We start from the raw sequence: 143447 nt of genomic DNA on the forward strand, positions 1-143447 counted from the left end.
GAATGAGACACATGTAGTTCTCTCAACAGGTTACAAAAGGTTTACTTAGCCATTAGCAGAGGAAGGATATTCTACAAGGGTATTCAGAAAGGATACACCAATTCAACTGAATGTAGCTTCCTGGTGTTGATCATGCTATTGGTTCAAAGTCAGAAACCTCTGAAAGGGAGGCGAAGTTCCTCATGGCCTTTGTATTGGAATGAGCAGGAAGCTATGCCAGTGACCTGAACCAGTATCCTTAAGCACTCAAGACTAGGGGAGTGTTTCAATAACTCTTAAGGAAAAAACTGATAAAACATGCATAGGTTAAGGGCTTTAAGAAAAGTCAGTCTAGACTTCATGGTAGGTCCCTAGAAAATAGCGTTCTTATCACAGATAGGAACTCTGGCTGAAATGTGTCTTGCTTTTTTTAAGTTTATGAGACTTCTCCATATGAATTACTTGATGTTGAATAAATTTTGTGTTATGGCTTTCCATCCTCACTATATGAATACATTTTTTAACCATTACGTCAAAATGGTGCTGAGTGTTTTCTCTGGAATAGAGCCTTTCCTAAAACGATTAAATCCACAAAGTTTCTTACCAGAATGTATTGGAGTCTGGAGTCAGAAAATCTGGGTCCAAATACTGCAGTAATGTTAGTGTGACCTTGAGCAAGGGGTTTAATTCTCTGACCTTCAGCTTCTTTATCTATAAAATCAAGGAGCTGGGCTAGATTAACCTGTGAGGTCCCATGTAGCTCTAGCTCTGTGTTATGTTTAGTAAGCTCTCTTCACACGTGAAATGGCACCACACATTCATCATATTGTTAAGGTCTGTCCAGTATGAATTGTCTTGCTCCATAAGCCCTTCACCCCAACTGACAGTCATTCAATGTCCCTCTTCAGTATGAATTTTCTTTTGTAATTTAAGATCTGACCTGCTCCCGACAGAATTCCCATAAGCTGTTTCTCACCAGAATGAATTCTTTGAAATATAGTTACGATGTGACCTCAAGAAGTACTTTCCACATTTATTAAATCTACAAGATTTCTAAAAAGTATGACTTTATAAAAAATTCAGTAAGGAGTTTGATTAAGAAGCAGTCTCTTCCACATTTTACTTCTTTCCAGCATGGATTCTCCTATGCTTACTGAATTGTGTGGTCAGGTGTTAGATTCATTTCCCCATCCTCTACATTTAACAAGCATATGTTTTCTTTCCAGTATCAATCCCATGATATTTTTAAAGTTCTCAACCATTACTAAAAGCCTTCCCACATTCATTATACTCAAAGCTTCTCTCCCAGTATGAATTCTCTGGTGTTCCATAAGAGAGGTACTCAGGTAGTAGACCTCTCATTCATCATGTTTGTTATTTAGCCACTATGAACTCTCTGATATTGAATAAGTTTTGTCTTCTCACTGAAGGCCTTCCCACATTCATTACATTTATAAAGTTTCTTAGAAGTATGAATCGTTTGATGTTGACTAAGCTTTCCTTTTATTCAGAAGGCCTTCCCACATTCATTACATTCATAAATTTTCTCACCCGTATGAATTATCTGATGCTGATTAAGCTGTCCTTTTAGTCAGAAAGCCTTTCTACACTCATCACATTCATATGGTTTCTCACCAGTATGAATTCTCTGATATTGAATAAGTCTTATCTTCCTGCTGAAGGCCTTTCCACATTCACTACATTCATAAAGTTTTTCACCAGTATGAATTATCTGATGCTGACTAAGTTGTCCTTTTAGTTGGAAGGTTTTCCCACATTTATTACATTCATAAGGTTTTTCTCCAGAATGACTTCTCTAGTGTTTAGTAAGAGCTATGCTCCAGTAGAAAGCATTCCCACATTCACTGCATTCATAAGGTTTCTCACCAGTATGAACTCTCTGGTATTTATTAAGAGCTGCACTCCAGTGGAAGGCCTTCCCACATTCACTACCTTCATAAGACTTCTCACCAGTATGAATTCTCTGATGAAGAGTAAGAGCAACACTCCAGAAAAAGGCCTTCCCACATTCATTACATTCATAAGGTTTCTCACCAGTATGAATTCTCTCATGTTCACTAAGGTTAGAATGCCTGCAGAAAGTCTTCTCACATTCATTACATTTATAGGGCTTCTCTCCAGTATGAATTCTCTGATGTTCAGTAAGCTGGTCTTTTAATCAGAAGGTCTTTCCACATTCATTACATTCATATAGTTTCTCACCAGTATGAACTGTGTGATGTTTAGTAAGTCCTGTTTGCTGGGAGAACACTTTACCACATTCATTACATTCATAAGGTTTCTTTCTAATATAACTTCTCTGATGTTGAATAAGTCCTCTCTTCTGATGGAATACCTTCCCACATTCATTACAGTCATAAGATTTTTCATTAGTATGACTTGGCTGATGTTGAGTAAGAGCTAACTTCCATTGGAAGGCCTGCTTACATTTGTTAGATTCATAAAGTTTCCCTGCAGTATGAACTAACTGGTGCTCAGTAAGTTCTGACCTCTGACTGAACTGTTCCCTATATATACTACATTCATAAGGTTTCTTTCCTAGATCAGTTCTTTGATGCTGAGTAAATTGAGTTGTCAGTCTATCAGCCCTCCCAGATATATTAAATGGTTTTTCACCAGAGTGAATTGTTGAATGTTCAGTCAGCCCTGTGTTCTGATAGAAGGTAACCTCACATTCATTAAATTCAAAAAGCTTTTGTCCAGTATATATTTTACAATTTTCAGTAAGGCCTGAATATACCTCAAAATTTTTCTATTTTCATTATAGTGAGAAAAAGTCTTCTCTGAGCACATTCCATTCCATTTTCTCATATCTGCATACTGTCTCACACTCATTTTGTATGTATCACATATATCAAGACTCTTTCCTATTCTTGGTTGGGCAAAAAGACTAGCCCAGGATTAAAGACTCTACTGTGCCTATTACATTCACCGTTTCTTGATATGCTAGAAAGTTTCTTTTGTGTGGTTTTGACTGTCCAGGAATGTTTCTCCCCAAAGTCCTTTGGCCTCTCTAAGCTGCCATCACATTCCCAAGCTTTTCTCAATTTGGAGAAAAAAGAGTCATTCACTACAAGTCTTTCTTGTGATGTTTGTTCCACTGAAATGTTCAGATTTGGAGATGATTCCATGGATTCTTGTGGAGTCTTCCAATCTGAAAGAAATGGAAAATGTAAAGAATACTTATAATCCCAGATAAACACAATCTTATCTCTGAGAATCCATTAAAAAATTAATTAATCAGGTTTTTTTCAGCAAATTTTCCTCCAGCAGCTTATACCACATAAAGACCCCTGCCCCCTTAGTTTTGCTCTTGGGTTGCTACAATATGAGGCTGCATTGTATGCATATGCTTTTAGGTCTTCCTTAAGTGGTACATGCTACCGACTAACTTTTCTGTCTTCTAAAACTAGCAAGTAGTTTTTATGTCTGCTTTACAGGATAATCTTGAGTTGTTGTAATGCTAGACTCTATCATACCTAACTTTACAGATCATTTCCTTTAATGCTCTCAACCTTTCATTTCACTGTATTAATTTGATATATTTTGCCCAGCATTCCTTTTGTAATTACATTGGCATAGCTTTAAATTCACAAGTTACTTAAGTAGTACTGTCATTTTTATCAGGTTGGTATAATCTATCCATGAACACAGAATGTCCAAATGACACATCTGTAGTGTTTGAACATAATGAGTAAGCTAGTCTTCTGAGACTAAAATTGGGAGGCAAGAAGAAAACTTACTAAGTGTCTACTACGTGCCAGGTGCTATGCTGAGCATTTTACAAATATTATCTAATTTGATCTTCACAACAATCCTGGAAGGCAGATATTATTATTACCTCCATTTTATAGATGAAGAAACTGAGGCACAGAGACGTTAAGTTACTTGCTCGGGATCAGACAGCTAGTAAGGATCTGAGCCCAGATGTGAACTCAGATCTTCCTTACTGCAGGTCCAGAGCTCCATGCACTGTACCACCTAGCTGCCTTACCCAAGCAAAAGACTTTCTGATAACTGAATTGGACTAAACAGAAATTGGTGATTCTGAGAAAATAAGAAATATTAAAACAAAATAACAAAAGACTAAAAAAATAAGAAAATATAAGATGATTTATATAAAAAAATGACTTGCATCAAAGAAGGAAAAAAATCTGAGTTATTATGCTTCCAGAAAACCATGATCAAAAAAAAGAGCACAGATATTATATTTCAAGAAATCATGAAAGAAAACTGCCCAGAAATATTAGAACTATTGAATAGAAAGAATCTACTAGTCACCTCCTAAAAAAAATGAAAATGACAGAGCATCCAGGTCAAAGAAAAATTATTGCAAGCATTCAGAAAGAAAGAAAAAATTCAAAGATGAAGGAACCATAGGAATAATCACACAAGATTTAGCTGAGGCCATTATATAGGAGAGTAGAGCTTGGAATATTCTAAAATGCAAAAGATTCAATACAACAACTATAAATAACCAGCCTAGGAAAACTGAGTATAATACTACAGGGGAAAATATACCTTTAATGAAATAGAAAACTTCTAAGCAATTCTAGTATAAAAGCTAAAACTGAGTATAAACTATTTTGTCCACTTATGCACTGATAAAAATGACAAATTAAATGGATGAATATTTACAAATTAAATGCCTGGTTTAACAGATCAAAAAATAGAGAATTTAAATAATCAAAACTCAGAAAAAGAAATTGGACAAGCCACAAAAGAACTCCTAAAAAAAACCCTGTTTTTTCATTTTTCAATTATTATTCAAGTAATTATTCAAGTATAATTCAAGTAATAATTAACATCAGTATTGAATAAACTGTTTATAAAAACAGGGAGAGATGAGATCCTACCAAATTTCTTCTTTGACACAAATATGGTCTTGATATACAAAACAGAAAAATCAATACAGAGAAAGAAAGCTGTAAGTCAATATCCCCCCAATCTTAAATATAATGTTAACAAAGAATATACAGCAACATATAAAAAGATTATAAAAGATGACTAGTTTGGATTTATAATACAAATGTAAGGTTGATTCAAACTGGGAAAACAATAAATATAACAGACAATTACAAGAATAACCAAAAACCCATGATTATGTCAACAGATGCAGAAGAAGCTATTGATAAAATGCAACACTAATTTCTCTTAAAGTCTAAAAAATAATTTGAATAAATGAGCCTTTCCTTAATATGAAAGCAGTATCTACTTAAAACACAAGCTAGCATAATATGTAATGGGGACATACTATAGGCATTTCCAGTAAGTTTCGGGGTAAACCAAAGATGTCCATTATTACTATTATTATCTGATGCAGTGCTAGCTATAGCAGACAAAAAAAGAAAAAGAAATTGAGGAAGTAAGCATAGACAACAAGGAAACGGAATCATTGCTTTTGGCATTTACTGTGATGATTTACTTACAGAACCCTGGAGTCGACTAAGAAATTAACTGAAATAAGAGCTTCAACAAATTCGAAGGGAATAATACAAAATCCCCATAAGTAATCAACATCCCTGTATGTTACCAACAAAACCCAGCATCTTCCTACTAAGACATACACAGGAACTATATACACATACAAACACTAGCTGGTATTCATAAATAAGCATTATTTGTGGAAATAAAGAGCTGAGTAACTGGAAAAATACTAGTTGCTCCTGTGTAGTACAAACCAATATCATAAAAATGATAATATTACCCAAACTAATTTACCTCTTCAGTGCTACGCCAATAAAACCACTGGAAGACTACAGAGATGGATTAAAAATGAACGCAACTCATCTGTAGGCACAAAAGGTCAGAATGCTACGGGAAATAATGAACATAAAAGTGGGAAGGACATTGATCTAGCAGTACCTGATCTCAAACTATACTACAGATTAGGAAACATCACAGTCACTTGATGCTAGTTAAAAAGTAGAGACCTATGCGTGGAACAGATTAGGTACACAGCATATAGAAGCAAATAAATCTTGCAGTCTACTCTAGTGTTCAATAAACCCAAAGGCACTAACTATTGGGATAAGGACTATTTGACAAATACTGAGGAAACTGGACAGCAGTCTGGAGGGAATTAGGTTTAGACCAACATTCAGTACCTTATACCAAGATAAACCTGAAATGGATATATTATTTAAGTTTAAAAGATCACAAAATACACAAATCAAAGGAGGAAAGAAATTATCTTTCAGATCTATGAACTGGAGGAATTCTAATAAAGAGTATTACAGAAGGCAAAATGGACAATTTTGATTATATAACATTAAAAAGGTTTTGTAACAAACAAAACAGATGCAATCAAAACTAGAAGGGAAACAATTCACTGAAGGGAAAATCTATGTAGCAAGTCTCATTTTGAAGATATACAGGGAACAAATTCAAATTTATGAGAATAAGAGTCATTCTCCACTTGATAAGGAGTAAAAGCACAGAAAGAGGCAATTTTCAAAGGAAAAAATCCAAACTATCAACAGCCCCATGAATATTAAAGAAATGCAATTTCAAGTAACTCTGAGCCCTATCTCACACCTGGCAGAGTGGCAAAAATGACCAAAAAAGGAAATGGAAAAGAAGTTCCTGTTACTGGAGCTGTGATCCGCCCAGCCCTTCTGAAAAGCAGTTTGGAACGATGTCCCCCAAAGGTATTAAAGTGTGCACGTCCTTGGACTCAGTAATGCTGAAAAAGAAGGAAAGGACCCAAATGTGGAATGATGATGATGATAAATAATGATTATATTAAACCTTACGTAGTGCTTTAAGGTTTAAAAAGCACTTTTATCTCATCTGATCCTCACCACAAAAAGCTGGGAGGGAAGTGCCATTATTTATCCTCATTTTCCATTTGAGGAATTTGAGACAGGGGTAAAATGGGGTAAAATGACTTGCTCAGAGTTAGAGAGATAGTAGATGTCTGAGGCCAGATCAGAACTCAGGGGATAGAATGCCTGGCCTGAAGGCGGGAAGATTTAGTTTCCTGAGTTCCAATCTGGCCTCAGACACTTACTAGCTGGGTGACACCCTGTTTGCCTCAGTCCCTCATGTGTAAAATGAGCTGGAAAAGGAAACCATTCTAGTATCTTTGCCAAGAAAACCCCAGACAAGGTCACAGTCAGACATGACTGAAACGGCTCAACAGTAATAGATGCTTGTGGAAATGCAAATTGAAATGAGGTGGAGGAGGAAAGCAAAAACGGAAGGACCCAAGACCTAAGTCTGAGGGCCCTTGAGACTCCATGAAGGAGCTCCTGACCGAGGCCTGGAGAGCTCGTGTTGAACATTTCACAATGGCCAACAGACTCCTGTTTACACTGACTCACCTGCCAGGTTTACCACTTACCTGCACAGATAAATCTTAGGCCTTCTCCTTCAGGAATCCAAGCTTTCCCCCATGCTCCAACTGGCAGATCACTTCTGGTTTGGAAACTGCAAGTCCTGCTCGTTGGAAATGGGAAAGGGCTCAGGAAGGCCCCTCTGGGGTTAAATGGTTGGTGGTAGGAAGGGCCCTGGGTGTCCTCTTTGATAGTGCTGCTAAGCAGCTGGGGGACAATGGGTACAAAATGGACTCTGAAGGAAAAGAATTCATTTACTTGACCTGTTCCTTGCTAAGAGGAAACATCCATGTATTTCAGATATATGTACTGGGACATAAGGGAAGGATTAAATTACAAGGAAGGGGGAATGCAGTAACTTAAACCTTATGGGCCACAATCAAGGAACCAGTTTGCAGGTGTGTAAAGCAAAATCTTTTACCTATGAGTTAAGAGCACATGCATCCTTGTCTTTCTTGGTTGTAAAAGGATCAGGAACCTCTGTGCATATCAACTAACAACTGCTCATTACTCCACTACCCCCAAACAACTTCCCCTCCTCAGCCCAGATCCTCACTCAGGCACACCAAGTTCCTGTAATTCTCAAGCATCACCTCCCTGTACAGCTCCTTCTGGGAAAGGCCCAACTGCCCCCACTCCTCAGGGGTAAAGTCCACAGTCACATCCCCAAAGGTCATTGACTCCTAAAACAAACATTTTTACCTCATATAGACCTGGAAGGGAAGTGCATTTTCACAGGAACTATACAGATTAGTTCTGCCTCTTCAGGCTTTAGCAAATAGAGTATTTATTAAACAGAAGCCATATTCCAGGCACTGTGCTAAGCATTAGGGATACAAATAAAAAAAGGAAGGAAGCTAGTTCCTGCCCTCAAGAAGCATATATTCTAATGGGGGAAGACAACACAGAAAGGGGGGGCATGGTCTGGAAAGAAAAGAGGATCCACTTGGGGTAGACTTCATGAAGATAAAATTAATATGGACAAAGTAGAAAAGACAACAGGAAATCTCAACTGAGTGCTATGCTGGAAAAATGATGACAAACTATGGCTCCTGATTTCTGGTAGTTTGACAACACACTTGCTGTTCAGCTATTTTCAGTCCTGTCTGACTCTTCACAACCCCATTTGGGGTTTTCCTGGCAAAGACACTGGAGTAGTTTGCCATTTTCTTCTCCAGCTCATTTTACAGATAAAGAACTGAGGGAAACAAGGTTAAATGACTTGCCCAGGGTCATACGGATAGTAAGTGCCTGAGGCCAGATTTGGACTCAGGAAGACTCCAGGCCCATTCTTCTAGGCACTACAGCACCAGCCAGCTTGTTTTGCTCAACCATACGTTTAGCCATGCTGAGCCATTGCCAGTCACGATGTCTTATTTTTTGGATTCTAGTGATTGTGGAGGAGAGAGTGAGATTGATGAGAACGTGCAGCTCTGCTTCACTTCAGTTCAGTTAATGTGCAAGTCAAGATAACACTCTTGTGATGTCACTGAGCACAAAGAATGAACAACAACGATCCACTGGGATCCACTAGGATCAGTTTGGGGCACATGACGGAAACATGAGAGCGTGCGCACATACACATGTACACACACGCACACAGGAACTGTGCAAGGGGATGGAGGTACAAAGATGAAACAATCATTTTCTCATTCTCTGTACAGACAAGGTTGGCTTTGGTTGTTCATAATAAAAAATAATATTAAAACACAAGGACCAATCTCACCAACACGACACAACGGCCTCCCTGCAGAGGACGACAGCTCAGTTGATGGAGAGCAGACAGAAGCTGACAAGGACAAGACAAAGCCTCAGACCCAGAGGGAGAGGCAGTCACACAACGCGACATCCCTGCTCTCTCAGGGAAAGAAGAACAAACCAACAGGGAGCACCGCGTTCTAACATCCAACTCCAGAAAGCTGTGCAGAAACAGTGAAAAGAGCAGCACGGGCACATCGTGGCAGCATTGCCTGCAGGATGACATTCCGCTTTGTTCATGTGTCTTGTTCTCCTAGGAGAGCCTTCTCCACGTGCTCCTCCCCATCTCATTTTCCAGATCCATGTGCTTGGCTCACGTGGCTCACTTTGCTGTCATTCAGACTGTCTTTTGCTTCTGAATATTCCTCTTTTTTCTCATAATGTGAACAATAACATTTAGCATTTATACAGCGCTTGCTACATGCCTGCCATTGCGCAGAGCATGTGGTGAACATTACTACATTTGACCCCCACAATGACCCAGGAAGGTAGCTGTTATTATGATGCCCATTTTATAGATGAGGAAACTGAGGCAAGCAGATGAAGTGACCAGTGAGGCTGGATTTTAACTCAGGTCTTGTTGAGTGCATTTAGGGTTAACCCTAACCCTAAATGCGCCCGGAACGCTATTCATGATGCCAACTGGCTGCCTTTCTTTGGAGAGACTTACCACAGTGGATTCAAGTTTCTCTATTCTGTCAATTATTTAGACCATGGAAGCCATCAATTCTGCTTTTATAATTCTTTTTATTCCTTCTCTTTTGAACCATTTAGAAACATCCCACTACAGTTCCAGGATTTCTTGGGAATCCACAGGGTCCTCTCACGAGGTGCTGGTTCATCTTGTTTTATCTTGAAACACTTATTCATAGAGGTCTGGACCGTCTTCCTTCACCTAGAGGCCAGGCTCTCTTGTTACTACCTTCTCAAAGGCTTCTGCTCATACTCAAGGTCTTTAAATGAGTTTTCTTCATCCTGAGGTTGCTGGGGACTTCAGTCTTTTTGATAACTACTCCCACATTGTTTCCTTTCTGGTATCCTCCTCTCTGATGGCAGTTTCCCTGGGGAAGAGTTGATCAATGGAACAGGCTAGGTACACAACATCGAGAAACAGGGCAGGGTCCCAAAGCCAGTCTATGTCACTGGCAGGTGTGAAACCTGGTCTTCCAGGTCAGCTTTTTATCCACCAGGCTAAGCTATCTCCATTGGGAAGGCTGGGCACTTGTAGAAGAGTGATCTTCTCAGTCAAGGATGTGGGCAGGCTTGTGTGTAACTGAGCTGGCAGGTTAATAAAGTGGCAGGATGTTTGAGGGGGACATCAGCAGGTTTATGAAAGCCATTATATACAAAGGACTCTTGGAGTCCTCAAGGAGTAGGGGCTGGAAAGGAAGCACTGTGGGGGGGTTCTTGGAAATCCTGGGGAGAAGACAGAAAGGGCCACCAGGGTCTGGAGAGAAGGGTGACTATGGCGTGCAAAGAATGAACCTCAGGAAAAGGGGTTACTGAGTGATGACCTCAGGAAGGAGCAGGGGGCTGGGAGGAGGGACACCTGGGGTCTGAGCTGTGTGGCAGAAGGTTCCTGAGGGGGGTCTCTGATTAGGGAGACCCTGAACTCCTCACTCATTTACCCCAGATGGCTGAGATGATATTTCCAGAATATTCTGTAACTTCAAACGCCATGCACGTGCCAGCCTGGATGATGGCCAGCAGGGTGGTTGCTTCTCTTCCTCATTTGCCTCCTCAGGGGTGAGGGTGCCACAGAGGATGCCCTCTGGCTCTCAGACCACGAGTCCTCCCTGACTCCCACGGATAAGCTTCCTGCAGACGGAGCCATGGCCATGGCCCCTGGGCCCCGGCCCCCAACAGGACCCTTCCCTTCCCTGCTGCCAACCACCCCAGGGAGCAGCTGCACCCCAGGTTCCCCCTCTTCTTCACCCCACGATCCCCCTTTTCTTCACCCCACGTTCCCCCTCTTCTTCACCTCACGATCCCCCTCTTCTTCACCCCACGTTCCCTCTCTTCTTCACCCCACGTTCCCCCTCTTCTTCCTTCGGCCAAGCCTGGCCCGGGCAGGGACCCCAGCTCCCTGCCCCCCAGACCCCCGTGCCCTTCGGGTCTGTCCCTGGCCACACCAGTGGCAGGTGGGAGACAGACTGCGGCCTTTGCCTACGCAGACGTGGGCCCCGGAGAGTGCCCTGGGGGGGGCTGGGCACGTCCCCAGCAAAGCCCCTGGAAGGCCTAGACCTGTGTCCCAGCAGGACAGGAGGGAAGGGCGGGGGGAGGGGAGGGGCGCGCGTCTGGGCGGCGGGGGAGGGGCGCGCGTCTGGGCGGGGCCACCTGCTCAGGTGAGACACGCCGCTGGGGCGGGGGAGGAAGCCGGAACCCGGGGCAGCTCCCGCGCACGGACTCCAGCCCAGGTTCGCCGGCCGCACGGGGCTCAGAACCATCCGCGGGACACAGGGAAGACGTCCCGGAAGGCGGCTGTCTGCACGTGGGCTCCCCGGGGCTGCCCTGGGGACAGAGCCGGGATCCCCAGCCTCCCAGCCCGGGCCGCACACGCGCAGACGCGGGGCAAGACAGGCCAGGGCCGCAGCCGGCGGCATTCTGCTCTGTTACGCATGCGCAGTCGGCGAACGGACTACATTTCCCAGGAATCTTTGCTAGCCCAGGTGAGGGGAAAGGGGCGAGCCCGACAGTCCAGGTGTGACCCTCCCCAGAGGAAAAAAAAACAAAAACGACAGGCTCTGCCGGGATTGGATCCGGAGCGACTCGGGGGCGGGCGCTTCTGACGTCACATCCGCCCTTCCTCCTCCCCCACCTTTTCCTTCCACACCCAGGATCCGGGGCAGGCTGGCAGGTGCCTGGGCCTCGTTCCGCCTTCAGCCGCTCCCGGAGCCCGAGCCCCGCGTCCCACGCCGGGCTAGGTGGCGACGCGAAGACGGGCCCGGACGGGCGGGACCGCCCTGCACCCGGCGCCCGGTTCCGAAGCCTTCTGGGTGGGAGGAGCGGCGCGGGCCCCTTCTGTGGCGTCAGCCCCGCCCCCTCGGGCAGCGGAGGCGCCCATTGGCCGTCGGGCGGTGGCGGTTCCAGCCAATCCCTGGTGCCCGTCCTGGCCCCGCCTCCCCCATCCCTCCCTCCCCCCACTTGTCAGTGTTTCCTGGCCCTGGGAGGTGAGTGTGTGAGCACGCTGTGGAATGGAGGCGCCCGGGGGGCAGGCGGGGTGCCCTCCTGGCCTCAGGGGTGTGGGGAGGGGGCTGCAGGGCGGGGCCAGGGCCCCCCTCATGGACCCTCTTTCCTTCGCAGCCCTGGCCCAGGAGCAGCTGGAATTGGGGAGGAGAAGATGGCCCCCGTGCTGCTGTCCCCTGGGAGCCCGCAGGTGAGTGAAGCCCCCCGGGCCTTCCTGCCCTGCCAGGGGGTTTCCTGCAGGCCGGGCCAGGTGCGGCCTGGGCCCGATTCATCGTGTCCGCTGGCGTCTGCTCTTCATTCCTCCTTCATGCACTTATGTCCGTGCACCTGGTTCCCATCTCTGCCTTTTGTGCCCTGGCCCTGATACGTGCCCCCCTGGACGGTCCTGGAGGCAGCTGGGGAGATGCCTGCCCAGGAGGCGTGATAGGGATTTGGGGGTGATCATTTCTCCTTTCCTTTAACCTCGTACAAGTCATATGTAGTTGTCAGCGTATGTTTGTGTGTCAGCAAAAGTCCACACTTCCTCCTTCCCAGGTGGAGCAGTGGAACCCCAAACTAAGAAAGCAGTGACAAAACCCTCACTTGAGACGCTTCTAGTCAAGGATAACAAATTCCTGTCAGCCGTGTCTATAATACATGCTTCTTTCTGTCTGCCCTCTGGAGACACCAGTTGTCCTTCTGGAGGTGGGCTGCATGTGTCATTGGGAGTCCTGGAAATGTGATTGTGTTGTGTTGGCCAAAGTTCCTACAGTTTTCGGAGATGTTGCCTTTACCACATTCATTGGCTTCTGTTTTACTGATAAAAATGTTTAAGTCCTATATTTATCGGTATCTCTTGTCTTTCTGTTTTCTCCTTTCTTGGACATGTCCCTCCTACAATCCCAATCTGTCAAACCATTTATGGCAAAAAGATTTTTTTAAAAAAAGAGGGTTAAAAACCACTTTAATAAAACCAGTCATCATATAAATGTCTGATAACATGTGTAACATCTTACACTCATATTTTGTGAGCATTATAACAGGAGGAGGAAGGAAATATATTTATTTCAACAGTGATCTACCTCTTGACCTAGATGCCCTATAGAAATTTCAAACTTGACCTGTTCAGAATAGAATTGATTATCATTGTCCTCCAATACGCCCCTCTTTTAAAGTTCTCTGTTACTATTTAGGGCACCATCAGTTACTCAGCCTTGCAACCTTAGTGTCAACCCCAACCATAAAGGTTTTGTGTGTGTGTGTACTTTCATGTGTAGAATTTATCTTCTGTGAGCTCCTTGAGTGCAAAGACCATGGTTTTCTTTTCTTTGTATCCTAGCACTTAGGGCAATGCTGGGAGCATAGAAGGGTTTGGTAAATGCTTGTTGACTCAATTGGCTGTCCTTCTGTGTAGATGGCTTTTCCTAGGAGTTTAGCTGAGAAGCAGATGACAAATACAAGACAATAACAGGGATGTTGCTATGAAGTGGATTTGGCTGGCTGGGTACTTCCTCAACTGAAGGTTGGGGAACATGCTTATCAGTCAGAGTTGAAGTCTTGGCCAACTTGAGAAGGCTGTTGGGAAGGAGATCAGGAAATAGTTTGGGGAGTGCTGGCTGAGCCTGGCCTGTAGTGTGATGCAGTGGAGAGGGAATTCTTACTCAAGCTCTGAACTCACTGAGGAATTAGCCCTGGGGCTTCATAGATCATGAGCAGGATTGGGTGGATCAATGTGGATAGAGAAGATTTATGTCTGATTAGGATTGAGGTGTATGGGAATGAGGGTTGGGAAATGAGGTTTGTTCTTTGACGTTTGAGAATTCACTCTCACTGAGATGGGTCTAGTAAGTGGAGGTGGGAATATACCAACTCTTGGGAAAGTGTCCACTGGGATAGGTTGGCTGATGAAGGCAGGTGGAAGTCTTCCATGGGCCTTGGTGCTCAAGGTCTTGGTGTTATTCTCAGCTGCCCAGTCACATGTCAGGTAATGGTGCTTTGTTCCAGGGCAGCTGGAAGCCTGGCCTTGTGACAAATGAGAGAAGAAGCTGTCTCTGTTATGTTCTGAGCTTTCCAGGAGCTTTTTGAAAAGGCCAACATGATGCTCTGTCTCTGTTTCTGCTTGCCCAGTCTTGCAACAAAACACAACCTTAAAAATTACAAGAGTTCAGTGTTAATATTTCATTATTCTTGACTCCTCATTTTCCCGAAAGTTAAATTAGTTCAATTTTTTACTTATTTTAATTAGTTTCAATACTAGTTTTGGGTTAATTTTCAATTAACATGTATAACTTAAAATGTTTCCCCCCTGAGACTAAGGCCCAAGTAGAACATTTAGAAAAGCAGTTTGTGCCAACAGGATTTTTATTTTAACTGAAGAGTGAAATGCTGTCCCTGAAGGACATTGTTGAAAGAAATAAATACCAGTCTAGGACAGATTCCTGTGGTACACCAAGAGTTAGGGTTATTTAATGACCCACCAGAGGAGACTAAGAGCAGGGCGAGACCACAAGGAGAACTGAAAGAAATCAGTATCCCACAAACCGAAAAAAGAGCATATCCAGGAGAGTGAAGTCAACAGTGTTAAAGGCTCCAAGAGGCGTAGGAAAGGAGAAAGCAGGCCATGATGACCAAGGGCTTTGCAGGGAAGACAAAGGGAAAAGAAGCAGCTCTGAGTGGTGGCCTCATCTCTCTCAGGACACAGTCGAGAAGGTTTGGAGAGGCTGTTGAAAAAGACCCTTTTCCCCATGCAGTGAAAAATGGAGAGGAGGTGAAGGAGAGAGGGAGGGAGAAAGAGAGAGAGAGTGAGTGAGTATGAGGGAGGGTCTTATCTCCTTTGCTTCAGAAATGGTTTTAACTTTATTGAAGACATTGCTGTGGGTGAGTGGTTATGGATAGTCAGGTGGTCCAGAGAGCATGTGACGTGACTGTATTCTTTTACACAGTTAAAATATTATAAATAATTGTTTATGTCTTCATATTTCTCATCTGTGATATTTGTTGAATTATACGTATCTCTGAATTGTAGTGTTTTATTTAAGCATAGAGAAATAAGAAAAATTACTATAGGAAAAGGAAGTTTCTCTCTTTCATTAAGTAATATTGCAGGGAATGGACAGAGTTATGCAAGTAATTAATGAGAAAGAAGTTTCCATTTAATGAATAAGTATTAGAATCTATCTAGTGGTGTCTCTGGACCATTCTAGAATTCAAGGGAATAAAAGTACATAAGAGAATCCATCCAAGGCCTGTGGTGCCTGGGGAACCATGAATGTGAGGGGTGACCCCTTCCTCCTCCTGGACAGCTCCTGTTCTCCTTGCCGTTTGAGTAGAATCTCCCAGTAGCCTTCTTTCCACCATCCCTCCCTTTTTTCAAATGCACAATGATTGGCCCACTCACTTTCTCCACTAAGCCCTCTTCCTCACCCTCTTTTCTCCCTTAAACATTTTTTTACACTAACATGTAAATATCAGTTGAGCAATATTGTTCTTTACCATTTAATTCCCATAAAAACTGAACAAGATTCTTGTATGTTCTGGGAACCAGAAATGAGATGATGAAGGTCTGCATTGGGGGAGCGTTTGTGTGACTACAGAGAAGGCATGTCATGAAGATAGAATTGAGAAGCCTTGACAATCGTTGGGAGTGTCAGGGATGACGCTGAGGCTGTGAGCCTGAATAACTGAGAGAATGGTGGAGTCTTGGACAAGAATAGGGATGATAAGAAGAGGGGAAAATCATGAGTTCAGTTTTGGAAAGTTTGAGTTTCAGATGCCAGTTTTAGCCTATTGAGGTTGAGATGTCCAACAGAGATGCAGGAGATTAAGGCGAGATATACAACTATGGGGATAGACTGCCTGGGGATGATGCCTGAACTCATGGGAACTGAAGAGATCAGCAAGGGATGTAGTATAGAGGGAGAGGGGGAGAAAGGCTCCATGAGAGCCATGGGGATGCCTGTGGTTGGGGGGGATGGACATGATGTGATTGAAGATGTAGCAAAGGAGACTGAGGAGTGGTGAGAACAGGAGAGGGCAGGGACAAGGAGACCTTTGAAGAGTAATTATGGTGGAGAGGAGGGGGACTGCATTAAGGACTGCACAGAAGGAGATATATATACGTATATATGTTATTCAGATTTTGTCAATTCATCCTCAACACCTTCATCTGCCTCTGTTGCTTTGTATTGTACTATTTTATGTCATTAAAAACTTTTCTTTTTGCTTTGTCCCTCTATCACTTGTTTTAGTGTTTTTTGCAGGGTTTTGTTTTTCTTTTTTCTTTTGGCCAGACACATTAGTCAGTGAGCCCAGTACATTAATGAGACTGTTTTTGAATGAGCTTTTTTTCCTACGCAATAGTCACCAATAAGTGGTAAGGTATACCAACATCAAAAGGGAGCATTACAAACATACGAAACTGTGAATGTTGCCAACAGCAACATAATAAGTAAAAATGGAATGACTTCTGAGCAGTTTTATATTTTATGGTTCTTACTTAGTTCAGTTAAGGAGAAACAGAATTTTCTGGTGTGTTTACCATCTTACCTCTATTGTAAGGTCTACTTGTGGCTCTTTTGTAAACTCAAGTGTCTTTGGTCTTTCAGGAAGCAGTGACCTTCAAGGATGTCGTGGTGGACTTCACCCAGGAGGAATGGATGTACCTGGACTCCTCTCAGAAGGAGTTTTACAGGGATGTGATGCTGGAAAACTATAGTAACTTGGTCTCCCTAGGTAAGGACAGCATCTCCCTGGTACTCAGAATTTTCCCAGTGGAAGGCCTCTGTTCACAGCCTAGTAAATATTACAGGATATAAGAACTACACTAAATAGCTGTTATAAGGTATCTTCTAGCCCTTGAATGCTGTGGTTCTAGGGCGTGTATGTGTCAAGTGTTGAGCACTGACTGTTTGGAATGCAGAGATCAGAGATGCCTAATCTTTTTGGGTCTGAGAGACACTGGGTAGACATATGCTTCCTGTTCATCATTGAAAGGTTTTGCCTTTAGATCAAAGGAGGTTATCCTTGTACATGGCTTAGCAGAGTACCTGGCACATAGTAGGTATTAACTAAATGCTTATTCTCTTCCCCTTTAGTACAATTGTTTCACTAGGGTCTCCCACTGAGGCTGAGATCCTGTATATTCTAGTTCTACTCAATTCTAATGGAGTTTTCTGTGCTGATTCCTCCTTGTCCCATTTCCACTGAGCAGGACTTGCATTTTCCAAACCATATGTCATCTACCAGTTGGAGCGAAGGGAAGCACCATGGATTCCAGAGGGAGCCATACCAAGGATTAGCCATCCAGGTGAGTGAGTCCAACCAGGCAGGTGTGGCATTCCAAACAATGGCTGATGTAGTCCTTTGGTGAGATTCTCTAGTGAACTAGTGTTGAGTAGAGAGCCCCTCTTTCAGCTCCCTGGAGCATGTGCTTGTCATGATCTCCTCCATTAAAGCTTCCTGTCTTCTGAACAAGTCAGTGCCCTGACTTCAGTGCCCTGTGTGCCCCTCTTGGGGCAGAGAAGGAAGGGCCTCAGTAGGGGAGAGATCTTTTGTCCCTCCTCTCCTTTGGCAGTTCTCCTCAGAGTAGAGGCACTTTTTCCTATTTTACATCACTTGATTGGTCATTTCTTTGTACTTCTCAAAGGGCCTTATTTCACTCACAAAAAATAAAAGACATGACCTGTTTGCTTTTCCCTATTGCCTTCTGATTTTTAACAAAATTTATGGAATTACGTTATTCAGTTTTTTGTATGAGGATATAATGAAACAATTTTCAAAAATTAAGAGAACAACACTTTGGAAGTTTCACCTTACAACATGGAAACTGGCAAAGAGATAGGAACAGGCATTGAGGGGGAGCTGGCGTTGGAAGAGGGGCTGCTGATGTTCTATTAGTGGTGCTGGGAAGTGGCCCAACCATTATTGATTTCTTTATGGAGTTAAGCAAACAAAGTGACTAAACTGTCTCCAGACCCAGCTCTCCCACTGCTGAACATGTTTCTGAAGGAAATGGAGAAAGGAAGAAACCAGCATTGGTGCCAAAACACAGCAGGATTTTTGGATGTTTGTAAAGACTATTTTTAAGTGCTTACTGTATGCCAAGCATGGTGCTCAGTGATAGGAATGCAGACAGGAAAGTCAGTTGTTACCCTCTAGGAGCTCTCATTCTAATGGGAGAAGCCACTGACAGTTAAGGTTTCAGTTGCAGGTCTGGAAAAAGTCCCTTGGTACTTGGGTGTGGTGTCATGGCACAGTCAGGCCTCTTCTTTAATGTCATTCCCACTGATAAAAATCACCTCAATTTGTAATGTTGACCCATTTGACATCCATTTCCTGGCCTTTGGTGACAAGAACTTTGTTTCAAAAATGACTGGAAGCCCAGAGGCCAGCCTGCATCTCTCATGGGGTTGCTTCCCAGGATGATGTCTGTGGGCACTGGGCTGGAAGCATTGCAATTTTCCAAGCTCTTGGGCCCAACCTCCTGGCCTATCACTGTCAGGATCTAACAGGGAATGGTGATCAAGGTGGTGGTAGTAGTGGTTACACTGGTCTGCCACCGAGTGAGCATTTCAAAAATGTAATTAGCATTTTGGTTTATATAGGACTTTTCATGTATGTTTTTCACATCTTTGGGATTTGTACTTAGTTGTGTCATCCTTGGTTATGTACATTTTGAGAATTCCCCCACGGAATTCCAAACTGTTTTCTAGAGTGGTTGGACTAATCTGGATTTCTTCCTAAGTTCCAGTGGTATGTCTCTAGAGCTGTCCTGCATGGATGCTATCATCATAGTCTTTTCCAATTTACTTAATTTCAGAAGAAACCTCAGTTTTAATTTGAAAACCTTCTTGAAGAAAGTGTCTCCAACTTACATGTATCTCACTGTTAGATTCTGTGTCATTTAGAAGCCTTTTCACCTCTCTAGTTTCTTTCTGAATTATATTTTTCTACATATTTGTCACCTTGTTCCCCTTTGCCCATCTTGATATTCAAGTCATTGAAGTATTAAAATCTACCAGATTTTAATGTTCCAGATACTGTGGGACACACAGGGCTATTGAAACAAAATATGAAATATGACTTTGCCCTCATGAGCCTGCACTATTTTGGGGAAGATTTTACGTAAAGAAGAAATTTTTAAATTCAGAAAGAGTAAAGCTAAATGATTAGGTTCAGTGCTCATGTATTGGATATTTCAACCTAGCAAAAATCATACTACTACAAAATTAATCTCCAGATCCCATGTGGTGTCAATCTCATTACAAAGGCAATTCTGTAAGAAATGTCCAGAACAACATGATTCACTTGAAAGCCTTCAGGGTGAATGTCACTGTTATCAGTCCATTAAGAGAGGGATGAAAAATCTTCTAGTGTTAGATCTGAAAATTATCCTCCAAAGCAGTTGTTATCAAACCTGTCTGTTACTAGTTTAAAAAAAGAAGAAAGCTGAATAGTGTCATGCACTTCCTATGGAAGACTTAGAAGAAAATGCATATGGCAGCCCAGTGTTGGATCTATGTTAGAACAGGAACTTGGGGGAGGCTTCCATTTTTTAGTCCATATGGTTTCACCACACACACACGTGCCAAAGAATAGGATTGTAGAATAATTTTTCTTGATGAGTATAGTCATCCTGGAACTGATTTAAAACATGCAAGACTCAAAATAGATTGCATAGATTGGAAAGACTCAGAACTAATTGGATGTAGCTGCTAGTGGATCCAACCAGGAGCAGGAACTCTTGAAGGGAAGGACTCTTTATTAGACCAGAACTACTGACAGAACTTGATTGCATTTTGTTGGAAAACAAAGTTTGACAATGATTTTTCTTAATTTTTTCGTAAGATTCATGTACACTCTGTGTATAACAGCAGCAGGGTTTATTTACATGTTTCATTTCTTTCAGATTGGGAAGCTCAGCAAGAATCAAAGGAACCCACTCCACACTTGAGCATTTCAATGGCACAACCATCCCTGGAAATACTTAAGAGGGATAGTCTGGTCCTTTCCCCACAGGGAGACTGTAGGAAATATGGTGCCGTGCAACATCATCATCTGGCCAATGAGGAGAAGCATTTCTGGGAAGTCAGAATCACAGAAAAGAAATATCCCAATGAATCTAGAGTCCATCAACAGATGAGTTATGACAGGACCTTCAATCCAGAGGCAGTCTTTTTCCCACAACAGCTAATAGGAAAGCATCTGAGTCCATGTGATACATATGGACAGTACTTTGGGCTGCATACAGATAGACCAAAATGTAGCGGTAGATGCTCAGAGGAAACAGCTAAATGTAACGAATATGGAGAATGCTGTAACCATCATTCACCTTTTGTTGACAGTTCTGGAAGAGGTACTGTAGAGGAAATTTATGACTCTAATGGATGGGAGAAGACCTCCTTAAGGAAACAATGTATTCTTCCTCAGAAAATTCATATTGGACAGAAACCTTATGAAAGTAATGAGTGTGCAAGTGCCTTTTGCTTAAAGACTGATATTCCCAAATATCAGAACATTCAAAATAGTGAGAAAACTTATCAATGTAACATATGTGGGAAGACATTTCGATTAAAAGCCCAGCTAAATCAACATCGGATGATTCATAGGGGTGAGAACCCATACAAGTGTAATGAATGTGGGAAGGTCTTTAGTCACAACACAGAATTTATTAGGCATCATAGAATTCATACTGGAGAAAAACCTTATGAATGTAATGAATGTGGAAAGGCCTTTAGACTAAAAGGACAACTTACTGAACATCAAAAAATTCACACTGGTGAGAAACCTTTTAAATGTACTGAATGTGGGAAGGCATTCTGCAGGCGCTCAAACCTTAATGAACATCATAGAATTCATACTGGTGAGAAACCTTATCAATGTAATGAATGCGGGAAGTCCTTTCAACTAAAAGGACATCTTAATGAACATCATAAAATTCATACTGGTGAGAAACCTTATAAATGCAGTGAATGTGGGAAGGCCTTTAGTCAGAACACAGAACTTACCAGGCATCATAGAATTCATACTGGAGAAAAACCTTATAAATGTAATGAATGTGGAAAAGCCTTCTCTAGGCGCTCAAACCTTATTGTTCATCAGAAAATTCATAGTGGTGAGAAACCATATCAATGTAATGAATGTGGAAACACCTTTAGACTAAAAGGACAACTTATTAACCATCAAAGAATTCACACTGGTGAGAAACCTTATGTGTGTAACGAATGTGGGAAGGCCTTCCGACTAAAAGGAGAACTTACTAATCATCACAGAATTCATACTGGTGAAAAGCCTTACGAATGCAACGAATGTGGGAAGGCTTTCCGTCTGAGCAGAGGACTTGCCGAACACCAGAGAATTCATACTGGAGAGAAGCCTTATGAATGCGATGATTGTGGGAAGACCTTCAGATTGTTCACAGGACTTACTCAGCATCAGAGAATTCATACTGGAGAGAGACCTCACGAATGTGATGAATGTGGAAAATCCTTTGGACATAGGTCAGGACTTACTCAACATCAGAGAATTCATACTGGAGAGAAACTTTATAAATGTAATGAATGTGGGAAGGCCTTCTACTGGAATACTGCTCTAACTAAGCATCAGAAAATGCATTCTTCAAAGAAACTATATGGATATGCTCACTGAGACAAAGATTTACTCCAGAGCAAGATCTTCTTCCAAATCAGCCCTCTCTCCATAAGTACCCCTAGGCTTCCGTAATGAGCCCTTTTCTCTCTCTGTTCTGCTTCACTTGGTGATCTCATCAGGTTCCATGGATTTATTTACCATCTCTCCGCTAATGGTAATCAAATCTTTCTTACCCTGGTCTCTCAGCTGAATTCCCGGCTAACATCTCCTGTTGCCTTTCAGACATGTCAAACTATTAGGAATAGATGTTTACTACACACCTTAAATTGAATATTCCCAAAACAGAACTGATTATCTTTCTCACTAAACACTCCTGCCTCATTCCTCACCTCTTACTGTCAAGGATAGTATTCTCCCAGACCTTCAAGTTCTCAAACTAGGGGTCATCTTGGATTCCCCACTGTCTGTCACCCCCTGTTTCTAAGTGGTTGCCAAGGACTGCTGATATCACCTCTGCAACATCTCTCAAATACACTGCCTTCTCTCTTCTGACACTGTCTATCCCTTGGTGCAAGCCCTATCATGTCACACCTTGATTATTGCAATATCCTACTGGTAGGTTAGCTTGCATCCTTGATTCAGCACTAAAATGGTTTTCCTAAAACCTTCTGTTCCTCAAACTCCATTGGTTTATGGCCTCTGTAAGAAAATACCAAATCCATATGGCATTTTAAGTGCTTCATAACCTGTGCCATCTTACTTCTCCAGTCTTCTTACACCTTACTCTCTAGAATGTACTTGTTGATCCAGCGTTCGTAGCCTCCTGTCTGTTCCGTGAACTCTTAAGAGTTCAGTGAATATTCTAGCATTTATCCCCCTGAAATCCAAAATTCCAAATCTATTCCATAGGAAATAGGATTGAGGGGGAGAGGGAGATGGCACATTTGTTCTCTAAAGACAACGCATTGAAGTATATTGGGGGAAGGTCTACGTAGTCCTAGCAAGGTTGTCCAGGGATGTTCTGTTTAGTTAGTAAGAGTTTGTGTGACCCTAAAGAAGTCCCTTAAGCCATCCCAGCTTCAACTTACTCATTTATGGCACAGTGCTTAGAAAACTGTGTCTGAAGTCAGGAACATTTCTTCCTGAGGTCAAGTCTGGATTCAGACAATTGCTAGCTGGTGACCCTGGGCAAGTCACTTAAGTGTGGGCCTCAGTTTCCTGATGTGTAATAGGAAATGACAAACCAACAAAGAGTTGGACATGACTGAAAACAACTAAATAATAAAACCCCACAGAGTTGTTTTGAGGGTCAAATGAGAGCATATTTGTAAAATGTTTGTAAACCTTCAAGTGCTGGTTCTTGTTGTCATTGATGATGGTGATTTCTCATCCCCTACATCCAATATTGATTTCACCCTGGCAACATCTCTGGAGTCTGTTCCCTTCTCTCCTGTGACATTTTGGGCCAGGCCCTCTTCAACTCATACCTGAACGATTGCAGTTGCCTGTTTGTGGTGGGTCTGCCTGCCTCAGGTCTCTCCTTCCTCCTGTGCTGCTTTCATCTATCAGACTGATCTTCCTAAGGCATAGGACTGATCATGGCACCCCACCATGCAATCTCCTCCAGTGACTCCCTATCACCTAAAGGATTGAATATAAAATCCTGTGTAGCATTTAAAGCTTTTCATTACCTGACCCCTTGCTACCTTTGCAGCCTCTCTGACCCCCATTCTCCAAGATGCCATGATACTGGTCTTGCTGGTTCTCCATAAGACCCTTCCCCAGAGTTAGGCATTTTCCCTGGCTGCCCCTCAGGTCTGGATCTTGCTCTCACTCCATCTCCATTGCCTGGATTCCCCAGCTTCCTACTTCCCAGCTAAAATTCTGCCTCTGCCAAGAACCTTTCTCAGTCCTCTTTCTTGCTAGTGCCTTCCCTCTGTTGATGAACTCCCATTTGTTCAGAGTTGCTTATTGTCTCCCCCATAAGATGGTGAACCTTTTGAGAGATGGTTTTCTGCCTGTTTGTTCAACCCAGTGTTTAGCAAAGTGCCTGGCACAGAATAGGGCACTGAAGTAATCATCTTGGTTCTTTTCAGTGCTGGAGTTTTTGTTCCCAGTGTTAAGTGTACCACAACTGATTACTTATGGGGAATCTGAACAGACACAAAGGTTGGAGTTTCCCAGGGCACTCTGGCGCTGGGCACATAGGCAGCCCAGCCAAGAAGATGACTCTTGGAGTTGGTTAGCTTGGATTGGAGGCAGGGAAGGGTGGCTGAGCAGGGGGCCCACCTTGGTAGCCTCCATGGCTACCATATAGTGATATATGAAGAGTGTGCCAAACAAAGAAGCCCTGGGAGCTCCAAAACCCCACAATTCCTCTGTTGGAGAAGGGACTACAGCAACACCTGAAGTTCTCCCACACACTGTTGGCAGGGGCACATCAAGTAGCAGAAAGTGCCCCCCTCTACCCCAGCTTGGGGCAGCACCAGTGCTGAACTTTGACCTGGTATACCCCAGGACTGAGCTTTGTCTTCCTGTCCCCAATACTGGGGGTGTCTGTCTTAGTAGAGAACCCTGCAAGCACCATCCAGGACCCCAGCAGACTGGCCTGTGGAGGGCCATCCTCCCTGACCCCACCTGCACTTTGCTCAATAAAGCTCACTGGCCAGGTTCCCGAAGTGGGCACTAATGCCCCCCAGGGGCTCTGGAATGATCCAGGCTGGCTCTAGTAGCCTGGGGTGAAATTGTACACCTCATCTGAGACTTGTTCCCTAGCTTGTAAGATTTCCAGGGGGCTGCTGAGTATGTGTTTTTAAAAGGGGGCAGTAGGCTGGCCCCCTGCTGCCATCTTGGCCTGCATTTTGTCCAGGGCTGCACCTCCCAACCACCCCAGCTCTGTCCTGGGGACCCACGTTCCCACCCTTCTTCCTTGGGGGCCGGGCTGAATTGGGGACCAAGCGTGTCCCAGGCCGGGCCTCCTGCTCCCCGACTCCAGGCTGGCACTGGGGCCCTGCCCCCCCAAACGCCCATTCCCTTCGAGTCTGCCCCTGGCCACACCAACTACAGGTTAGGGAGATAGACCGCGGCCTTTGGGTGGAGGCCAAGACGCCCCCCTCTCGTGGCCTCGTCCTTGCCAAGGCGTGCCAGCAGGGCGGGAGGGAAGGGCCGGGGGAGAAGGGGTACAGTGTGGGCGGGGCCCCCTGCTCAGGTGAGACGGGAGCGGGGTAAGGTGGGGGCAGCTCCCGCGCACGGACTCCATCCCGGGACACAGGGAAGACGTCCCGGAGGGCGGCTGTCTGCACGTGGGCTCCCCGCGGCTGCTCCGGGTTCGCAGCTGGGATCCCCAGCCTCTCGGCAGGGCCGCACACTCGCAGACTCCCGGCAAGACCAGCCAGGGCCCCAGCCAGGGGCATTGTGCTCTGTTGGGCATGCGCAGCCCCCCAAGGACTACATTTCCCAGGAGTCCTTGCTAGCACAGGTGAGGGGAAAGGGACGAGCCCGACAGTCCAGGTGTGACCCTCCCCAGAGGAAAAAAAAACCAAAAACGACAGGCTCTGCCAGGATTGGATCCGGAGCGACTCGGGGGCGGGCGCTTCTGACGTCACATCCGCCCTTCCTCCTCCCCCACCCCCACCTTTTCCTTCCACACCCAGGATCCGGGGCAGGCTGGCAGGTGCCTGGGCCTCGTTCCGCCTTCAGCCGCTCCCGGAGCCCGAGCCCCGCGTCCCACGCCGGGCTAGGTGGCGACGCGAAGACGGGCCCGGACGGGCGGGACCGCCCTGCACCCGGCGCCCGGTTCCGAAGCCTTCTGGGTGGGAGGAGCGGCGCGGGCCCCTTCTGTGGCGTCAGCCCCGCCCCCTCGGGCAGCGGAGGCGCCCATTGGCCGTCGGGCGGTGGCGGTTCCAGCCAATCCCTGGTGCCCGTCCTGGCCCCGCCTCCCCCATCCCTCCCTCCCCCCACTTGTCAGTGTTTCCTGGCCCTGGGAGGTGAGTGTGTGAGCACGCTGTGGAATGGAGGCGCCCGGGGGGCAGGCGGGGTGCCCTCCTGGCCTCAGGGGTGTGGGGAGGGGGCTGCAGGGCGGGGCCAGGGCCCCCCTCATGGACCCTCTTTCCTTCGCAGCCCTGGCCCAGGAGCAGCTGGAATTGGGGAGGAGAAGATGGCCCCCGTGCTGCTGTCCCCTGGGAGCCCGCAGGTGAGTGAAGCCCCCCGGGCCTTCCTGCCCTGCCAGGGGGTTTCCTGCAGGCCGGGCCAGGTGCGGCCTGGGCCCGATTCATCGTGTCCGCTGGCGTCTGCTCTTCATTCCTCCTTCATGCACTTATGTCCGTGCACCTGGTTCCCATCTCTGCCTTTTGTGCCCTGGCCCTGATACGTGCCCCCCTGGACGGTCCTGGAGGCAGCTGGGGAGATGCCTGCCCAGGAGGCGTGATAGGGATTTGGGGGTGATCATTTCTCCTTTCCTTTAACCTCGTACAAGTCATATGTAGTTGTCAGCGTATGTTTGTGTGTCAGCAAAAGTCCACACTTCCTCCTTCCCAGGTGGAGCAGTGGAACCCCAAACTAAGAAAGCAGTGACAAAACCCTCACTTGAGACGCTTCTAGTCAAGGATAACAAATTCCTGTCAGCCGTGTCTATAATACATGCTTCTTTCTGTCTGCCCTCTGGAGACACCAGTTGTCCTTCTGGAGGTGGGCTGCATGTGTCATTGGGAGTCCTGGAAATGTGATTGTGTTGTGTTGGCCAAAGTTCCTACAGTTTTCGGAGATGTTGCCTTTACCACATTCATTGGCTTCTGTTTTACTGATAAAAATGTTTAAGTCCTATATTTATCGGTATCTCTTGTCTTTCTGTTTTCTCCTTTCTTGGACATGTCCCTCCTACAATCCCAATCTGTCAAACCATTTATGGCAAAAAGATTTTTTTAAAAAAAGAGGGTTAAAAACCACTTTAATAAAACCAGTCATCATATAAATGTCTGATAACATGTGTAACATCTTACACTCATATTTTGTGAGCATTATAACAGGAGGAGGAAGGAAATATATTTATTTCAACAGTGATCTACCTCTTGACCTAGATGCCCTATAGAAATTTCAAACTTGACCTGTTCAGAATAGAATTGATTATCATTGTCCTCCAATACGCCCCTCTTTTAAAGTTCTCTGTTACTATTTAGGGCACCATCAGTTACTCAGCCTTGCAACCTTAGTGTCAACCCCAACCATAAAGGTTTTGTGTGTGTGTGTACTTTCATGTGTAGAATTTATCTTCTGTGAGCTCCTTGAGTGCAAAGACCATGGTTTTCTTTTCTTTGTATCCTAGCACTTAGGGCAATGCTGGGAGCATAGAAGGGTTTGGTAAATGCTTGTTGACTCAATTGGCTGTCCTTCTGTGTAGATGGCTTTTCCTAGGAGTTTAGCTGAGAAGCAGGTGACAAATACAAGACAATAACAGGGATGCTGCTATGAAGTGGATTTGGCTGGCTGGGTACTTCCTCAACTGAAGGTGGGGGAGCATACTTATCAGTCAGAGTTGAAGTCTTGGCCAACTTGAGAAGGCTGTTGGGAAGGAGATCAGGAAATAGTTTGGGGAGTGCTGGCTGAGCCTGGCCTGCATTGTGATGCAGTGGAGAGAGAATTCCTTACTCAAGCACTGAACTCATTGTAGGACCAGCCCTAGATAGATGGTAGATCATGAGTGGGATTGAGTGATCAATGTGGATAGAGAAGATTTATGTCTGATTAGGATTGAGGTGTATGGGAATGAGGGTTGGGAAATGAGGTTTGTTCTTTGAAGTTTGAGAATTCACTCTCACTGAGATGGGTCTAGTAAGCGGAGTTGTGAATATGCCAACTCTTGGGAAAGTGTCCACTGGGATAGGTTGGCTGATGAAGGCAGGTGGAAGTCTTCCATGGGCCTTGGTGCTCAAGGTCTTGGTGTTATTCTCAGCTGCCCAGTCACATGTCAGGTAATGGTGCTTTGTTCCAGGGCAGCTGGAAACCTGGCCTTGTGACAAATGGGAGAAGGACCTGTCTCTGTTATGTTCTGAGCTCTCCAGGAGCTTTTTGAAAAGGCCAACACGATGCTCTGTCTCTGTTTCTGCTTGCCCAGTCTTACAACAAAACACAGCCTTAAAAACTACAAGAGATCAGTTTTAATATATCATTATTTTTGACTTTTCATTTTATCTAATGTTAAATTAACTCAATATTTTTTTTTACTTTCATTTGTTTTGAAACTAGTTATGGGTTAATTTTAAATTAACTTCTGTAGCTAAAAATGCCTCACACAGAGACCAAGGACCAGTTGGAACATTTGGAAAAGCAGTTTGTGCCAACAGGATTTTTTTTTTTTTTAACTGAAGGGACCGATGCTGTCCCTGAAGGACATTGTTGAAAGAAACAAATACCAGGCTAGGACAGATTCCTATGGTACACCAAGAGATAGGGGACTCATGGGAACTGATGTGATCACTCAGTGACATAGTATAGTGGGAGAGGAAGAAAAAGTCTCCAAAAGAGCCTTGGGGGACCTCAGGTTGTTGGAGGTGGGCATGATGTGGTTGGAGATCCAGCAAAGGAGACTGAGGAGTGGTCAGACATGTGGAACCAGGGAACCAGGAGAGAGGAGGAATGAGAAAACCTATTGAAGAGAAGTTATGGTGGAGAAGAGGGTGACTGTGTTAAAGGCTGCACAGGAGGCTATGTATGTAGCTACAGCATGTTATTCAGCGTTCATTAATTCACATTCCTTCCATTAAACCTCAGATTGCCTTTGATCTACTTTCTTGTATTCCTCTGTATCTTTGTATTGTGCTATTTCAAATCATTAAAGCTTTTTCTTTTTGCTTGGTTCCTCCATCACGTTTTTGAGTTTTGTTGTTGGGTTTTTTTTTTTGCTGGACACATTTGTCGGAGAGCCCAATACATGAATGGTATTGTTTTTAAATGTCCTTTTTTTTTCTAAACAGAAATCATGAACAAATGTTATGGTATACCAAAACCAAAAATGAGGATGAAAAGCATATGAAACTGTGAATTTTTAAAACAATAAGAGAATAAATAAAAATTGAATAACTTTTGTTTCAGCACTTAGTTGTTTTGTAAATTTTTATTCAATTCAGTTAAGAAGAAACAGAATTTTCTGGTGTGTTTACCATCTTACCTCTATTGTAAGGTCTACTTGTGGCTCTTTTGTAAACTCAAGTATATTTATTTGGTCTTTTAGGAAGCAGTGACCTTCAAGGATGTCATGGTGGACTTCACCCAGGAGGAATGGATGTACCTGGATTCCTCTCAGAAGGAGTTTTACAGGGATGTGATGCTGGAAAACTATAGTAACTTGGTCTCTCTGGGTAAGAATAGCATTCCCCTGGTACTCAGAATTTTCCCAGTGGAAGGTCTCTGTTCACAGCCTAGTAAATATTACAGGATATAAGAACTACACTAAATAGCTATTATAAGGTGTCTTCTAGCCCTTGAATGCTGTGGTTCTAGGGTGTGTATGTGTCAAGTGTTGAGCACTGACTGTTTGGAATGCAGAAATCAGAGATGCCTAATCTTTTTGGGTCTGAGAGACACTGGATACACATATGCTTCCTGTTCATCATTGAAAGGTTTTGCCTTTAGATCAAAGGAGGTTATCCTTGTAGATGGCTTAGGAGAGTGCCTGGCACATAGTAGGTATTATCTAAATGCTTATTCTCTTCCCCTTTAGTACAATTGTTTCACTAGGGTCTCCCATTGAGGCTGAGATCCTGTATATTCTAATTCTACTCAATTCTAATGGAGTTTTCTGTGCTGATCCCTCCTTGTCCCATTTCCATTGAGCAGAACTTGCATTTTCGAAACCATATGTCATCTACCAGTTGGAGCGAAGGGAAGCACCATGGATTCCAGAGGGAGCCATACCAAGGATTAGCCATCCAGGTGAGTGAGTCCAACCAGGCAGGTGTGGCATTGCAAACAATGGCTGATGTGGTCCTTTGGTGAGATTCTCTTGTAAACTGTTGAACAAAGTGCCCCTTCGTTAAGGCTTCTTGACTTCTGAACAAGTCAGTGCCCTGACTTCAATGCCCTGCATGCCCTTCCTGGGGGAGAGAAGGAAGGACCTCAGTACAGGAGACATCTTTTGTCCCTTCTCTCCTTTGGCAGTTCTTCTCAGAGTAGAGGCACTTTTTCCTATTTTACATCACTTGGTTGGTCATTCCTTTGTACTTCTCAAAGGGCCTTATTTCTCTTGCAAAAAATAAAAGATATGGCCTGCTTGCTTCCCCCATTTCCTTCTGATATTTATGGCTTTTTGGCAACATATATGGAATTATGTTATTCAGTTTTTTGTATGAGGATATAATGAAACAATTTTCAAAAATTAAGAGAACAACACTTTGGAAGTTTCACCTTACAACAATGGAAACTGGCAAAGAGATAGGAACAGGCATTGAGGGGGAGCTGGCGTTGGAAGAGGGGCTGCTGATGTTCTATTAGTGGTGCTGGGAAGTGGCCCAACCATTATTGATTTCATTATGGAGTTAAGCAAACAAAGTGACTAAACTGTCTCCAGACCCAGCTCTCCCACTGCTGAGCATATTTCTGAAGGAAATGGAGAAAGGAAGAGACCAAAGTCCAGTACTGGTGTCAAAACACAGCAAGATTTTTGGATGTTTGTAAAGAGTATTTTTAAGTGCTTACTGTATGCCAAGCATGGTGCTCAGTGATAGGGATGCAGACAGGAGAGTCAGAGAGTTGCTGCCCTCCAGGAGCTTATTCTAATGAGGGAAACCACTGACAGGGAAGGTTTTAGCTGCAACTCTGGGAAAAGTTCCCTGGTCCTTGGGGTGTAGTGGCATGGCAATCAGTCCTCTCCTTTAATGTCATTCCCACTGATAAAATCATATCAGTTTGCAATGTTGACCCATTTGACACTCATTTCCTGGCCTTTGGTGACAAGGACTTTGTTTCAAAAGCAACTAGAAGAACAGAGGCCAGCCTGCATCTCCCATGGGGTTGCTTCCCAGGATGATGCCTGTGAGCACTGGGCTAAAAGCATTGTTATTTTCCAGGCTCTTGGGTCCAACCTCCTGGGCTATCACTGTCAGGATGTAATGGAGGGTGGTGATCAAGGTGGTGGTGGTAGTGGTTATACTAGCCTGCCACTGAGTGAGCATTTCAAAAATGTAATTAGCATTTTGGTTCATATAGGATTTTTCATGTATGTTTTTCACCTCTTTGGCATTTGTACTTAGTTGTGTCATCCTTGGTTATGTACACTTTGAGAATTCCCCCATGGAATTCCAAAGTGTTTTCCAGAGTTGTTGGACCATTTTGGATTTCCTTGTACGTGGCATTAGTATATCTCTGGAGCTCTTCTTGTTGTCATAGTCTTTATAAACTTTCTTGATTTCAGAAGAAACCTCCTTTTTAATTTGAAAACCTTGTTGAAGAAAGTATTTTGGACTTATAATTATCTCATTGTTATATTCTGTTTCATTTAGAAGCCTTTTCATCTCTCTGGTTCTTTCCGAATCATATTTTTCTACATATTTGTCACCTTTTTCCCCTTTGCCCACCTTGATATTCAAGTCATTGAAGTATTAAAATCTACCAGATTCCAGAGTGTCTTGGCAGCACAAGGAATACAGAAATGAAATATGAAATCCTTCCTTGTCCTCAATGAGCCTGGACTATATCGGGGAAGATAATATGTAAAGAATCAGTGTTCAAAGTCAGAGAGTAAGGCCTAAATGATTAGAGAGAGATTCAGTGCTCATGTACTGAGTATTTAAACCTAGTGATTATACTTCCACAAAATTAATGTTCAGATACCATGTGGTGCCAGTGTCATTATAAAGGCAATTCTGTGTGAAATGTACAGGACAACATTATTCACATGACAACCTTCAAGGTGAATGTCACTGACATTAATCCATTAAGATAGAGATAAAAAGTCTTCTAGTGTTGGATGATCTGAAAATTATACTCCAAAGTAGTTCTTATGAAAAGTATCTGGTGCTAGTTTAAAAAAGAAAAAGCAGATTAGTGCTTGCTTTCTAAGGAAGACTTAGAAGGAAATACATATGGTAGCCCAGTGTTGGATCAGTGCCAGAACAGTAACTTCTGGAGGGGGCTTCCATGTTTTGATCCAAATTGTTTAAAAACACACAAAAACACAGACACTCACAAATAGGAGTGCAGATAGTTAAAAACATAGTTTTATAAAATAATTTTTCTAGATGGATGTAGTCATTCTGAAAACTACATGGAACTCATTTCAAAAATGGAGAAGTCAATAGATTGTCTTAGATAAGAACAACCCAGAAGTAATTGGATATAGCTGTTCGTGCTGGATCCACCCAGGAGTAGAAACTCTTGGAGGGAAGGACTCTTTATTAGACCAGAACTACTGACAGAGCTTGATTGCATTTTGTTGGAAAACAAAGTTTGACAATGATTTTTCTTAATTTTTTCGTAAGATTTATGTATACTCTGTGTATAACAGCAGCAGGGTTTATTTACATGTTTCATTTCTTTCAGATTGGGAAGCTCAGCAAGAATCACAGGAACCCACTCCACAGCTGAGCATTACAATGGAACAACCATCCCTGGAAATACTTAAGAGGGATAGTCTGGTCCTTTCCCCACAGGGAGACTGTAGGAAATATGGTGCTATGCGACAGCGTCATCTGGCCAATGAGGAGAAGCATTTCTGGGAAGTCAGAATCACAGAAAAGAAGCATCCTAATAAATCTAGAGTCCATGACCAAATGCGTTATGACAAAACCGTAAATCCAGGGCCAGTCTTTTCCCCACGACAGCCAGTAGTAAAGACTCTAAGTCCATGTAACATGTGTGGAAAGTACGTTAGGCTGCATAGAGGCAGACCAAAATGTAGCAGTAGATGCTCAAAGAAAATAGCTAAACATAATATATATGGGAAATTCTGTAAGCATAATTCTGCTTTTGTTGACAGTTGTGGAAGAAGTACAATAGAGAAAATTTATGACTGTAATGTATGGGAGAAAGCCTCCTCAAGGAAACAATGTATTCTACCTGAGAAAATTCATACTGGAGAGAAAATTTATGGAAGTAATGAATGTGCAAGTACCTTTTGCCTAAGGACTGATATTCCCAAATATCAGTATAGTCATAATAGTGAGAAGCCTTATGAATGTAATGTATGTGGGAAGAATTTTCGACTAAGAGCCCAACTAAATCAACATCAGACAATTCACAGCGGTGAGAAACCATACGAATGTAATGAATGTGGGAAGGCCTTTAGACTGAGAGGACAACTGAGTGAACATCAGAAAATCCATACTGGTGAGAAACCGTTTAAATGTAATGAATGCGGGAAGGCCTTCTGCAGGCGCTCAAACCTTACTGAACATCATAGAATTCACACTGGTGAGAAGCCTTATCAGTGTAGTGAATGTGGGAAGGCCTTTCAACTAAAAGGACATCTCAATGAACATCAGAAAATTCATAGTGGTGAGAAACCTTATAAATGTACTGAATGTGGGAAGGCCTTCTGCCACCGCACGTACCTTACTAAACATCAGAAAATTCATTCTGCTCGGAAACCTTACGAGTGTAATGAGTGTGGGAGGGGCTTCTGCATGAGCACAGCTCTAATGGTACATCAGAGAATCCATACGGGTGAGAAACCCTATGAGTGTAACCTATGTGGGAAAGCCTTTAGAGTTAAAGCACAGCTTAACCAACATCACTCGATTCATACTGGTGAAAAACCTTTTGAGTGTAATGAATGTGGAAAGGCCTTTAGACTGAAAGGATGGCTTACTGAACATCAGAAAATTCATAGTGGTGAGAAACCTTATCAGTGTAAGGAATGTGGCAAAGCCTTCTGCAAGCGCTCAAACCTTACTGAACACCAGAGAATTCACACTGGAGACAAACCTTATGAATGTATTGAATGTCAGAAGGCCTTTAGCCAGAAACTAAAGCTTTTTCAACATCAGAGAATTCATACTGGTGAGAAACCTTACGAATGTCATGAGTGTGGGAGGGCCTTTTGCCTAAGCACAGCTCTTACAGAGCACCGGAGAATTCATACCGGTGAGAAACCTCATGAGTGTGTTGAATGTGGGAAGACCTTCCGACTAAAAGCACAGCTTAATCAGCATCGCAGAATTCATACTGGAGAAAAACCTTATAAATGTAATCAGTGTGGGAAGGCCTTTTGTAAGCAATCAAACCTCACTGACCATCAGAAAATTCACACTGGAGAGAAACCTCATGAATGTGTTGAATGTGGGAAGGCCTTTAGTCAGAAAATAAAACTTACTCAACATCAGACCATTCATACTGGTGAGAAACCCTATGAATGTAATGAATGTGGGAAATCTTTCCGACTGAGCACAGGACTTACTGAACACCAGAGAATTCATACTGGTGAGAAACATTATGAATGCGATGAATGTGGGAAGACCTTCCGCCTAAAAGCACAGCTGAATCAACATTGGAGAATTCACACTGGAGAGAAACCTTATGAATGTGAGGAATGTGGAAAAGCCTTTGGACATAGGTCTGGACTTACTCAACATCAGAAAATTCATACTGGAGAGAAACCTTATGAATGTAATGAATGTGGGAAAGCCTTCAGATGGATCACAGGACTTACTCAGCATCAAAGAATTCATACTGGAGAGAAACCTTATGAATGTAATGAATGTGGAAAGGCCTTCTATTGGAATACAGCTCTAACTAAACATCAGAAAATGCATTCTACAGAGAAACTATGTGGATATGCTCACTGAGAGAAAGATTTACTCCAGAGCACGATGCTCTTCCAAATCAGCCGTCTCTCAATAGGTATCCCTCAGGGTTCTGTCCTGGAGCCTCTTCTCTCTGTTCTGCTTCACTTGGTGATTTCATCAGCTAACTCCAATCTATCATCTCCTGTTCCCTTTCACACATGCTAAACTATTAAAGGTAGATGTATACTGGACACCTTAAATTGAATATTTTCAAAACAGAAATGATTATCTTTCTTTCCAGTCAATGACTACTGCCTCATTCCTTACCTCTTACTGTCAAAGGTCGTATTTTCCTAGTCCTTCAGAGACTAGGAGTCTCAAACTAGGGATCATCTTGGATTCCCCACTATTTGTCACTCCCTATTTCCAAGCAGTTACCAAAGGCTGTTGGTGTCACCTTTGCAACATCTCTGAAATACTGCTTTCTGTCTTCTGAAGTTGCCTACACCCTGGTACAGGCCCTTGATTATTGCAATATCCTGCTGGCAAGTCAGCCTGCCTTAAACCTCTGCCCACTACAATCCTTTCTTGATTAAGCACTAAAGTAGTTTTGCTAAAACAGATCCAAAAACGTCACTCCTCTGTTCCTTAAACTTCAGTAGCTTATGGTCTCCAGAAAAAAAAATACAAAATGCATATGGCATTTAAAGTGCTTCACAACCTGTGCCATCCTACTTTTCCAGTCTTCTTAGACCTTTCTCTCTGGAATGTACTCTTTGATCCAATGGCCCTGGCCTCCTGTCTATTTCCTAAACAAGAGTTCAGTGTCTATTTCAATCTTTTTCTTCCTGAAATCCAAAATCCCAAACCTATTCCATAGGAAATAGGATTGAGGGGGAGAGGGAGATGGCACATTTGTTCTCTAAAGACAACGCATTGAAGTATATTGGGGGAAGGTCTACGTAGTCCTAGCAAGGTTGTCCAGGGATGTTCTGTTTAGTTAGTAAGAGTTTGTGTGACCCTAAAGAAGTCCCTTAAGCCATCCCAGCTTCAACTTACTCATTTATGGCACAGTGCTTAGAAAACTGTGTCTGAAGTCAGGAACATTTCTTCCTGAGGTCAAGTCTGGATTCAGACAATTGCTAGCTGGTGACCCTGGGCAAGTCACTTAAGTGTGGGCCTCAGTTTCCTGATGTGTAATAGGAAATGACAAACCAACAAAGAGTTGGACATGACTGAAAACAACTAAATAATAAAACCCCACAGGGTTGCTTTGAGGGTCAAATGAGAGCATATTTGTAAAATGTTTGTAAACCTTCAAGTGCTGGTTCTTGTTGTCATTGATGATGGTGATTTCTCATCCCCTGCATCCAATATTGATTTCACCCTGGCAACATCTCTGGAGTCTGTTCCCTTCTCTCCTGTGACATTTTGGGCCAGGCCCTCTTCAACTCATACCTGAATGATTGCAGTTGCCTGTTTGTGGTGGGTCTGCCTGCCTCAGGTCTCTCCTTCCTCCTGTGCTGCTTTCATCTATCAGACTGATCTTCCTAAGGCATAGGACTGATCATGGCACCCCACCATGCAATCTCCTCCAGTGACTCCCTATCACCTAAAGGATTGAATATAAAATCCTGTGTAGCATTTAAAGCTTTTCATTACCTGACCCCTTGCTACCTTTGCAGCCTCTCTGACCCCCATTCTCCAAGATGCCATGATACTGGTCTTGCTGGTTCTCCATAAGACCCTTCCCCAGAGTTAGGCATTTTCCCTGGCTGCCCCTCAGGTCTGGATCTTGCTCTCACTCCATCTCCATTGCCTGGATTCCCCAGCTTCCTACTTCCCAGCTAAAATTCTGCCTCTGCCAAGAACCTTTCTCAGTCCTCTTTCTTGCTAGTGCCTTCCCTCTGTTGATGAACTCCCATTTGTTCAGAGTTGCTTATTGTCTCCCCCATAAGATGGTGAACCTTTTGAGAGATGGTTTTCTGCCTGTTTGTTCAACCCAGTGTTTAGCAAAGTGCCTGGCACAGAATAGGGCACTGAAGTAATCATCTTGGTTCTTTTCAGTGCTGGAGTTTTTGTTCCCAGTGTTAAGTGTACCACAACTGATTACTCATGGGGAATCTGAACAGACACAAAGGTTGGAGTTTCCCAGGGCACTCTGGCGCTGGGCACATAGGCAGCCCAGCCAAGAAGATGACTCTTGGAGTTGGTTAGCTTGGATTGGAGGCAGGGAAGGGTGGCTGAGCAGGGGGCCCACCTTGGTAGCCTTCATGGCTACCATATAGTGATATATGAAGAGTGTGCCAAACAAAGAAGCCCTGGGAGCTCCAAAACCCCACAATTCCTCTGTTGGAGAAGGGACTACAGCAACACCTGAAGTTCTCCCACACACTGTTGGCAGGGGCACATCAAGTAGCAGAAAGTGCCCCCCTCTACCCCAGCTTGGGGCAGCACCAGTGCTGAACTTTGACCTGGTATACCCCAGGACTGAGCTTTGTCTTCCTGTCCCCAATACTGGGGGTGTCTGTCTTAGTAGAGAACCCTGCAAGCACCATCCAGGACCCCAGCAGACTGGCCTGTGGAGGGCCATCCTCCCTGACCCCACCTGCACTTTGTTCAATAAAGCTCACTAGCAACGCTGTCCATCGGCTGCCATCTTGTCCTGCATTTTGTCCGGAGCTGCACCTCCCAACCACCCCAGTTCTGTCCTGGTGACCAGGGAGTAGCTGCACCCCACGTTCCCACTCCTCTTCCTTGGGGGCCGGGCTGAATTGGGGAGCAAATACGTCCCAGGCCGAGCCCTCTGCTTCCTGACTCCGAGAGTGGCACTGGGGCCCCTGCCCCCCAGACCCCCATGCCCTTCGGGTCTGTCCCTGGTCACAGCAATTGCAGGTGAGGGAAACAGACTGTGGCAGCCTTTGCCCATCCAGACGTGCGCCCTGGCAACCTCCCTGGGTGTGATGAAGGCTGGAAGGGGGTGTGAGACCCCTACAAAGATGGGTACCAGGGGCAGGTGGCCGGCACTCAAGCATTCGTAAGTCAAGTTACGCCTTTCAGCAGGTAAGAGTTGTGAAGGAACCTGCAACCTTAGAGGTGTACAGGTAAAGTTTATACGGGAGATTCTGTAGTGAAACATGTGCCAAACGCACATTAGGGAGCGCGCAAGGAGTGGGCAGTTCAAGGCACGTGCACTTTGGGTATCTGCCACGCAGGCATTTTACCCCCAATTCCTCTGGAAGTGTGGTTTTAGCCCTGAAACTAGCGGTCAGGGCCGGCTCGGCAGCACCCGCTGCGCCCATCGGCGTCGTGGCAGGCGAGACAAACGTGGCTGCGGGCCGGCCAGCTGGGTCTGTGCGAGCCATAGGGGCGGCGGCTGTAGCGAGAAAAGGGAAACACCTGGGGCTGCGGGGGCCCGGGGCGGCGCTGTGTGGCTAGGGAGAAGTGGGGATCAAGCACATGCACCCAAGCGCCCCATCAGGAGGAGGGGAAGACGCGCCTTCCCCCCCACGCCCCTCCAAAGGGGCCGGGAAAGCCTTGACCTGTGCCCCAGCAGGGCGGGAGGGGCGGGCGGGGGGAGGGGAGGGGCCCGCGTCTGGGCGGCGGGGGAGGGGCGCGCGTCTGGGCGGGGCCACCTGCTCAGGTGAGACACGCCGCTGGGGCGGGGGAGGAGGCCGGAACCCGGGGCAGCTCCCGCGCACGGACTCCAGCCCAGGTTCGCCGGCCGCACGGGGCTCAGAACCATCCGCGGGACACAGGGAAGACGTCCCGGAAGGCGGCTGTCTGCACGTGGGCTCCCCGGGGCTGCCCTAGGAACAGAGCCGGGATCCCCAGCCTCCCAGCCCGGGCCGCACACGCGCAGACGCGGGGCAAGACAGGCCAGGGCCGCAGCCGGCGGCATTCTGCTCTGTTACGCATGCGCAGTCGGCGAACGGACTACATTTCCCAGGAATCTTTGCTAGCCCAGGTGAGGGGAAAGGGGCGAGCCCGACAGTCCAGGTGTGACCCTCCCCAGAGGAAAAAAAAACAAAAACGACAGGCTCTGCCAGGATTGGATCCGGAGCGACTCGGGGGCGGGCGCTTCTGACGTCACATCCGCCCTTCCTCCTCCCCCACCCCCACCTTTTCCTTCCACACCCAGGATCCGGGGCAGGCTGGCAGGTGCCTGGGCCTCGTTCCGCCTTCAGCCGCTCCCGGAGCCCGAGCCCCGCGTCCCACGCCGGGCTAGGTGGCGACGCGAAGACGGGCCCGGACGGGCGGGACCGCCCTGCACCCGGCGCCCGGTTCCGAAGCCTTCTGGGTGGGAGGAGCGGCGCGGGCCCCTTCTGTGGCGTCAGCCCCGCCCCCTCGGGCAGCGGAGGCGCCCATTGGCCGTCGGGCGGTGGCGGTTCCAGCCAATCCCTGGTGCCCGTCCTGGCCCCGCCTCCCCCATCCCTCCCTCCCCCCACTTGTCAGTGTTTCCTGGCCCTGGGAGGTGAGTGTGTGAGCACGCTGTGGAATGGAGGCGCCCGGGGGGCGGGCGGGGTGCCCTCCCGGCCTCAGGGGTGTGGGGAGGGGGCTGCAGGGCGGGGCCAGGGCCCCCCTCATGGACCCTCTTTCCTTCGCAGCCCTGGCCCAGGAGCAGCTGGAATTGGGGAGGAGAAGATGGCCCCCGTGCTGCTGTCCCCTGGGAGCCCGCAGGTGAGTGAAGCCCCCCGGGCCTTCCTGCCCTGCCAGGGGGTTTCCTGCAGGCCGGGCCAGGTGCGGCCTGGGCCCGATTCATCGTGTCCGCTGGCGTCTGCTCTTCATTCCTCCTTCATGCACTTATGTCCGTGCACCTGGTTCCCATCTCTGCCTTTTGTGCCCTGGCCCTGATACGTGCCCCCCTGGACGGTCCTGGAGGCAGCTGGGGAGATGCCTGCCCAGGAGGCGTGATAGGGATTTGGGGGTGATCATTTCTCCTTTCCTTTAACCTCGTACAAGTCATATGTAGTTGTCAGCGTATGTTTGTGTGTCAGCAAAAGTCCACACTTCCTCCTTCCCAGGTGGAGCAGTGGAACCCCAAACTAAGAAAGCAGTGACAAAACCCTCACTTGAGACGCTTCTAGTCAAGGATAACAAATTCCTGTCAGCCGTGTCTATAATACATGCTTCTTTCTGTCTGCCCTCTGGAGACACCAGTTGTCCTTCTGGAGGTGGGCTGCATGTGTCATTGGGAGTCCTGGAAATGTGATTGTGTTGTGTTGGCCAAAGTTCCTACAGTTTTCGGAGATGTTGCCTTTACCACATTCATTGGCTTCTGTTTTACTGATAAAAATGTTTAAGTCCTATATTTATCGGTATCTCTTGTCTTTCTGTTTTCTCCTTTACTGGATATATCCCTCCCCCATTCCTTGTCTAGCAAACCATCCCTTTCAGCAATGATTTAAAAAGAAAGAAGAAAAAAACAATTCAGTAAAACTAATAAGCACATGAGTAATGTCTGATAATTTGTATGGTAATCTACACTTATGCTTTGTGATCGCTGCAGACAGAGGGAGAGTATTATTTATTTATTCATTTCTGGGTTGGTTTATTTTTATCTCTTGACCTGGATGTCTTATGGGCATTTCAAACTCAGCATGTTCAAACAAACCACGATGTCACTGCCCTCAAACCTTCCCTTTTTTCAGACTCCTCTGGTACTAGTCAGGGCACCACCACTGTCTTTGCTCCCCAGACTTACAGCTGTGCTTCCCTGGATGACTTCTCCCTCACATTCATTCTATATACTGTTTCCATCCTTTCACATCTTCCCCAGATCTCTCCTCACTTCTCCTTTCTCTTCTCTGATTCTGCCACCACCCTGTTCCTGGCCCTCCTCACCTTGTCTAGAGGGCTGCAGTAATGTTTGGGTTGATCTTCCACCCTCAGCTCTCTACTTCCTCCAGGCTTTTCTCTGTTCAGTTACCAGAGGGATTTTCCTAATGTGTTCTGTGACCACGTCACTCCCAAAACACATACACTCAGTCATCTCCAGTGACCCCCTGTGACATCCAGGATCCATCATAAAGTATCCTTCCCTCCATGCATGCTCTGACCCTACAGCCTTTACTGGCTGATGTGATATTCCTTGACCAAGAAATGTCATTGCCCATCTCTGTGCCTTTGCATTGGCTACCCCTCCCCCCATGAGGTTCTGCCAACTCACCTCTGCCTCATATCAAACCCAGTCTTCAGTTGGAGGCCTTTCCTAGTCTGCATGGTATTAATGCCTTCCATGTTCTCCCTCCCCATATATGTGTGTATGTGTGCATGTATATATACATAGGTACATGTCTATATCAAATATAGAATTTTTTCTCCATGTTGTGTTTATTAAAATATGAGCTCCTTGAGGGCAGAGACCATGGTTTTCTTTTCTTTGTATCCCAGCACTTAGCGCAATATTGGACACCTAATATGGGTTTAGTAAATACTTATTGACTCAATTGGCTGCCTTCTGTATAGATGGCTTTTCCTAGAATTTTAGCTGAGAAGCAGATGATAGAATCAAGAGAGTAATGGGATTGCTAGGATGGAGAGGGTGTGGCTGTAATGGGTACTTCCTCAAATGAAGGTTATGAGCCATATTTATCGGTCAGAAGTCAAGTTGTGGCCAACATGAGAAGTCTGTTGGGAACGAGGTCAGGAAACAGTTTGGGGAACCTGGCTCAGCTTGGCCTGTAGACTGATGGAGTGGAGAAGGAAATTGTCACAGTAGGACCAGCCCTGGGGCTTGGTAGATAATAGCCACCAATAGGGTGGGATTGGGTCATCAATTGGGGATAGAGGAGACCTTACAAGAGGCAAACTTGCTAAGTTATCATGGTAGAAGGAGAGACTTGGAAGTAGCAGTGGGGAACATGGGACACCTTAGCTTTGCCATCAGCACCAGGGAGTGATGGGTATTTGTTGGGATTGGAAGCTCAAATCCGTGTGGATGGTCTCGGGCAGGTAAAAGTGGGACTTCTAAATCTTAGAGTCTTACGAGGCCCTCCATGAACAGTGGGGGTTCGAGAAGGTCAGACTGAGCTAGCTCGGCTAGCTCGGGTATTTCCGCCTCTCCCCTGGAGATACGTGATGGGTGGAGTCTCCCTGCCCTCGAGGTCGTCCCGGATTGGAGCACACCTAGTTACCTAACAGCACGGTATTGAGATGCAAACTGTGTGGCTGAAGATTAAGTAGGATTGAGGAAGCCAGAAAGCTCTCTCTTAGCACGTGTGGAGCCAAAGAGGATAGTAGGGCTCCGCTTCTTTTCTTTCCTCTCTCCCCTCCCCCTCTCTCCCCGCTTGTACTTCTACTTCCAATCCCTTAAGCTTAGCCTCCTTAGGAAATCTCCCCCTCTTCCTCCTAAGGAAGACCCCCCCTGCATTTGTAACCCGGACCCTGAAATAAAGCTCAACCCCTGTTTGACTCTGGAACATCCTTTCTCTCATACGTTTATCCGGTTTGGCCAACCGAAGACCTGGGACAGGTAAGAAAGACTCGGGTAGCCCAATACAGGCCTCTAGGCTTGGCAGGTATTGAACAGCATGACTAAGAATGCAGTATCATCAGCACAGGAGCCAGGTCCCTGTGTGTTCTGGGGGATAAAAGGAAAGAGAGTGTGATATTCTGATGAAATGTTTTAAATGTATATTCTTTTTATAAAACTAATCAATAAGTAGAAATGTCCTGGGATAAAAAATCAAAACAAAAGAATTATGTGCGAAATTGAATTTGTGTTATGTGCAATTAATTTTTTAAAGCATTCAGTTTAATGATTTAGAAACAAAATTTCCATATTTGTTTACCAGTTTTCCATCTCTTACTGGTCTACATCTAGATCCTAGGTAAACTCAAAGGTATTTCCCGTTTCAGGGATTAGTGACCTTCAAGGATGTATCTGTGGATTTCACCCAGGAGGAATGGGTGCACCTGGACACTTCTCAGAAGGAGTTTTACAGGGATGTAATGCTGGAGACCTATAATAACCTGGTCTGCCTGGGTAAGAAGGCTCCCTTGGTACTCAAATTTTTTCCTACACGAGGGTATTTGTTTTCTTCTTGAGTAAATATTCTTGAATGTATACGTTAGAATAGATGGCTCCCAGGGTTCCTGGAAATACTTGAATTCTGTGATTCTTTGATTTTGAGTGTCTCAGATATTTAGCACTTAATGTTTGAAATGCACAGACCAGAGATTTCTAATCTTTTTAGGTTTAAGAGAGACTGGATACACACAAGCTCCCTGTTCATCAGTGAAAAGTTTTTTTTTCTTTTTTTGGTTTCTTTCTCTTTTTTAAAAAATTATTTAAAAATACATTTACATTTTTTTGAGTTCCTACTTCCCTCCCTACCTCCAACCCCCTCCTTCACCTTTTCAGAAGGTAAGCAATATGAAATCAGTTGTACATGTGAAGCCATGCAAAACATATTTCCATATTATCCATGTGGCAAAAAAAAAAGAAAGAAAAAAATAAAGTATACTTCAATCTACATGAATCTCATCAGTTCTTTTTCTTTGGTGGTGGATAGTATTTCATCCTGGGTCATTTGGAATTGTCTTGCATCATGATATTGAATACAGTAGCTAAGCCCTTCACTGTTGATCACTGTTACAACGTTGGTATTATACGTACAATGTGCTGCTGGTTCTGTGTACTTCACTTTGCATTGGAAAGGTTTTTCTCTTTGATCAAATGAGATTATAGTTATTAATTGTTTAACAGGGTATCTGTCACTTAGTAGGTTCTCTATAAACATTTACTCTCTTATCCTTTTTGTCTGTCCCTGTGACACCTTTTCCTCTTTATCTCTATGGGGTATAGATCCAGTAACGGCATCACTGGGTCAAAAGGTACTCAGAATGTTATAACAATGCTGGCATAATTCAAAATTCTCTCCAGAATGATTGGAACATTTCATAGCTTCTTCAGCCATGCATCAGTGTACCTGTTTTTCCAAAGCCCTTCCAGCCTTTGACATTTAAACCTAGTACTTTTTAGTGGTATACCTCAAGTATCCTTTAGAGGTGTTATGTCTTAGTCCTGAGCCTTTCTACCACCTACAGAGAAACAGGTTTTAGGATTGAATTCCAATATGGTTCCTACACTTGACCCCTGTTCCATTTCCACCGAGCAGGACTTGCATTTTCCAAACCATACGTCATCTACCAGTTGGAGCGAAGGGAAGCACCATGGATTCCAGAGGGAGACATGCGGAGGATTAGCCATCCAGGTGAGTGAATCCAACTAGGCCGGTCCATCATTGGAAGCACTAGCACAGTTGGTCCTATTTTATGGTTATATTTCTTTTTAACATTTGAAAAAAATTTTTGAGTTCAAAATTCTTTCCCTCCCCTCTGTCCTTCTCCTGTCTAGAAGATAAGCAATATATACTTGTGAAGCCATGAAAAACATTTCCATATTAGCCATGTTAAAAAAAAAAAAAGAAAAATGTAGTGAAAATAGTACTTCAACATTCACTGAGAATTTGGTTCTCTTTATGGAAGTGTACAGCATTTTTCATCCGTTCTCTGGAATTTTCTCATTAAGAGTAGCTAAGTCTTTTACAGTTGATCATCATACAGTATTGCAGTTTCTGTGTATAATGTTCTCCTGATTCTGCTCATTGCATATGTTCATATAGTCTTTCCCATTTTGTTTCATCATTTCTTATAGAACAGTAATGTTGGGGTTAGAGGCATTTAGGGTTCGAGTCAGAGGCACTAATTTAGTGTCTAAGGTGCACATTTAGGGTAACTTTTTCAGCCATTCCTCAATCGATGGGCATCCCTGCCAGTTTCCAATTTTTTGCTATATTTTCATATGTATAGTTCCTTTTCAGTGATCTCTTTGGGTTATAGACTTAGTAGTGCCATGGCTGTGTCAGAGTATGCATAGTTTAATAGCTACTGGGTTAAGGATTTCCTGGAAAGGCTTCTATTTATCCCAAATACAGATAATACTTGCTCTTATTTTTAGATAGATACTACTTATTTTAAGAAAAGGAGATGGGGTCATGATGGTGGAAAAAAGGAAGCCTGAGCTCTCCTAAATTTCTTTCCAAACAACTTTAATGCCTCAAAATAAATTCTGGAGCAGCAGAACCCACAAGAGGATGGAGTGAAACAATTTTCCAGTCCAAGACAACTTAGAAGGTTGGCAGGAAAGTCTGTTGTACCAGGAGAAGAGTAGAATGCAGTTCAGCACAGGCTGTACCAGTGCAGGCCAGGTCCCTGCAAGCCAGCAGCAGCAGCTTCCAAAGCTTTTCATCCAACAGATAGTAAAGGGATTGGACAACTGGTCAGAAGGAGATTGCAAAGGTCCTTTTTGCTAGCACTGCCCCTACAAGGATCTGGATCTCAGTTCTAGGGTGATGAGGAGTACTAGCACACCAGACCTTCTGACTGTGTGGTAGTGGTAACTCTGGGAACAGTTTCAAAGTGGAAAAGAAAACTTCTAGTAACTTAGAGACCAGAACACAGGCTAGGAGAGTAGTAAACACACCTCTCCTTAGATCATACCATCTTGGAAGAACTGAAAACTTATAGACTTACTAGGACTAGCTCTGAAAACAACTGTACAAAAAACGTGAAGCTTGTGACAGTGCCCCCTTCCACCCTGTGAAGTTAAAAGTCAAGAAATAAGCTGGAAAGATGAGCAAACAACAAAAAAAGAAACTAACCATAGAATGTTACTCTGGTGACAGGAAAGACCAAAACAAACTCAGAAGACAACAAACTCAAAGTAGTTGAAGAAAAATGTGAATTGGTCTCAGGCTGAAAAAAATTCTTGAAAGAGCTTAAAAAAGGCTTATCAAACTCAAATCAGAGAGATGGAAGAAAAATTGAGAAAAGAAATGAGTGTAAAAGAAAATCACCAAAAAAAAAGAGTCAACAGCTTGGTAAAGGAAGCACAAAAAAGTACTGAAGGAAATAGCGCCTTAAAAAAGCAGAATATGCCAAATGGTAAAAAAGAAAAAAAAATCCATTGAAGAGAATTCCTTAAAAAGAAGAATTGGCTCTATGGAAAAAGATGTACAAAAATTCACTGAAAAAAAAACTCCTTAAGAAGTTTAATTGGCCAAATGGAAAAGAAGGTATAAAAGCTCACTGAAGAAAATAATTCCTTGAAAATTAGAATTGGACAAGTGGAAACTAATGACTCCATCAGACATCAAGAAACAATCAAAGAAAATCAAAAGAATGTGCAAGTAAAAGAAAATGTGAAATATCTCTTTAGAAAAATAACTGACATGACAAACAGATGCAGGAGAGATAATTTAAGTTTTTTCCCAGCTAAAACAATTTTTAACATTCATTATTAAAGCTTTGAGTTTCCATATTCTCTCCCTACCTCCTCATCCACCCTCATTGAGAAAACAAGCACTTTATTATAGGTCATGCATGTATAGCTATGCAAAACACTTCCATAATAGTTATGTTGCAAAAGACTAATCACATTTCCCTCTGTCCTATCCTCCCCTCCATTTAGTCCATTCTCTCCCTTGACCTGTCCTCCCACAATAGTGTTTGCTTCTGGTTATCCCTTTCCTCAGTTTGTCATCCCTTCTATTATCTTCCCTCTCATCCCCTTCCTCCCTACCTTCTTGTAGGGTAAAATAGAGTTCCATATCCAATTTAGTGTGTGCTATTCTCTCCTTAAGCCAAATCCCATGAGAATAAGTCTTGCTTTTTTCTTTCCTTCTCCCCACTCTTTCCCTCCATTTTAAAAGCTCTTTCTTGCCTCTTTTATGTGAGATGATTTGCTACAGTCTACCTCTTCCTTTCTCTTACTCCTAGTACATTCCATTCAACAGTAAATTTTATTTTTTAGGTATTCTCCCTTCATATTCAGCTCACCCTGTGCCCTCTATGCATGTGTGTGTGTGTGTGCATACATACATACACACATACACCCATGTTCTTATAATACACGTATATAATATACATATATATGCCCTTATACATCTGCACATGTGTAACTATTATAAGTATGTTATAGTAAGTATGTTATGTTATAGTAAGTATATTATAAGTATATATATATGTATACATATATATATACACACACGCACACATATATTCCCTGTAACTACCCTTATACTGAAAAAGGTCTCATGATTTACAAATATCATCTTTTCATGTAGGAATGTAAACAGTTCAACTTTAATGAGTTTTTTATGGCTTCTCTTTCCTGTTTACCTTTTCATGTTTCTCTTGATTTCTTGTCTCTGAAAGTCAAATTTTCTATTGAATTCTGGTCTTTTCAACAAGAATGCTTGGAAGACCTCTATTTCATTGAAATTCCATTTTTTCCCCCTCAGTTTTGCTGGGTAGTTGATTGTTGGTTTTAATCCTATCCCCTTTGACTTCTGGAATATCATATTCCAAGCCCTTTGATCCCTTAGTGTAGAAGCTAAATCCTGTGTTATCCTGATTGTATTTCCACAATACTTGAATTGTTTCTTTCTGGCTGCTTGTAATATTTGTAATTTATAATATCTTCTTCTTGACCTGGGAACTCTTGAACTTGGCTACAATATTCCTAGGAGTTTTCTTTTTGGCCTGGTAACTCTGGAACTTGGCTACAGTATTCCTAGGAGTTTTCTTTTTGGGGTCTCTTTCAGGAGGTGATCAGTGAATTATTTCCATTTCTATTTTTCCCCTCTGGTTCTAGAATATCAGGGTAGTTTTCCTTGATAATTTCTTGGAAAATGATGTCTAGGCTCTTTTTTTGATCATGGTTTTCAGGTAGACCAATATTTTTAAAATTATCTCTCCTGGATCTATTTTCCAGGTCAGTTGTTTTTCCAGTGAGATGTTTCACATTGTCTTCTAATTTTTCATTCTTTTGGTTTTGTTTTATAATTTCTTGATTTCTCATAAAGTCATTAGCTTCCATCTGCTCCATTCTAATTTTTAAAGAACTATTTTTTTCAATGAGCTTTTGGACCTCCTTTTCCATTTAGCCAATTCTTTTTAAGGCATTCTTCACCTCATTGGCTTTTTGGACTTCCTTTGCCATTTGGGTTGGTCTATTTTTAAAGATATTATTTTCTTCAGTATTTTTTGGGTCTCCTTTAGCAAGCTGTTGACTCATTTTTCATGATTTTCTTTTATTGCTTTCATTTCTCTTCTCAAATTTTCCTCCACCTTTCTTACTTGATTTTCAGAATCCTTTTTGAGCTCTTCCGTGGTCTAAGACCATTGCACATTTTTTTTGGAGGCTTTGGATGTTAGGAGCCTTGACCTTATTGTCTTCCTCTCATTGTATGCTTTGTTCTTCCTCATCTGAAAGGATGGAAGAAAGTATCTTTTCACCAAGAAAGTAACCTTCTATGGTCTTATTTTTTTCTCCTTTGGGGGCATTTTCCTAGCCAATTACTTGAATTTTGAGTCCTTTGTTAAGTAGAGGGTATACTACCCTAGTCTTCATTAGTTTTGCGCAGTTGTTCTCTAAGATATCTCCAGGGACCTGTAAGTTTTAAGTTCGTCCAGAGTGGCATATTCAAGAGAGAGGTTTTTACTCCTCCTGACTGTTTTCTGCAAAAGCACTCTTTTCTGCCTTGGAACTGTAAGATTCCCTCTCCACAGCCTCCACCATTTTTGCCATGCCAGTGTTCCTCCTCAGCCCAGGACTGCCACTCAGGACTGAGACCCAGATCAGCCACTCAATTTCCCCAGGGTCTATAAGACTGAGAGCTCCAGAAGTGGACACTGCTCTTGCAGTGGCTGCTGCCACCCTGGGCTCTGACCAAGCTCCTGACTTTGACTCAGGTAAAAGAGCTTTTTCACTGACCTTTGAAGCTGCCTGGCATTTGTGAGTTGAGAAGTCTGATAACCACAGCAGCTGCCTGTGATTCAGCATTCTGAAGTCTGTTCCAGTCCTGTCTGTGCCTTGTGGCCCATATTGGGCTGTGCTCTGCTCCGATCTTGGTGCAATAGACTTTTTTTGTTGTCTTTTTGTCTTTCCAGGCTGTCTTGGGCTGGAAATCTCTTTTGCTCTGTCATCGTGTGGCTTCTGCTGCTCTAGAAATTGTTTGTAATCATTTTTATAGGTATTTTAAGAGCTTTGGAGGGACAGCTAGAGCAGGTCTGTGCTTCTACCAAGAGCCTCTTTTTTTTAGCTCCCTTGGACTATAGATTCATGTTCAGCCTCCTTGTCATGAGCTCATTTATCAGACTTCATTTTCCCTTGAACAAGTCAACACCTGGATATGGGTCCACTTTGATGTCTATCCCTAGATAGACAAAGAAGGGTCTCAGAAAGGGGAGATCTGTTGCCTCCTTTCTTTTTGCATTGCCCCAAGAATAGCAGTCTTTCTTGCTTCATCTCACTTTTTAAAAGTTGCATTCAAAAACCTTTTTCATTTTTTAAAAAAAGGTCTTATTTCACATGCAAAGAAAGAAACTGCCATTTGCTGTCCTATTCCTTTCGTATGGTTTTTGTTTATAAATTTTTTGGAATTTTTAATTAAATTTTTCTTTACAAGAATATAAACAATTTTCAAAAACTAAGAAACAGCTCCCCACCCCCCCACCCCCCAGCGGTTTTACCTTACACCATGAAAACTGACAAAGAGACAAGAAATAGCAAGAATCAGTGAGGGGCAGGTGGTGTTGGAAGACAGGTACACTGACTTACTGTTACTGGTGCTAGGAAGTGGTCCAACTATTATTGATATTAGTTTTTAGTTAATTGAACAAAGCTACTAAACTGTCCCTGGACTAAGCTCTCCTATTGCTGAGCATATGCCTTGAGGAAATGTAGAAAGCTCTGTACCAAAGTACATTAGCATTTTTGGATATTTTCTAAAAAGCATTTCAGTGCTTACTATTCGCCAAGTACAGTGCTAAGTGCTGGGCATACGGACAGAAAAGTCAGGCAGTCTCTGCTCTCAAGGAACTCACATTCTAATGGGAGAATCAACATATAGGGGAGGTTTCAGTTACAAATCAGGGAAAGGTCCTTAAGGTGCAGCACCAAGGCACATGGTCAGACCTTTTCTTTAATGCCATTTCCATTGCTGAAATCAAATTTGTTTGTAATATAGCCATTTGATACCCTTTCCAAGGCTCTTGGTGACAAGGATTTTCTTTCTGTATCTTTAGTAGTTGTGGCTTTAACCCCTGCAGGAGCAGTTTCCAGCCTACATCTCCCCTGGGGTTGTTTCCCAGGATGATGGCTGTCGGCATTGGACTGGAAGCACTGCTCTTCCCAAGGCTCTTGGGCCCAACATCCTGGGCTGTCACTATCAGGATCTGAGGGGAGACAGTGATCAAAGTAGTGATGGTGGTTTGACTGGCTTGAACATATGCTGCCTACTGTCCCTCAGGGTGTCCAGCTATTTAGCCATTGTGGTATGCCTGCCCAGTGACTGATAGTTGGTAATTACTGGCCCCTTCCTCACAGAAAAAGGTAGCAAAGTGGGTGCTCATCAATTTAACAAATAAAGTGAATGCCCATTAATTAGAAAATATCCTATACAGCCAAGTGATATGAATATAATAGGAGACTTTTTTGTTGTAAAAGAATGAATATTAAGAAATTTAGAGAAACCTGGGAAGAGTTGTAGGCAGTGAAGATGAATAAAAGGAGGAGCACAGAGAGAACATTCTAAACCATGTCTACAACCATGTGAATGGAGGGTTCCTCAAAGGAACTGAAACCATGAATCACTGAAAAACCACCACAGGTCCTGGCAAGACTCCTACTGAGAGAAATTATTATTATTTGCTTGTATTTAATAACAAGTTATTTAATGAGGACCAAGGTTTCCCCCCTTTTGTACTTCCTCAGCCAGAAATCAATCAGTGTGGGATGTCTTAGACAAAGACTTTAAAGACTTATAAAGGCTAAGATCTAATCAAAGACAGTAAAGAAATTCTAAGGTTAGGCAAGTGGGTGGATTCTTGTCCATTGTGTTTACTCAGACAGGTCTGGGAAAAATGTGTATTTTCCCTTTCTTCAGATAGGTGATATAGGAATTGATGTCTCTTTGACCAAGACTTGAATGATCCAAGTTATATCCTGCCAAAACCCTCATTACAATGAGCTCACTGCTCATTATAATATTCATTTTCTTGTTAATTGTTAACCAGTCAGAGTTGACTGACATACTCAGGAGCACCCACTCTTCCAAGGACATGTCTTTGATGGGTCTTTGGCATTCAGGAGTGTCACTGACCTTTTTTAGTAACAACATGCTAGCATTATTAATAAAATGATTAAGTTACTCAGAAACTATGTTTCTCAAGCTTTTTAAACATCACATCATTCCTCCTTAGAACCGGAACTGGGGACTTGTTAAGAGAGAGGACGGTGCCCCTTGTTAGAGAAACCTCAGAGCAGATCTTGGTCCCATGCTATTCAACTTGTTCACAAGTGAGGGTTCCATTTGAAAAGAACAGAACGGTGGCTGTGGAAATACAAAAGGCATGGATAAAATGTCTTTTTAGATGCTTTTCCAGACATTTGTCATTCTGCTGGTTATTGTCTTGTGGCTTTGACTTATTCTTGGAGCATTACATGGAAGAGTTTGCATGTCTTTTTGTGTTCTTATGGAATGATGGTGGTATTTGTGTTCCTGGAACCCAGCACTTGTCCGTGGCACAGAGAAAGCACTGACTAAGTATACCCTGATTGGCTGACTGTGTACGACACTTTCCCCATAGAAAATAACCTATGTTGCTGGTATAGAGTGAACATTTCTCAGCTACAATATTGGTATGGATATGGGACTTTTCAAGTATGTTTTTCACCTCTTTGGAGTTTGTATTTAGTGGTACAATTCCTAATTATGTATACTTTATGGACTTCTCTCATGTAATTCCAAACTGTTTTTCAGAGTATTTGGACCAATTCAGAGCTCCACCCAGATTATATTAGTATGTCTCAAAAGTTCTTCCTGCAGTGATGACTTTCATCTCATATTATCTTTTCAATTTAATGGATGTGAGGATATTTTTCATCTATTTATAAATAGTTTACATTTCTTTTGAGTATTCTGAATATTTGGTGGTCTAACCGCCCAGTCAACACTATTCTAGATATAATGCTCATGTCAGTATGGAGTGATTCTCCAGATGTTAAAGGATAATTTATACCAGTTTGGGGATAGTTGTAACCCCAATGCAATACTCACTGTAGCTGCTACAAATATGTATGTGTATTTCCAGGGTAAATTCTCAAAATATAAACTCTCTTTCTCAAAGATGAAACCAAGACATTTATTCAAACACCAGAAAGCCAAATCCATCATAGTAACAAAGAAATCTACACACATTATCAATGCCAGGACCACTGCCATTCCCAGTTCTTTTCTGTTAGACCTCCCCACAGACAAGCTCCCTTAGGCAAAATCACTCCCTCTCTCACTCACACTAGCTGCTCTGCTCTGCCTGCTCTCTCCTAGGTCTGGCTCACTCTAAGCTCTGCCCTTCCTGCTCCACCTAAGCTCCTCCTACCATCAGCTCCACGTGACTCAGGCTGTGGGATAGGCCAAAGCTCAAAGCCAGTCATATGGGCCTATGAAGGGGCAGGGAAGATCTTCAAATTCCCTTACCATTACAGTAGTTTTTAGTGCTCATATTCAGTGCCTTTGACTCTTCTCAAAGAAAGTATTTCTGAGGCACAGTTGTCTCACTGTCTCTTGGCCTCTCTTGTTTCCTCCTGAGCTACATTTTAAAAAATATTTTTCACCTTCCTCTTGTGGCCACCTTGACATTGAAGTCACTGAGTATTATAGTCTATCAACTATGTTCCAGGCGCTGTGGTAAGCACAGGAGATAGAGAAACTAAAAATGAAATGCTGCCTTGTCTGAGATGAATTTCCATTATATCGGGGAGGATAACATGTCAGCCAAGTTATTTTCAAAGAAAGAAAAGAAGGCCTGATGATTGCAGAGAAACTTAGTGTTTATGGATAGATTATACCCTAAATGAACACAATACCACGAAATTAATCTACAGATATCATGCGGTGCCAATCTAATTAAAAAGACAATTTTGTATGAAATATGTAAAACAATGTAATTCATATGAAAACCTTTTAGATTAAGAATATCAACGACATTCATAAAGATAAGAAGCAAAAGTTGTCTAGCATCAGATCTTAAAATTATATTTGAAAAGTTATAAATTCTATGGTACAAGTTTAAAAAAGTAGATTAGTGACATGTACTCCATTAGGAAGACTTAGAAGGAAATGCATATGGCAGCCTAGTGTTGGATCTATGGTAGAGCACAAACTACTAGGGGAGGCTTTCATTATTTTATCCAGATTGCTAATAAATAAATAAACTGGAGTATGTAGTTTGCTAGAAAATAGGTTTAGAGGGATTTTACTTGATGAATGTCATCATTATGAAAATTGTCTGGAGTTGGTTTTTGAAATGGAAAAAACAGTGAGTAGTTTGCACTAGATCAGAAGAAAGACCTCGAGGTAATTGCATATGGCTTCTAGGGTTGGATCCACTCAGGAGCAGAAACTATTAGAGGGAGGGAATCTTCATTTGATCAGAACTGGGGCTCATTTTGCAGGAAAATATGACTTGAGAATAATATTTCTTCATTTATTCAGAGGTAGTACTGTAGATACTATGTATGCAGTGGCACTGGTTATTTAAATTTTTTATTTCTTTCAGATTGGGAAACTAAGTATGAATCCATGAAGTCTACTTCAAAGCTAAGTATTTCAGTGATAGAATCATCCCAGGAAATACTCAAGAAGGATGGTCTCCTTATTTCCTCATTGGGAGAAACATTGGAATGCAATGCCAAGTTAGAAAATCATCTGAGGAATGAAGAGAAACATTTCTGGGAAGTCAGAATTACCCAAAAGAAACATCCCAATAAATTTAAAGTCCATGAAAATAATAGTTACTGCAGAAGCATCAATATAAGGCCAATCCTTTTCCCACAACAGACAGTAGGAAAGAGTCTGAGTACGTGGGACACACATGGAGAATTCTTTAGACTGCATACAGATAGAAAGAAATACAGTAGTAGGTGCTCAAATAAAACATCTAAATATAGGAAATGCCTTATGTATAATTCAGCCTTTATTAACAATGGTAGAATATGTATTAGAGAGAGGCTTTATGACTGTGATGAATGTGAGAAGACTAAGCCAAGGAAAGGATTTAACCTTCATGAGAAAATTCATGCTGGAGAGAAACCATATGAAACTAATGAATGTGGGACCACCTTTTGCCTAAGGATGGAGATTCCTGGATATCCGAATATTCTTACTGGTGACAAACCTTATCAGTGTAATGTATGTGGGAAGAACTTTCGACTAAAAGCCCAACTAAATCAGCATCAGACGATCCATACTGGTGAGAAACCATATAAATGTAATGACTGTGGAAAGGCCTTTCGACTAAAAGGCCAACTTAACGAACACCAGAAAATTCATACTGGTGAGAAACCTTATAAATGTAATGAATGTGGGAAGGCCTTTTGCAGGCGTTCAAACCTCACTGAACATCAGAGAATTCACACTGGTGAGAAGCCTTATGAATGTAACGAATGTGGCAGGGCCTTCTGCCTGAGTGCAGCTCTTACTAAACATCAGAGAATCCATACTGGTGAGAAGCCATATGAATGTAATATATGTGGGAAAGCGTTTAGACTTAAAGCACAGCTTAACCAACATCAATCAATTCACACAGGTGAGAAACCATTTGAATGTCATGAATGTGGTAAGGCTTTCCGTCAAAAAGGACAGCTGAATGAACATCAAAAAATTCATACTGGTGAGAAACCTTATCAGTGTAGTGAATGTGGCAAGGCCTTCTGCAGGCGTTCAAATCTCACTGAACATCAGAGAATTCATACAGGTGAGAAACCTTATGAATGTCATGAGTGTGGGAGGGCCTTCTGCCTGAGTACAACTCTTACTGAGCACCAGAGAATTCATACCGGTGAAAAACCTCATGAATGTGTTGAATGTGGGAAGGCCTTCCGACTAAAAGCACAGCTTAATCAGCATCGCAGAATTCATACTGGAGAAAAGCCTTATAAATGTAATCAGTGTGGGAAGGCCTTTTGTAGGCGCTCTAACCTTACAGAGCATCAGAAAATTCATACTGGAGAGAAACCATATGAATGTTTAGAATGTGGGAAGGCCTTTAGCCAGAAAGTAAAACTCATTCAACATCAGACAATTCATACTGGTGAGAAACCTTATGAATGTAATGAATGTGAGAAATCCTTCCGTCTGAGCACAGCACTTACTGAACACCAGAGAATTCATACAGGAGAGAAACCTTATGAATGTAATGAATGTGGGAAAGCCTTCCGACTAAAAGCACAGCTTAATCAACATCGTAGAATTCATACTGGAGAAAAACCTTATGAATGTGATAAATGTGGGAAGACCTTCTGTTGGGGCACACAACTTATAGAACATAAAAGAATTCATTCTGGAGCAAAACCTTATGAATGTAGTGAATGTGAAGTGTCATTCCTCCTCAGGAAAGAGTATACTCAACATCTGAAGATTCATTCTACAAAGGAAATATATGGATATAATGATTGAGAGAAAGCTGTGTACTCATCATCATCTTGTATTAATCAGAAAACAATTTATGTACGTAATGAATACGGAAAGCCTTTAAACCAGAGCACAAAACTAATTCAACATCAGATGAATATAAAAATATGAATACTACAAACCAATGAAATGCTAAAGCTAGAGTTATCATCCTTTACTAAAAATTAGATAATTGAAACTTAGGGAAACCCTTTCTCACAGTAGCTATTCCATCTCAAATCTACAATGCCAAACATATTCCGTGACTTAGACTCATCAATTTTTGAGAAAATTCAGGACAACCTCCTGGATGCTCCCTAAATTTGCTTACTTAACCATGTAAGGGCTATCAACCATACACACTCATTTCTGTCACAAAGGAAAAAATATACTTTCCTTGCTTTAAGATTATTTCCTTACTCCCACCCCTTAATCCCATTCCCTCCTTGCTAATTCCAGGATATTACTCCAGCAATGATGTATCTTCACTCTACTCATCTAGATCAGAATATTCCCAGCAGTTTACAATTAAACTGTCCAGTTGCTGATTTTTAAAATTTTATGCAACTCACTGTGTTCCTAGGTACAGACAAAAACTTTTTTTTAAAAAAGCCCTGGTCTTCTCAAAGCTTCCTTTTTAAAGTAGAGGACACTTCAGTGAATGAGCATGTAATGGGAAGATGAGTAGAGTAGTCCCAACTAAGGGCAACCTAAAGAGATCCCAGTAACAGGTGGAGCTGAGCATTAAATGAAGCTACCAGGGTTTGAAAAAGTGAAGGGAAGCATGCATTTCGAGATGTATAAATTTTTTTACTTTTCTATGCTTGATACAAGGGAGGGTTTTATGGTAGAGGATAGACAGTCATAGTTGAAATACAAACACAGGGGAATTCAACATTTTAAATAATTTCTCCTTTTTGTTATTATGTACTTGGCAAACATCAAAAACATGAACATTTCCCTAGACCAGAAATTCTTAATCTTTTTTATGTTATAGATTCCTTTGGCAGCCTAGTCAATTCCATCCAATTCTTAGGATGTTTATTTTTTTAATTCATAATCAAAATGTTAAATTTTAGAAATTGTAAAAAATAAAAGATGTAATTTCCCTCGATTGCCTGAAATCTACCCCTGGACTTCAGGTTAAGAATACCTGCCCTGCACAAAGAACGGAAAAAGGGATGAACACGAACAGTAAACCTCTATTATTAATAGACTGGGATTTTTGTGTGTTTATTCAGAATTTTACATGATAATTTCAACACTGCCCTGCTAGTCTCTGATCCACTGTAAACTATCATCTGTTCTGCCTTTTTTTTTTTTTTTTTTGTATCCACAAGCACTTAACACAGTGTCTGGTACCTCATGTTAAATAAATGGTTACTGACTTTTAGTGGAATGCAGAGTGTGTAAATAGACTGTGGAGGCTTTTAAATCCCAAGGTGAGGAGTTGGTATTTTTTTATTCTTGGGAGATATACATAGCCACTGGGTTTTTTGAGCAGAAGGGTGACATGTACAGAGCTTTTTTGTAGGAAGGTTATTTTTATTTTTTAAAATTGAATTATTTTACTTGTTTTCAGTGTTCGACAATCACTTCCATATATCTTAGATTTTTTTCCATTCCCTCCCTCCCCATTCCCTCCCTGAGACAGTATACAACGTACATGTACATTCCTATTAAATGCATGTTGCATAGAAGAATTAAAATGAATGGGGGAAACCATAAAACAAAACAGAACATAACAATACAAAAGAAAATGATCTGTTTCTGTCTGTGATTCAATTCCATAGTTCTTTCTCTGGATATGGAAAGTGTTTTGACTCAAGAGTCCATTGGAAATTTTTAATTTCCATGTATTCCATGCATTTCAATGAAGTACTAAGTCTACCAGAAAAATTCCTTGCACACTGTGGTCATTGCTGTTTACAAAGTTCTCCTGGTTCTGCTCCTTTCACTCAGCATAAGTTCATATAAATCTTTCCAGGCTTCTCTGAAATCTTCCTGTTCACTGATTCTCATAGCACAATGGTATTCCATTACATTCATATACCACAACTTGTTCTGCCATTCCCCAATTGATGGACTTCCCCTTGATTTCCAGTTTTTGGCCACCACAGACAGAGCTGCTATAAATATTTTTGTACATGTGGGACCCTTTCCCATTTCTATGATCTCTTTGGGAGAAAGTTTCCAGCAAGAGAGAGTTATTCATAATGTCTAACACAGCACAGAAATCAAGTAAGATGAGGAATGAAAAAAGATCATTAGCCTTGGTCAGCTGGTTGTTGGCCTTTGTTCTTGAAGAGGAGTAAAATGACATCACTATGCTAGAGTCAGGTTTCGGTGTCTCCGACTGTGGCTGATCAGACCAATACAAGCTTAGAATGCACTACCACAGGTTGGGCACAAATAGTCTGTGTGAACATTTGGGGTGGATACTCTAAATTTGCGCATCCATTTCCTTTGAGCTTTTTCAATTCTGCTTTGCTCATAGAACACAACACCTTCTCTAATAAGGGCATGTCATACTGGGTAATCCTGTGCCGGTGTCTCCCATATCAGGCAGTCAATCCAAAGCTCTTCAGAGATCTTGAGAGTGTCCTTGTATTGCTTCTTCTGATTGCCATGTGAATGCTTGTCCTGTGTGAGTTCTCCATAAAAGTCTTTTTGGCAAGTGTACATTGTGCATTCAAACAACATGGCCAGCCCATCGAAGTTGTGTTCTCTGAAGCAGAGTTTGAATGCTTGACAGTTCAAGTAAGAATCTCAGTGTCTGGTATCTTATCCTGCCAGGTGATCTTCAGAATCTTCCTAAGACAATTCAAATGAAAGTGATTCAGTTTCCTGGCATGTCACTGGTATACTGTTCAGGTTTCACAGGCATACAATAATGAAATCAGCACAAAGGTTCAGTTTGATAGTCAGTCTAATAATATCTCTTCTCTGGAGTCTCCCATACACTGAGTCAGCTCTGGCAATGCATGCGTCAACTTCATTATCAATGTGTATGTCCCTAGAAAGTTCACTACCAAGGTAACTAAACTTATCCGCAGCATTCAAAACCTCTCCATTTGCTGTAACTGATGGTTCCACATATGAACAGTGTGGTCGTGGCTGATGGAGTACCTGTGTTTTCTTGGTGTTAATTATTAGGGCACAGGCAGCAGAGAATTGAGCCATACCTTGCTGCATCTCAGCTTCAGAGGCCGCATTGAGTGCACAATCATCCCAAAACAGAAAATCATATACCAATATTCCCTCCACTTTGGTTTTGGCTTGGCTCTATGCTTTTCAAATTCAAGAATTTACCATCAATGTGGTAGGTGACCTTGATGCCGTGTTCATCCTCATTGAAAGCATTTGAAAACATGGCTGAAAACATGCTAAAAAAAAGCATACACTGTCCATCTCTATAAAGGTAAAGGAAATAGATTGCCCTGTAACAATCATGGGTATGTGCATGGGGAGGTCTCTCTTTTAATCATGGATGGCAAGATTCTTGCCAGAGTCCTCCTTAATAGACTGATCCTTCATCTGGAAGATGGTCATCTACCTGAGAGTCAGTGTGGCTTCAGAAAGGGCCAAGGAACAGTTGATATGGTATTTGCTGCCCAACAGCTCCAGAAGAAATGGCAGGAGTAGAACAGAGGTCTGTACACAATGTTTGTAGATCTGACCAAGGTCTTTGGCACTGTTAGTCATGAGGGCTTATGGAAAATTATGTTAAAATCTGGTTGCCTGGAGAAGTTCATCAGCATTGTATGTCAGTTTTATGATGGCATGTTTACCCCGGTTCTGGATAATGGATAATACTCTTGTGCCTTTCTAGTCACCAATGGAGTGAAACAAGGCTGTGTGTTTGCTCTTGGTAAGACATAACTGGAAACTTTTGAGTGAGCCTTATTGAGTAGTGAGGCCTGAAACCAAACTGCAAAGGGTTGTGAAGTGAGAAGAAAGAGAATTCACAGCTTTTCTGTATATTCATTCTGCTGTGCAATGGATGGACACAGAACATTAGCCTGAGGGGACAGTTGGTTTTAGAGTTTTTTTTTAAAGGCAGAGATAAAATGTAGGTAGCAGGGAAGGAGCCAATAGATTTATAGAGGTTGAAGATTAGTGTGGAAATGCCTGGAGGAGGTTAATTTAGTAGAAAAGCCTGGAGCAGCCAGGATCAAGAGAACACAGGAGAAATGCCTCCTGGGCCACCCCCTTCATCTGTATAGAGGAGAGCTTGATAAATTATGTAAAGGAGCTGTGAGATGCAGAGAGAGAGGTAGGGGGTTAAATGGATTAGGCAGGGGTGACCTGATCAGACCTGTGCTTTAGGAAAATCTTAAGGGAGGATGGATTAGAATGGGGACTAGGGAGAGACCCGAGGTGGGCAGAGCCACCAGTGGTGATTGCCATAGTGCAGGCATGGTGATGAGGATAGTGTCATCATATTTGAGAAATGCTGCAAAGGTGCAGTGGATGGGCCTTCCTTGGCAACAGTTTGAATATGGGGGATAAGAAACAGTGAGGAGACAAGATTAACAAATATAAGAACCATTTAAGCCAGAGTTCACCTCCTTTATAGGAAGTTGAAACTCAGAAAAACCCTTTTTCCCAGTGGCTAGTCAAATCCTATTAATCCTGAAATCCACAATGCCACACTTATTCCATGTGACTTAGTCTCTTCATTTACTAAGAAAACTGGGAAAAGTCTCAGATACTGCCTGAACTGGCTTACTCAAAAGTCGGAGGACTACCCACCACACTCATTCCTTTCAAAAGAAATAGTCTTCCTCTTCTTCAAGACTATTTCTTCTCTGTCCTCTTAATTCTATTCCCTCCTGCTGACTCCAGGACATCACTCTTGCAGTGATGCATTTTTACTTAATTCCTCTAAATTGAGTCAATCTCACTGGCCTACAGTTAAACTGTCCAAGTCAAGAAAAGTTTTTCCTAACTATTTATGTAAATGTAGGAGACAGAGCCAAGATGGTGGAGTAAAGGCAGAGACTTGCCTGAGTTTTCCCCATAAACTCCTCCAAATACCTTTAAAAAAATAACTCTAAACAAATTCTAGAGCAGCGAAAACCACAAAAAGATGGAGTGAAACAAATTTCCAGCCCAGGACAACTTGAATGGTTGGCAGGAAAGGTCTGTGGCACCAAGGTGTATTAGGAGTGCAGTCCAATGTAGAAGAGGCCCCAGCAAACTCAGAATGGGCCTTGGAGCGAGCCAATCACTGGCAGCAGTGGCGATTTCAGACCTCTCAGCCCACAGATGCCAAAGACAACTTAGAAGGTCAACAGGAAAGGTCTGTTGCACCTGGGTGAGAGTAAAGCACAGTCCAGCACAGGCTGCCCCAGCATAGCCCTGGTCCAAGCAAACCAGGAGCAGGCCTGGGGACTGATTGAATCAGCAGTGGCAGCAGCTGCCTCCAGAGCTCAACGCACAGATGGTAAACAGGGTGGGGAGTGTCAAACAACTGGTCAGAAGCATATTACAGGAGTCTTTTTGCTAGCACTGAGGCAGGACCCTGTTACTACACTTGGTTCTAGGTCACAGTCTTGGCTGGTGGTCCTGAGTGGCAGTCCCAGCACTAGCATAGCAGAGCTTGTGGCAGCAGTGGAGCAGGGACTCTCCTCACAGTGACAGAACAGAAGAGTGCTTGTGGTCCTTCAAAGATCAGAGCAGGCTAGGAGAGTAGTAAACACCTCTCCTTAGATCATACCACCTTGGGAGAACTGAAAACTTACAGATCCCTAGAAGCATCTCTGAAAACAGCTACACAAAACCCCTGAAGTTTAGGACAATGCACCCTCCACCCTGGAAGCAGAGCCATACTCTAACAAAGAGTTAAAAGTCAACTAATAGGCTGGGGAAAGGAGCAAACAACGGAAAAATACTCTGACTACAGAACGTTACTGTTGTGACTATTAAAACACACACTCAGGAGAAAACAACCAAGTCAAAGCTCCCACATCCAAAGCCTCCAAGGAAAATATGAATAGGTTTCAGGCCATGGAAGAGTTCAAAAAGGATTCTGAAAATCAAGTAAGAGAAGTAGAGGAAAAACTGGGAAAAGAAATGAGAGTGATGCAATAATGAAAAACAAGGCAACAGCCTGGTAAAGAAGACACAAAAAAATGCTGAAGAAAATAATACCTTAAAAACCAGACTTGGCTAAATGGTAAAAGAGATCCAAAAAGCCAATGAGGAGAATTAATACCTTAAAAAGCAGAATTGGGCAAATGCAAAAGGAGATCCAAAAGCTTACTGAAGAAAATAATTCTTTAAAACTAGAATGGAGCAAATGGAAGCGAATAAATTCATGGGAAATCAAGAAACAATCAAACAAAACCAAAAAAAAATGAAAATAAAAAAGGAGACAATATGTAAACCTAAGAAATCATGCTGGGCACGTCATGAAGTAGACAGACAATGTGAAGATGGATAGATCAGACTCAATCAAAGAGATCCCCATAGCAGGGGGCCATGCAGTTGCGCAGTGAAGGAAGCTAAAAGTCTGAGGTGGAGGTGAGAGGAAAAGTGCGTCTGAGGATTTGTTTTGCTTGAATATATTTGATACATGGGCAGTAACGGTGACGAGGTGCGAGGGGAGTACATTAGAGAATCGATTAGGAATAAAAGGACTGGCTTCCAGAGGTGAGGAATCAGCTATTAGATAATAAATTTATTGTGGACTTAGCACAGATGCTTGATTCTCTAACTCCGTGGGACCCTAGATGAGGCACTGGAGGGGACTTCAGAGCCAAACTAACCCAACCTCCTCATAAAAAAGATGAGGAAACTGAGGTCCAACAAGGTGATGGGACGGAAAATGTCAGAGATGAGAACTCTGAGCCCAGAGCCAGTGATCTTTCCCCTGTACCAAACTGCCTCTTCCATTAGCATCTTATACTCAATATATCTAAAAGGGAATTCATCTTTCCTCTTAAACTTACCTTTTCCCAAACTTTCCTAATTCTCTTGTGAATAGCACCTTCTCCTTTTTTTCCAGGCTCTAAAGTTTACTTTGAGGTATCCTGGACTTTTCCCCCACTTCTGTGTCCATTTGGTGGGTGAGTCTTTTTGATTCTACTGGCAGAGCTCACATCCATCTCTTTCCCCCTCATATGGCAACCACATTCATTCAAGCCCTTGTCATATCTTATGTGAAGTTCTGCAATAGTCTTCTAATTAGACTCTCAGCTTCCAGCCTCTGCCTCTTTCATGGGATGACCAAAATAAGCTGACTAGGGCTTCTGTCCAATTCTCCTACTCAAGTTGGCCTCTCATTATTTGTAAAATAGCAATTCCGTGCCTAGGAATTTAAAGTCTTGTTTAATGGTAGGTTCCAGCCTACCATTCCTAACATTTCACATTACTCTTCTGCAAACATTTTACATTTCACCAAACTGTCCTATTTGCTTACCCTAAATTCAATATAACATCTTCAATCTCTGGGCTATTGCTCATGCTGGCCACCACGCACAAAAACCTCTTCCTCTATAAATTCCATTTCTTAGAAGCTACGGCTTCTAAGGTTCAAGTAACATGCAATCTCCAAGGTGAAGTCCTTTTTGCTCTTGCCATTTAGAAATACTTTATTCCTTTTCAAATATCTCGTTTGTTTATTGTTTTAAATGTTTGGTTCCCTTGCCACTGGGAAAATGTGCAGGTACTGTTCTATTTCTGTCCGTATTTCCAGCAGTGAAACCTGGTACATGGCACATTCAGGATGCTTACTGAAGTTTTTTCTTTGAGTTAAGAGGATCCATTGAAAATAGAAGCCTGGAACCCTGATGCAGGCAATCAGAACAAGAGGTTGGAGGACAGAGTCCAGTAGGCAGTTTATGTCATTGTGTCATGGCACACAGAAGGTGCCTGATAAATATTTATTGACCAATTAACTGTTCAAAGATAACAATTTAGTTACTTTTCTAGAATAACTTTCCAAGGTAGCTGAATGAAATCACAGCTCCACAAACAGTGGCTGTCCTTCATCTTTTCCAACACTGGCCATTTTCTTTTCTCATCTTTGGTAATTTGATGGGATATGAATAGAAACTTTAGAGTTTTTTAAATTTGCATTATTTTAATGAGTGATTGAAGGCATTTTTAAATGCAGTTGTTGGTCATCTTTCTTCTGGAAACTCTTCATATCCTTTATCTGTTGGATAATAACTCTTAGTCTTACTTATGGTGAGGGTGCCTACTCCTGACCAAGGCCTGTCCATCCCATCTCCTCCAACAGGTTGCCATCTTCTGGTATCCCTGTCCATTCACGTTTCTATCTCTCCCTTGCTACTGGCTTATTTGCTGCTACCTACAAATGTGCCCGATGCCTCTCCTATTCTCCCTTGTGTCTTCCATCCCTGCTATCATCTTGTATCTCTTTGGCCCTTTATCGCTAAACTCCAGGAAAAGGCCATTTATAATTGATGCCTCTGCTTTCTCTCCTTTCACTCTCTTAACCTCTTACAATCTGGCTTCTGACCTTATCATTTCACTGAAACTGGTCTCTCTGAAGTTACTAATGATCTCTAAGTGGCCAAGTCTAAGGACCTTTTCTCAGTCCTTATACTCCTAGGCTTCTCTGCAGGCTTTGACATTCTTGATCAGTCTCTTTGATGTTCTCTTCTCTCTAGGTTTTGGGGACATCATTTTCTCCTTCCTATCTGATAACTCCTTCTGTGCCTCCTCTTGTAGATCAGCCTCCTGATCATGCCTTCTAATCATAGGTGTCCCATGACATTTCCAGGCCCTTTTGTCTCCCCCCTCAGTATACTACTTTCCTTGTGAGCTCATCAGCTCCCATGATTTTCATTACCATCTCTATGCTGATGACTCTCAAATCCACCTAGTCTACTACAAGCTTTCTGCTGACCTCCAATTTCATATCTCCAATTGCCTTTCAGACATCTAGAAATAGATGTTCTGTAGATATCTGAAACTCAATATATCCAAAACAGAACATAGCATCTTTTCTCCTAAGAGCCCTTGCCCCCACCCCTACCTTCCCTATTACCGTGGAGGGCAACGCCATCCTCCCACTGTCCTGGGCTCACAACCTAGGAGTCATCCTGGATTCCACAATCTCTCTCACCCCTCATATCCAAGATGATGCCAACGCCTGTAGATTTCATCTCTATAACATCGCCTGAGGGAATGCACCCTCACCTGTCTTCTGATACGGTGCAAAACACCCTAGTGTTTTGACCCTAGAGGTCGGCCTAGGCCTTGCTGACCCCATCCCTGGTCTATGGTGGGTCTCCCTGCCTCACCTCTCTCCCCACTACAGTCTATAAGTGGTTTTCCTGAAGTGCAAGTCAGATCACGTGACCCCCCAACCCTCTCCCAATCAATAAACTCCTGGGGCTTCCTATGGCCTCCAAGAACACATACAGAATGCTCTTCGGCCCCTCCCCCCTTTCCAGTCTTCTTGCACCTTCCCCCCCACCGTGCCCTCTTCAGTACAAGGAGCCTGGACCCCCCATCCCGAGGATCCGGGCAGTCTCTCTGGCTGTCCTGGGCTCTACCTACGGCCCTCCCCGGCTCCCCCAGAAGCCTACCTCCCATCCCTGTCCATCCCAGCGCCTCCCCTCGGGGCTTCCTTTGTATGGCTTGGTTCGCACGTCTGTCTCCCGGTGCCTAGCACGGAGCAGGCGCTTCGGGAGCGTCTGCAGGATAGCCGGGGAACGGGGGTTCAAAGCTTCACTTTGGGGCACCCGCCCTCATCCCCTCCCCATTCTGTCCTCCTGCGATCTGGGAACCTCAGACTAAGCCATTAGGGAGAAAAGGGTGCCGAGCCCCGCCCCCACCCTGGCTCAAGACCCCGCTGGAGGCGTTGGCACCTGGGACCCCCCGGCCGGGGAAGGGGTCGTGGACCTAGGACGGGACGGCTAGCGGGCTGAGCATGCGCACTGGCCGGCCCTGGCCGCGGGACTACGTTTCCCAGAAGGCCGTGCTTACCCTGTGCGCTTACCCCGAGGGGCAGGGCTGGATTCCGACCCTACAGCAGGACCCGGCGCTTTGACTGGACTGGCCGGACTGGGAGAGGCGGGAAGCGGACGCGTGGGGCCACTTCCGCCAGCCTCGCCGGCCCGCCAGCGCGGTACCGCAGCGCGTACGTCACGTCCGCCCTGGGGGCCTCCGCCGCCTGGGGCGCGCCTCCCTCGCCGCGCTGCGCTCCGTCCTTCTTCGTCGCCGCCGGGCCGCGAGTCCTCCTGCCTGCTCCACGGAGAGGGGCAGCCGGAGGCCTGGCCGGCAAGACGCCGGGAGTTGGAGGCGGCGGAGCGCTCGGACCCTAGTTTCGGAGCTTCGGGAGAAAGGACAGAAAGAGGAAAGAGCCGCGCCCGGCGCGTGCGCAGCCGGCCGCCCCGCCCACAGCCAGTCTATTGGTCGGCTCTGCGAGGCGGGGCCGGCCCTCCCGGCCAATCATCGGCTACGCCCTGCCCATCCCGGGGAGCTCTATTCCCGCCCCCTCGCCCGGCAGCTCCTGGCGTTTTCAGTTCCCGGGACTCCTGCTCTGGTCCAGGCTCGGAGGCTCCTCGGGCCCCCCTTTCTTCGTGGGTACGGGAGGCTCATCACCCGACGCCCATTCGGATGACCCTGGCCCCTCAGGAGCCCCCCAGGAGGAAGAGGAGCAGGGGGCATGGCCTCCGCCCGCCAGGTGAGCAGACCCCCTGGGCTAGCACGTAGTAGGCACGTTGGCCCCTCGGGTTGGGTTAGGTTGGGGCAGCCCCCGGGCATCGGGGTGCGCGTCTGACGGGAGCCGGGAGCCCAGGAAACACAGGCTCGTTTTAGTTCAGTGAAGCGCCCATTAGGTACATTAGGTGCCTTCCCTGTGCCAGGCGCGGGGGGGGGGGCACAGAGGGAAAATAGAATGTGCCCTCGTGCCCTCAAGGAGTGGATGCTTTACTGGAAAAGCCTACGTTTCTGTATTTTGGAGGAATGCAATCTTCATTTCACGTCGTCCAGGAGCGTGCTTTATAAAATGTGGTTGTAGCCCACACTGTGGGCTGGTACCAGCAAGGTGGGCCCCTCTTAGGGGTCTGTCCGGAGCCCCGACCTGTGCGCTCCCCCTTATCCGTCAGCCAGCTGACCCTGATACTGGAGTGGTTTGCCACTTCCTTCTCCAGCTCATTTTACGGATGAGGAAACTGAGGTAAACAGCGGTAAGGGAGTTGTCCAGAGCTACATAGCTAAAAAGTATCTGAGGACAGATACTTTGTAACTTAGGAAGATGACGCTTGCTGACTACGGGCCCAGCACTCTCCCCACGGCCCTGCCTAGCTTTTATGAAAGGATATTTCCTGAAAATATAAGCTCCTTTTAAATACACATTACTTCATTCTTTGTGCGTTTGTCCCAGCCCTCGGCACATTGCCTGGCACGTCGTCAATATTTGTTCCTGGATCGAAAAGTCGCTGCTCTTCAGTCGTGTCTGAGTCTTCGTGACCCCATTGGGAATTTTCTTGGCAAAAATACTGAAATGGTTTGCCCAGGGTCACCCAGCTGATGAGTGTCTGAAACCAGATTTGAACTCAGGTCTTCCTGACTCCAGGCTCAGTGCTCTGTACACAGTTGTGCCTAACTGCCACCAAAAGCAATGACAGTAGTTATGGAATCGTATCCCCAAAGTGGAGGTTAGGCTTTTCCTTTGTACACACCAGGTCCTAGGACAAACAGCCTCAAACGTAAGCTTCTCATGAAGTTCTCCTTTGGTGTGGGTCTTCTTTGGGCTCTGAGACAATCTGCTTCCTCCTTCAGATGGCCAGTCACTTGATGTTTTCTGTGGGATGTCATCTCTCTAAATCATCAAAACATTTTAATCTTCTCAAATTCAAGGCTTGTTCATATACTTTTAATTGATACAGAAAAGTTTTCTAGGCTTCCTGTGATTCATTGGAGTGGGGATGGAACACCTCTCCTTCTCCTGTGCCATCCCGTCTCTCCCTGATCATCTGTAATTCTGCCTTTCCCAAGGAATATTTTCCTCAAATTTCTGTCATTGAGGTTTGTAATATGCCTACATTTTGCTTTTATACTCTATTTACTTACCAATAAAAAGCACCCCATGTATTGCCATCCCATTAAAAAAAAATTGTGAAAGAAAGAGCAACAGAATGATATACGTGGTCATGACATGATCATGATAGCTCCTTAAGGTTCACCAGGGACTTTCTCCAGATGGTCTCATTTGATCTGTGGTCAGCAGACACAGGCCTTCCTGATTCCAGTCTCAGCACGATCCACTATATACCACCCAATTCAAGTCAAGTACAATGGGAATCAGTGACTCTAAATGACTAATGTTAAAAACAAAACATTCCCTTCCCCTTGCTGTTAGTAAGCAGTAACTGCAAAAAAAAAATTACAGGTACTGTCATGTTCCATTCAATAATGGGATTGTTGCTTAGCCTTTTTTTTTTAATGGGATGGCAGGTATCAAATATTTGGGTTCTTTTTTTCTGTTTCCCATCTACAAATGGTGTTGATATGACTATTTGGGGACAAATGAAACTTCATTGTGTGATTGAGCTCCTTGGAAAGGGAGTGGGACAATTCTGGGCTCGAAGGTCTGACCAGGTAAGTGACTGATCACTTGCATAATATTCTTCTATAATCTGTGCTTTCAGAGTAGATGTTTAATAAATGTTTACTGACTGACTGTCTTAAAGATGTACAGGGAGGCTTCTCTTAGGATCTCTTCTTTCTCTTTTGGAAGGTTCCAAAGAGTAAGGTCTAGACTTCAGAGGAAGCTGGGGTGATGGCAAGTTCAGAGACAGAAAAGGAGGCTAGGAATGGCTATTCATTCTCTGTTGATCTTGCCCCTTGCTGTTTTGTTTCATGTTCTACATGAGTCTGTACTGGCGTTTAGGATTAATTGTATTCAGTGAAGGAAGATGGTATAAAACTTTACTAGTTTCTTCCCCCCCCCCCCTGTATATCACTCTTTTCTTCTTGGGAGGCAGTTCAAAGGCTAACTAAGGAGTGAGCAGGGACTTTTCCTAAGAGACTAAGTTGTAAAACTAGGTGAAGAAGTCAAGAGAAGACCTAGATGGAAACCATAGCCACCAGGTATGGCAAGAGCTCCCATCTTGGATTCAGAGCTCTTGGTTCAGTGTCTTTCCCACCAGGAGTCACCAGGAGTCTGGCAGAGCTGGAGGGTGTCTCAATGCTTCCTTGTCCCTCCTGGACCTGACAGTATCCCCTCCACAGTGTGCCTATTAACATGAGTTATCCTTTACTTGAAGACACCCAGGGTATGGGAGGACCCTCTGTCTTCCAAGAAAGCCATTCCAGTTGCAGATTGTTCCTGACAACAAGCTGAAATGCTACACTCTTCCGTTACTCCTAGCTCTGCTCACTGTCTCAGCATAACAGGCCCACCCTCTTACATGACCCTTGAAGACAGCTCTCTTGCCTCTACTGAGTCTTGTCTTTTCCAGCCTGAGGTTTCCTCTGGTTATTTCCACTCACTGCTCTCCTTTGGAAAGTTTCTACTTTGTGTCTGTGCTCCCTGAATGTGGCTTCTAGAATTGACCATAGGAGGACCATGACCCCCCACAGTCTGGAAGGCTCTACCTTCCTCAGTTTGCCTAAGTGAAAGTGGCATTCCTGGCTTGCCTATCTTGTTAACTCCCTGCCCTTGAAAATCCTAGACCTGCTGTCCACCATCAGAGGACCAACTGCCTTGCCGTGTCTTCCCAGTTTCATACTATTTGATTCAGCCCAGGCTTCTTCCCTGCAAAGATCTTCTGAAATCGGGACTTGGACAGCTATGAGGTTAACTCTACTAGCACGCCATCTCTGCCTTTCACTAGTATAGTGACAGTACTGTGAGACAGCCCAGGTCCCTGAGGGCCACCTTCTATTGAATGAAGACCTATTGAAATGTTCTTGACTAGTCTTGGGGTCTGGCTGTGCAGCCAGCTCTTAGTTAGCCTGTTTATGTATCAGTCCACATTCTCTTATCTTTTCTTGAAAAAAAAATTGTTTTTTTTATTCCAAACTTGAGAAATACTAGCAAATGCAATTGTATGTATAAAGATCAAAAGGAGAGAACTGTCCGTGACCCACAAGCCTCCTTGCCAATGGCCTGGTTGTCATTAGCATGTTCCAGAGTTGTCATGTGTGTCTGAGTCGCCTGCTAGACATGCTTCTGATCTCTCATACCTGAGTAGAATATCTGTGGCTAGAGTTAAAATTTGGGTGTAAAGGAAGAAGAACCTTGAAGGTGGTGACTGTGCTTCATTTAGTTTGAAATAGTGGACTTAGAAAAGCCTGCTGTCTGATACTCTGAAGAAATGTTAGATTTTAAATGGACCACAACAGCTGTGTTGTCTCCACTTGGAAATTACTTTTTTGAGAGGGGGGAGAAAAGGGAAGAATAAAAGCCTTCACATAGCTCCTCATATGTGCCAGCCACTGTGCTAAACGCTTTACAAATGTTCTCTTATTTGATCCTCGCAACACCACTTCAAGGTCGTGCTGCTGTTCACCTCATTTTATAGTTTGCTTAGGAAACTGAGGCCTCAGACCTCAGAGGTTCTGTGACTTGTCCAGGGTCATACAGCTGGTAAGTATCTGAAGTGGGATTTGAAATCAGGTCTTCCAGGCTCCAGGCTAGACTCTGCCCACTGCACTACCTACCTGCGTCATGATAGATGATGTCACTGTCAGCATCTTGATCTCTAGCATGTCATTTTGGGGATGGAGAGTGGACACAGTTGCTTCTTTGGCAAAGTCACCTGTAAGAGGGACCTTGAACTCAGAACGAAGATACAGCCTGCTGTTGTTGAATGAGACCTGGGTTCTGGTAGTGTCTTTGATTCTTACTAGCTGTGTGTGTGTGCGTGTCTCCCAGGTTTCTTGGTCAGCCTTTCTTCTTGTCACTTTTGTCACCGGAAATGACAATAACAAAACTTTCCCTCCCTGGCTCACAAGGTTGTTTTAAGGAAAATGCTTTGTATGCCCCAGGACTGCCACTTTGTTGTAAGATTCAGGATCTGGCACAGACTGGGGCTACAGGAGGTCCTCAGACAATTGACATGGAGCACACTGAAGCCTGAACACTCACAAGAAATACTTTTGATGAGTCCCACCAACTTTGCCTCTCAGCAGATCCACAGGAGTGATAGCCCATGGATAATCATAAATGTCTTTGGTCTTTCAGGAATTGGTGACGTTCCAGGATGTGGCTGTGGACTTTACCCCAGAGGAGTGGGGGCACCTGGACCCTGCCCAGAAGGAGCTGTACCGGGAGGTGATGCTGGAGAATTACCGGAACCTTGTCTGCCTGGGTGAGGACTGCTGCTGCCCCTGGGACTCAGTGCCTGACTGTTGGAGGGTTTTTCTTTGGGTTCTCCCTGATGGAGTGCATCCCAGTGTTGTGGGGATGGTTGAGCAGGCAGGCTCAGGTTGCTAATACTTTTGTGGCCAAGAAAAGAGAATTCATGTGCTCCCAGTTCCCAGGTGAAATGTCTTTGCTCTCTACATGAAACCTGGCAGTTTGGTTGTATTGCTTGCTTTTGAGCTTTACCTCTCCCAGTCTTTGTTTCTGTTTTGAACCCTGATATACCGTCATCCATTCTTCCCTGTTTCTTAGCAACTTTCTGAGGACTTTCTTAGAGACAGGGGACAGGATTGAATTCTGTGGTTGCTATCTGTTCTCAGCACTTTCTCATTTTCAATAAGTAGGACTTGAAGTTTCCAAACCAGATGTGGTCTACCAGCTGGAACAAGGAGAAGCACCTTGGATACCAAAGAGAGCAGTTTCAAGAAATTGCAGTCAAAGTGAGTAACCTGAGTCATGGGAAAGCAATAGATCAGGTGACCACTGTCCAATGACTCGGGGGATGCCCTCATAAATTGCTGGTGGTCTGACCTGGAGAGAAAAACTGAAAGTCTCTCAGATCCTCACCATCACTTAAACAAGTATGTCCTGACCTCTCTCCACTCTTATGTGATTCTAGATAGTCTCAGAGGAAAAGAACTCTAGACCAACTGTGACCAAGTTGGAGTTGTACCAGAGTTGCAAGTTGCAATTTTAAAAATTGGCAAAATTAATCAGATATACAAAACTTACAGGATTAGATACAGAAATTGCTTTTGGCAAATCACATTAATCATTTATGTTAAAAAGTCTACAATGCATAAATGTGGAATGACCTTGAAGAAGAAAGTGCCAAAAACCACTCCAGTATCTTTTCCAAGAAAACCCCAAATGGGGTCACAAAGAGTCAGACATGTCTGAAATGACTGAACAACAAAAACCCAGAAGCTGTATTGTTGGCTATGACAAAGTAGTAGAAGGTTTCCCAATAAATACAGGTATAAAATAAGGATGCCTCCACCCCACTCTTATATAGTTCTAGAAATTTCTAGGAATAGAAAAAAATAGAAGAAAGAAAAATTTAAGACTTGAATATGGAAAGAGAGCAGATAATTATCCTATACGTAGATACAATTGTATACTGATGAAAACCCAGAGAATCAGTAAAGGACAAAAGGGAAAAATGATTGCTTCAGTAAAGTATTGGGATATAAAATACATACAGAAAATAGTCAACATTTCCACATAGCAATAACAAAAACCAAGAAAAAATGATAAAACGAGAAATTCTGTCACTTTAATTCTGTAAAGAAACATACTGGTTGGTATTTTAGTTGGTGTTACGTTAACCCGTGTCTTGCCTGAAAATAAGTTTCCATTAAAGCAAAAAATGCCTTGACACTGAACGGTATCAAGGAAAATTTATTAGAGCAGAGTTTAGAGGAACTGAATGCCTTGGCCAAAGAGGACTCTAACCCCCTTTTCAGGAGGAGGGAGTGTCGAATACAGAAGTGAGATTAGTTTTATATTGTTAATTCAGGACAGATCCTCCCATCAGGAGGCAGATTGGTCTGTTCTCCATTAGGTAACCATCTTCTCTACATGCCCATTATGTAACCACCCCTGGTGGGATTGATCCCCTACTCAAACATGCTTTAACATAGGATCCATGATCAGAAAATGGAGGGATAATTGTATGTGATGTGTGTCTGCTTATATGTATGAGGTTCCTTAAGCAAGCACAGTGAGGAAAAGCTTTCTCCCAGTTATTCTGGGTCATTTTCCCTGACTCATTTAAGCTAGCTTTAGATTTGGTTCCTTTATCAAGAACTTTGTAATTTTCTGAAGGCCCCTGTCTGTCTCTGATTGGTTGAGTCCACCAGCAGTCTGCTAACTTTCTTATTCTCTGACTTATTCTCAGTGACTTCATCAACGAGTAACTCTGTGGGAACTAAACTTCTGGCTGGCCCTCACACCTTTGGGTACAGGAATGCTAGGGATCTGGGGTGGCGTGATTTCTTGTCTGTCTTGGGGAACACATTTATTATCGCAGATCATTTTTGTTTGAAGTTAAGTTTCCTAATTACACTCCCATTTTCTAGTGGAAATCTTTTAGCCTCCTCCTTTTCCCCTTCTTTTTACTTGCCCTAGATGTTGTTTTTCAATTATGCCTGACTCTCTGTGACCCCATTTGGGGTTTTCTTGGCACAGACACTGGATGGTTTGCCATTTCCTTCTCCAGCTCATTTTACAGATGTGGAAACTGAGGCAAACAGAGAAAAGTGACTTGCCCGGGATCACACTGCTAATGTCCGAGGTCATATTTGAACTCAGGAAGATGAGTCTTCCTGACTGCAGGCTGGGTGCTCTGTGCAGCGTGGCGCCTCTGTAGCCTTTCCTTGCCTTTGTAATCAATAGTCCAGAACCCTCGGTAGCATAGACCATAACAGCCCTGCTTTACTCCTCATCTTTCATTTATTCAATAAGGATTTATTAAACAACTGCAGTATGCCAGATACTGTGCTAGTGCTGGGTGCAAACAGAAATAAACCAGGCCTTTCCCTCTGAGAGCTGGTATTCAGTTGGGGATAAACAGCACATCCACAGAAAAGTAGATAAGAGTATTTACATCCTGCCATCTTCCTGTACATTGTCCGTGTCTGCACAATCTATCCTTCAGGTAGATGGTGGGCTTCTGGAGGGCTGGCACTGGTCTGTCTCCTTTCGTTGCGTCCTTGGTATACTCTGTGGTGCTGTACACATAGAAAGCACTTAATAAATGCCTATTGATTATTGATTGATTAATTTGAGGTTAGAGTGTGGTGGGAAGAGATGTTAGTAAGGGGCCAGACTTAAACCAAGTCTTCCAAAGAAAAAGGCTCCTGAGCTAGGGTGCAGCATTCCCACTTAGGGAGCAAGGTAGGGGTGAAGGTCCAGCCACAGAGCTGGACAAGGGGCAGTAAGAAGAGAGGAAGGAGGGGGTACCCACAGCGAGAGGCTGGCACCTGGATCCCCAAGCTGCCAGCTTCAAGAAGGAGGAGAACTGACTGAGCTGGTAGAACTGTATGTCACAGAAGTGGTGAGGGGCTGGCATCAGTCTCAGGCTTCCTAAGCTCCTGCCCAGCATTTGTTGCTGTTACTTGAGCAGTCAGAAGAGATGAAGACTGGCTGTTCCTCAAAGGACATAGATGTGCAAGGGCCACCAGCTAATGCTTTACAGTCAGTGAGGCCCCCGTTGGTAGCACAGTGGATAGAGCACTGGATCTGATGTCAGGAAGACCTGAGTTCAAGTCCATCCTCACACACTTCTAGCTGTGTGACGTTGGGCAGGTCAGTTCATCTGTCCATCTTGATTTCTTTTTCTGTAAAATGGTACCTTCCTCCCAAGACTGCTGGTGAGGATCAAATGAGATAATTGTACAGTGCTTATCACAGTGCCTGGCACATAGTAAATGTTATATAAATGTTAACTATTACTGTCATATCATATTATGATGTCATTAGCTGTTATTGTCCCATTTACATAATCCCAGAAGGGCAGGTACCTTATAAAGTGCCCCTGTGATGTTGGGGAGAGAAAGGAAGACGAGTACTTGAGCCATGCCTGGAAGGAAGTTAAAGATTCTGAGAGGTGGAGGGAGGAGAGAGTGTCCTCCAGACCCCAGGGATCAGGTGTGCAGAGGACGCGGGCAGGGGAGACGGTCTGTGGATGGGGAGCAGCACGTGGGTCATTTCTGTGGGAACAGAGAGAAAGAAGAGGAGTGATATGTCAATCAGCGCATGTTTATGAAGCAATCATTGTGCTCAACATTGGCGGTCTGAAGAAGGGCAAAGTAGAAATGGTCCTTTCTTTCAAGGGGTTCAGTCTAATGACAGAGAACATGCAAATAACGATGGCCAGACGAGATGCAGCAGGGCTAAATTGGGGACAGTCTCAGAGGAAAGGAGGGAGAGAGGCTTCTTATAGAAGGTGGTGCTTTGGCTGAGACTTGAAGGAAGCCAGGAAGTGATGGGCTGGAGGGGAGAGAATTCCAGGTCTGGGGGAGAGGCAGTGGAAATGCTTGGAGTTGGGAGATGATGGGTGATGCTCCAGGAGCAGCAGTAAGGCCAGTAATACTTGTGTGTGATAGCAAGACCAAGGGTACCGCTACCTTTGTGTGTGCTGAGAAATGAGCAGGTAAGCATATTAAACTGCTGGAGTATGAGGGCAGGAGGTGAGGAGGAGAGAAAGCCTGTGAGCCAGCTACTGAACTCACTGAGAACGGAAGCATTATTCAAGGAGACATCATACTGCAGCGAAGATACTTGCTAGAAAATGGAGCTGGATGGGGCACCCTAGTTCATACTGAATTGGCAGAGATGCTGCCCTCTCCCAAGACTTCCTTTTCCCACAGAGGCATATCCTCTGGGAATTCAGGTGCATCAGGCTTGTGGGAGGTGGGATTTGCTGAGTCAAGTCATGTCCCTTTTCTCAGACTTAGCTTTTTCAGTAGCAGGAACCATTCATTATGTGACTTGGGCCTAGCCTTAGTCTTGTAGCTGGTTATATCTGTCTGACGGTCAGACTCTAGTGGGAGCTCCCAAGACATTGCTTAGAACTTGCCCAGGTAGAACTTAGAACTTAACTTTGGTCGTTTCATCATTCAGTGAGTTCAGAATAAGGTGGTATTGCAGTTGAATTCCAGTATAATTGTCCTGTATTTTATCTTCAGTCCTTTGATTTTCACTTGGCCTCATTTGTCAGAAATCGCTAATTGGTAAGAGTAATGTTTTTGGATACAGGGCAGCCAATTCTGAGATGGCTCATGGGATATTGGAGCAAACTTCAGCTTGGAATCTCAAGCCTGCCCTGAATGCTTCTAATCTACTGTCTGTGAGGGATGATCTTGGCTAACATATTTACTTTCTACATGGCTGGAATTCTTCTGGCCAGTATGGGTTCCAGTAAATTGAAGGACCCACCAGGCATTGCTAGACAACTAGGGTGAAACAGTTCAGATCAAATGCTAAGATTTGACTCTTGCCCTCCCTCAGTCTCAAATTCAGTCATACAGGTACTCTAAAGATACATAGTCCATTGGGAGAAAGGAGGGAATCACTGCACAAGGGACTGATTTCCTTGTTAAGGGTTCTATGGGCAGGAGTACTTGTCCAAACTTCTAAAATATCTAAACCATTAAAAATTGCATGGCCAGTATTATTAGCAAGTGTTGTCAGTCTCCCAACAAGTAGATATTAATGATCAGGTACTTCATGCAAGGAGATACCCTATTCCCAAAGGACATATGTAAAAAACTAGATACAAGCTGTAGGCAGCTGTGGGGCACCACAGTGCCCAGAGTAGTGGAGTCAGGAAAACCTGAGTTCAAATCTAACCTCAGATACTTTCTAGCTGAGTGCCCCTGAGCAGGTCACTTAAATGCCTCCTGCCTCCATCTCCTCATCAAATTGGGAATAATGATATTATATAACGATATGTCATGTTATAGAAACGCCAGCTTTCATTATTATAATACAGATGTGACTGATGACTTTTGGGTTAATTTACAGCTATGATAGTCTGTGTTTTGGTGTCTGGGCTGCATGATTAGTTTTAGTAGAGAGGGTTTCAAAGGGTCAGAGAGAGATAGGCAAGATCCCATCACCTAATATTTTGCAGGAGAATTCAGTTCAAGAGACAAAAATAAAATGTTGGCAGAAACCAGAAATCTTTCCAACTTGGAGGAAAAGGAGGAGCTATCTAAAGAGACCATATGGCTGGATCAGGGATCTTAAAGATACATGTATAGCAAACAAAAATGATAGTAAGTCATTCAGGAGGGATAAAAAAGTGTAGCACAACCTCTAAGAATGAGTGGAGTTCCGGTGATGAAATGCTGACAGCCCCCCAGAGGGATGAGGTCACAGGTTCAGACACTGGCTCCGTTAGCCTCCCTAGCAACTGTTCTCTGACCGGTGTTCTCCTTGAGGACAGTGCTCGTTGCTTCAGAAAAAGAAAATCCCCATGGGGAGACAAGTGAAAGCCACGTCTCAGTGACAGTGATGAACGATAGTCATCTCTCAAACAAATGAGGAATTTAGTAGTTGGTTAAATAGCAAATTCTGCACTTTGACTCAAAAATTAAACTTTACGAATTCAGTGCAGGTGGAGCAGGGCCATGTGGCAATAAAAAAATCCGGGTATTTTAATGGACTGGGGGGGACAGTGACAGCCAAAACAAAATTACTTTCATAGGAAGCTTTGTTTCCAGAGCAAGGAAGGTAATAGTTCCAACATATTCCGTATTCTGTCTAGACTGTAGTTCTTCCTTTCCCTGGAAACAAAATTGGTGCCCATTTACTGCAAAATGGTTAACTATATTTTAGTATATTGATGTAATAGGATAGCTAGTCCTTTGGCTTGGAATAAGGAAGACCTGAGTTCCAATGCTGCCTCCAGATACTTCCTAGCTTTGTGACTCTGGGAAAATCACTTAATCCCTCTCTTGGCCTCAGTTTCCCAATTTGTAAAATGAGGCTGCAGGGCAGATAGTTGGCGTAGTGGATAGAGTGCTGGGATTGGAGTCAGGAAACCTTTGGAGTTCAAATCTGACTTCAGACACTTATTAGCTGTGTGACCTTGGGCAAATCATTCACCCTGTTTGCCTTGGTTTCATCATCTGTAAAATAACCTGGAGAAGGAAATGGTGAACCACTCCAGTCATTTTGCCAGGAATACCGCAAATGGAATCAGGAAGAGTTGGACACCACTGAAAAGCGACTGAAAAACAACAAAATGAAGCTAATAATAGCATCTTCTTCATACGGATAATAGTTATTCCTTTGCAAACCTTAAAGCAATCTATATTTGCTAGCTATTAATAATAACATTATTGTACCATTAGTAACAACAAATAGAAGGAATTCAGAGGAACATGGCGAGTCTTCTGTTAATTGGTGAAGAATGAAGACTATTGGATTAGGAGAACAGTATTCACAATTATTTTAATAATATAAATGAAACCAGCGCTAGCAGCCCTCTTAACTCAGTCAAGTGTAAGGACCAGTCGTGTGATGAAATGTACTTTCCTCCTCGTTGTACAGAACTAACGAACCACAGGCGAAGGCTGTTACATCTGTGGACGTTTGTTGGTTGGTTTTAACTGTTTTACTCTGTTTCAACGGAATTTGGGAGGGTAAGTCATGGGAAATAATTGCAGTGATATAACCTCAAAACATGAATTAAAGAAAATAGCAACAAAATTCATATGGAGGAGTAGGAGGTCAATATTATTAGAGGCAGCCAAGTGACATGCAGGATAAAGAGTTGGCTGGGAGTCGGTAAGACCTCAGTTCAAATCTGGCCTCAGGCACTTCCTGTTTCCTTGACTCCTCAGGTCTGTCTTATGGGTCACAAAGACCCTCAGTTATGTAGATCCCAGTCCTTTCCACAGCAGGGCAGTCACAGGCTTTCTCCATTTCCCTCCCTCCTGCCTCCTCGGGTCTGTCTTATGGGTCACAAAGACCCTCAGTTATGTAGATCCCAGTCCTTTCCACAGCAGGGCAGTCACAGGCTTTCTCCATTTCCCTCCCTCCTGCCTCCTCGGGTCTGTCTTATGGGTCACAAAGACCCCCAATTATGTAGATCCCAGTCCTTTCCACAGCAGGGCAGTCACAGGCTTTCTCCATTCCCCCTCCCTCCTGCCTCCTCGGGTCTGTCTTATGGGTCACAAAGACCCCCAGTTATGTAGATCCCAGTCCTTTCCACAGCAGGGCAGTCACAGGCTTTCTCCATTTCCCTCCCTCCTGCCTCCTCGGGTCTGTCTTATGGGTCACAAAGACCCCCAGTTATGTAGATCCCAGTCCTTTCCACAGCAGGGCAGTCACAGGCTTTCTCCATTTCCCTCCCTCCTGCCTCCTCGGGTCTGTCTTATGGGTCACAAAGACCCCCAGTTATGTAGATCCCAGTCCTTTCCACAGCAGGGCAGTCACAGGCTTTCTCCATTTCCCTCCCTCCTGCCTCCTCGGGTCTGTCTTATGGGTCACAAAGACCCCCAATTATGTAGATCCCAGTCCTTTCCACAGCAGGGCAGTCACAGGCTTTCTCCATTTCCCTCCCTCCTGCCTCCTCGGGTCTGTCTTATGGGTCACAAAGACCCCCAGTTATGTAGATCCCAGTCCTTTCCACAGCAGGGCAGTCACAGGCTTTCTCCATTCCCCCTCCCTCCTGCCTCCTCGGGTCTGTCTTATGGGTCACAAAGACCCCCAATTATGTAGATCCCAGTCCTTTCCACAGCAGGGCAGTCACAGGCTTTCTCCATTCCCCCTCCCTCCTGCCTCCTCGGGTCTGTCTTATGGGTCACAAAGACCCTCAGTTATGTAGATCCCAGTCCTTTCCACAACAGGGTAGTCACAGGCTTTCTCCATTCCCCCTCCCTCCTGCCTCCTCGGGTCAGTCTTATGGGTCACAAAGACCCTCAGTTATGTAGATCCCAGTCCTTTCCACAGCAGGGCAGTCACAGGCTTTCTCCATTCCCCCTCCCTCCTGCCTCCTCGGGTCTGTCTTATGGGTCACAAAGACCCCCAATTATGTAGATCCCAGTCCTTTCCACAGCAGGGCAGTCACAGGCTTTCTCCATTCCCCCTCCCTCCTGCCTCCTCGGGTCTCAGGCCTGTTTTCTTCCTTCCCTTGTTTATCTTTTTTATATTTAATTGTACGATCTTGGCCAAGTCATTTAACTTCTCTCTGCCTCAGTTTTCTAATATGTAAAATGGGGATGATAATAATAGTGCCTATCTCCCACTGTTGTCAAGAGGATAAGAGATGTTTGTAAAGTTCTTTGTAAGTGCTAGCTAGCTATAGTAAGGGAAATAATTTAAAATGGTAGAAGTTAAAGAGGGCTAGCGTGACCAGATAGCATATATTATACAGTAGTAACTATGAAAACTTTTCATACATAGTCCTTTTCACAAATAGTTCAAATTCAAATTTAGGACTAGATACCCAAGACCTGCAAGCAAGTGGTATTTTTGAACAATCCCAGCATAAATTGCTAGGGATGGGATCCTGTTTGGTGTGAACTGCTGGGACACCTGGAATATGGCTTTAAGGAAAATGCAGCAATCTAACAAGCTTGCATCAGAGTGATAACTCTCTCCATCAGTGGAGATGACAGTCCATTTCTTGTTTCAAAGTTACTGGGGGTATAGAGAAGTTAAGTTATTTGGTAACAAAACTAGGGACAGAGGAGGTATTTGGACCTAATCTGACTTAAAGCCAAGCACTGTCCATCACACTTCACCCTCCCTCTGTGAGAAAATATGCTTAGTTGTTTTTTTCTTGATACAGAATACAACAAAGTTCCGTGTATATGAAAAGGAATAATAAAGTTACATTTTCTTCTGTCTTTCAGATTGGGGAGCTAGGCCTGAACCCCAGGAGTCAGCTTTAATGCTGAGTGTTTCAACTGAAGAATCATTCCAAGACAGAATCACAGGGAATGCTACCTGTATCTCCAAAATGGAAAAAGCCTGGGAATGTGAGGCCAAGTTACAGAGGCAGCAGAGCAATAAGAGACATTCTCCACAAGTAAAAATCACCCCAAAGAAATCTCACAATAAATTAAGAGTCCAAGAATATAATAAATTTGGCAGAAACATCAATCGGGGTTTAATCCTTTTTTCACAACAGAGAATATATGTAGGAAAGAGTCTCTGTAAATATGATACACTTAAAAAGTACTTTAGACTACATACAGACCTAAGAAAATATAGCAGAATCTGTGCAAAAAATATGTTTTCTAAGTATGATGAATGTGGGAAATCTTTCAAGCATACATCAGAGCTCACTGAAAATCATAGATTATATACTGGAGAAAAACATTATCAAGGTAAAGAAAGTGTGAAGAACTTCCATCAGAGTTTACTATTTAATCAACCAAATAGAATTTGTACAGGAGAAAAGTTTTATGAATGTAGTGAGTGTGGGAAGGCCTTCCAGTGGAGATCACGGCTTATTAAACATCAGAGAATTCATACTGGAGAGAAACCTTACGAATGTAAAGAATGCAGGAAGACCTTTCAGCAGAGAGCACAACTTACCCAACATCAGACAATCCATACTGGGAAGAAGCCTTACGAATGTAATGAATGTGGAAAAGCCTTTCGTTTAAGCACGGGACTTATTCATCATCAGACAATTCATACTGGAGAGAAATCTTTTAAATGTAATGAATGTGGGAAGGCCTTTCCTGTGAGTACATATCTTACTCAACATCAGAGAATTCATACTGGAGAGAAACCTTATAAATGTAAGATCTGTGGAAAGGCCTTCCGCCTGAGCACGGGACTTACTCAACATAAAACGATCCATACTGGAGAGAAACCTTACAGATGTAATGAATGTGGGAAGGCCTTCCGCCTGAGAACACAGCTTACTGAACATCAGACAATTCATACTGGAGAGAAGCCCTATGAATGTAGTGAATGTGGGAAGTCCTTTCGCCTGAGCACAGGACTTACACAGCATCAGACAATTCATACTGGAGAGAAACCATATGAGTGCAATGTATGTGGAAAGGCCTTCAGTCAAAGGGCAGACCTTATTCGACATCATAGAATTCATACTGGAGAGAAACCTTACGAATGTAATGAATGTGGAAAGGCCTTCCGCCTAAGAACACAGCTTACTGAACATCAGACAATTCACACTGGTGAGAAGCCTTATGAATGTAATGAATGTGGGAAAGCCTTTCGCCTGAGCACAGGTCTTACTCAACATCAAACAATTCATACTGGAGAGAAACCTTACGAATGTAAAGAATGTGGGAAAGCCTTCAGTCAGAGGGCAGAACTTACCCGACATCATAGAATTCATACTGGAGAGAAGATTTACAAATGTGATGAATGTGGGAAGGACTTCCGATGGAGCAGAGGACTTACGCTACATCAGAAAATTCATAGTGGAGAAAAACCTTATGAATGCAATGAATGTGGGAAAGCCTTTCCCCTGAGCTCATATCTTACTCAGCATCAGAGAATTCATACTGGAGAAAAATGTTATAAATGTGATGAATGTGGAAAGGCCTTTCCCTTGAGCTCACAACTTACTCAGCATCAGAGAATTCACACTGGAGAGAAACCTTATAAATGTAAGGTTTGTGGGAAAGCTTTCCGCCTGAGCCAAGGACTTACTCAACACCAGACAATTCATACTGGTGAGAAACGGTATGAATGTAATGAATGTGGGAAAACCTTTCGCCAGCGGACAGGACTTACTGAACATCAGACAATTCATACCGGTGAGAAACCTTATGAATGTAAGGAATGTGGGAAGGCATTTCGCTTGAGAGCACAACTTACCCAACATCAGAGAATTCATACCGGTGAGAAACCTTATGAATGTAATGAATGTGGGAAGGCCTTTAACCATCGACCAGAACTTAAACGGCACCAAAGAATTCATACTGGAGAGAAACCTTATGAGTGTAATGAATGTGGGAATGCTTTTCGCCTTAGCACACACCTTACTCGACATAAGAGAATTCATACTGGTGAAAAACCTTATGAATGCAGTGAATGTCTGTTGTCATTCCGTCTGAAGACACAGCTTACTCAACATCAGAGAATTCATACTGGAGAGAAAGTCTATGAATGTCATGATTGAAGGGAGACTTTTTTTCAAAGCAAACACTTTACTTAACATCAGCTACTGTTGAAGACAGAAGTCTTGTGATGCAGAGGAATGTGGCAGAACCTTTAGTTAGAGCACAAATCTATAAATCAGATAATTTATATTGAAATGTCATATGGATGTTATGAACATGAGGAATTTCACCCAGACAGTCCTTAACTGAAAATAAGAGAATTAAAACTGAAGTGATATTCTATACATCCCAGAAGTTCTAGTATACTTTTCAGAACAGCTCTTCTAAAACTTTTGTCTCCCTTCTGTGCCTACTTTCCACAATCCCCATATGTACTGCAGGTGACTTAGACTTAATTTATTACAAAAGAGTCACCATCTGACAGGCTCTCACTTCAACTCCATGCCCTAGAACTCTTTGGAATTGTCAAGCATTCTTTCCTCCCTTGTAATCTCAAAAGAAGTGATATTATTTTTCGTTATAAATGTGGAAAGGCCTTCAGGCAGAGAAGAAAACTTAAATATCATAGCATTCATACTGGACAGAAACCTTTTCATGATGAAAATAGGAAGCCTTCAACATGACACGCACTTTATACCGGAGAGAAATCTTATGAATGTTATAAACATGAAGATTTCAGTCAGCTATCATTTTTTAAAAAAATAAGTTTTTATGGATATTTCTCTTTCTTACATCATAGTTATCCCAAATATTCTTCCCCCTCCTCCTCCTAGAAAGCCCTCTCATAGAATAGTATTGCTTAGAGAGGAAAAAAAAGCACAACTGTTCAAACAGAAAAAACCCCCAAATCTGTGCAGTGTGTAACACCTGTCCCTGTGGGCCTACTACCTCCATGAATGGGCAGGTTGGAGGGGAAGGCAGTGTCCTCTCATATCTTCATTTTGGTCTTGCTGGATCTTTATAGTTTTATTACATTTCCTTTTAATGTTTTGGTGTCTCATCCCTTCCATTTACATTCTTGACTCAGTCACACTTTGCATTCTTAACTGAAAATTAGAGAATCCAGACTAAAGGTGCATAAGTGAGGTGTGTAAATTCCTGAGTACTTCCTTACAGTAGTTTTTCCTTTTCCCTCCTGAAATCTCCAGCAACCTCTTTACCATATTCTGCACACACACTGTAGATGGCATAAGACTCTTGATTTGCTGAGGAAATTGTGACAATCTGGTGCTTGCTCAGGCACCTATCTCCACTACTCAGAAACTATTGTAATGATCAACCACTCTTCCTTCTAGTCAAGAGGAAAAGAGGTATCCTTGCACCTTGTTAAGGCCTTTGATCCCACTCCTTCCCTCCAACTCCAGCACCTCATCCAAATAATCATATACTCTTTTGTTAGTTTTCAGGCTATCCATCCCAGTCTTATCTTTCCTAGCTGCCTACAATTAAGTTCTTTCACTCAATAAACATTTATCATGTGCACATTTCAAATCAATTGCCAAATCTTACTGTTTCTAGCGCTGTAATATTCCACTCACACAGGATCACCTTAATTCAGGTTCTTATCACCTGGCCAATTATGATAAGCACCTATCCAGTCTCCTGGCCCGAAGTGAATGAAGAATGTATTAAGCACTTATCTTGTGCCACATACTATGCTAAGAGCTGGGGATATAAATACAAGTGAAACAATACCTGCATTGGGAAATGGCTTGAGGGAGGAGTGTTCTGGATAGGACAGTCAAAGGGAATGATGATTTAGAGTCATTGGACTAATAACAGACATTTTTTCTACAGATGATAGCTTTGTCTTGATTACTGTTTGCAACTAGAGCTTGAGATGTGAGAAGGGCATATGCAGTGGCATGCAGGTTGCCCCAGAAGAGGCCTAGTGGATTTGGGTCCTGGTGAGGCAAGGCTGAGTACTCACCCATTAAGAGCCCAGACCATCCTCCACATAGCTAACAGTGATTGTCTTAGAGCATGGGTCTATGCATCTCCCTTCAAGTGTCCTACACTACCCCACTCACTGAAAAAAATGAAGTCATTCACCCAAAGTAGTGATGTCACACTCAAATAGCAATGAATACCTGTGGCCACATGTTTATTTAGAAAAACACAAATTAATGTTATATTGTTGTTTTATTTGTTTTGTTAAATATTTTCCAGTTGTGTTTTAATCTGATTGAGCTGTCCTCTAACTTAGATCTCACTTCTTGCTCTGTCATCCTCCCATTTCCTTCATTTCTGACTCCAAGGAAGAGATATCCCTTTTTGCTAAGACCGACTCTTCTACGTGTACCCCAAATCTCATTACTTTTTGATTTTACTTTTCACCTTTCTAATATTGATTCTCTCCCTATCTATTGGTTCCTTTCCTGGTGGCTATAAATATGCCCCAGTCTCTCTCATCCTTGAAAAACCTCTAGATCCTATCATGGCTGCCAACTATAACTTCATGTTTATCCCTTCTCAGGTAAAGTTCTTGAAAAAAGTGGCTTATACTCAGTGTTTCCATTCTTCCCCTTGCTCCCCCCCCCCCCACTTTCTTCTAAACTCTTTGCTATCTGGGTTGATACCTCATCGTTAAACTGAAAATGTTCTCTAAAGTCACTAATGAGCTTAATTACCAAATCTAATGGTCTTTTCTCAATCTTCAACCCTTCTGCAACATTTCACAATTGACTACCTTCTCCTCTGGGATACTCTCCAGGTTTTTGAGGTTCTCTCTCATTGTTGTCCTCCCTGTCTGACCACACCTCAGTCTTCTTTACTAAATCTTCACGTTTTTATGCCTACTTAACACTTAGGGTGTTCCCTAAGAATTTGTTCTCTCTTTTCCTTATACTCTCTCAATAAGTGATCTTGCCGTCTCTTATGGACTTGATTATCTATGCAGGTGATTCTCAGATCTACGTACCCAACCTTAGCCTCTATCCTGAGCTCCATTTCCATACTATCAACTGCCTAATGGACATTTTGAACTGGATCCCTCACAAGATATCTCACACTTAGTAAGTCCAAAATAGAACTCATATTCTCCCCAAACCCTCCCCTTTTCCAAACTTCACCATTCCTGTTGAGGGTACCACCATCCTCCCAGTCATCCACCTTTGTAATCTCCGTATCATGACTTCACATTCACTCACCCTACATATTCATCTAGTCGCCAATCTTGTAACTCTTCCCAAACATACAGTCCCTTCTCTTCATTCACACAGCTGCCACCTTAGTTTAGAGCCTCATCACTACCACCTTCTTATTGGTCTGCCCATTTCAAATTTCTCTTTACCCCAATCTACCCTCCATACAACTGCCAAAATGAATTTTTTTTTAAAAAAAAGCTTATTCAAACTTGACAAACATTTACATATACAAGGACAATAAAAAGGATTTTATATGAAACTATGGCTCTATTGTGTGCAACTTTTAAAAAATATTTAATAAATTCGTATTCCAAAGTTATCCTGTGTGTTTTGCCCTCTGAGCTTCTGTTCTCTTCTATATATTTTAAAAAATGTTTTACTAATGCTATTTTTTTTTTTTGCTTCAATATCATTGCCTTGCAGTCTCCACGCCCTGCAGTAAAATGCTTCCTTTGTAATAGATACAAAATGATTTCCCCAAAGTGCGGATCTGGCCATGTCATCCCTCTACTCAGTAAATTCCAGTAACTCCCCATGTCTAGAATCAAAGATGAATTTCTCTGTTTCCCAACCTGATCTCTTCCTATATTTCCAAGATTCTTCATGTTACTACCCTCCATGTGCTCTAGTCATACTGGCCGCTGTGCTGTTACTCACATGTGATGCTCCAGGCAGTCTCCATCTCTCTGTCTCTAAAACAACTGCCCCCCATGCCTACAGTGTTCGTTCCTCTGGTTCTAAGAATGCTTGGCTTCCTTCAAGAACATGTTCAAGTGATATTTTCAGCAGGAGGAGATTCCTGTTGCCCCAGAGGCTACTGCCATCCACTCTGTATTTTTTATATAGATTGTCTCCCACATAAGCTTCCCTCCACTGCTTACCCTCCCAATTCTGCTTTAGAGTTAAAGAACCTGAGTGGAAAAGTTTATTATGTGCTTAATATGTACCAAGAAATTGCTCTGAGAACTGGAGATAAAACTACAAGCTGATCAGACATTCAAGTAGAGGAAGGCAGCCTGTGTGGGGCAGTAGTGACTGGGGAGAAGTGTTGCATAGGGAACTCAGAGGGAACATAATTAGACTCACCTTTCTCAGGGTGCCCATTGGGCCTTGGTGCATATCACTGCTCCTTTACTTAGGGACACTGGTCTCCTTTCTGTTCCTTGCACAAGACATTCCATCTCGCAGTCCACAGACCAGTGGTGGGCCCCCAATATCCCTGTGGTGGGCTGGAACCAAGAAGAGAATGCACCTGAAAGGGCAAATCCAAGCATGTTCCATGTCAGATAAGTACTTATGTACCGGACCCTGTGCCAAGTACTAAAAATGCGAAGAAAAGTAAAGGAGTCCTTGTCCTCAAGGAGCTCCCAGTCTAATGGGAGAGACTACATGCAAACAACTGTTTATAAACAAGCTGTAGATAAGATGAATGGGAGAAGATCAACAGAGGGAAGTGTTATCTTTAAGGGTGAACAGGAAAGGCTTCTTGCAAAAGGTGAGATTTTACCTGGAGCTCAAAGAAAGCCAAGGGGCAGGGATGAGGAGAAGCATGGGAGGCAGCCAGCTAAAATGGCTAAGCCTGAGAGATGCAAGGAACAGAAAGGACGCCAGTCTCCCCAAGGTGGAGTGGGGGGGGGGGGGGAGGGCGGTTAAGATTTAAGAAGACTGGAAGGAGGGGTAGGTTATGAAGGTCTTTGAATGCAAAACAGGATTTTGTATTTGATCCTGGAAGTGATCCAATGGAGAGAACCATTGGAGTTGATTGAATAGGGGAGTCATGTGATTGACCAGCAGACAGGCAAAGTCACCAGGAGGCTATGGCAATAGTCCTGATGGGAGGTATAAGATGAGGTTGGTGACAATGTCAGAAGAGAGAATGGTTACAAAGATGGAACCTACAAGGTGTGGCAGCAGATTGGAGGGGGTATAAGAGAACAAGGAGTAGGAGGTGACACTTGGTTGTCAATTGTACAATGGTGGTACCCTCAAAAGTATTAGAGAATTTAGCAAAAAGGAAGGATTGAGGGGAAAGAGATGTTCAGGGTTTGGAGTTGAGTGTAAAATGTTCACAGGACATTCATTTTGAGGTGTTCCCTGGGAAGCTGAAGATGCAAGTCTGGAAGAATGGAGAAAATGAAAATTCTAGTTGGAGATAAGTATACAGAATCAAAAGGATGAAAAGAAACTTATGAGGTCATTTAATCCCATTTCTTCAATTCACAGGTAAGGAAACCTAGGTCTAGAGGTAATACAGTAGTTGAAATGGATGCAGGCATTTTTTGGCAGGGCAGGATTGAAACTTGTACCCTGTGACTCCAAATTCTGTTTTCCTTCCACTATAAAAATGTAATTAGAGGAAAATCCATTCTGAGTACCACTTTTTGATACTGAGAACATTTCAATTGTGGTAGGAATATGTATTCACTTACCACCATCACCACCTACAAAGTAGTTGGAATGCAGACTCTGTACATAATGCCAGTGGTGTCTTTTCATATTGGAAAGAGCCTACAGCAAGGTAAGTGCAGAAAAGAGACAAGAGCAGAACAGGGGGAAGAGGGCAAAGTCCTATAGAACCACTGTAACCCACAGACCTATAGATTGGTCCATTGGCTATTGTCCTTTGATCTCGAAGAGGACGAAAATGACATAACTATGTTAGAGTCAAGTTACAGTGCATACAACTGTGGCTGAGCAGACCAGTATGAGCTTGGAATGTTCTACCACAGACTGGGCACAAGTAGCCCATGTGAACATTTAGGGTGGATTCTCTCATTTTGTGCATCCCTCATTTCTTTTGAGCTACTTTAATTCTGCTTTGATCAGAATCAAAGAGCACATCTTCTTTGGTGCAGTAAACCGTTCTGGGTGGTCCTTTGCCAGTCTCCCATGTCACACATTCCATGTACCAATGGTGAGTGAAATCATCTTTGCAGAAGTTTTTGTACATTTTTTTTGTGTTTCGACCAGAGTGAGGATTCCCACCTGCCACAGTAAACAGGCCAGGACTGGGTAAGCTAACTGTTTGTTTTCTTTTTTTAAACAATTGTTTATTTATTTTTCAGTTTTCAACATTCACTTCCACAAGAATTTGAATTCCAAATTTTCTTCCTATCTCTCCCCACCTACCACCCCAGGACAGCGTGCACCCCATCCACCCCTTCCTCCAATATGTCCTCCCGTCTATCACACCTTCTTCTTCCATCCACCTCCCCTCTATTTTCATGTAGGGTGAAATAGATTTCTATACCCCATTGTCTGTACATCTTATTTTCCAGTTGCATGCAAAAGAAATTTTTAACATTCATTTTTAAAGCCTTGAAATCCATATTCTCTCTTTCCTCCCTCCCACCCTCGTTGAGAAAGCAAGCTGTTCAATATAGATCAAACATGTGTAGCCATGCAAAACTCTTCCATAACAATTATGTTGCAAAAGCCTAACCACATTTTCCTCTGTCCTGTCCTGCCTTCATTTATTCCATTCTGTCCCTTAACCTGTCCTCCCACAATAGTGTTTGCTTCTGATTATCCCTTTCCCCAATTTGCTGTTCTTTCTATATCATCTTACCTCTCCTATCCCCTTCCACCCTGCTTTTCTGCAGGGTAAAATAGATTTCCATACTCAATTGAGTGTGTTATTCCTTCTTTAAGCCAAATTCCATAAGAATAAGGTTTACTTACATCCTTTCATCGCCCTTCTCTTTCCCTCTATTGTAAAAGCTCTTTCTTGCCTCTTTTATGTGAGATGATTTGTTACATTTACTTTGCCCTTTCCCTTACTCCTAGTACATTCCCCTCAACAGTAAATTTTGTTTTTTAGCTATTGTCCCTTCATATTCAGCTTACTCTGTGCCATCTGTCTACATATATATATATATACGTATATATGTATATACACATATATATATGTATATATGTATATATATACATACTTACATATATATATTCCCTGGAACTAACCTAATACTGAAAAAGATCCCATGAGTTACAAATATGATTCTTTCCATGTAGGAATGTAAATAGTTCAACTTTAATGAATTCTTTATGGCTTCTCTTTTCTGTTTGCCTTTTAATGTTTCTCTTGATTCTTGTTTTAAATTTTCTATTCAGTTCTGGTCTTTTCAAGCAGAATGCTTGGAAGTCCTTTATTTCATTGAAATTCCACTGTTTTTCCCTGAAGTATTATACTCAGTTTTGATGGGGAGGTGATTCTTGGTTTTAATCCTACCTCCTTCCAAACCCTTCAGTCCTTTAGTGTAGAAGCTGCTAAATCCTGTTATCCTGATTGTATTTCCACAATATTTGAATTGTTTCTTTCTGGCTGCTTGTAATATTTTCTCCTTGACCTGGGAACTCTGGAATTTGGCTACAATATTCCTAATGAGTTTTCATTTTTGAGGTCTCTTTCAGGAGGTGATTGGTGAATTCTTTCCATTTCTATTTTACCCTCCACTTCTAGAATATCAGGGCAGTTTTCCTTGATAATTTCTTAGAAGATGATGTCTAGGCTCTTTTTTTTTTGATCATGGTTTTCAGGTAGATCAATAATTTTTAAATTATCTCTCCTGGGTCCATTTTCCAGGTCAGTTTTTCCAATGAGACGTTTCACATTGTCTTCTTTTTTTTCATTCTTTTGGGTTTTTTTTTTATGATTTCTTGATTTCTCATAAAATCATTAGCTTCCATCTGCTCTATTCTAATTTTTAAAGAACTGTTTTCTTCAGTGAGCTTTTGAACCTCCTCTTCCATTTGCTAATTCTGCAGCATTCTTCTCCTCATTGGCTTTTTGGACCTCTTTTGCCATTTGGGTTAGTCTATTTTTAAAAGTGTTATTTTCTTCAGCATTTTTTGGGTCTCCTTTAGCAAGCTATTGACTCATTTTTCATGATTTTCTTGCATCTCATTTCTCTTCCCAAATTTTCCTCCACATCTCTTACTTGATTTTCAAAATCCTTTTTGAGTTCTTGCATATTTTTGGAGGCTTTGGATGTAGGAGCCCTGACCTTTCTGTCTTCCTCCAGTTCTATGCTTTGGTCTTCCTGTGGTTTTATGTTTTGATCTTCTGCAACCAAAAGGATGGAGGAAAATACCTTTTCACCAAGAAAGTAAATTTCTTTAGTCTCATTTTTCCCCCTTTTGGAGCATATTCCCAGCCAGTTTTTTGAATTTTGAGTCCTTTGTCAAGTGGAGAATATAGTACCCCAGGCTTCAGATGTTTTGTGCAGCTACTCTCCAAGATATTTCTAGGGATCTCTAAGTTCTCAGTTTCTCCAAAGTGGCATATTCAAGGAAGAGGTGTGTACTCCTTCCTGGCCTGTACTCTAGTCTGTGAGCAACCAAAAGTCCTCCTTTCTGCCCTGGGACTGTGAGTAGGATTCCCTCTCCACAGCTGCCACCAGCTCTGCCACTCCAGCACTCCTCCTCCTCCCAGGACTGCCAATCAGGAATGCCAGATCAGCCACTCAATTCCCCTACTGTCTGTAGGCTGAGAGCTCCAGAAGCAGTTGCTGTTGTGGCAGTGGCTGCTGCCACCCTGGGACTGGGGCTGGCGTTGGACCACACTCCCCTCTCACCCAGGTGAGAGCTTTCTCACTGATCTTTGAAGCTGTCTTTGGCATTTGTGGGTTGAGAAATATGAAAATTGCAGCAGCTACCCGTGATTCAAAATCTACTCTACTCCATCTGTGTCAGTGCAGCCCATGCTACACTGTGCTCTGCTCTGAGTCTGGTGCAAAAACCCTTCCTGTGGGCCTTCCAGGTTGTCTTGAGCTGGAAATCTGTTTCACTGTGTCATTTTGTGTTTTCTGCTTCTCTAGAATTTGTTTAGAGTCATTTTGCAGGTATTTTAAGAGGTTTGGGGGGACAGCTTGAGCAGGTCCATGCTTCTCCACCATCTTGGCTCCAGCCTCAACATTCACTTTTATAAAATTTTGGGTTCTAAATCTTCTCTCCGCTCTTCCTACTACTCCTTTCTCAAGATGGCATGCAATCAGATATAGGCTATACATGTACAATCATATTAAACATATTTCTACATTAGTCATGTTGTAAGGAAGAATTAGAGCCAAAGGGAAAACCACAAGAAAGAAGAAAAAAAGAGAGCGAGAAAATAGTCTGCTTCATTCTGCATTCAGACTCCATAATTTTTTCTCTCGATGTGGATAGAATTTTTCATCATCAGTCCTTTGGAATTGTCTTAGAACCTTATATTGCTGAGAACAGCTACAATTGTGTCAAAGTTGGTCATCACACAATGTTTCTATTACTGTGTACAATGCTTGTCGTTCTATTAACTCCATTCAGTGTTAGTTCATGTAAGTCATTCCACGTTTTTCTGAAATCTGCCTTCTCTTCATTTGTTATAGACCAATAGTTCTCCATTACATTCATAGACCACAGTGTGTTAAGCCATTCCCCAATTGATGGGCATTTCCTCAATTTCCAGTTCTTGGCCAACACAAAAAGAGCCCATTTTTTTTATTTCCTTGAGATAGACATAGAAGTGGCATTTCTGCGTCAAAGGGTAGGCACAGTTTTATAGTCCTTTGGGAATCTTTCCAAACTGCTGTCCAGAATGGTTGGATCAGTTCACAACTCCACCAACAATGCATTAGTGTTCCCATTTTCCCACATCTCCACCATTTATAATTTTCCTGTTTTGTCATATTAGCCAATCTGATAGCTGTGATGTGGTACCTCAGTTATTTTAATTTCCATTTCTCTAATCAATAGTGATTTAGAGCATTTTTTAATATGACCACAGAGAGCTTTAATTTCTTCATCTGAAAACTGCCTGTTCATATCCTTTGCCATATATCAATTGGGGAATGACTTGTATTCTTATAAATTTTATTCAATTCTCTACGTATTTTAGAAATAATGCCTTAATCAGAGACACTGACTGTAAAAATTATTTCCCAGATTTTTTCTTCCTTTCTAATCTTGCTTGCATTGACTTTGTTTGTGCAAAAACTTTTTAATTTAATGTAATCAAAATTATCCATTTTGCATTTCATAATGTTCTCTATCTCTTGTTTGGTGATAAATACTTCCTTTTTCCATAGATCTGACAGGTAAACTATTCCTTGCTCTCCTAATTTGCTTATACTCTCACTCTTTATGTCTAAATCATGGACCCATTTTGACCTTATCTTGGTGTGAGGTATAAGATGTTGGTCTATGCCTAGTTTCTGCCATGCTGTTTTCCAGTTTCTTCCACAGTTCTTGTTAAGTAATGAGTTCTTTTCTCAGAAGCTGGAGTCTTCGTGTTTATCAAGCACTGATTCACCACTCTTTTTCTTAGCCATTCTCAAGTGATTTTGATGATTGGCGGTAAGCAGACAATTTCTAGGGCACCTTTTTAAACCTCTTCCTCATACCAGGAGGTGAGCAGGGCAGTCCTTCAAAGGCTGCTCAGACACCCAGGGGACTGTCAGATCCCACTGCTGCTTCCAATGGGAAGATGACCTGTGGTCTGGTCATAGAGATCCCAGTGTATCCACATCTGTTGCTTCATCATTTGCCTGTCACTATAAGACTTTGAGATAGATAAAAATATATAAGGGATACCTTTTGACTCATATATACATTGGATTTAAGTGAGGCAGAGCTGCATGAAGTCATCACCCTCACTTTATTCCAGAATTGTCTCAGTCTAGTGGCAGGACAGAATCAAGACGAGTGATGATGGCCTGGAATGCAGTGGATGACCTTGGTGTCTTTGATATCTAACCAAGTGTAGCCATTGAAACAAATTGTCCTCATCCACCGATTCCACCAGGGGAAGTCTTCACATGCTTGGGGAAGACCCCTCCTAACTCATCAGTGGGTTTGAGACCCCTCGGTTACCCTCAACCTGGTTTAGCCCATCTTGCTGAAACACTTTACTAAATTGTGGCCACTGCACATGCTACAACTTCTTGGAGCCACAGGTGAGTTAGATAGATCAGGTAGACATCAAAGATGGAAAGCAGCCCTCATACCAGAGGCACGAGTCTTCTCTGAACACATTCAACTTCCTAGTCTGGCCCCACTATTTCCAGCTTCCCTTCCTGCTACTGCTTTTAATCTGGGCTTCTCTCCTACCTATCCTATAGCAGACCATGAGCACCAAACCTTCTCTATTCCCTATCCCTAAAATAAATATTCTGAGGTTTTCATAGGGATTTTCATGCTAATAAAGAAAGCAATATTAAGCAAAATGTCAGTATGCCTTCCATGTGGTCATTTTACCTATGAATGAAACTCCAAATGAGATAAAGATGTGGCACGTAAATGGAAGAATGGATCCTAGGCGCTCTTCCAGAGAATCCATAAATTATAAAATGCTGGAGTTGATAAGGACCACTGAGGTCATCTACCTCAACTTTGTTCTGAAAAAAAGTCTCCTCTAACCACTCAAGATGCTGGTGACCACTGAGCCCTAAGGACATTCCCATTTCTGAAGGAGTCAGGGCTTGGCTCACAGTCTCTCTCTCCCCCAATTCTTGTGCCCTCATACAACACTTGTTTTGAAAATGCAATCTGTTCTAACAACTGGTACATTAGGGAACAATTTAAGTAAAAGTTACTTTCAAGACTCCCCCCTTGGGCCCACTTCTCCAAGCAGACTTCAGGTGTTTTTCAAGGTAGTGTGCCATACTATCTTCTTGTGCAGCTGGAGCCATGGACTGGGGTAACTAGTCTGAACCTTACCTCCTTCTACAATGGCTGAGGGTCAGCCCCGGGACATGGGAGCTGGGGCATAGGCTGAGCTATGGATACCACCACTATTTAGTGCAGTATGTGTGTATTTCTTAACCACTGAATATTTATAAAAACTGTGCTACCATTTTTATTGAATTCCTATCTTTTTTTTTACATCACTGACAAAGTTTTTAACATAATGTTCCTTACCCCATTACCCCCATAAGCCCCATGGCTTTTATTGAGCAATTTGCATTTTGGGGGGAACACATCAAGTTATAGCAGAACAGACTTTATACACAAATACTCAAACTAGTTCCTTAACGTACTCATTCTCAATGACATACTCTGCTGCAGTGACATGTATAAATTGTAGCATGATTTTGCCATTGCCTACAAGTTGTTCCATTTCCACATTCATGAACTTTGAAATTCCTTTGTCTGATAACAATCTTTTATCATTCTCTCTCTACCTTAGCACCCCAACTGCTATTCTTCAACCTCATTGTGTCATCCAATCCTTTGACCCCTCCGTCCTTTCCCAAACCATCACCCATTGGCTACCCTTTCTCCCTTCCTCCTCTTCAGTCCTTGGTGAACCTGCTCTGCTCTAGACTATGCTCTTCTCTTGAGGCCCTGACCCTCTTATCTTATGGCAGCCAGGCCTCATCCTGGGTTACTTCCATTCTCTAGTCTTCCTTGACTCCTATTCATGTGCTGCTGAGCAAAACTGAGAAAATCATGAAACCATGAGGACTGGTTCCACCACAAACGTGTGACATACTACAAGGCCTTCATTGCTGCAAAGCAATCCTTTTATACCTTTATAATGAACTCACTATCCCACTCAGCACAGTGAATCTTCCAAACCTTTTCATTTGTTCTTGAACCCCACATGGCCACGCCTCCCTGAGCAGCTGAGAACTTGCCTCATATTTTTCTGAAACTGAGCCATTCACTATGGACTTTTTAGTCTGCTCTTCCTCATCTCACTTCCTTTGTCCATCTCACATAAAGAGAGGGACGGTATCTTGCACAACCATCCCACTCTACCTTGCCTCCTCCAGCAGATCACCACCTCTGCTGTCCACTCCTCTTACACATTCAGTCTCTCTTTGTCTGCTGGCTTCTTCCCTGCCACCTACAGCCTACAGTTTAAATTTGGCCTCAGACACTCACTGGCTGTGTGACCCTGGGCAAATCAATTAGCACTATTTGCCTCAGTTTCCTCATCTGCAAAATGAGCTGGAAAAGGAAATGGCAAACCACTCGAGGATCTTTGCTGAGAAAACCTCAAATAGGGGGATGGAGAGTCAGACATGACTAGAACAACAACAATCCTTTATTTTTCCTCCCTCTAGTGACTAAATCTCAACAAGGCTACCTACCATAGGTATGTCTGCTTCCTTTCCTTTCACTCTCTTCTTAACTCTTTGTGGTCTGGCGTCCTAAATCTTCTTGACTTCCCTTCAGCCTTTGGCACTGGTGATCACCCTCTTCTCCTTGAAACTATTCTCTCTAGGTTTTCTATGACACTGCTCTGTTCTGGTCCTTCTACATGTCTCATGGCTTCTTCTCCATCTTCTTTGCTGGTTCTTCCTCTAGGCCATGTCCACTAATGGGGAGATGTCCCTCTGATCTGGTCTTCTCTCTCCACTCCTACTGACCTCATCAGTTCCTGTGGTTTTAATTATCAGCTCTATGCTGATGATTCTTGCCTCCAGACTTGCATCTTCAGCTACCTCAGTCCTGGAGACACATTAAACTCAATGTGTCTAAAAATGAATTCACAATCTTTCCCCCCAAATGTCCTTCTCTTCCAATTTCCCTATTACTGCCAAAGTCTCCACTATCCTCCCACTTGCCTGGGCTTCAAACCTCAGTATCCTACTTGACTTACTCCTCACTTTCATCCTGCATTTCATTCATCCTGCACCACCAACCACTGCAAAATCTTGTCATTTCTAACATCATGCCTCTCTGATCCAGCCATTTCTTTCCATTCACACAACAGGCCCTCATCCCCTCTCTCCTAGTGTACTGCAATAGCTTTCTAACTGGTCTCACTTATTTAAATCTCTCTTCACTCTAATTCATCCAATGTGATTTAAAAAAAGGTCCAGGTCTGACACTACCCTGAGCTCCAGTATTCCCTTTTACCTTCAGAGTTTCCTTCAAGTCCCAGCCAACATCCCATCTTCTGCAGGAGGCCTTTGCTCCTCACTCTTAATCCTAGTCATGTCCCTCTGTTGATCATTTCCCATTTATCCCGCCTACAGCTTCTATGCACAGTTGTTTACACGTTGTCTCTCTCCTCAGTCTGTGAGCTCCTTCAGGAGAGGAACTGTGTTTTACCTTTTTTTGTATGCTTGGTGCTTAGGCACTTAATAGAGATTTAGTGACTATGCCAACCACTAGGCTAAGAACTGGGCGTAAGGTAAGGGATACAATCCCTTCTCTCAAGGATCTCACATTCTCATGGTAGAGTTTGGTTTAGTTGTGCCTGACACTTTGTCATCCCATTTGGGGTTTTCTTGGTAAAAGTACTGGAATGGCTTGCTATTTCCTTCTTCAGCTGATTTTACAGATGAGGCAACTGAGGCATTCAGGGTTAAGTGACTTGCCAAGGGTCACACAACTAGAATCTAAAGCTGGATTTGAACTCAGGTCTTCCTAACTCCAGGCCTGATGCTCCATCCACTGCACCACCTAGCTACCCTCTAAGGGTGAAGGCAACACACAAAAGAAACCTGAAAAGCATGAGGAAGGAAGAAAGGGTGAGACGAGCAAGAACATGGTGGAGAGGTTCAAAGAAGTCCAAAATGAGCACAGCTGAATGAGAGATGACACATGTCAGGGGCTGTGAGCCTTCAGATGCAGCAGCAGGACACCTGGGAATGCCTATCTCTAATACCCCTCCCACTGATAAAAACCAGTTTTGAATCTTGAGCCACTGGGCAAGGCCAAGGACTTTGGTAATGAGAACTTTCTTCTCTGGGTCTTTTGGAGCTTTGGCCAGGCTGCATCTCCAAAGGGTCTACTTGCTAGCATGATGGCTGTGGAGGCAGAGATGGAGGCAGGGCCATGGCCCAGAGGGCACTGCTCCTTCTTAAATGCCTACTGGTGACAGTCAAGGTTGGTGCTGCTCAAGAAGATGGACCTTCTCCATAGAGATTTTTCTCCTCAATGATAGCTGTGGGACCCAGGCTGGAAATAGGCAGGGTTTTTCTCCAGAGATCTTAGGTTAAGGGTTCCAGATTATCCACAGCAGGGTCTGTAGAGAGGTGGTGACCAAGGTGGTTGCCATCTGCCTTGCCTGGCACATGCAATGCACATGTGTGTCCTTTGAGGTGCTTGCTGCCTCAGTTAAGTGGTCCTTAGGCTGGGGAGGGGGGGCAGGAGGGAGAGGAGAAGAAAATCTTTATTTAGCACCTACTATGCACTAAGCACTATTCTAAGTCCTTAAACAAGCCTGAGTCAGGTGCTGTCATGATCCCCATTTTAGCTGAGGGGCAGAGGAAAAGTGACTTGCCCAGGGTCACATAGCTAGCAAGTGACCAAGGGTAGATTTGAATTCAGGTTTTTCTGATTGTGTCTTGTGGGGTGCCCTAGGCCCCAGTGGCCTTGTATGAATCAGAGCTTCCTGACTTCAGGTCTAGGGCTGCCTATGCTGCAGTGCCCCCCAGCAGCCTCTCCTTTCTCCAATGGTGGCTTCCTTGTTGATGGGGGTGGGGTGGGGCATGTCCTACTTCTTCCAAGGCTGTTGGGCCACCTCCATCTGGGTCTGAAGCGACATGATGACAATAACTGCCCATCTGCCCTTCCTGAGGGGCCGGGCTGGTGCTGTCCAGCCCCATTCCTACTTCAGTTGGTTTTCCTTCAGCTTTGATTGCCATTGTTTAAGAAAAGGATTCTCTGGGAGACTAGCAATATATTGGTAAGGAACTGGCATAAAAAGGTAAGTCATCATTGAAACCACACACACACACACACACACACACACACACACACACACACACACAGAGTTGTCTTTCATTTTCAAAGTGGACCAAAAATTGTGTCTAACTGTGGGTGAGCAGACAAGTATGAGGTCTACCACAGGGTGGGCACAAATAGTCTGTGTGAACATTTGGAGTAGATTCTCAAAATCTGCACATCTTGCATCTCTCTTGAGCTGCTTCAATTCTGCTTTGCTCATAGAGCACAGCACCCTTTCTGATATGGGCACACCATGCTGAGCAGTCCTGTGCCAGTGTCTCCCATGTCGCACAATCAAATCCAAAGTTCTTGAGAGAGACCTTGAGGATGTCCTTGTATCACTTCTTTTGGCCACAATGTGATCATCTGCCCCATGTGAGTTCTCTGTAAACTAGTCTTTTTGACAGTGTTCATTCTGCATTTGAACAATGTGGCCAGTCCATTGCAGTTGCCCTCTCTGAAGCATAGTTTGAATGCTTGGCAGTTCAGTTTGAGCAAGGACTTCAGTGTCTGGTACCTTATCCTGCCAGGTGATCCTCAGAATCTTCCTAAGACAGTTCAAATGGAAGCGATTTAGGTTCCTGGCATGGAGCTGGTAGACTGTCCTTGTTTCACAGGCATACAATGAGGTCAGCACAACGGCTCTGTAGACCTTCAGTTTGGTAGTCAGTCTAATACCTCTTCTCCCCCAAATTTCCTTCAGAGCCTCCCCAACACTGAGCTAGCCAGACACACAGAAAAAACAAAAACCCAGTGCCTGGTATGTGGTAAGCACTTAACACATATCTTACCTAAATAAAATAATGACTCCTGTGAAATCTTGGCAAGTCCCTCCCCTCTGTAAAATGAGGGAGTGGACTTACAGTTGATCCCTTCCTCCCTGGCTTCATGATTCCAATCCAAGTAATAAACGTTGGCACTTCTTTGAGAATCTCCTGTCCATTAGACTTAATTGTGAATAAATCTCTTTACAGCGATTACTTTAAGATGTGGTTTTACTGTAGACAGTGACAGTAAGTAAGGACCACACACTGGGCCTTGGGGAAAAGTAGGCCTCTTCTACAGGATAGAAGTGGGAAGGGATGAGGATGCTCCCAGAACTCTAACGTCTCAGGTATAATCCAACACCACCCCGGGCTACTGCTCTTTCCAGTTCACCATGATACTTTTTCCTTTGTTGCCACACCGAGTAAGAAGGGTGGTCATGTTTTTTTCAACCTTTTCCTATTAGGATGCTTAATCATTCTTCTTATATATGGAGCTAGAATAAGACTTTCCTATAAGTTGGGGTGCCGTTAGGTAGAATTCAAGAAGGGCTATTTTGCCCATAGAAAGCTAGGACCAAGGTCTGACCAGGACACAGAGTGAAGTCAAGGTGGTTTATAATCAGGCAGCCAATCTGACCTTTCCACCCTGGACATTCCTTCTAGATCAGAGGTGTCAAATATGTGGCCCCCACCATTCTGGAGTGTGGCCAAACTAGATTAAAATGTAATGGCAAGTATTTAACAAAGCAAATAAGAATACATTAAAATATAGATGTTAATATGTGACTTTCTAAGTCACTGCACCTGCGGGGATCCTTATTATGGCTTAGTGGTCCCTGTCTCTACTTGACACCTCTGCACCCTGAAAGGATGGGGAGAGAGGGGTACACTTCAGTTGTTAGATTGGGGGTTTGGGCTCACATTCTAAAGGGATTTGGAAACCCAAGGTCCCCTTAGCGGGAGTATTCAAGGCAGCTTGGGGTAGCTATAGTGGAGAGAGCTCTGGACTGTGTCAGAAAGACTGGAGCCCCACACACTTACTGGCTCTGTGACTCTGGGCAAGTCACAACTTCTATCTACTTCTCTTTCTTCAACTGTAATGGGGATAATGGCAGCACCTAGCTCCCAGGGTAGATGTATTTGAAACATGTTCTGCAAAACTGACTGCTCTATAGGACTAGCTATTTTTATCTTCAATGAACCTAGGTTTTCTACAAGCAGAGAAGTTTCCTACATAGCCCACCCCACCCAGGTTCCCTGTGTCTCATCTAGGCCCACTCCAGTCCTACGATGGCTCTAGGTTTTTATATAGTCATATCTTTGTTTCTCTCTGAGGTAGTCTACACCTTGAATATACAGATGGCAGCCAAATGAGAAGGCAAGGCCTTGCCCAGGATTCCACAGTAGGTTATTGGGAGAGCTGATACTAGGACCTCTCTACTACACTCCTTTCTTCTGTGATGGCAACAACCTGGAAAACCCCATCTAGCTATTAACAGGGGCTAATTTTACAAAAGAAAAACTTGAGGTTCAGAGAAAAAGGGACCTGAGACCACAGCAGGGCTGGAATTCAGGCTGATAACCTGACCGAATAGAGCGCTTTTCTGATCACTCTAACACCTGCAGTGATTCCTGTTCCCCACTGTCCCCCAGGTCAGGAGCTGAGGCAGGACAAGCCAGAGAGCAAAGAGGTAGAAAGGGAGTCTTTCAGCATGTCTAACTCAATATGCCCCAAACAGAACACATTCTCTTCCCTCCTAGATTGACTTCTCCAAACAACCCTATTTTGGTGGAATATGCCATCATCCTTCCAGGCATGGGGGCCAACCAGCTCAGTCACCTTTAAGTCCCTCCCTTGACCATCATATCCAATCAGTCGCTACATTGTGTCCATTGTGCTGATAGTATTCCACCATCTCCTCTATCCAACCTGTCATCTACTCAGTCATCAATAAGCTTTTCAAAACACAATCTAGACAAATCATTATCCCTTCATAGGCTTCTTTTACCTCTAGGAAAGCCATTGATTCTCAGCCTTCCATGTAAAGCTTGATGCCCTTTCACACTCTAGTCCAGCCAAGCTGGCCAATCCACTGTTGCCTGACCATGATATTTAATCTCCAGTCTCCATGCCTTTATGTGGACTGTGTCTATGTGTAGCATGCACTCTTTCCTTTCCATCCATTTTAAAGATGATTTCAAGCATCACCTCCAACATGACTGCATTCCAAACACACCTAGCTATCAGGGATCTCCCCAAATGACCTTGTATTTATTAATCCATTTGCACTTTGTGTTTCCCACTTCATCTCTCCCAAAAAGAAGACACTCCTAGAAGCCAATGACTTTTTAGGTTATGTCCCCAGCACCTAAGCACCAAGCTTGGACTTGGAGAGTCTGATAAATGGTTACTGTAGACCATTAGAAAAGTGGAGAGAGTAGAAGAAAGAACAGGACTATTGGAGTAAAGTTCTGGAAAAGGATCAAGGGTACAGAAAAAGAAACTAACTTCAGCAATGGGTCAAGATAAGTTTTCCTCTGTGATGGGAACAAAGGAGAGATAGCCAGTTCTCAGAATCTGAGAGTAAAATTGGAGGAGCAAGGACCTGACGTATCACTCATTGGGGTGATATGTTATTATTCACAGCCAAATAAGAGTAATCAGCACATAACATTCACAGATTCTCTTCTCGGGGGGTTATAGGTGGAAACGAAAAGATCTTAGAGATTCATTCTCTTTATTTTATAGTCAAGGAAACTGAGGTTCAGGGAAGTTGGGCGACTGACCTAGTCACAAAGGTACGAAGTGACAGGCAGAATTTGAACTTAAGTCTTCTGACACCATACCCAGTGCTTCTCATATTGTACCATGCAGCCTTTTTTGAGTGCCATGCTCTCAAGATAAATGCCATCAGGTTTCTCTCCAGTGTGAATCATTATGCCAAGTGTTACCCTGGAACTAAAATCCTACCCACATGTTCATTATAAGTACGAGTAAAGATACTTCTAACTTTGAAACCAGAAGAAATTGGTTGATGATTTTCATAATTTCTAAGGAGCAGCAGAGCTGAGGACATGAAGGTCTGCCACATGGTTACAATAATCTTGATAAATTAGGAGAATTAAGACATAGTCACTTGCACAAAATGTAGGGGATGTGGGTGGGAGGGGGCTGTCTTGACAAAAGAAGTGAAAGATGTGCAACAGCTGCTGAGAGAAAATAAGCAACGATTGATTTGCTTCATCTACAATACTTTTTGCCTGGAATTTTTCAGAAGGAATGTGGCTCTGGCTGAAATCCTTCCCATGTTCATTACATTCATGAGACTCCTGTCCAGTATGAATTATCTGACATTCAGTAAGTTTTGTGCTCTGGTGGATGGGCTTTCCACATTCATTATATACATAAGGTTTCTCTTTCTATTAAAGAACCAATTCTTTAGAAAAAAAGTTATTTTTATTATGAAATTAAACATGAACTCATATATACAGAGAATAGATTTTGAAATGGAATTTGTTATTGTTTGGTTTCTCTTTTTTTAAGGAGAATATTAAATACGGTATTAACAAAACCATCCTGCTTGTCTATGACTCCTCATTATGAACCAATGTTGAGTAAGGTGAATGTTCAGAAGTAAGGTCTTCCCTCAGTCATGATATTCATAAAATTTCTTTCCGATATGAATTTTCTGATGTTGAGTAAGCTGTGATCTCTGGCTGAAGACCTTTCCACACTCATTGCATTCATAAGGTTTTTCACCAGTATGAATTCTCTGATGTAGAGTGAGTCCTATCCTCTGACTGAAAGCTTTCCCACATTCTTTGCATTCATAAGGTTTTTCACCAGTGTGAATTCTCTGATGCAGAGTGAGCCCTATCCTCTGTCGGAAGGCCTTTCCACATTCATTACATTTAAAAGGTTTCTCTCCAGTATGAATTGTCTGATGCTGAGTAAGTCCTGACCTATGACAGAAGGCCTTTCCACACTCACTGCATTTATAAGGTTTCTCCCCAGTATGAATTCTCTGATGTAAATTAAGTTGTGACCTCTGGCTAAAAGCCTTCCCACAGTCATTACATCCATAAGGTTTCTCTCCAGTATGAATTCTCAGATGTAGATTGAGTTGTGACCTCTGGCTAAAAGCCTTCCCACAGTCATTGCATACATAAGGTTTTTCTCCAGTGTGAATTCTCTGATGTAGATTGAGTTGTGATTTCTGGCTAAAGGCTTTCCCACAGTCATTACATTCATAAGGTTTCTCTCCAGTATGAATTCTCTGATGTAAATTAAGTTGTGACCGCTGGCTAAAGGCTTTCCCACAGTCTTTGCATTCATAAGGTTTTTCTCCTGTATGAATTCTCCAATGCCTAGTAAGGCTTATTCTGTATCGGAAAGTCTTCTCACACTTGTTACATGCATAACGATTCTCTGTGGTATGAATTTTATTATGTTGATAATTATGTTGAGTAAGCTGTGCTCTTAGGCGGAATGCCATCCCACATTCATTACATTCATAAGGTTTTTCTCCAGTATGAATTCTCCGGTGTCTAATACGGTGTGTACTTAAGCGAAATGCCATCCCACATTCATTACATTCATAAGGTTTGTCTCCTGTATGAATTCTATTATGTCTATTAAGTTCTGTTTTGTGACTGAAGGCCTTCCCACATTCACTGCATTGATAAGGCTTCTCTCCTGTATGAATTCTTTGATGCTGATTAAGCTGTGTTCTGAGGCGGAAAGCCTTCCCACATTCATTACATTCAAAAGGTTTCTGTCCTGTATGAATTCTCTCATGTTGAGTAAGCTGTGACCTCTGGCTGAAGGCCTTCTCACAGTCACTGCACTCATACGGCTTCTCACCAGTATGGATTGTCAGATGCTGAGTCAGTTGGGTTCTTAAGCGGAAGGCCTTACCGCATATATTACAGTCAAATGGTTTCTCGCCAGAATGAATGGTTTGATGCTGAGTAAGCTGTGAGGTCAGGCAGAAGACTTTCTCACATTCATTACATTTAAAATGTTTCTCTCTTGTATATCTTCTATGACTTTTAATAAGTGCTAAATTATACCTAAAGGATTTTTCACATTCATTATAATTGGAATATATTTTCTTTAAGCACATTTGATTATATTTTCTATGATCTATATAAAGTTTGTGTTTTTTCTTGGCAGAGTATTTATGAGAACTCTTTCCTATTATTGTCTGCTTTGGAAAGACAATTGGTCCCAGACTGAAGTTTTTGCTATATTTATCATATTCATAGACTCTCACTTTTTTTGTAGATTTATCTACCACGAATTTTGATGGCTGAAAATGTTTTTCTTCATTGCTTTGCTGGTTCTTTAACCTGGCATAATATTTCCAGACTCCTCCCAACTTGGAGATGAAAGAATCATCACTTTTGAGTATTTCCTGGGATAATTTTTCCATAGAGATGACCAACTTTGGAGGTGACTCCTTGGCTTCAAGCAGGGTCTCCCAATCTGAAAAATATAAAAAAAAAATCCCCCATTTACTTGTCACTTAATCCTATCCTTTCTTTTCCATCAAAAAATAGATTTTCTAAACCTATTCCCTCCAAAAACTGCCTTCAAAATGGTTTTTTCCCCAAAGAATAACGTGCTCCCCAATTTGATGAGTTTGCTTGTAGACCTTGCTTATTTCATCTATCCCACAAAATTTTCTTTTTAAGCAGCATAGGAATTTGAACAATTACTGTTTTATGATATAATATTGAGAGCTCTTATAATGTTAGACCCTGTTCCTTATCTTTTTGAAAAATTATTTCCTTTGTTGCACCTGACCTTTTGTTCCTATTTTAAAACTGTCTGCTTCTTCGAACTGTGATTGAAAATAGCATAAAACTACAGATTAAGATAATATTTTGATTATGTTGGTATGGGCCATCCATGGATACTGAATACCTCTCAAAATTATCTGTCATCTTATATTTTCGTGAGAATAATGTGGTATTGGTAGATGCAATAGGCCAAGTCTCCCTAACACCTCTTCCCACCTCCTTTAACATATAAGTTAGCCTAGTTCTTTTCCTAAAAGCTAAGGAAGTTGCCCCCAAGACTTGAATCGCATATGGGACTAGAGTTCAAGCCCCATGGCTGTATTGATGCGCCTTCCTGTTCACCTAAGGGCATGGATGGACCTGACCACGTGGTTCAGACTTGGCAGACGTCCCAAGTCAGACTCAGAAGAGTACAAGAGGTTATCATAATAATAGCTATAACAGCCAACATTTATATAGAATCTGCTATGTGCAGGCCTTGTTCTAAGTGCTTTACAAGTATTTTCTTATCTGATCCTCACAACAATCTTGGAAGGTAGGTGATTATCATTCTCATTTTACTGATGAAGAAACCAAGGCAGAAAAAGATTAAGTGACTTGTTAGGGTCACACAGTTAGTAAATGTCTGATGCCAGATTTGAATTCAGGTCTTAATGACTCCAAGCACAGCACTCTATCCACTACGCCAGCTAGCTGTCTGTGATGGCAATCAAATTAACATCTTTGGCTGTTTTTGTTTTACTAAAAGTACCTCTGATTGAATAATGTGATTAAAGATCTTTCCCACCCATTGACGGGCCTGCCCATAGTGGGAAGCTTGATTAGGGGAGTTGTTTTGTAGGAGGGTCCCAAGTATCTTTTGTTTTTTCTATTGAGGCACTGGGTCAGAGGGTTATACTCTCTGTCTCTAAAAATATATAAATACTCTGAGGGTGAGGTTTTACTTTGGGGCTTAGTTTTTGTATGAAGGTTTGGGTGCCAGAGGAAGACTCTGGGAAGCCACTTTAAGAAGCCCCCCAGCTTTGAACACCCAGATGTCAGTGCTTCCCTCTCTAGTAACTATGGTCAGACAGTTGGACTGTCTGTTGAATTCAGGCAGAAGAAGCCATGTCTGTTGATCTTTGATTATGTTGGAGCTTACTGAGTGAAAGTGTTTTTTGGTTAGATGAGGACTCTGGGAAGCTGCTAAAGGAGCCCCCCCCCCCCACTTTGAAAACCCAGATATCGGTGCTTTCCTCTCTGGCACCTATGGTCAGACAGTTGAACCTGTCTGTTGAGTTCAGGCAGAGGAAGCCATGTCTGATCTTTGATTTCTCTGTATTTTCTTTGACATTCAGGGTGCTGACTCCCCTAAACTAGGTGAATGATACATGTGTTTGGTTAAAGGAACGATACATGTGCTTGATTAAAGTGATTGTCAACCCCTCAAAAGTTGCCTTTCCTTTTATGAATGCAGATCTAAGAACAGTGATAGCAGGCCCCCCTGTGTATGTTGGGGTGCTTACTGATACACTATCTCAATATCTGGATGGTAGCTATTCTATAGAAAAAGAAATACACAGTAGAAGGAAGCAAGGTAGGTAACACTGGATGAACATGAGTATCCAGAGAGATGTACTTTTACACTGCTATGGTGATAAAGTCATCTCCGTTAGTTTTTAGACTGACTTTCTAACTCTTACTCATTTATCTATCATATCACCTACAAAATACTCCTACCTCCTCTTCATCAATACTCAGTCTCTTAATTTGTTTTCATCTTTCTGCTGTAAATAACTTTTTTAGTACTAAGTCAGACAAGGGCAAAAGGAAAGAGTATCATCAGTAAAGCCAGAGCCAGGGCAAATAAACCAGTATTCCAGCAAGGCCAGAGATTGGGCAGTCGTATGGACTGTACCCAGAAGCGGTAAGAGAGGAGGGCTATCCCAAAATTCCAAGGGGATTAGCAATTCACAGCTGGTACCTTAGAAGACACCAGAAATGGCATCAACCAACATCAGCATGGCAGTACTCATACAAGATAGCTTAGAGATTCCTGGCACTGTATCCTGAGATACCATAGAGGACCCTGAACCTCAAAGCTCTAGGGAGGTATAATTCAAAAGATGGAGATCAGTGCAGGAAAGCCCAAGCTAGATCCAGCAGGGATAACCAATCACCCCACCCAAAAGCCCAGTTCAGGAACTAAAATCGGAAAGATGAGTAAGTCAAAGAAATCACCAGTATAAAAAAGTACTCTATATCCAGATATGCCTGATGATCCAGTCTAGGACACAATAACAACATAATTGTAGACATTTAAAAGAAGAAAATGGGTTTTCACAAGGATTACTGGAATATCTAGGAAAAATGTATCAAGAGATTAAAAAATGAAATAAAAGCTCTGTTGGTAAGAACTAAAAGGAAAATAAGTAGCTTAGAAAATAGTAAACCTTACCTACAAAATGGGACTCTCTCTGAAAATGAAAATAGACCAAAGAGAAATCAGTGACTCCATAAGATCACAAGAAATATTCAAATAAAATAAAAATACTGAAAACACAAAAGAAAATGCGAGATATTTGTTGTAAAAAACTGACCTGCAAAACAGGTCAAGGAGAGAGAACTTAAGAATGAGTGGATTCCCTGAAAACTATAATATATTTAGACACTATTTCAAGAAAGCAAAAATGAAAATCACTGATTACCTCCTCAAAGAAAGTCTTAAAAGTCCCAAGAATGGCCACCAATATCCAGCACTCCCATGTCATACTGCCATCATCCAGAAAGAAGCCAGTCAAATCCTAGCAACCACAGCCTGGACCATACAACACCTGGCAGCTTCTCTTCTCACTGACAAGATGCTGTGACACAATATTCCAAAGGAGAAGACTAAGGCTTACTTAATTTAGTTTAGATTAATTTAGACTTCAAGGGACCCTAAGAAAATAGGCAAAGAAGCAAACTTTCAAGAATCCCTAAGCACCCAGGAAGAATTCCATGTGACATGGTGCTAACATCTGAACTGGGGGGAAACAAGCCTCCCTGAAGAGCCTTAGCATATTTAAAGCAAAGATCCTTAACAACAGTTGTGTCATGGCTGGTGAAGCCCTCGGATCCCTTCTTGGAAGAACTGGTTTATTGCCTAAATTAATAATCAAAGTAAATGCCAAATTTTAGTTAGAGGATAGTGAATATAAAGATATTTTTCACCATTCCATTTCATAGACCCCCTGAAATCTATCCCAAAAGCGTCTGCAGATCCCAAGTTAAGAACTCTTGTTATAAAGGGTACAGAAGGAACTAAGAAAAAGAGAGCAAAGAGATGGAATGATTCAGATCTGAGGGTGTTAAGATGGGAATAAGAAAGTGAAATCAACATACTAATGAAGAAGGATGAAGAAGGGGGTGGAAATTGCTAATTTTCATTCTTGAGGTTGCATGGAGAGAATACAAACATGAGACGATATGGGAGAGAGTATTATTCAGACTTGCCCTGTCTACACCACTCAAAGGATAAATAGGCTGAACACACTGAGGGCTTGGTGTAGAAATGCATTAAACTCCAAATCACTAATTATTAGAGAAATCAAAGTAGATCATACCCATTAAATTAAAATTAAATTAAATCACACCCATCAGAATGACAAAAACAAAACAAAACAAACACTGGAGGAACTGTGGAAAGATTGTCACATTAATGCACCACTGGCGGAGACATGAACCAGTCTGGCCACTTGGGAAATGCCCACAAACCAATTAAACTCTCTGTCCCAGAAATGCCATTACCAGGCCCTGATAACCAAAAAGATCAAACAGAGAGGATAATGCCCTATATGGACAAAATTATTAACAGTGGCTCTTTTCTTGAAGCAAGGAAATAGAAACTAAAATAGAGCATGGCATTGAAACCGAATAATACCTGTAATGAAATGGCACAAAATGAAGTCAGCAGAACTAGGAGGACAATTTAGACAGAGAAAACCATGTTGTAAAGAAAACCCCTGCAAGACTGAAGGACTTTGGTCAAAGCTCTGACAACTCAGGTCTCTAGGGAGGACTGAGGGGGCCTGGGATGTACCGGACACAGGACACACATCCCTGAGACCATGAGAGACGGACACTACAGCGGTTGGTTGCGCTTCTTTATACTTACAGTAAAAAACTTTTGCCCTCAGCATTTCTACTAGAATTTAACATTTAAAATCTATTTTCCAAAAGGCAAACCATATAAAAGGTCATATAAAATAAGCAGTTCTCTTCCAAAAAAATATCAGTAGCCCCATGAATGTTTGATCAAATGCTAATGGTCAGAGGACTTCAGATGATAACCAGTGATAACAATCTAAAGAAGCAGGTTCTGCCACGGCCTAGCCCAGCCAATGGGTGCAGGTCACTGCCTCTCTGGCCTCTGTGCTCCCCTTTGGCTTGGAATCTGCCCAACAGCCTTGCACTCATGAATAGATTTTGTATATTTGTGCAGCAGCTACAACCATGTAAGTGTAAACAAAGCAAAAACCTGGATCATGCCCAGAAATTATAAGAACCACAGCAAGAGAAAGAGCATCAGCCCCACCTTTCCTCTGCAGAGGTGGACAGCTGGACGGCATGTTACGCAGACTGCAACCACCCACACTGCTAAGGTAGTGCTCAGTTGGGGGGACAGGAGGGAGCTACTCCTGCTCTTTCTCCCTCCCTCAACTTCGCTCTCATTCTTTGTAATAAAGATACAGTAGGGGAGAAGGGAGGGATATGTTTAGAAACAAAGGTGATGAAAAAACAAATGATAAGTAAAATGATTGAATTAAGGGGAAAATCCTCAAAATAGGTTCAATGACAGAATTAGATGGAGCTGTCCATAGGAACTGAGCCAGCAATGCCCTTCTTAGCCCTCTTTCCGCAATAAACATACTAATCCAGCTTCATTTATGGAAATGACCCATGTGTTCAACAGTAGAGATGTTGTAGCTTGCCATCATTACAGCTAGAAGTACACGTTGAGCATAGCTAACTTTCAAAAATTAGAACAATCTTAAAAAGAACACAGGTGAAAAATAAATCAGAAAGGGATATGGAAGAAAGCAGATTTCTATTATCTTGATTAAGGTGCTAGATCTCTTAAAAGAGAACAAACTGGCATGAGTAGTCAGGGGATGCAAAGAGGACAGATGACAATGAGGTCTCCCCAAAGAGCAGAAGACTAAAGCCAACACCCCCCCCCCCCCAAGGCACGTCTTTCTTTGAAATCAGACAAACACATCCATGGAGAGATGGGGCTGTGACAGGGGCTATAGTGCCAGATAGCTCCACCTTTCCCTCTCAGTTCTGGGAATCCTGAAGGGACTGTCCTGTCCTATTGATGGGGTGCTTAGGAAGCTTAAGGGAAAGGGGAAGACAGCAGAAGCTTACTTCGACTTGAAGAATGCCTGAGACCTCAGACTGTGCCCCACATTGGGGGCCAGAAATATGATGAGGGCTGGGAAGGGGGACAGGATGGCTGAAATTCTGAAATCCCCCAAAGACCAGAGTACAGGGGCAGGTCGCCTGGAATGAATTCATGGATTCAAGCATTCTTGAGGTCAAGGTAAAGATGTACTATGCTTTTCAGCAGGCAAGAGTTCTTAGGGAACCTACAGCCTTAGAGGGGTACAGGCAAAGTTTATATAGGATACTATATAGTAAAACATGTGCCAAATACGTTAACTAGGTGAATTGGGGCAGGATTATGGAGTGGTTAGTTCTTAAAGGAACATGTACTTTTGGTATGTACTGCACAGGAATTTTACCCAGAATCATCAGGAAATAGCCCAAGGTGGGGGCTACATAGATATATGGTTTTAGGCCTGAAACTCACTAAGTCAACTAAGGGTCAGGACTGACTAAGGAATACCAGGCTGCTCTCATCAATGTCTTATTAAGACAAGATAAATGTGAGGGAGTATATGTATGTCTAAGTCTAGGATACATATGATTGGTCAGTGAGTGGTAAATGTCATTATGACCCAGTACAAAGTCTGTTCAGCCAGTGTACAGATGATTCAGACTAATAAATTCTATAGGTGCAGCTAGCTACTGTAGCAGGAAGGGAGGTAATGGTCGTTGCTAGGACAGGCTGTGTCCTCGGGCTGGGGAGAAACTTCCTGGGATAGTGTTTTGAGGTTAGGGAGAAATGTGATTTTTGAGAGAAATGTGATTTTAGGATTGGGGTCCAAGCACATGTACCCAAGCACCCCATCACTATGACCTTGTGAAGATGCTCCCTGTGAATGCCTGGGTTGGGACTCACCTGAAGAGTTGCTTCTCCAGCCTTGGCCTGCTGGCTTCCACGGTGCTCCTCCCTGCTCCAGCTGATAGATCACTGATGGTTTGGAAACCACAAGCCCTGCTCATCAGGAATGGGAAAGTGTTAGGAGCAGAAGCTACCTTAAAACCAAATTCCTGTCCTTATTTCTTTGTGGAAATTAGGCATGCTAGGAGGGTCCAGAGGGGAACACACACAAACTCAGAAGGATCCTCTAGAATGTCTTACTAGGAAGTAAGGTGGTATGCATCTCAGAGTAGACATGGACTAAAAAAAGTCTCACTAGATCAAGTGCTGAAGAGGAGGGCAGTCTTGTTCTTTAGGCATCTCGCTCTGGGGCTTTAGGGAGAATCTAAGACCTAAGGAAAGGCAATGGGGCCAGTTTCCCAGGTGTATAAGCCAAAACTTTTAACTTGAAAAGAGGGACTTTTTACATCCAAAGAATATTGTCTATTGGCCAAAAAAGAATTAGCCATGTCTTACGTGTTCAAGTCAAAGGATAGTTGCTCAACACTGAAGATGCCCCCAAAATATTTACTCAGGGAAGAAGCAAGGACCTTCCCCTGGCAGATCCCAAGTACTAGTACAGCCTTCTCACCCAGGCACATGAGGTTCCTGAAGTTCTCCAGCATCACCTCCCGGTACAGTTCCTTCTGAGAAGGGGCGAGCTGATCCCACTCCTCTGGGGTGAAGTCCACAGCCACGTCCCGAAAGGTCACTGATTCCTGAAATACCAGACATGAATATTATCCAGAGACTCTACCATGTACAGACAAATAGATCTGGGGAAAGAAGGGAAACTCTGGGATAAGGACTATTAACTGTTTTTGTCAAGGGCCCCACTCTGGTGTCCAGTGAAGTCTACAAACCTGTTCTGGGAATTGTGGTTTTAAATGCATAAAATATACATACGGGGGACTAGGAAGGAAACTAAACCAAAGACTGGTGAAAACAAAGCTGTCTTTTAGGTCCACAGACAACCCAAGAAGGGTAAGTCTTGTCATGCAGTCTGGGCAGTCAGAGGACTCCGGAGTGGGGGAAGCTGGACTGAGCCCAATGGTTAAAGTCCCCCCTTGGACACACCCTAGCTCTGAGCAGGGGATGCTTCACCTTCATGGAAAGCTCCCAGTATCAATGCAATCATGGCACAGCTATTAAAAAAAACACTACTTTGTAGTATAAGCAGTGAGAAGAGTCATGTGACTGCCTCCAGGTAGGACGAAAGGGAGCAGGGGAAGAGTTAACCCAGGGCTAGGATATGGCAAAGCTAGAACAGCCAGAGGGAGCAGGATTCAGAGAATTCTGAAGTCAAATATTCACTGAGTAACTAGGACTAAGGGGCAGCGAGGTGATGCAGTGGATAGAGCTCTGGGCCTGGAGTAAGAAAGACTCATCTTCCTAAGTTCAAATCTGGCCTCAGAGACTTACTGGCTGTGTGACACCGGGCAAGTCATTTAACCCTGTGTGCCTCAGTTTCCTTATCTGTAAAATGAGCTGGAGAAGGAAATGGCAAACCAAGCCAGTATTTCTGCCAAGAAAACCCCAAACAGGGTCATGAAGAATCATATATGACCGAACACCACCACCTATGATTTAGTGTATACTAGATTCTGAAAAATGCAATGAAATAATTGCTCTATTTAAATATGTTCTGCATTACAAAAAGTGTTTAACCCTTTTTTTCTTTTTTGCATTTTTAATTTTTTCAATTGCATGTAAAATTTTTTAATGTTCATTTTTTAAAATCTGGAGTTCCAAATTCTTTCCATCCTCCCCTGCCCTCCTCCTCTCTCCTTAAGAATGCAATTTGATACAGAATAAATATATGCAATCACACAAAACATTTCCATACCAGTCATGTTGCAAAAGAAAAACACAGACTGAAAAAACAAGAATAAAGAAAGTTTTTTAAAAAATTATGCTTCAATCTGTATTCATATGCCATCAGTTCTTTCTGGTGGATAGCTTTTTATCTTAAGTCCTTTGGAACTGTGTTGAATCACTGTACTGATCAGAATAGCTAAGTCATTTACAGTTGATCATTGTACAGTGTTGCTGTTACTGTATACAATGTTCTCCTGGTTCTGCTCATTTTACTTAGCATCAGTTCATGTAAGTCTTACCAGGTTTTTCTGAAACCATCCTGCTTGTCATTTCTTAGGGCACATATCCCACAACCATATCCCACAACTTGTTCAGTCCCCAACTGAAGGGCATCCTGTCAATTTCCAATTCTTTGCCACCACAAAAAGAGCTGCTATATTTTTGTACGTATATGTCCTTTACCTTTTTCTCTGACCTCTTTGGGGTCTAGACCTAGCAGAATGCTATTGAGGGGTCAAAAGGTATGCAGACGTTTATAGCCCTTTGGGCAGTTACAAATTTTTCTCCAGAATGGTTGGATCAATTCACAAATCCAATTTTTTTCCCTCCACCATTAATGTCCCAAGTTTTCTACATCTCCAACAGTTGTCATTTTCCTTTTGTGTCATATTAGCCAAACTGATAGATGAGAGGTAGTACCTCAGAGTTGTTTATTTGCCTTTTCTCTAATGAATGGTGAGTTAGAGCATTTTTTCATGTAACTATAGAAAGCTTTGATTTCTTCTGAAAACTCCTGTTCATAAGCTTTGATCATTTATCATTGGAGAATGACTCATATCCTTATACATACGAATCAGTTCTCTATATGTTTGAGAAATAAGGCCTTTATCAGAGAAATTTGCTGTATTTTTCTCCATTTACCAGCTTTTTTTTTAATCTTGGTTTTTGATTTTGTAAAACCTTTTTAATTTGAAGTAACCAAAATTATGTATTTTACATCTCATAATGCTATCTCTCGAGTGGTCATAAATTCTTCCCTTATCTATAAATATGACAAGTAAAATATTTTACACTCCCATAATTTACTTATGGTATTACCCTTTATTTCTAAATCTTGTACCCACTTTGACCTTATCTTGGTATACAGTGTAAAATATTTCTGCCAAACTGCTTTCTAGTTTTCCCAGCAATTTTTGTCAAATAGCGGGGTTTTTTTGTCCCAAAAGCTCAGCAGGGCCAGATCTCAAATTGTATTACAAAGCGGTAATCCTCAAAACAGTCTGGTACTTAGATACACAATACACAGTTGTAAATGACCATAGTAATCTAGTATTTGACAAACCCAAAGATCTAAGCCTCTTCCTGCAACTCCTGGCTCAGCTTCCCAGACCAAGACTTGCATAGAGCCATCACGTCCTGCAGTGTTTGAGTCCAGCTCCTTCAATCTACCGGCATTTTTTAACAACTTACTAGGTCAGGGCATGCAGCTAGGGGCGCCATACTACAGAGAACATCAAGCCTGGAGTTAGGAAAATTCACCTACCTGAGTTCAAATCCAGCCTCAGACACTTACTAGCCATGTGACCCTGGGCAAGTCACTTGCCTCCTGTCTACCTTAGTTTCCTCAACAATAAAATGAGGAACCTACCTTTCAAGGTTGTTGTGAGGACAAAGTGAGATATCTGTGAAGTGCTTGACAAGCCTTAAATGCTACAGAAATGCTAGCTTAAAAAGAGCCTGATCATGCAGGGATTAAGAAGGGTCAAGGTTTCAGCATACCCCATTATTCTGGATTCCTCACTAGACTGTGAGCTCCAGGACAGGGGCTCCCCATGTTTGTAAGAGCTTCTGTGGACAGGAGGAAGGAGGACAGGATTACCTTGCTGCAGAGAGAACCAGATGAGGCTAGAGCATCCAAGTTTGCCTCTAAGTACTGTATGAATGACTCATTTGGTTCTTACAACAACTCTGTGAGGTAGGTGCTGTTATGCCAGTTTTTACAAATGAGGAAACTGAGGCAAACAGAGGCTAAGTGACTTGTACACAGCTAGGAATGGTTTGAGACTGGATTTGAACTCAGATCCTCCAGATCCTAGGCCTGGAGCTCTGGGCACTGAGGCACCAGCTGCCTCATAATCTGGAGGGCCATGTAATGTTGAACGGGAAAAGTGGGTCAAGATGGGAAAGGAAGGAAGTTAGGAAAAATGATGGCCAGGGACAAAACAGACTTCTGCAGAGTGAGTGGAGGGTACCGGAGGATGGAGGAGACAGCAAATGACAGGAGATAATGAGACGAAGAAACGAGAGTTTTCTGTTGAGGCCAGAGAAGTCAAACAATGGAGCTGCGTCGGGCCCCCCCCCCCCAAGTGTAGCCCAAACCAGATGAAAATGGAATTGGAAAATAGTTGACAAAATAAATTAAAATGCAACAAAACATAAAGAATTAAAACTAAGTCAATATATGCCCCTGCAGGGGCCTTGCACACAGCTTAGAGGTTCCTGAGTCTTTGAGTTTGACAGCTGGCAGCTGGTCCCAGTAGCCTTCCTCACACACAATTCCATCTCTGGTGTCTATGCACAAGTCATCCACCATGCACGTCAATCTAAGCTAGGGGGCGCCATAGCACACAGAGTGCTGGGCTAGAGTCAAGAAGACTCCTCTTCCTGAGTTCAAAACTGGTCAAGTCACTTAACCTCCAACTGCCTAACCAAATAGATCCACTAGAGAAGGAAATGGCGAACCACTCCAGTACTGTTGATAATAAAACCCCAATTGGGATTACTGAGGATAGGGCATGACTAAACAACAAAAGAGAAGGAAATCGTTGAAGTGTCTCTGAGGTTTTGCTAGTGAATGCAGTCAGAAGAGGAATTTGGCAAGGAAAAGTTTGGCACAACGCAAGAGGAAATTTAAAGGAATTTGAAGGAGAACAATTTTGGTATTCTAGATTCTATTTTTTGGTTGGAAAAGAAACAAGATCAAAAAATGTTACATAAGATGTAGAGAGGATTAAGAGGTATTAAAGAATGAGAACCAAGGAGTAGCTCCGAGAAGAACAAGGAGGAAGTAGGTGGCAGACAAGAAAAGGCACCCAAGAAAATCGAAGGGGGTTTTCAACCATCATCCTCTCTCCTCCCAATCAGCTGCCAAAAACCTAGAATTTTACCTCTGGAATGAAGGAAGCAGTTATTAAGCTCCTATCATGTGCAAAGCTCTATGCTAAGTGCCAGGTATAAAAATACATACAAACATTCTCCACTGTGACCCTGCCAACCCCCTGCTGCAGACCCTCAGCACCTCAGAACTGCACAGTCACCAGTCTCACCCTCTCTCCCAGAGTCACTGAAGTGCAGTGGCAAGACAGAAGTCAGGATGAATGGCCCAGGATGCAGGGGATGACTGTGGCATCTTCAGTGCTCGCTCCACAGCACCTGCTTCAGCTGCCTTCATCTACCCATTCCACCAAGACAAGTCTTCACATGCTTGGGGTAGACATTCCTGAATTCACCAAAGGGCTGGAAGTCTGCTGGTTGCTTTCAACCTGGTTTAACCCATCTGCTAAGAGAGTTTACTTGGGTGTGGCCACTGCAGATGTAGGGCTTTGTGGAACCACAAGTGAGAGCTGGGTGAAGGTGGATGAGCAGCCTTGAAAGGGCTCAGGAGGCCTGCCCACACAGGGACACTCCATCTCCATTCTGCAGCTGTCTTCCATGGCTATCCCACGTGCCTGGAATGTTCTCTCTCCTCACCTCTGCCTCTTGGCTCCTTTCCGGATTCCCCTTAATGATGTATATGATTCTCTGCTCACTGACTTCAACTTCTCCGGGTCACAGCTGATTGCACGATGTCTCTCCTGTTAGCCCATGAGCCCCTTAAGGGCAGGGCCTCTGCCTTCTTTGTAATGCCAAGCCTTTCGTGTCTGGTACACAGGAAGCACTTAATAAATGCTTGTTGATGGATCCACAAAACTGGCAAGTGCTCTCCTTCCTAAAGTAGCTTGGATTTAATTACTTTGCATATACATGTGTTAATAAGAACACTTTATGTTTATGCTACATATGTTTATATATGTACATGGGAGCAGAGATTGTTCATTCTGTGTACTTGTATTCCTCGTGCCTAACACATAGTAGGGGCTTGAGAAATGTTTATTGATTAAGAGAAACAAGCAGGGAATAAAATAATATTATGCTTAAAGTCTATACTGATCTAAAACACATACACTTAATATTAAAGCAACCACATTCTTAGAAGAAAACTAAGTGGAATTTTAACATAAGGTAGACAGGTCCTTAAGGCTAGAGAACCTTAAAAATCATCGATCAGAACTTGACAAATTCAACACAAGGGTAAACAACCTGAAATAAAAAACTAATTTTATTAAATCAAGGGAGGCTTCTAAATGGAAACTTTAGCCAATACACACACTTCTCAGGCTCTCATGGAACTTACACACAGATAAAAAATGATCAAGTGTTAGGGCACAAAGAATTTAATACCAACAAAAAGGGGGGGGGAGTTAAAACCAATCAGATTATAACATAATAAAATTGTCATCAATAAAGGAAAAATGAAAAGATGCAAAACTGGAGACTGAAGCATCTTGGGACCTAACAATGAGAGGACAAAGACCAAACCATGGAAACAATAGGAACACAACAGAAAACCTCACCTGGAGGCGGCCCGGGGCGGTCATTAGTACAGGGGTCATTCTCTCCTCTTCAGGAGAGGGTTGCTTCCTTTTGAATATAGTTGTCTAAGATGGAGCTGTGGAAGAAAAGGAACCAGGAGAGGGATTACTATGCTTTGTACGACCGTCAGGTGAGGGGAGGGAAATGGCCCTCAGCTCCACCCAGTCAGGTGGCTTGGATAAGTATCCTTCCCCGACTTTGGGGAGTCTGGTTTTGTGGCAGTCCCCGCCCTCAAGCCCCAGCCCAAGCTGAGCGTGGAGACCCTGGGCTCCGGGATGCCAAGCTGAGCCGTTAGAGAGGCCAGCGCTTCCTTTCTTTACGGGGAGCAGGGCTGTGGACTTGGGGGGCTGGGGGCTGCCTGACATGGCTGGGATCCTTTGGGGATGCCCCAGAGGCAGCTCAGCAGCTCCCACTCAACCTGGAGAAGCAGCTGCAGACTCAGACCCGGCTTGTGTGTCTACACACGTCTCCCCCCAAGCCTCAGCAGACTCTGGGGGCTCCCTCTCAGGCAGCGTGGGGTCCCTTCTGGTCCGGGTTTTCCTCTCTCAGTGTCTACACCACCTCCTTACAGAGCCTCCCCCAGGAGGCCCTGGGAGAGTCTCCCAGTCATCTGCAACAATGTAGCGCCTTCCCCCGGACCAGTCCGCAGGCAGCTCGCAGGTAGGCAGGACCCAGCGGACACCTGAACCGGGCCTCATCCCTGCCCCGCCCCACCACAACCCAGGCCCGCTCCCAGGCCCCGCCCCCGCCTCCCGTTTTGGGGGGCAAAGGGGAAGGGCCCGGGGCCAGGATCCGTGGGAGGTTCCCCCCTCCCTCCCCCGCTGTGCACGGGAAGTCCTGCCCGGAGGGGGGGTTAAGAGGGGGGCCTCCTCCCCACCCAAACCTCCAGTCCTGGAGCCCAAGCTTGGGGTCCTGCCCTGGGGGGGTCGTCTCCCCCCGGGGGCACGGAGGGAGGCAGGATCCGTAACTGGGGGCTTCCAGGTCATCAAATCTGCTCCGCTTCCATTTTACAAAAATGGAAACTGAGGCCGGAGCCGGGCGCTAGGGCCAGGGTCCACAGGGGGCGGTCCGGGGGAGGTGGGGGGTAGGGCGAGGACGCTGGGCCGCCCCCTCCCCTCCTACCTCTCGGGCCGCTCCTCCCTGACTCCCGGCCACGCCCGGGGTCTGGGGCCGAGAGCAGAAGGAGGAGAAGCAGGAACCCGGGGGCCCGGAGCGAAGTGGAGGTGACGTCACGCTCCCCAGCCCCGGCCGCCTGCTCCTTATTGCTAACAGCAACGCCTTCTGGGAAACGTAGTCCGCATGCCCGCGGGACGCCGTGCGCATGCTCGGATACCGCCTCCCTGTGCGGGCGCTTTCTGAGCTTGGTCCTCTGAGCGGTCCTGGGTCCGCGAGGGTGACTCCCCCTCCTCGCTTTCCCGACGCCCAGGCCCGCCACATAGCCTGGCCTGACCTGACCTCCCCGGGCCCTGGGAGACCTTGCTGGGACCTGGACGTCCTGACCATCGGCCGACCCCGAGAACCCCAGCGCCTGGGCCTCAGTTTCCCCTTTCTCAAAGGGCGCTCAGAGTCGGAGCAGCTTCCACGAAGGCCGAGGCACAAGCAGAGCCCTCCCTGGCTTTGGGGAGCGGGCGGAGGAAGGAGAAACTCCCCCGGGGAGCCTGGGGAAGGCACTGGGGAAATAAAGAAAAGGCGGGCGAGGCCCCCAGGCCGTCTGTCCAGGCTTTACCGCCTCGAGGATCCAGGGGCGCCCGAGCACGTGCGCAGAGCTGGAGTCCATGTGCCCATGCAGGTGCATTTGTGGCTACGATTGTGCCTTATGGGGGGGGGGGGGCAGGAAATAATAAATGCCTGTCTTTAAAGAGCTTTTCATTTTAAAAACTTGTAAGCGAACAGTCTTCAGAGCTTTTGTGTTATCACTAAAAATATACGCCTCGTTAGTGAAAGAGGCTGCACACAAAGCACTCAGAAGCGTTTGAGCTCTGGAGGAATGCCTGATAAACCCAAGAACCGGACCTGGCTGGGGACCGACTCCAAGTTCCACAAAAACTGATGAGAAAACTGCAGAGCAATTTGGAAAAAAAAACAGATTTAGACCAGCCCGTTACACTGCACCCTACAGGAAGTGCTGACACCTGATTTGATTAGAAAAGGTCATATTTTTTTAAGTGGAAGAAAGTAGATGAAGATATCTTTCATAACGAAAGCTGAGGAGAGAATTCTTGACGTGCTGATTATTGATAAACTAGAGATTATTTATAGAAGACTGTAACCGGCATGATTAAGGACCCTCCAGATCGTGTCCCTTGAGAATCATTTTAAGAAGATAACGATGACTTTGTTTGAGAAAAGCAGCTGTCACAGTCAACAAGCATTTTTAAAGCCCATGTTATGTGCCGTGCTGGGAATGCAAACACAAGCAAAGACTGCTTTTAAGGAGCTTACCATCTAACTAAGGAAGTAAGGAAGCTGTTGTTGAGGCATGCCCAACACTTTGTGAGCAAGCCAGACCCTTCCACCCTCCACTCTCTCTTGAAGTCTTTCCAAGTTCCTGTTTGTTGTTCCCATGATACAATCTAGCTCATCTTTTGTCATCCCCCTTTCCATTTGCCTTCATTCTTTCCCAACATCAGGGTCTTTTCCAGTGAGCCCTGTCTTCTCATTATTACATGGCCAAAATATTTCAGCTTCAGTTTCAGCATTTGACCTTGAAGTGAATAGCCTTACTTGATTTTTTTTTTGTATTACAAATGTCTTCAAAGTCAGCTCCCACACTGATGGCAAATTATTTAACTTGAAAGGCTGCAAGCCAAGACTAAAGTGGAGGGAGAGTTGGTGTGTGACAGTTTTGTTCACATGTAGCCTCTGAGGCTGAGATGCCACAGAGTATGGATTGATTATCTGCTATTTGTGCTAATTTTGACCTGATAACACCAACAAAATAGAGTTTCTCCACCAGCAAGCACTGCCCCATCCATATATGGAACTATCACTTACAGCAAATGGAGAAGTTTTGAATACTGTGGATAAGTTCACTTACCTTGACAGTAAACTTTCTAGGGATGTCCACACAGGTGATGAAATTGATGCACACAGTGCCAGAGCTAGCTCAGTGTTTGGGAGGCTCCAAGGAAAGTGTGGGAGACAAGAGGTATCAGACTGACTACCAAACTGAAAGTCTACAGAGCCATGGTTCTGACCCCATTGTTGCATGTTTGTGAAACCTGGACAGTACACCAGTGCTGTACCAGGAAACTGAGAAGCTTCTATTTGATTTATCTTAGGAAGATTCTGAACTCACACAAGGCAATGCTTACACGAAGGTCAGAAGAATCAATACAAGGAGAGTCTCAAGGTCTCTGAAGAACTTTGGAATTGATTTTATGATATGGGAGACACTGGCACAGGACTGACTGCCCAGCATGGTGTGCCCATGGCAGAGAAGGTACTGTGCTCTCTAAGCAAAGCAGGAATGAAATAGCTCAAAAGAAATGTGAGATGCACAAATTTAGAGAAAAAAGTCACTGCCCTCAAGGAATTTATAATCTAACAACACATAAAAGGAAAGCTGAGAGGGGGAGGGGAAAGTACCTGGGACATGATGGTAGAGTCAAAGTCAAGATGGTGGGAAACGGTTGACAGATTTTGGCTGGATATAAAAGGAAAAATTTAATTATAATCAGGTCAGTCCAAAATTGGAATGTACTGCCTTAAGAAGTAGCATGTTCCTCCTCACTGGCAGTCTTTAACTCAACTGTAAGGTAATATAGACTTGGTGATGTAGAAGGTCTTCTTGAGAAAGGTAGAAGTGGCAAGAACTGAGCAACTGATTAGTTAAGTTGGATGAGGGAGAATGAAGAGTAGTGGGTAATACTGAGATTATGAACCTGGGAGACTCAAAGCACAGCACTGCCTTTGACAGCAATAGGGAATTTTGGGGATTTGAGGAAGGAGGATAATGAATTCTGTTTCCAGCATGGTGAGTTTAAGATGCTTGTAGAGTATCCTGTTTGAAATGGCTCATATGCAATTTATAGTGCTTATGCTGGAAATTATATACATATATTCACATATACATATATGTGTATGTGTATATATATATAGCATATATATATATATACATATCAGTCATATGCATAAAGATGATGGTAAAATGTGAGGAATGGAGTTATTAAGAGAGAGCCTGTAGAGGAAGAAAAGGAGAAGGTCTCAAAACACATACAAGGATAACCCAGGGAGAGCAACACTGGGAAAATCCAGAGAATATCCAGAAGGAAAAAGTTAGCAGTGGTGTCAAGTGCAGCAGGCAGGTTAAAAAGCATGATGATTGAGGAAAGAATATCAGATTTGTCGATTAAGAAATTGTTGGTCACTTTGGAGAGAGCAGGTTCAGGAGAATGATAAAGTTGGTTACTTGACTGAAAAAGATTGGAGTGACAAGAGGAAGTGAAACTAGGGAGAACAAAATGCTTTCTTTTTTGGAGATCTCCCTATGTGTGGATGAGGTAGACTGAAGGAGTAGGCTATGAGATTTAAGGATGATGAGGAACATGAGATTAGGGAGTTTGAGTGTGCGTCTATGTGATTATCCAAGTCTCCTAGTATCAAGGTAGCTAGGTGGCTCAGTGGATAAAGTATCTGACTTAGAATCAGGAAGTCTCATCTTCTTGAATTCAAATATGGCCTCAAGACACTAGCTGTGTGACCCTCAGCAAGTCACTTAACTCTGTTTGCCTCAGTTTCCTCATCTGTAAGATGAGCTGGAGAAGGAAATGACAAACCATTTCAGTATCTTTGCCAACAAAACCCTAATGGGGTCACGGGGAGTTGGACGTGACTGAAAACAACTAAACAACAAGTGTGGCAGGGGTTGGGAAGGAAAGTAATCTGTAAAGGTTGGTACTGAACTCCTTGAACAAGAAGAGAGAATGATCTGGGGGTCAGAGAACTACAGCCACTATACCTTGGATTGGGTGCAAATTTTTGATTGGAGGAAAGTTTCTGAGTGAAGGAGGTAAATAAAGGGAGATCTTAGGAGTGATGGTAGGGAACAAGGAATAGTTTAACTCCTGTTCCAGAACTAGTTTGTCAGGGAGAAGACTGGAGAAGGGTAAATGTTGTCCTATTTTTCCAAAAAAAGGGGGGAAGAGGGAGGGAAGAATGCAATCTACAACTATAGCCAATAAGCTTGACTTTACTTCCGAGGAGCACAATTTTCTTTATTCTTAAATATTTGCTAAAAGTCAAAAGCAAGAATAACCATAACATTTACTCAATAGAACAGAAAAGCAGAAATAATCAAAATGTAACAGTGCATTCATAGACTTAGGCTACACTCCACCATTGATACGCACAGTGTCTAGGGGAAAGAGTAGACACGCAGAGAAACGTAGCACAGAGACATGAGTAGGGAAACTCATCTGCCTGGGGGAACTGACAACTTTGAATGGCAGAACCGGATGTCCGTGGGGCCTTTAAGGAATCTTCTTCATTAGACTATGAGCTCCTTAAGAGCAAAGAGTGCCTTGCTTTGCATCCCCAGCACCTGGCACAGCACCCAGCACTTAGTAGGTGCTTAATAAATACTTGTTGACAAGCATTCTTGATGAAAAGACTAGAGCTAAGTAGAAAATCTAGGTCACAAACAGGAATCAGGAGAATCATAAAAAGGTGATATTAAAGAGAAAAACATAAGGTATTAGATAATGTTAAACTGTTTGCATATTCAGTGGGAAGAAGACACATATAACCCCTTCTAACTTGATCATCACCAGGGGTCAAAGAGGGAGTCTAATGAAACAGAAGGCTTGGGGGTGATTCTGTTGTGTTTGGATGATCCCAAAAGAAGAAGACAATGGGCAGGGAAGGGGAATGCAGTGGGAGAGGGGAGGAAGGGGGAGGAAGAGAATGATTTCATACAAAATAGTATGTGCAAAGAGTTTACACAACAAGGAGGAGGCTGCAGAGGGGAAGCAGATGACATTTGAACCTTTCAGTGAAACTGGTTAAAGGAGGGAAGATACATATATACACACAGTTGGGTACAGAAATACATCTTAGCCAAAAAGGAAACAGAAAGGAAGAGAATTAAGGAAAAAGGGCTGGAAATAAGGAGAATAGACTAAGGGAGGCATTAGCCAGAAGCAAAAGAGACTCCTAAAGAGGGGGCAGGAAAGAAAAGAGAAGTATAAGATACAGGGAAATATACAGCAATCATTATGTGAATGTGATGAACTCACTCATAAAATAGTAAGAGGATAGCAGAATGAGTTGGAAATCAGAATCCAGCAAATGGCATTTACAAGAAACATTCTTAAAACAGAAATATATTCGCAGAACTCATATGAAGGCTTGGAGCAGCGTCTATATTACACTTCAGCTGAGATAGAAAAGACAAGGGTAGCAATGATGATCTCAAAGTAAAAGGAAAAATAGACCTAATTAAAAGAGATACAAAAAATAAAAAGAGATAAGCAGGGAAACTACATTTTGCTAAAAAAAAAATAGTACCATAAACAATGAATTAATCTCAATACTAAACATATATACTACAGAAATTTTTATAGCATCTCTTTTCTGTGGGTGAATAATTAAAACCTGAGGGGATGCCCATCGATGGGGGAATGGCTGAACAGGTTGTGGTGTATGATTTGAATGGAATCTATTGTGCTATAAGAAATGATGGGCAGGATGCTTTCTGAAAAGCCTGGAAAGACTTATATGAACTGATGCAAAGTGAAGTGAGCAGAACCAGAAGGTCATTGCACACAGTAACAGCAACTTTGTGTGATGACCAACTGTGAAAGACAATTCTGAAAGACTCATGGTGAAAAATCCTATCCACCTCCAGAGAAAGAACTTATGAACTCTAAATGCAAATTGAAATATAGCTTTCTCACTTTATATTTTTGCTTTTTTGTGCAACATGACTAATATGGAAATGTTTTGCATGATTTCAAATGTATAATTGATATCATATTGCTTGGGGGAGTTGGAGGAAGACTATTTGGGATGCAAATTTTTTTTAAAAGATGCCAAAGATAAGTAAATGATAAAATTTCAAAAATAAAAAATAGCATAGTATCTAAGTTCTTAAAGGAGAAGTTAAATGAGTTACTGGAAGAAAAAACAGTAAAAATTGTTTTACTTTAATAATGTGGGACCTAAATTTATCCAAGACCTAGATTAACCAAAATAAATAAGGACATAAAGAGATGAATAAAATTTTAGAAAAGCTACATATGCTAGACCTCTGGAAAATATTGAATGGGAACAGAAGGGAGAAAAATCTGTTTCTTACTTTTGCATGGCAGATTCACAAAATTGACGATGTAATAGACAGTAAAAATTTCACAAGTAAATGCAGAAAAGCAGAAATAGCAAATGCACATTTTTTTCTTACCAAAATACAATAAAAATTATATTCAATAAAGGGTCTTTGAAGAAAAGATTAAAAATTAATTGGAAACTAAAGAATTTAATCCAAGAGAAAGGGTGAGTCAAAGAACAAATATAGAAATAACTTCATTAAAGATGATAATAATGAAACAATATACCAGAATTTGTGGGATATGGTCAAAGTAGTAGTTAGGGGAAGTTTTCTATCACTGAACTCTTTCATCAATAAAAGAGAGAAAAAGAAGATCAACAAATTGGGCATGTAATTTAAAAAAACAACAACAACAAATTCTCCACCCTCCCAATTAAACACCAAAATAAAATCCCTAAAAGTCAGAGTAGAGGTTAACAGAATTGAAAGTTAAAAAAAACTCCAAACACCATTGAATTAATAAATAAAAGAGATGGTTTTATGAAAAGAACTAATAAAATAGATAAATCATTAACTAATTTGATTAAGAACAGAAAGAAGAAAATAAATTACCAGGATCAAAAGTGAAAAAGATAAATTTACAAGTAACAAAGAAGAAATAAAATAGCATCTATTTATAGGAATTATTTTTGACTAACTATATGTCAATAAAATTGTCAATCTAAATGAAATGCATGGATAGTTACAAAAATATAAATTATCCAGCTCAACTGAACAGGAAATAAAATACTTAAATAATATCATTTTAGAAAAAAGATATTGAATGAGCTATGAATGAACTTCCAAAGGGGGGAAAACCCAAGACCAGATGGATTTACATGTCTACCAAACATTTAAAAAGCAATTCCAATGCTAGAGAAACTACTTGAAAAACTAGGTAAAGAAGGTATTCTATTATATTCCTTGTCTGACAAAAATATAGTCTTCATACCTAAACTAGGGAGAGTCAAAACAGAGAAAAAAAATGTAGACTAATTTCTTTAATGAATATTAATGCAAAAATTTTAAATATTAGCAAAGAGATTAAAACAATAATATATCACAAAAGATCATACTCTATTATCAGTCTGGATTTATACCAGGAATGCAGGGCTGGTTCTATATTAGTGACATTATTAGCATAATTGATCACATTAGGTACATAATATATAGAAGTAAATCAGCATGGCGACCTGATATTTAATAAACCAAGAGACTGCAGGTGTTGGGGCAAGAACTTGCTATTTGACAAAAACTTCTGGGGAAAATGGAAAACAATCTGACAGAAACTAAGTCTAGACATTTCACACTATACAAGGATAAGCTTAAAATGGGCACATGATTTAGACATAAAGGGTAACACTCTAAACAAATTAGTGGAACATGGGAATAAGTTGCCTGTCTGATCTATGGATAAGGGAACAATCATGACCAAACAATAGATGGAGAGGGTATAGGAGGTAAAATGGGATAATTTTGATCATATAAAATTTATGCACAAAGAAGACCAAATTAGAAGAAAAGCAGGAAACTCGGGAGAGGGAAAGAATCTTCACATCAGTCTTCTCTGATTTCTAGTTTAAAAGAAAAGGAGCCATTCCCCTATTGATAAATGGTCAATAGGCCATTTCAGAGAAGAAACCTAAGCTATCTCTAGCTTAGCTAGCTAGCTCAGAGAAATTGGAATACAAACAAACCTGAGGTACCACCTTATATACATCAGATTGACTAAGATGACAAAAAAGGAAAATGAAAAATGCTGGAGGGGCTGTAAGAGAACAGACACACTGAAACACTGTTGGTGGAGCTTGTGGACTTGTCTAACCATTCTGGAAAGCAATTTGGAACTATGCCTGAAAGCCATTAAACCACGTCTATTCCTTTCCCTAGCAATAGCACTACTACATCTATATTCCAAAGAGATCAAAGAAAAGGAAAAGGACACATGTACAAAAATATTTATAGGAGCTTTCTTGAGAGGGCAAAGAATAAGAAGCTGAGGGATACTTATCAATCGGGCAATGGTTGAAGAAATTATGGTATATGAATGTGAAGGAATACTTTTTGTTTTAAGAAATAATGAAGGAAATGGATTCAGAAAAACCTGAAAAGACATGTATGAACTGATGCAAAGTGGAGTAGAGCCAGAAAAACGATTTATACAATAACAGCAATAAGAATCATATATAATAATAAACTTTGAAAGATGTCAGCAATTCTGATAAGTGAAATGACCAACCACAATTCCAAAAGACTCGTGATGGAACTTCCTATCCAACTCCAAAATACAAACTTTAAAAAATATTTTCATTTATTCTTAACATTATTTTTTTAAAACTTGAATTCTTCATTCTCTCCATCCCTCTTACACCTTCCCCTCTCGCTGAGAGATCAAACAATATCAGTTATACATGGGAAGTCATGAAAAGCATATTTCCATATTAGCATGTTGCAAAAACGAACAGAAAGAAAGAAAGAAAATGTGAAAAAAGTGTGCTCCAATCTGTACTGAGTTCCTCAGTTTTTTCTCTGAAGGCAGATAGCATTTTTCGTCATGAGTCCTTTGGAATTGTCTTGGATCACTGTATTCATCAAAGTAGCAGTCTTCTGGTTTCACTCACTTTACTTTGCATCAGTTCATACAACTTTCCAATTTTTCCAGTTCCTTCAAAGTATTCTCACCCATCAGTGACTCAAGACCCTTTACTGCCTTAGTTGCTTCCTCTGGACAGCCTTCACTCTGCCAGGTTGTTGTCATTTGTTCTCAGAGAGGACCAAAATGACATCACTATGTTAGAGTTCAATTCCAGTGTGTCCAGCTCTGGCTGATCAGACCAACACGAGCTTGGAATGCTCTATGACAGGCTGGGGACAGATAGTCCATGTGAACATTTGGGGTGGATTCTCTAAACTTGTGCATCTCACATTTTTTTTTTTTTTTGAGCTACTTCAATTCTGCTTTACTCATGAGCACAGCACCTTCTCTGATGAGGGCACATCATGCTGGGCAGTCCTGAACCAGTGTGTCCATGTCACATAATGAATTCCAAAGTTCTTAACAGTTTCCATGTACATCCAAGAACACAATACTCCATATGAGAGCTAACAAAGCTAGAGTAAATCCCAAATGTTCATATAGACTATTTGTGCCCAACTTGTGCTAGAGCTTTCCAAGCTTATATTGGTCTGATCGGCCAGTCGGACACAGTATACATTGACCCCAACATCACGAGGTCATTCTGGTCTTCCTCAAGTACAAAGGGCATCAAAGAACAAACTGTAGGGATATCATCTCCCTACTTCTGGAAGTTCCTCTCCTCCAAACTCAGCTTAAAGTGGCATTCACTTTTGACTGCTATCACTGTGCAGATTCATTTGGAGCTTGCAGTTCACTAAAACCCCCAGATCTTTTTCATAACTGCTCCTCTGTTACACTTGTGACGTTGACTTTTTCATATACAGACATGTGACTCTTCACTTATCTCTGTTAAATTTTATCTTATTATACTCAGCCCAGGGCTGTTGTCAAGATCCTGAGACCCTGAGCCTGCCCTCCATTTGCTTTATTTTTCTCATCTTTGTGTCATCCGCATATTTTTTGAGCATGCCATCTGTGACTTTATGCAAGTCAGTGATCAAATGTCAAACGGCCCAGGAGCAAGCACAGAGTCCTGACGCACTGCACTGGAGTTCTCTTCCCATACTGACACTAAGTCATTAGGAACTTCTAATCCAGTTTAGATCCGCATCTGACACCACACACCACAATAAATGCCAATTCACCATATAATTTCAACTACGATACAACAGAACAAGGAAAAAATTGACATGGGATCCTTCTCCCTTCCCTTGCTATCTAAAAGTAAACAGGGAGGTTTAGAAACTTGAATACTGCACCATGCCATGGTAATGGAAGTGGAGTCTTACTTGTAATGAATGGAAGAATGGAAATTCCAAGAATTTCCAGTAGGAAAGAACTTCTGGGAAATGTAGTTCAGAGGACAGGTCAAGTTTGTTATACTCACACTCCCAGAAAGGCAGACTAGTTTAAGTTCACTTCCGTCCTGATGTCCAACAGAACTCTGCCCATGTTTCACACAGGCCCCTGTCCCAACAAGTGTTTCCTGTTGGCTCCCACACTCGCTCCCAAGTCCTGTCTCGACTGCCTTCCTTTAGAAAGTCTCTCGAGTCTTCCAGTCGTTAACATCCACCTAACATCATTGTGTATTTATTCTGTATCTTGCATTTGTGTCTGTAGAAATGTTGTTTTTCCTTAGTTGAACAAAAGTTCCTTGAAGGCAAGGATGGTCAATGCTTTTTCTGACATCTCCTACCTCTATCAGTACCTGACACACACTATTTAACAAATGTTTGCTGACTGATGGTGTGGTCCCTATCTTGGGTGCCTTCGTTTAAGTGTAGCCTCTGCAGATGACCCAAAGTCTCAGTTGACTTCTCTAAATGTACAGCTTATGTCCCACAATCTGGGAATCATTTGTGTTTGGATATATTTGTCTCTGATATGGCCTAGGGAGACAATGAATCAAAACTGAAAAAGTGCTGGACCGAGAGTCAGGAAGACCTGGGTTTGAATATTACCTCATATTCTTCTTACTTGTGTCAACATGGGTGAGTCACAACCACTAGGGTTCTCAGTTTCCTTATCTGTATGTAATCTGTATCCCAGCTAGCCAGACTCTAGGCCAATAACAATGATTTGGTAAAATCTTGGGAAGACCCCTCCAATGTTTTTCTCTGACTCCCATTTGCCCTTGCCCAGTTCCCCTTGGGAAAATCTGAACATAGTGTGTAGACAGCTTCTGTATGCAACGTACAAAGGAGCAACAAGGGCTAAAGCTCATATAAAAGCTGTAAAGGCAAACTGTACATATCATGAAACTCTGAAAACATGTCTATTAGGCAAGGGGTTTGGGCCTTACAAATCTGTTAATTCCCAGTATCTCTGAAATCATTTTTATCCATGATCATTAATGCAGATAATTTCTCATGACTTTTCTTATTCCAACTTCAGAATATTTTCACTGACAAGTTCTAAAATTTTGTGTAATAAAATTATTTTGCTTTTAATGATCACCTACCTATTCCTTGTTTGGTTAAGCTTCTTCCCCTCTATCCAAAGTTGTCCAAGACACAACCTATCAGGTTCTTCTAAATTATTGTAAAAGAAAATCTTTTATATACAGGTTTCAAGTCATTTGAAACTATTGTGTTATATGATATAAATGCTAGTCTAAACTTGATTTCTGCAAAACCAGTTGTCACCAACAATCTAGTCAAAGAGGGAATTCTACCAGGAAGTTAAGTTCTTGAGTTTATTTCTGAGTGGAGGTCAAGTAGAGAGCACCTGTAAAATTACTCCAAATCTCCCCAGCAAATTAAGAATCAAAGGCAGGTACAATAGGTATGAGGTTTCTGGGAGGGAGATGGCTGTGAGCTTTAGGAAGAAAAAGTTTGAAATAGCCAACATGGGAAAGCAGGTGTGGATTTGCTTCACCTAGAGGGTTTCCCCTCTCAAAAAAGGATTGTAATGCTGGCTGAAATCATTCTTAAATTCATTATCTTCAAAGGCCTCATTGCAGCATGAAATATAGAAAATGTATTAGGTTATGTACCCTGGCTAAGGGGCTTTCCACCTATATCATATAGCCCAGCCTAAAATGATACTGGGTAAAGTGTTTGTGGTGGAGGATAGCCTTCCCATAATCATTATTAACTTCACAGTTTCTTCCCAGTATGAATTCTCTGATGGTGAGTAAGCTGTATTTTCAGCCGAAAGGCATTTCCACACTCATTACACGCATAAGGTGTCTCTCCAGCGTGGATTCTTTTATGTCGAGTAAGGTGCGTGCTCAAGCGGAAGGCATTCCCACATTCATTACACTCATAAGGTCTCTCTCCAGTATGAATTCTTTTATGTCGAGTAAGGTGTGTGCTCAAGCGGAAGAAATTCCCACATTCATTACATTCATAAGGTCTCTCTCCAGTATGAATTCTCTGATGCCTTTTAAGTTCTCGGCTGTGACCAAAGGCCTTGGCACATTCATCACATTCAAAAGGTTTCTCACCGGTATGAATTCTCTGATGCTGAGTAAGTTGTGTTCTCTGGCGGAAGGCCTTCCCACAGTCATCACATTCGTAAGGTTTTTCACCAGTATGAGTTGTATGATGTTGATTCAGTCCAGTCTTCTGGCGGAAAGCTTTTCCACATTCATGACACTCATATGGTTTCTCACCAGTGTGAATTGTCTGATGTTCGGTAAGAGCAGTTCTCTGTCGAAAGGCCTTCCCACATTCATGACATTCATAAGGTTTCTCTCCTGTATGAATTATGTGATGTTGAGTAAGTCTTGATCTTTCACTGAAGGCTTTTCCACACTCATTACATTCGTAAGGTTTTTCACCAACATGAATTCTCTGATGAACAGTAAGTCCTCTCTTCCAGCGGAAGGCCTTCCCACATTCATTACATTTGTAAGGCTTCTCACCACCATGGGTTCTCTTATGTAGAGTAAGTCCTCTCCTCAAGCGGAAGGCCTTCCCACATGCATCACATTTATAATGTTTCTCTCCACTATGAAGTGTCTGATGTTGGATAAGTTCCTTCCTACAGTGGAAGCCCTTTTTACATGTATCACATTTATATCTTTCTCCAGTATGAATTTTCTGATGTTGAGCAAGTCCTGACCTCTGACTGAAAGCCTTCCCACACACATTACATTCATAAGGATTTTCTCCATTATGAATTTTCTGATGTTGGATAAGTTGTGTTCTCACTCGGAAGATCTCTCCACATACATTACATTCATAAGGTTTTTCTCCACTATGAGTTGTGTGATGTTGAGTAAGCCCTGATCTCTGACTGAAGCCCTTTCCACATATATTACATTCATGAGGTTTCACACCAGTATGAATTGTCTGATGTTGAGTAAGCCCTGACCTCTGACTAAAGCCCTTCCCACAAATATGACATGCATAAGGTTTCTCTCCAGTATGAATTCTCTGATGTTGCATAAGTATTGATCTGAACCTGAAAGTTTTCCCACAGTCATTACATGCATGTTTCTCTCTAGCACACATTCTATGATCTTTAAGTGGCCCCAAATTATGCCTAAAGGATTGTCCATATTCGTTATATTTAGAAAAAATCATTTTGGAGCACGTTCCATTCCTCATCCTTAGATCTGAATACATTCTGAAGTACCTTCTGTATGGAGCACACCTGTCAAGACTCTTTTCTCCTCTTTCTGATGGAACTAAGATCACACTGCTGATTCCAACATGTTTATTAAATTCATTTTCTCTTGGCTTTTTGGAAGGTTTCTTTTGTGTGATTCTTATTTCCTGGGCATTTCCTTTCTTCTCATTGCTTTGATGCATCTCTAACTGGGCATCCCATTCCTGGGCTACTCCCAAAGTAGCAAAAAAGCGACCATCTCTTGAGAGTCTTTCCTGGGATGATTCTGCCATTGAAATGCCCAATTCTGGTGATGACTCCTTGTTTTCATGCTCAGTTTCCCAATCTGAAAGAAATAAAAAATGTAAATATCCTCTTCTTCCTTTGATGGACACCTAGTGTTTTCCAGTAAAAAAGATTATTTTCTAAACTTTATTTCCTGCTAAGCCGTTCTCTAGTTTTTCTCAGTAATTTGTTTTTTGGGGATGATTCAACAAAGTTGCTACAAATATCCATTCCCATGCCTTACTTATTGAGTCCATCCACTAATCTATTTTTAAAAAACTGATTAACTAGTACCAAATAGTTTTTATCATTACTGCTTTAAAATGTTCATATCTTGTAGTGCTAGGATCCTCCCATCCCTAATTTTAAAAATGATATCCCCATCGTATCCTAGATGTTTTGTTCCTATATATGCTTTTGTCTAATTCTAACGAAGTTAAGTTGTATTTAGTTTTTTAAAATTTATTTTTATTTAGTTAACATGACCCGTCCATGACCATTAAATTTCTCTCCAATGATTTTACTTTTCCTGGGGTTCTAATGATTGTTTTACATTTTTTATGTTTCATCTTGATCAATTAACTACCATGTATTTTGTAGATATATACGTGGAATTTCGATATTTATCTTTACTTTCTGCAGTTTGTTACTCAAACAGAAATGATGATGATGATTTTTAGGATCCATTTTTCATCCCACTATTTTGCTGGGGTAAATAACCTCAGTCAATTTTAAGGTTGATTATCTAGAATTTTCTAAGTAAAGCATCGTATCTTCTTCAAACAGAAGTATTTTTGTTTCCTCTTGGCCAATGATTACTCTCCTAATTTATTTTTCCTGTCTTTCTGCTTTACATAGCTGAGGTAGATCAAGGAATAGTGAAGACAGGCACCACCACAGAAAAACTACAGAAATAAAAGAAAAACCAGGATGAAAAGTAGTGTGCACTTTCCTCAACCCGTAGCCTCAAGCTTCTTAACACAAATACCCAAAGATAGGCAACAAACAAGAGGAACTAGATAGGAAGGCAAGTTTACCTCGTAGGTATAACTAAATATTGGTGGCATGAAATGTATGTTTAAACAACAATGGCTGTGTTTGGGTATTTTTTTTTTAAAGACAATATTTGCTAATATCACATATCAAGGTAGACTAGAGGAGAGAAGCATGGAGAATATTTGGATGAAGGTCTAATGTGGAAGAAACCAGAGATGTTCTTATATACAATAAACCAACTGGACAGAAAGGCAATAGATGAGGAGTGTGGAAACAAATCAAAAGCTTGGCAAAGAGGTATGCCAAAGTAGTGGGAGAGGATTGTCCAAGTATATGTACACCCTGTCTCTCTGACAAAAGGTGAACTGCCTTCTGGACTTGCCACAGGGATGATTTCATCCTTCAGATATGATGGAAAATGACTTAACAACACAATCATGAACTAGCGTTTATATAGTATTTTAGAGTTTGCCAAGTGTTTTACAAATACTATTTTAGCCTCAAAATCCTGAGTCGTATTATTTCCATTTTAGAAATGGGGAAACTGAGGAAAAACATCAGTGCCTTGCCCATCACACAACTAGTAAATGTCTGAATCTGGATCTGACCGTAGGTCTGCCTGATATCAGACCTAGCCCTCTATCCACTGTACCACCTATCAGCTTATTTTATTAATATAGGGAGAAAACTGTTCCTAGTTTTAAGAATTCAATTTTTTTTTTTGCTTCCAATGTTGATCATCTCTCTTCCTTGACTTTCAGGATCTCTATTTTGGTCTTTAATTTGGATTTTTTAAAAAGGTTTTTTGTTTTCTAAGTTTTTTTTCAGTCTTGTGCCCAGATTGTTGATCTATACTTTCCTTTTCTTGTTATCAAAATTGTCTGGAAATATAAAATTTCCCTAAGGACTGTTTTGGGTATATCACAAAATTTTTAATATACTGTCTCCCTGTAATAAATTTTCACATTGTCTCATCTTTAATGAACCTTGCTACAGTTTCTCTGATTTGTTCTTTGACATACCTGTTCTTCAGGACTGTTTACTCAGGATCTTGCTGATTTTTAATACTTTCTTCAGCCTTTTATTAAATATTTTTATTGCATTGTAGTCTATAAATGATGTGTTTAAATATTTCTGATTTTCTGCATTTGTAAAGTTTTAGGCCCTAATAAGTGGTCAAGTTTTGTAAAGCTGCCACACACACCTAAGAATATGCATACTCCTCTCTATTCCTCAAAGGTCTACTATATCTAACTTCTCTAAAATTCTATTCGGATAGCTAACTTTAGTTTATTTTCTGGTTTAGATTCCTCTAGGGCCGAGATGGGGTATGCTAATGGCTCTCAAAGATTTCACAGGAAAGGTAAGTAGGATCTAAAATGCCACCTGAGAAGTCATCCCGGAAAGGATGGAAGATGTCCAAGAATGAATGCTCCAGTACTTAGCAAATTACTTAGCACATAGTAAGCACTTAACAAATGCATCTTAATTGATCAACTGAATACATTCTGGAGATAGAAAGGGAAATAGTTAGAGTGAGGAGGAAAAAATGGTATTTGTCTGAAGAGACTAATGTGGATGGCACAGGGGCCTCCCCAATTAAATTAATTTAAAAATGGAATGTATAGAAAATAAAAACAAGACTAATTGAGGCATATTCCTGCAAAAATAGCGTTAGGTATGCTAAACCTCAAAATGAATTCGGACACGCAAGGGAAGCTACAGGCAATGAAAAGACTGCTGCTGTTGGGGTCATCTTAGCTATAGTGGGAGACAGAGGAGGATCAAAGGAAGGTAAGAAGCTAGGCATGGAGTGGGTGAGATGACAACACTTATTTTGTTTCTGTTCTCTCAGACAAGGCGAGGAAAGGACAAAAGAAAAAGTGATTGACAGCTGATACCCAGTGTGAGCAAAGTGAAAGGAAGAGGTATCTACTTTTTCGTAATGAATTCAAGTCACTTGACCCAGATGAAACAGACATGGGTACTGAAAGTTCCGGCAGATGTGACAGCTGAGCCACTGAAAGGTGTCTTTTAGATCATGGAAAACTGGAGAGGTGTCATAAAATTAGAGGAGGTCAAATGCCCCAATTCTCAAAAAAGAGAACAATCTCCATACAGACCACTGAATTTGATTTCATTTCCTTGAGAAAATTCTAAAATGGATCACAAAAGAGAAGGAACAGTGATTGATTATAAAGTTCCAACATGGTAGCTTCATCAAGAACAGGTCATAGTGGACTCATTTCTTTTTCTTTTCTGGCAGGATTACCAAAATGACTGAAGGACAAGAGTCAAAGAATAGCTGTGAATGGTTTGACAGATGGATTCCAGAGGCACCTCAAGTTTCTCTGATTAGTCCTAGGCATTTAAGATTTTTAGCAAGGCCTTAGAAAAAGGCAAAGATCAAATCTGCTCATCAAATTTGTAGCTGACACAAAGCTGGGAGGGGTTGCTAACACAGTGCATTAGTGTCAGGATCCAAAAGGAGTGGAACAGACTAAAGCATTGGGCTGAATCTAAGAAGATTACATTCCATAAGAATATGGGTAAAATCTTACTCTTGAGAGTTAAAAAAAAATCAACCTCACAAATAAAAGACCAGAAAAGAATGGTTAGGCAGTAATTGCTCTGAAAAAGATCTTGGGGTTTCAATGCACTTCAAGATGGATATGAATCCACAATGTGATGTACCTGCCGGAAGAGTGAATGTGATCTTGAACTGCAGGAAGCAATATTCACAGCACTATTTTCTTTGTTTCATCCTGAAGACACACAGAGCTGCGGCCAAGCAGACCCACGTTCTCTTCTTTTCCCCCAGTTCCGCTAATGTAACACTTGTTATTTCAGCTACTCCTGCCAGCCACAGGTGACTCTGAGCTCGACCACTCGGTCACACCACTATTCCTTTTTGGTTTTTTATTTTCACAGTTGTAAAGAAGGGAGGAACCATAAGAAAAAACAAAAAGAAAGCAAATAGTCTGCTTCCCTCTGCATTCAGACTCCAAAGTTCTTTCTCTGGGTGTGGACAGCATTTCCCATCATGAGTCTTTTGGAGATGTCTTAGATCCCTGGATTGGTGAGAAGCCCTGGTCTATCAAATCAGTCCTCACACACTGGGGCTATCACCGTGAACAATGTTCTCCTGGTTTTGCTCACTTCACTCAGCATCATTCATCTTTCCAGGTTTTTCTGAGGTCGGCCTGCTCATCATTTCTTGTAGCACAAGTAGTATTGCATTACATTCACATACCACAACTTGTTCAGCCATCCCCCAATGGATGGGCATCCCCCTGATTGCCAGTTCTTGGCCTCCACAAAGAGAGCTGCTATAAACATTTTTGTACATGTGGGACCTTTTTCTGCTTTTATGAGCTCTTTGGGACAGTGTTAGATGTCATACCACTACTCTGCAGGGACCAAGCTAGTTTCTTCATCTTCAACATCACCCTATCTACTGTCCACAAAGACACCAAAGAATCCCTATCCCTCCAAAACTCTCACTGGACCCTCATGTCCCTTCAAGCTACTGATCTTTTCCTTTTCCAGCCAAACTCCTAAAGAAAGTTGGTACATTCATTTCCTCTACTTCCTCTCCTGTCACTCTTCTAAACCATCTGCCATGAGGCTTCCAAACTCATTTGACTTAAACTGCTCTCTCCAAAGTCACCATCCATTTCTGAATTGTCCATTCTAATGCCTATTTATAAATCTTCTGGACTTTTCTGTAGCATTTGACGGAAAAGGGTGCAGGACAGAACTTGGGGTAATATCCCTAAGCCAGTGAGCCACTAAAGAAGGAGGGGGAATGGTCAAACAGGCAGAGAATCAAGAGAAAAAAGTGTCACAAAAATCCAGAGTCATGGCATTCCCTCACAACAGTCACCTGAATGGCTCAATGAGCCATTGCCTGACTCACCTGAACAGCTGCTTCTTTGGGCAACGTCTCTCGCTGGCTTTGACGGTGCTTCCCCTCGTTCCAGCTGGCAGATCACATGTGGTTTGGAAGCTGCAAGTCCTATCCATTACAAATGGGAAAGTGTTTTGTGCCAGCAAACCACTTCAAGATTCAATCATAGGCCCTTTCTCTTTGGAGCTAAGAAAGCACAATAGGGAGACCCAAAAGGTGGCAAAGACACCTGTTTCTGATACTAGGAAGTACAGATGGATGAAGAGAAAATGAATTCATGTGACCTGTTTGTTCACTATGAACAGGTGGGGAACCTTTCTTGTCTTCAGGTCTCTGTAATGGGATGGAAGAGAGGGCAATCTTAGGTCTGAGAAAAACAGGGGTGCAAACCAAGGGACAACACCACCAAGCTATCAGGTTCCAGAGATACAAAGTAAGCCCCTCCTCCAAACATCCCTGGAGGCAGCAAGGTACCATGGAAGAAACACTGGCTCCAGAGAACCTACTGTTGATGGTTACTGCCCATGGGAAGGAAGGCAAGTCAGCGCCCTCTGTGATTATTTCTTCATTTGTAAAATGAGGGCATGGGAACAGGGAAGCTCTGAGGTCAAGATCTAGAATCCCATGACTTTTCATTTGTAAATGGGTCACACTTCCATCCTATCTCTCTTGTCCTCAAGAGGACCAAGAAATACCACAGACACCCTACACCAGTCACTGAGAGAAAAAGCAAAGATGCTCCAGTGGGAAAATTCGGAGTGTCCTCACCCAGGCAGACAAGGTTCCTGTAGTTCTCCAGCATCACCTCCTTGTACAGCTCCTTCTGAGAAGGCTCTAGCTTCTTCCACTCCTCGGGGGTGAAGTCCACAGTCACATCTCTGAATGTCACTGCCTCCTAAAATATCAAATATGCTCAGTTAACCAGGACACATCCCTTACATAGATGTAGGAGGAGGAATTCTGTTGGCAAGAATTGTACCTAGTTTTTCTCAAGAACGTTCGGAGCGTCAGTGTTTTCCAGGTGTCATACTTTTTCACTAGTCTCCCACAGAGTTTAGAGATATTGTGACTGCATCTTTTTGTATTTTTTCAAGTAACAAACATTTCTCTCTCCCTCAACTAAAAAAAGAATGAAACTCTTGTAATAGATACGCATAGTCGAGTAAAGCAAATTCCCATATTGATCATATCCAAAAATGTATGCCTAATTCCACATCCTGAGACCATCATCTCTGTCAGGGGGTGGCCTGGGTTTTCATCATTGCTCCTTTGGAATCACAGTTGGTCAGTGCCTTCATCACAGCTCTTAAGCCTTCAAAAGCTGTTTATCATTCCACTATTGTTGGGACTGAAAAAACTGCTCTCTTGGCTATGCTTACTTCACTCAGCACTGTAACTTTCAGAATCAAATGCAGAGCTGTGGAGATGGCACCAGGAGTGGGGAAGGGGGGAAAAGGACTTCTAGAAGTCAGAAGTTACAACCTATCCCTGTGTTGCATGTGCTTTGTGAGCATGAGCCCACTTCCCTCTGGACTCTAGATAACTGGTAGGAAAGTACATCACAGACTTTTGTCTGTGTCTGGGGGGAGGGGGGAGGAGTGTTTTATACCAAATGTTCTCATTATTATCTAAAAGTCACTTCAGTATAGTTAACTAAATGCTATCGACTGACAATAATAGAGGAAAGAACACCGGTGGGGGCTCATAAGCTACTGCACTAAGAAAAGACAATACTTTGACCCTTCAAGGGCACCTTTAGAACCATAAAGGACCTAATAACCATGTTCTGGGGCCCCTATTCATCTGTACAAGTGGAAACTGAGAGAGTTATTTTAGAGCATGTGCTACATAGACCTATACAGAAGAGACTCATCAGAGACACAAAGTGATGAGGAGCTGGAAAGGTACTTAAGAGCTAAAGACCAGGAAATGCTTCTGGTAGGAAATGCCTGTACTGAGACTTGAAGGAAGCTGGGGATTTGAAGGCAATGGTGAGGAGAGAACACATTCCTGACACAGGGTAGATGTAGCTGGTGCAAAGGCAAGAACATGGGAGGAAATAAGAATAGTTTCTTGGGTGACATAGTGTATAAAGGGGAATGATGCACAAAAAGGAAGAAAAGATGTCAGAGGTCAAGTTGTGAAGGGCATTAAATGTCAAACAGAAGAACTGATACTTGACCACTGGAGTTCCAGGCAGACATGAGATCACTGAGTAGGGGAGGGAGGTGGTCAGCCCACACTTTAGAAGAATCACTGTGCAGCTCTATGGAGTGCGGCAAGTCTTGAGGCAGACAGACCAAGAGACCACTGAGGTGAGTGATGGGAGAGTGGAAAAGCCGGTAGGGAGAGAACAGATGGAAGAGATGTTGCTGACATGGAAATGGATTTGGCAACCAACTAGATATGTGTGTGGGAGACCAAGGCCTTGGGGATGACCTTGAAGTTACCAACTGTGGAAACTGGAAAAATGGTGCTGCCCTCAGAAGAAGTAGGAAAGTTGGGAAGCAGGAAAGAAATAGGAAAATAAAATGGGAAAAGTTTGGAAGAGGTTTGCAGGGGAAAGACAAAACATTTGGCTTTAAACCTGCTGTGTTTGCGAAGCCTACAGGATGCCCACCCAGTGTAAGGAGTCAAAACCAAGTTCAAATCACAGAAACCACAAAAATGACATTAAAGAAAATGACAATAATGAATACGAAATGCAGAGATGACATTTCACAAAAGAACAGACAACCTCTCACCTGGGGGGCCCCAGGAGTCATGGCTTCCTCTTCAGAGCTACCTCCTTTTGGTCAGTCAGAAGTGGAACTGGGGAAGCAAAGTGCACCCTGAGGGGGGCACTGGTCCTCTCCAGAGTCCCCAGAAAAGAGGGAGCTCACAGGATAGTCCTAGAATGTAACCCAATTACACAAATATTCGTGACACGCCAGATTACTGTGCTGGGGGCAGAGGCTAGCCCAGACCCACTTGGTGCCAACTCCATGAAACAAGATGCCCTCCGAAAATGAGGTGATCGTGCGGTCTGACCCAACCCTGGACCTGCTCAGCAGTGCCACCTGCCTTGGCCTCCTCTCGGGGGGATGGGAGGCCCGAGGCTGGAGCGCCCCATTCCTCTCCAAGGCTGGGCGGGACCTTCATGCCACTTTTCCTCCGCAGCCCTGCTCGGTCCCCACTCCGTGGACCCAGATGCCCCTGTGCGGGCGGCCCTGGGGCGCTCCAGCACTGCCCTGCCCGGGCCAGCTCCCTCTCCATGTGGTCTTTTCCATGACACTCCCAATGGTTAGCGCAGTGCCTGGCACGCAGCAGTCCCTGAATACGTTTATTAAATTGGAGATCCAAAGCCAGGGGCAGAGGCTTCTAGCCCTCGGGTGAAGGTCACGACCTTGGTGGTGGCATCCCCGGTCACAGCCCAGGTAAGGCAGGGGCGGGGTAGGTGTGTCCTGGGAGGGGGGAGGGGCGCGGACACCATCCTCCCCCAGGGGACCAGGGTTCCCCTCCTTCTGGGAAGGCTCAGGGCCATCTCTCCCCCTGGCCCACATCGGACTTGTTGGCACGCTGACTGCCCCAGCGGACCGGCGCTCCTGGAGGCTGCCACCCATACCTGGAGCCTGGCACACAGGAGGGCACGCGCGGAGCCCCCCGCCCCTGCGTCTGCAGCAGCGGCTGAAGGAGGGCTGAGCTCTGGGTCGGTGGACGACTAGCCGGGCTTCGCTGCCCAGCCCCAGAGCACGGGGTCGAGCTGGCGCTGCCTGCGTGGGCACTGCCAGGGGCTGCCATCCTCTGGGCGCAGGGGCTGGTGGCGCCGGCTCTGTCCGCTAGGGGGCGGCACTCGCCCCCTCACAGACAGCTCAGCATTCTGCAGGGGCAATGGGTGCGAGGGGCAGAGAAGGAATCCACGTGTGACATCAGCACGAGTTATGACACGTGACAGGCGCAAGGCCAGGGCTAAGATCCACGTGACCTCACTGGAGAAGCACGTGCACAATGAGGGGTTGGGAGCGTCCCAAGCAGGAAAAGGGAGGAAGCCCTTCCGGGGCTGGGGGGGGGGGCCTGAAGGGAGCTGGGCGAAGAAGCCCAGCCGCACGCCCTGGGGCGGGTCACTGCACCCATCTGCCTCAGTTTCCGCCTCTGTAAAATGGGATTCCCCTCAAGGGCCCGGAAGTAGCCCGCCCTCCCTCCTTATCCCGGGCTTCCCTACTAGAGTCAGGGCCTCCCCTCAAAAAACCCGCCCTGTTCCCCGCCCCCTCCCATTGGACGGGACTGGGGACGGGGAGGCAGCGGCCCCTGTGGTTGGACAGGCCTCAGCCCCAGCTGGCCAATGAGGGCGTGGGCTCGCGGAGGGGGCGGGCTGCGGGCACGGACTACGGACTACGCACGCTCGGCTGGCCTCACGGCGGGGCTGCTGGGCGCCTCCGCTCGGGCTCACGCTCACCTTCCATCCCAAGACTGGAGAGGCTGGGGTGGGGCAGGATCCGGAAACGGAAGTCACGGAGGACACCCCCAGCCTTCCGGCCCCGCCCCTCGCCGTCTCTCCCGGATTCGGCGCCTTCCCCCCCACCCTGCTCTCTGTCTCCATGGTAACCTCAGCCGCGGGGCTTGTGGGAAACCTGATGCAGTTTGGGAGCGTCTGTGCGCATGTCCCGCGGGGTTCTTCACCAGGCCCATTCCCACCTCGGGGGCCATCTTGGTAAAGGAGCTGAGGCCTGGAAGTGAATCCCTTCGGACCGAACCTCGATGGCCTCTAGTCTCACCTCCACCCTTTCCAGCCCCTTTTCCCTTAGTGTGGCACTCAGCTCTCCATCTTCTTCACGGGAGCGGCTTTTCCCTCTTCCACTTGGGACCCTCCAGTGAACCAGGAGCTCAGAGTTCAGCCCCAGGGCAAGATAAAGAGGGAGCTAAGGCGCCGTCTGCTTTTTGGCGGTGCTCTCCCGAGATGGTTGGGATCAAGGAGGGCTGGAGTATGTTGAATTCTGATGTTGTATCCGTTTGTGTTTGTTTAAAACCGTGTGGCCGCCCTAGTAATAAGTCATGTATTTTGTATTTACTTCAGTGTTAATGCCTGTTCAGATGCAAGTTGCCTATGTTATGGGCATGAAAGGTCTTGGGGTGTCAAAGATCTTCCCCACCCATTAAGAGGCCTCGGGTGGAGCCCATTAAGGGGAGCTTATAGGAAGGCCCACACCTTTTGTTAACTTCTAAGGAGGCACTGGTTCCCAAGGGTTGTGATGCCTGGTGGCACTAAAGAGCGTGTGTATAAATACTCTGAGCTGAGATTTTGCTTTGGGGTTTACTCATTGGAATTGTTTGTTTGGCCAGATGAGACTCTGGGTGGTCCCTAAGGAGCCCCTAGGCTTTGAAATCCCAGAGGTTGGTGCTTCTCTCTCTGGTAACTATGTATGTATGTAATGGTCAGACAGTTGGATCTGTCTGTTGGTCCGTCTTTATTTCTCTGTTGATATTTATGTGTTTGATTACAATGTTGACCCCTCCAAAGCTGCTTTCCTTTTTAGAAAAGTAGATCTAAGAACCTGTACAGCAGGCCCTCTTATGTATGCTGGGGTCCTTGCTATTACAAGATAATGAGTTCCGTTTTGGACATGCTGAGTTAAAAATGTCTATTGAACATCCAGTTTGAGATCTATCTATGAAGATACGAGATTGGTGGGTAACAGAGAAATTAGGACAGATATGTAGATTTGGGAATTGTCCACACAGAGAAAATAATTAAATCCATCAGAGATGATATTACCAAGTAAAGTAGTATAAAAGGATAAGAAGACCCAGGAAAAAGCCTCATGGGACAGCTACAGTTAGAGGGTGTGATCGAGATGAGGATCTAGCAAAGGATACAGAGGAGCAGTCAGATAGGTAGGAGGAGAACCAGAAGAGTGGCATCTTGAAAACCTAAAGAGAAGAGAGTGTCAGGCAGGAGTGATCAGCAATAGGAAAGGCTAGAGAGAGGTTAAGGGGAATGAGAATTGGGAAAAGGGTTTGGCAATTAAAAGATAAGGGGTATATGTGGAGAGAGCATTTTAGTGGAATGATGAGGTTGGAAGCTGAATTGGAAGGAGTTAAGAGAGTGAGAAGAGAGAAAATACAAGCACCCATCATAGATTGCCTTTTAAAAGAGCTTCACCATAGAGGGCAAAAGAGATGTAGGACAGTGGTTGGCAAGGCTAGATGAGGACTGGGGAAACATGGTCATGTTTGTAGGCAGTATGGAGTCAGCCATAGACAGGGAGAAAATAAATGATAGATGGGGTATGACAGAGGGAGCGGGCTGTTGGAGAAGACAGAGTGGAATGGGATCATTTTAGCAGAGAGAGAAGTTAGCTTTGGTAAGGAGTAAAGCCACTTCATCATGTGAGACAGGGTTGAAGGAGGAGATAGTGGCCTCAGATACTCAGAAGCTATGTGACCCCGGGCAAGTCACTTTACCCTGTTTGCTTCCGTTTCCTCATCTCTCAAATGAGCTGGAGAAGGAAATGGCAAAGCACTATAGTATCTTTGCTGAGAAAACACCAAATGGGGTCACAAAGTGTTGGACACAACTGCCAAATGACTGAATGCCAA

At 43.1% G+C, this 143447-nt stretch overlaps 4 protein-coding genes, 2 long non-coding RNA genes and 1 pseudogene across 11 annotated transcripts in view; 4 read left to right on the forward strand and 3 right to left on the reverse strand.

The window, feature by feature from the left end:
* Positions 1-20: 20 nt before the first annotated feature.
* LOC140498684 (uncharacterized) lies at positions 21-9321 on the reverse strand (annotated as a pseudogene).
* A 2126-nt stretch (positions 9322-11447) lies between these two features.
* On the forward strand, positions 11448-36537 carry LOC140502790 (uncharacterized). 3 transcript variants are annotated; one of them, XM_072606795.1, is made up of 6 exons: positions 11448-11764; positions 12399-12471; positions 16865-16991; positions 17470-17565; positions 20167-21868; positions 32989-36537. In XM_072606795.1, the coding sequence occupies exons 2-6, from the start codon at positions 12436-12438 to the stop codon at positions 34619-34621; spliced, it is 3594 nt and encodes a 1197-aa protein (XP_072462896.1). In that variant the 5' UTR covers positions 11448-11764; positions 12399-12435; the 3' UTR covers positions 34622-36537. The 3 variants fall into 3 exon arrangements, with proteins under 3 accessions (XP_072462896.1, XP_072462895.1, XP_072462894.1); XM_072606794.1 differs by lacking the exons at positions 11448-11764; positions 32989-36537 and adding an exon at positions 11773-12265 and having other exon boundaries at positions 20167-23162; XM_072606793.1 differs by lacking the exons at positions 11448-11764; positions 12399-12471; positions 16865-16991; positions 17470-17565; positions 20167-21868 and adding exons at positions 25384-25834; positions 25968-26040; positions 29074-29200; positions 29679-29774 and having other exon boundaries at positions 32379-36537.
* A 1658-nt stretch (positions 36538-38195) lies between these two features.
* LOC140502803 (uncharacterized) lies at positions 38196-85467 on the forward strand. The gene is given in 6 exon segments (XM_072606815.1): positions 38196-38528; positions 39169-39241; positions 42422-42548; positions 43684-43779; positions 53192-54971; positions 80348-85467. Coding segments are annotated over 5 exon segments (3789 nt in total). The 5' UTR covers positions 38196-38528; positions 39169-39205; the 3' UTR covers positions 82098-85467.
* On the reverse strand, positions 56527-64468 carry LOC140502808 (uncharacterized). The gene is made up of 2 exons (XR_011966573.1): positions 62040-64468; positions 56527-59014 (listed from the first exon to the last, which is right to left on the reverse strand). It is a non-coding gene; the product is annotated as an uncharacterized lncRNA (long non-coding RNA).
* On the forward strand, positions 64486-80059 carry LOC140498685 (uncharacterized). Its single transcript, XM_072599561.1, has 5 exons — positions 64486-64755; positions 64984-65749; positions 70259-70385; positions 70783-70878; positions 79810-80059. The coding sequence occupies exons 1-4, from the start codon at positions 64486-64488 to the stop codon at positions 70787-70789; spliced, it is 1170 nt and encodes a 389-aa protein (XP_072455662.1). The 3' UTR covers positions 70790-70878; positions 79810-80059.
* Positions 85468-102016: 16549 nt separating the features above from the next.
* Positions 102017-143447, reverse strand: part of LOC140502793 (uncharacterized) — a 42689-nt gene continuing 1258 nt past the window's right edge. Inside the window, exons 1-7 of one of the 2 annotated variants that reach the window (XM_072606802.1) lie at positions 141307-143447; positions 139616-139762; positions 137640-137766; positions 136881-136979; positions 130277-132026; positions 119180-119192; positions 102017-103554 (exon numbers count right to left, since the gene is read on the reverse strand). The exon at positions 141307-143447 is cut by the window's right edge and continues 1258 nt beyond it. In XM_072606802.1, coding sequence (XP_072462903.1) covers positions 102226-103554; positions 119180-119192; positions 130277-132026; positions 136881-136979; positions 137640-137766; positions 139616-139636 — 3339 coding nt within the window. In that variant the 5' untranslated portion in view covers positions 139637-139762; positions 141307-143447 and the 3' untranslated portion in view covers positions 102017-102225. Of the gene's footprint in view, positions 104067-110648; positions 110745-111261; positions 111389-117160; positions 117244-119179; positions 119193-130276; positions 132027-136880; positions 136980-137639; positions 137767-139615; positions 139763-141306 lie in introns of those variants that run through there. The other variant, XM_072606801.1, reaches the window with a different exon arrangement.
* LOC140502807 (uncharacterized) lies at positions 117220-138068 on the forward strand. 3 transcript variants are annotated; one of them, XR_011966571.1, is made up of 4 exons: positions 118430-120621; positions 134268-134324; positions 134817-134889; positions 135228-138068. It is a non-coding gene; the product is annotated as an uncharacterized lncRNA (long non-coding RNA). The 3 variants fall into 3 exon arrangements; XR_011966572.1 differs by lacking the exon at positions 118430-120621 and adding an exon at positions 117220-117309 and having other exon boundaries at positions 134817-138068; XR_011966570.1 differs by having other exon boundaries at positions 134817-138068.

Source organism: Notamacropus eugenii, chromosome 4 (genome assembly GCF_028372415.1).
Source record: "Notamacropus eugenii isolate mMacEug1 chromosome 4, mMacEug1.pri_v2, whole genome shotgun sequence".
Classification (NCBI taxonomy): domain Eukaryota; kingdom Metazoa; phylum Chordata; class Mammalia; order Diprotodontia; family Macropodidae; genus Notamacropus; species Notamacropus eugenii.

Excerpts from the sequence above, each read along its gene's own strand:
- LOC140502790 (XM_072606795.1), top strand. The coding sequence starts at position 12,436 with ATGGCCCCCGTGCTGCTGTCCCCTGGGAGCCCGCAG. Across the intron at positions 16,992-17,469 it reads TAGTAACTTGGTCTCCCTAG|GACTTGCATTTTCCAAACCA; the intron begins GTAAGGACAGCA and ends TCCACTGAGCAG. Across the intron at positions 17,566-20,166 it reads ACCAAGGATTAGCCATCCAG|ATTGGGAAGCTCAGCAAGAA; the intron begins GTGAGTGAGTCC and ends CATTTCTTTCAG.
- LOC140498685 (XM_072599561.1), top strand. The coding sequence starts at position 64,486 with ATGCTCTTCGGCCCCTCCCCCCTTTCCAGTCTTCTTGCACCTTCCCCC. Across the intron at positions 64,756-64,983 it reads GGAGCAGGCGCTTCGGGAGC|CGGGCTGAGCATGCGCACTG; the intron begins GTCTGCAGGATA and ends CGGGACGGCTAG. Across the intron at positions 65,750-70,258 it reads GCATGGCCTCCGCCCGCCAG|GAATTGGTGACGTTCCAGGA; the intron begins GTGAGCAGACCC and ends TTGGTCTTTCAG.